The 111,564-nt window shown below is 44.1% G+C and overlaps 2 protein-coding genes across 3 annotated transcripts; both read right to left on the bottom strand.

Annotated features, from left to right (window-relative positions):
- Positions 1-12,939: 12,939 nt before the first annotated feature.
- LOC141147924 (serine protease 27-like) lies at positions 12,940-62,427 on the bottom strand. The gene is made up of 6 exons (XM_073635082.1): positions 62,238-62,427; positions 40,345-40,374; positions 37,039-37,201; positions 24,684-24,955; positions 16,257-16,426; positions 12,940-13,365 (listed from the first exon to the last, which is right to left on the bottom strand). Exons 1-6 carry the CDS (start codon positions 62,425-62,427, stop codon positions 12,940-12,942), a joined length of 1,251 nt encoding a protein of 416 aa, XP_073491183.1.
- A 776-nt stretch (positions 62,428-63,203) lies between these two features.
- On the bottom strand, positions 63,204-107,219 carry LOC141148244 (very long chain fatty acid elongase 4-like). 2 transcript variants are annotated; one of them, XM_073635503.1, is made up of 8 exons: positions 106,907-107,214; positions 103,284-103,349; positions 101,722-101,909; positions 101,192-101,272; positions 100,726-100,782; positions 72,916-73,030; positions 71,033-71,160; positions 63,204-64,031 (listed from the first exon to the last, which is right to left on the bottom strand). In XM_073635503.1, the coding sequence occupies exons 2-8, from the start codon at positions 103,339-103,341 to the stop codon at positions 63,858-63,860; spliced, it is 801 nt and encodes a 266-aa protein (XP_073491604.1). In that variant the 5' UTR covers positions 103,342-103,349; positions 106,907-107,214; the 3' UTR covers positions 63,204-63,857. The 2 variants fall into 2 exon arrangements, with proteins under 2 accessions (XP_073491604.1, XP_073491603.1); XM_073635502.1 differs by having other exon boundaries at positions 63,207-64,031; positions 107,116-107,219.
- Positions 107,220-111,564: the final 4,345 nt, after the last annotated feature.

The raw sequence follows: 111,564 nt of genomic DNA, 5'->3' as shown, positions 1-111,564 counted from the left end.
CCGTCCCCAAACTGTTCCCATGTCTTGGTATGCTGACGCCTTAAGAGTTCCCTTCACTGGAACTAAGGGGCCAAACCCAAAACCTGAAAAACAACCCCCCACACCATAATACCCCCCTCCACCAAATGATTTGGAGAGGTGTACAAAGCAAGGTCCGTAAAGACATGGATGAGCAAGTTTGGGGTGGAAAAACTTGACTGGCCTGCACAGAGTCCTGACCACAACCTGATAGGTCACTTTTTTCGATTAATCAGAGTGGAGACCAAGAGCCAGGCCTTCATGTCCAACATCAGTGCCTGAGCTTACAAATGTACTTCTGGAAGAATAGTCAAACATTCCCATAGACACACTCCTAAACATTGTGGACGGCCTTCCCAGAAGAGTTGAAGCTGTTATAGCTGCAAAGGGTGGGCCAACGCAATATTGAACCCTACGGAATAAGACTGGGATACCATTAAAGTTCATGTGCGTGTAAAGGCAGGTGTCCCAATACTTTTGGTAATATGGGGTGTATATATTTATTTATTGTATGTCTTAGAATATTGAAGCTGGGAAAATGTATAGTTATATTTAATATATTTGATGTGTAATGGATGTGTATAGACAGGGCCTACACTATTGTTCGGCATGGTTTAATTTCTGTTATTGTGGGGTTAACTGTGGACAGTAGTGAGGACAGTGGTGTAGACAATCACATGTCTGGTCACTTTATGGAGGTATTGAGTGTGTTTTTCTACAGTGAATAATAATGAGGCATGAAGTGTAATATAACGGGATAGAGATCTAAGTGAAAGAGAGTAACATCAACACAAAGAAGGAAGAGCGGCCAGCTTGGGAAAGGGAGAAATGGTGTTCGGAAACAAACGATCCTGACAGAAGGGCGGATTGTTGCCCGTTGGTTCTGCCCTTTTTAGAGGTTGGGTCCTTACCTTTCTGCAAAATTGACCTTTCGGGGGATTGGGCCTGGACCACGACTATGGGAGGCCTAGCAAAATTACCAGTGGTTTCCCTCCATGTTTTCGGGCCGAGTCAAGTAAAGTGTAATGTGTATAAGAAATGGTGGAGGGTAATCGGTGTTCTACACTGTTCTCCTAGAAATCAATCCGTGGGAAGGCCGGGACCGGTGTCCCTGGCAGGTGTGGAGACATGTTCCTTCTAGGTAAGGTGGTCTGTCCAGTGGTCACAAGGGAGTGGTAACTCACACAACAACTAAGTAGATCCACAAAAGGAGGTTTTGTTGGACTTCCCTGGTACAAATGAGTCCACACATACATATTTAAAAATCGTTTGACAACTTTATTATAAACAAATATTAATTAGAATCATACCAGAGTATTACACTACTAAACTCACTACTAAATGCTGCTGTTACATGAAGCTCTTCTCTTGCTGACAAAAGCAAATGCTAGCTGTCATCCCAAGGCCTTATACTGTAATGTATATACAATATCTCACAAAAGTAAGTACACCCCTCACATTTTTGTAAATATTTTATTATATCTTTTCATGTGACAACACTGAAGAAATGACACTTTGCTACAATGTAAAGTAGTGAGTGTACAGCTTGTATAACAGTGTACATTTGCTGTCCCCTCAAAATAACTCAACACACAGCCATTAATGTCTAAACCGCTGGCAACAAAAGTCAGTACACCCCTAAGTGAAAATGTCCAAATTGGGCCTAATGAGCCATTTTCCCTCCCCGGTGTCATGTGACTCGTTAGTGTTTCACAGAACAGCTGTATTTATATTGAGATTACACACAGGTGGACTCTGTTTACTAATTGAGTGACTTCTGAAGGCAATTGGTTCCCCTAGATTTTAGTTAGGGGTATCGGAGTAAAGGGGGGCTGAATACAAATGTCCCCCACATTTTTCACATATTTATTTGTAACATTTATCATTTTCTTTCCACTTCACAATTATGAGCCACTTTGTGTTGGTCTATCACATGAAATCTCAATAAAATACATTTACATTTTTGGTTGTAACAGGCCAAAATGTGGAAAATTTCAAGGGGTGTGAATACTTTTTCAAGGCACTGTAAATGGGAAAGATAACAAAACCTCAATTTTTAGAACTTTTTAAGTCCCTACAGCACATTATGGTTACAAAGAACTCTTTTTAGTAAACCTTTAGAATAGAGCTGCACGATTCTGGATAAAATGAGAATCACAATTTTTTTGCTTAGAATAAAGATCACGATTCTCGGCGTAACATCATCTTTCACATTATACAAAAAATTGGGTTAACTTTACTGTTTAGTTTTTTTTTTTAATTAATTGAAGTGCATTCTTCCCCAAAAATTGTCAGTTCTCCCTTTCTCCTCTCTCGCACGGGATGAGAAAGGAGACAGCCAATCTGCTCCGTCGCCAACCCCCCCCCCCCCCTGTGTGTGCTCTGCAGGAAGTCAAGTGTGAAGCTAACAAGCTCACACTTCCCGCAGAACACATACAGGAGGGGGGGGGGGGAGGTTGGAGACGGAGCAGATCGGCTGTCTCCTTAGGCAGCATTGATGGGCACTGATGGGCGGCATTGATGGGCACTGATAGGCTGCACTGATGGGCACAGATAGGCAGCATTGATGGGCACTGATAGGCGGCATTGATGGGCACTGATAGACTGCACTGATGGGCACAGATAGGCAGCATTGATGGGCACAGATAGGCAGCATTGATGGGCACTGATAAGTGGCATTGATGGGCACTGAGAGGCAGCATTGATGGCCACTGATAGGCAGCATTGATGGCCACTGATAGGCTGCACTAATGGGCACAGATAGGCAGCATTGATGGGCATTGATAGGCGGCATTGATGGGCACTGATAGGCTGCACTGATGGGCACTAATAGGCTGCACTGATGGACACAGATAGGTGGCATTGATGGGCACTGATAGGCGGCATTGATGGGCACTGATAGGCAGCATTGATGGGCACTGATAGGCAGCATTGATGGGCACTGATAGGTGGCATTGATGGCCACTGAGAGGCAGCATTGATGGCCACTGATAGGCAGCATTGATGGGCACTGATAGGTGGCATTGATGGCCACTGAGAGGCAGCATTGATGGCCACTGATAGGCAGCATTGATGGCAACTGATAGGCTGCACTAATGGGCACAGATAGGCAGCATTGATGGGCATTGATAGGTGGCATTGATGGGCACTGAGAGGCAGCATTAATGGCCACTGATAGGCTGCCCTGATGGGCACAGATAGGCAGCATTGATGGGCACTGATAGGCGGAATTAATGGGCACTGATAGGCTGCACTGAAATGCAGGACTGATAGGCAGCATTGATAAGCACTGATAGGTGGCACTGATGGGCACTGATAGGTGGGATTGATAAACACTTATAGGCGGCATTGATGAGCACTGATAGGTGGTACTAATGGCCACAATTGATGGGCACTGATAGGCGGATGTAATGGACACTGATAGGCGGCACTGATTATCAGTGTAAACATTTTACTGACGTTCTTGCTGGCTAACGGCTCTCCTTTCCTCACACAGACACAGTGTGGGAGGAAAGGGCTGCTGATAACCAGCAAGTCTGTATACATGTGATCAGCTGATTTTTTTTTTTTGCAATTTATTAGGGGAATTGAATTTGGATAGGGTTGATGGTATTATGGGATGCCCACTTGATCAGAGCAGAACTCTTCAGGGACACAACTATATACAGCCTGTATATACACTTCTCCTTCTACCTCCAGCACAACCCTGCTTGTAGAACAATAACTTCCAGGATAATCTGGCATTGTATGGATGGTCTGATAATAGCACAATCAGTCCTGAAGCAAATGCCCTTTGCAGGCAGGGACCCTTTGGTAGTGTAGCAAAAAGAAGTCCCAGTGCCCAGCTGTCCTGCTCCTTGTGGCTATTGATCCCAGCACCGCCTCTTCAGGCACTGCCGGCCCGCCTATCTGCAGCTGCTCATTTCACTAGCCCTCCTGGCTAAGACTCCTCCCAGCCTGACTCTGCATCCTTCCCAGTCTGCTTGCACCCAGTCCTCTCAGGCATGGCTCTCAGTTCTCTGACTGTACACTCACCAGCCCTCCTGGCTGTCTTCCTCCCGGGAGATTTTCCCGGCAGTGTTCTCCTGCTGTCTTTCTACTGCTCCCATGCTTCCTAGTCAGGAGTCCTCTGTGTGTCATGAAGAGTCCCTTCCGCACCCGAGGCCTGAGCCGTGCACTGGGCGGCTGTTTGGTGTGCTACTATCAAACTGGCGTGGACATGTATGGCTGCCAATGGAACTGGTTCTCTTGTATTTATTGATGATGTGACTGCTGACAAAAAGCAGGAGGATGAATTATGAAGTGTTTCGGGCAATATTATCTGCTCATATTCAGCAAAATGCTTCAGAACTCATTGGACGGCGCTTCACAGTGCATATGGACAATGACCCGAAGCATACTGCGAAAGCAACCAAAGAGTTTAAGGGAAAGAAGTAGAATGTTATGCAATAGCCAAGTCAATCACCTGACCTGAATCCGATTGAGCATGAATTTCACTTGCTGAAGACAAAACTGAAGGGAAAATGCCCCAAGAACAAGCAGGAACTGAAGACAGTTGCAGTAGAGGCCTGACAGAGCATCACCAGGGATGAAACCCAATGTCTGGTGATGTCTATGAGTTCCAGACTTCAGGCTGTAATTGACTGCAAAGGATTTGCAACCAAGTATTAAAAAGTGAAAGTTTGATGGATGATTGTTAATCTGTCCCATTACTTTTGGTCCCTTAAAAAGTGGGAGGCACATATACAAACTGTTGTAATTCCTACACCGTTCACCTGATTTGGATGTAAATACCCTCAAATTAAAGCTGAAAGTCTGCAATTAAAGCACATCTTGTTTGTTTCATTTCAAATCCATTGTGGTGGTGTATAGAGCCATAAAGATTAGAATTGTGTCAATGTCCCAATATTTATGGACCTGACTGTAGATGCTGTAAAGTATTGCAAAGCCACACACATTAAAATAGGCCAAAAACGAGGTTTCAAAATACCTTATTTCGCTTTTTTAGTACATCGTCTCTCTTGGGTATCGGCCGCACCATTGTTACTCCTGTTTGCTGAATGGTTTGTGGACGTCTTTACCGCCCTTACTTTGTTTCCCTGTCCAAAACTCTCGCATGCGCATGTTGTCTTATACTGTCACAAGGTGGGAGAACCAGGAAGGAGAGAATCAGAGTACAGCATCGCGAGCCTTTTCTCTGTGCCGTTCTCAGTGGAAGATAATGACCCGGCATGCAGAGGAGACAGAAACGGCACATAGCGTGCCGTTAAACAATATACGGAATGCGCAAGCGCGGCTGACGTCACTCAACATTGCAGGACGATTTCTATGGCAACTGAATCAGTGAGTGAACGTTCACAGGCAGCAATCAGCTATCTGTACTATATAGATTACAAAGAGCTGAAGTTGTAGTGGAGGATTTACAACCACTTTAAAACCACTTGCCGACCGGCTCCTGTACATATATGTCGGCACTTTGAAGATGAATATCTCGGTAACGGCAGCAGCTGCTGCCAAAACCGAGGTATCCATCTTTTCAGTGAGCGGTTCTGTTAACGATAATGGTGGTTTCTGCGGCTGATTCGCCGCAAGATCACCGTTATCGGCGGTGGGAAAGGGGCCACCCCCCCTCCCGCCGCTCTCCTGCGCCCTCCGCCGCATTACGGAGCCATCGGCAGCGGCGGAGGCCATCTGGACCTCTCTGTGGCTGGGTATGGAGACGAGTGAGGGGAAGATGGCCCCCACCCGTCTCCATACCATAGCAGGGCAGAAGCGATGTCAAAACGTCACTTCCACCCATACGTCTTAAAGGCACATTTTTTTGTTGTCATTTTTTCAAATGACAATTTTTATTTTTTATTTTATTGCTTTTAAGTCCAAATAAGAGGACCTTTTGACCCCAGATTTCATATTTAAGAGGACCTGTCATGCTTTTTTCTATTACAAGGGATGTGTACATTCCTTGTAATAGGAATAAAAGTGACCCCAAAAAAAAAAAAAAAAAACAGTGTAAAAATAAATAAAATCAAGTAAAATAAATAAGAAAAAAAAATAAAAATTTTAAAGCGCCCCATCCCGATGAGCTCGCACGAAGAAGCGAAAGGCATACGTGAGTAGCAACCGCATAAGAAAACAGTGGTCAAACCACACATGTGAGGTATTGCCATGATCGGTAGAGCGAGAGAAATAATTCTAGCCCTAGACTTCATCTGTAACTCAAAACATGCAACCTGTACAATTTTTTAAACGTCGCCTATGGAGATTTTTAAGGGTAGAAGTTTAACGCCATTCCACGAGCGGGCGCAATTTTGAAGCGTGACATGTTGAGTATCAATTTACTCAGCATAACATTATCTTTCACAATATAAAAAAAAAAAAATGGGCTAACTTTACTGTTGTCTTATTTTTTAATTCAAAAAAGTGATTTTTTTTCCAAAAAAAAAGTACGCTTGTAAGACAGCTTAGCAAATACGGCGTGACAAAAAGTTTTGCAATGGCCGCCATTTTATTCTCTAGAAAAATGTGTGAAAATACTGCGCCAACTAAATGTGAAAAGCATCCAACATAACAAATAGACCAAATGTAGAATAAAATAAAAATGAAAAATGTGGCACTAAAACGTGATGTCCGTTATTGGGCAAACCTACCAGAATAAAAATCTGGAGGTCTACTGCACAATAAAGATTTAGTGAAAAAACACTCAAGAGGATGAGTGTAAAGAATTGTGAGTATAAAAAATATACCTAAGTATATATGGGTACCCCAGTTGAAGTCCATGCGGACGAAACGTGTCGGGTTCGATATGCTTGCTGAGCCACTATTTACTTAAGCGCTTTTTTACTCTGTGAGTCTGTACCTGGTTCCTGTTTATTTGGGAATCAGAGAATTTTATTAGAATTTTATTAAAATCTTCTTTCTGCGGATTCACACCAAGTGGAGGCATTTTTTCCCTTTTTCCTTTTGAGAGATATACCCCTTATGCGAGGACCGGCGACCGGGGTTCACAAATCATCACAGCTGTATAACCATGGATGTCCCAAGTCTGTGAACTTCTGATTTGGAGGGTTGGTGAGTAATTACCACAAACATCCATCGATTCCGGATACAGCCCTTTCCATACATAAATTAGATACCCTTGTTCCGTGTTACCTCAAGGTCCATCTCAGCCTCGGTATATTGATGAGATCCTTCCCACATGCATACTGAAGGCATTGAAGTTTATTTTCATATCAGCATTTGATATACGCCCATAAGAACATTTTGGACACTTTAAATTCCATCTATATGTGCTGAACTGATTACATTCATTTTTGTAGTCTGAGATAGCATCCACTTTAGTTACACTATTTTAGTTATTGTCCTACATGAATGCATATTTTATGAGGGCATTATTTTTGTTGATTTTATATATTTTCTTTATGGGTGGGGCATACCACGTTATATTACTTTTCAATTGATTTTTTCATTTATTCTGTCATCCTAATTGATATATCAGTGAAATACACCTAGTCACTTGTCCATTCACAAATATGGTTTTATGTCTAATATAGGCTGACACCTTGCAAATGTACACATATATACTTATACATAGTAAAAAAGCACTTAAGTAAATAGTGGCTCAGCAAGCATATCGAATCCGACGCGTTTCGTCCGCATGGGCTTCAACTGGGGTACCCATATATACTTAGGTATATTTTTTATACTCACAATTCTTTACACTCATCCTCTTGAGTGTTTTTTTGCTAAGTCTTTATTGTGCAGTAGACCTCCAGATTTTTATTCTGGTAGGTTTGCCCATTAACGGACATCACGTTTTAGCGCCACATTTTTCAATTTTATTTTATTCTCTAGGATGTTAGAAAAAAAATGTATAATGTTTGGGGGTTCTAAGTAATTTTCTAGCAGAAAAACTTGTTTTTAACACCGAGTTTGAAAAAGAGGCTCGGTCTTTAAGTGGTTAAATCTTTAGCAATTTACTCTGACTGTGTGATATAGATAATAGAAGATGTCTGTCAAAAAGTAAATTGTGTAAAAATCCTCAAATAAAGGCTGACATTCTCACCTCATATTATCTTTGAGCTGTTACTCGCCGTGAAGCTGAACAGATGGAAACCGCTTGATAAAATTTCTGGAATGGTCAGTAGACAGTTTTCTCATCCCCATAGATCTGCTCTAATTAGACACAAATGTTGATGATTTTGTTCAACAAGATTCAAAGAAGAAAAACGAACTTTACTGGATATTATCAGCCACATCTCACCAGCCTCACCAACAGATTTAAGCTACCCAAAATGGGAGATTGGCCTTTATGCCCATGTCAAAGGGGTCCTAGAATTGTTCTAGGGTTGTGAGTCTCCTTGAAAGTGATGGCAGATCTTTGAGTGTTAATGGCCTCTTTTCATCTCTGACATCTTCTTTTATTAATGATTTGTCAACCCCAATGACCAGTCCTTACATGTGCTTAAAGCGGAGTTCCACACAAAAATGGAACTTCCGCTTTTCGGAACCCTCCCCCCCTCCGGTGTCATATTTGGCACCTTTCAGGGAGGAGGGGGATGCAGATACCTGTCCAAGACAGGTATTTGAACCCACTTCCGGCATAGACTCCCATGGGGGTCTATGCCTCTTCCCGTCCCGACCGCGCTGTCTGCTGGGAACACACAGCTCCCAGGAGAGAGCGGGGACCACTAGGGACGTGCAGCGCGACTCGCGCATGCGCAGTAGGGAACCGGGAAGTGAAGCTGCAACGCTTCACTTCCTGATTCCCTCACCTAAGATGGCGGCGGCAGCTGCCGAGAACCGAGTGGGTTCTCGGCGTCCCCTGCCGACATCGCTGGACCCTGGGACAGGTAAGTGGCCATGTATTAAAAGTCAGCAGCTGCAGTATTTGTAGCTGCTGGCTTTTAATATTTTTTTTTTTGGCGGTGTGGGTGAACCCCCGCTTTAACCGCTTCCATAGGTACAGTGCCTTGCAAAAGTATTCACCCCCTGGCATTTTTTTGTGTTTTGTTGCCTCACAATCTGGAATTAACATGAATTGTTTGAGGATTTGCATCATTTAATTTACAGAACATGCCCACAACTTTGAAGATTTTTTTTTTGTTGTGAAGCAAACAACAAATAGGACAAAATAACAGAAAAAGTCAATGTGCATAACTATTCACCCCCTTAAAGTCAATACTTTGTAGAGCCGCCTTTTGCGGCTATCACAGATCCAAGTCCTTTTAGATAAGTCTCTATGAGATTGCCACATCTTACCACTGGGATTTTTGCCCATTCCTCTTTTGCAAAACTGCTCCAGCTCCTTCAAGTTGGATGGTTTGCGCTTGTGAACAATCTTTAAGTCTGACCACAGATTTCTATTGGATTGAGGTCTGGGCTTTGACTAGGCCATTCCAACACATTTTCATGTTTCCCCTTAAACCACTCAAGTGTTGCTTTAGCAGTGTGTTTGGGGTCATTGTCCTGCTGGAAGGTGAACCTCCGTCCTAGCCTCAAATCACACACAGAGCGGTACAGGTTTTGCTCAAGAATATCCCTGTATTTAGCACCATCCATCTTTCCCTCAACTCTGACCAGTTTCCCAGTCCCGACTGCTGAAAAACATCCCCACAGCATGATGTTGCCACCACCATGTTTCACAGTGGGGATGGTGTTCTTTGGGTGATGTGATGTGTTGGGTTTGCGCTAGACATAGAATTTTCTTTGATGGCCAAAAAGTTCAATTTTAGTCTCATCAGACCAAAGCACCTTCCTCCATACATTTTGGGAATCTCCATCATGCCTTTTTTGCAAACTCAAAACGTACCATTTTGATTCTTTGCTGAAAGCAATGGCTTTCTTCTGGCCACTCTGCCATTAAGCCCAACTCTATGGAGCGTACGGCTTATTGTGGTCCTATGTACAGATACTCCAGTCTCTGCTGTGGAACTCTGCAGCTCCTCCAGGGTTACCTTAGGTCTCTGTGCTGCCTCTCTGATTAATGCCCTCCTTGCCCGGTCCGTGAGTTTTGGTGTGCGGCCGTCTCTTGGCAGGTTTGCTGTTGTGCCATGTTCTTTCCATTTGGTTATGATAGATTTGATGGTGCTCCTAGGAATCATCAAAGATTTGGATATTTTTTTTATAACCTAACCCTGACTTGTACTTCTCAACAACATTGTCCCTTACTTGTTTGGAGAGTTCCTTGGTCTTCATGGCAGTGTTTGGTTGGTGGTGCCTCTTGCTTAGGTGTTGCAGCCTCTGGGGTCTTTCAAAAAGGTGTGTCTATGTAATGACAGATCATGTGACACTTAGATTGCACACAGGTGGACATCATTTCACTAATTATGTGACTTCTGAAGGTAATTGGTTGCACCGGAGCTTTTTATGGGCTTCAAAACAAAGGAGGTAAATACATACGCACATGCCAATTATCAGTTTTTTATTTCTGAAAAATAGTTTTATGTATATATTTTTCTAATTTTACTTCACCAACTTAGACTATTGTGTTCTGATCCATCACATATAAATACATTGAACTAAAGGCTTTAACGTAACAAAATAGGTAAAAAGCCAAGGGGGTGTGAATACGTTTGCAAGGCACTGTAATGGCCTCTTTTCGCCTCTGACATCTTCTTTTATTAATTATTTGTCAACCCAATGACTAGTCCTACACATGTAGCAATTATGTATTGTGTATATGTATATTTTTGTATTTCAATTAAAGTTTATATTTTTTTATATCCCCTTGGTTTGCTGTGCCTTCAAAGTCTGACCTGGGGTTTCCTTTTGAGAAACTCCCCTTTTTTTCTTTTGTAATTGCTATATGACCTACGGATGGGACAACTAGAGTGTCCTTTTTTCCTTACAGTCCTTACATGTGCTTAACCACTTCCATAGGTATACACAAAAGTGAAGGAACTGTCAAAGTTCAATGGAAGTTCCCCCATGGAGAACATTCGGAAGTCTTCCTGTTTAGAAAGAAAGAAACATAGATAACGTTGTTTATATAGCCCCAGTTTCTTGGGAATAGTAGTCATTGGTTATGGGTTGAATTGGGTAAGAGAACAGGAATGAAGAATGGAGGATATAAAGGAGAGAAGTAGAGAGTTGAGAGGGGAAAAAAAAAGTAGAGGAGGGGAAGAAAGAAGGGAAGAGACAAGAGAGAAAAGGGGAAGAAGGCAACAGGAAGGAGTCAGAGAAGGAGGAATAAAGCAAGAGGGGAAAAAAGAAAAGGAAACACAAGGGAAGAAGGGCGGGAGGGGGAGGGGTTAGAGGAGGAGAGTAGGGAAGACGAGAGAGTAGAAGTGAACTGTGTCGAGAGAGGGGAGGAGGAAAGAGCAAAGAAGTGAGAGGAGAAGAAGAGAGAAAAAGGGAGGATAGAATGGAACTTAGACCAAATATCCCTCAACCCATCTGGAATGTAACAGAGGGGAGAGAGAGAAGGAAGGAAGGGGAGGGGAAGAGAGAAGGGAAAGACAGGAGAGAAGAAGAAACAAAGCAAAGGGGAGAGGGCAGAGAAAGATAAAAGCAAGAGGATAAGAAGGGAGAGAGAAGGAAGTATGAGAAAAGAAAACGTTTTGTTTTACCCCTTGAGGTATGGTTCGATGTTTGGGGGTTTCTATGAGGTTGTTCTTGTTTAATGTGTGTAATTGATTATATAAAAGTCTAAAATAAAGATTATATTAAAAAAAAAGAGGAAAGAAGAGAGGAGGAAAGAAGGTAAGTTAAAGGAGGAGAGAGGATAGACAATAGGAGGAAGCAGGAGAGAAGTGAAGGTAGGAGAAGAGGAAGGAAGATAGGAGAAGTGAAAAGAGGAGAGAAGGCGAGAGAGAAAAGACCAGAGAGGAGATGAAAATTCAGAGAGAAGAGAGAGAAGTGGAGAAAGAGAAGAGAGAAGGAAAGAGAGAGGGGAAGGGGCGTGAGGGGAAAGAGAGGAGAAGACAGGGGGGAGAGAGAGAAGATGGGAGAGAAGACAGAAGAAAGAGGAGAGGAAGATGGAGGAAAGATATGAGGGAATAAGAGAGTAGACTGGAGAGAGTACAAGGGACAGAAGAGAAAAGTCGTGTGGGGAAGACGATTGGGGAAGGAGTGTGTCAGGAGAGGAAAGAGGAGACAGAAGAGAGCAGAATAGAGAGAATATGAGAGAGAAAGTTGAAAAGAAAGAAGGAGAGAAATGAGGGGTGGAAAAGAGAGAGGAGATGGGTGAGAGAAGAGGGGAGGGAAAATATAGGAGGGGAGAAGAGAAAGGAAGAGAGGAGTGAGTGTGTAATAGAACAATCATCCAAAAACAGCTTTAGAGAGGATGGGGTAGCACCATGAGTCAACCGGGGCTCTGTTTCTTTTTACAATGCTCGTATGCCCTGTACACACAGTCAGACATTGATCGGACATTCCGACAACAAAATCCATGGATGTTGGCTCAAACTTGTCTTGCATACACACGGTCACACAAAGTTATCGGAAAATCCGATCATTCTGAACGCGGTGACGTAAAACACGTACGTCGGGACTATAAACGGGGCAGTAGCCAATAGCTTTCATCTCTTAATTTATTCTGAGCATGCGTGGCACTTTGTGCGTCGGATTTGTGTACACACGATCGGAATTTCCGACAACGGATTTTGTTGTCGAAAAATTTTATAGCCTACTCTCAAACTTTGTGTGTCGGAAATTCCGATGGAAAATGTGTGATGGAGCCCACACACGGTCGGAATTTCCGACAACAAGGTCCTCTCACACATTTTCCATTGGAAAATCCGACCGTGTGTACGGGGCATAAGTCTAACACAATCCCCTTTCAGGCACACCAGGCCATGAAATGCCTTTATAAACATGTATGTACCCAAATTGAAGTTTATTGCACTCTGCCTGTTTAACTTCCAAAGCCCGTGGTTTGGAGTTCAGAAGAGCTAATTAGCGACGACAGATACAGCTGGTCCTTTAATTAAAAGCACAAACATATAACGTGCAGAAAAGAACTGTTGCCCATGTAATCAGGAAGACTTGTGGGACAGGTGTAGCTTGGCTATTTTCTATATAGTCTGTGTTGTCTATTTTGGTGACTGTGTTGGCTGTGGTGGCTTCATTGGCTTTGGTAACTGTGTTGGCTGTGGTGACTGTGATTGTGGTGGTTTTGGTAAGGTTCACCCCGTTTGTCCAGGAAGCTGTGGTGGAATTGGCGAAGGTGACAAACACCATGTTCTCCTGAGTCTCTGGAGCATTCAGCTTAATCCAATCCTCATAGGATGTCAGCCGGGTGTATACCCCAGGACGGTTTGGCTTTCCACAACCATCGCCCCAACTCACCAGCCCGGCCAAGAACCATTGTCCACCCTGGGAGCAGACCAGAGGTCCCCCAGAGTCTCCCTGGAAAAAGGAAAAAAAAAACAATAGGTTGGTCAAGTTTCTAGACAGGGGCAGATTTGGGTTGACTATATTTGTTAAAATAAATAATCCTCAAAATGTTTTAAAGTGTATGTCAATGCAAAACAAAAATTAAAACATATTCACTTCTTCTCCGAAATACATAGATGTTTCCCCTTGTTTCTCTCTATAACATGATATCCCAAGCAGTGTTGTCAGCCCTGTGCAGTTCTCTTCTGCCGAACTGGAGACCTCCTGAAAACAACTAGATCTCCCATAAAAGCAGCACATAGTACACACATAAACACTTGTTAGGCACACATTTAACCCCTTGATCACCCTAGATGTTATACCTTTCCTGCCCAGTGTCATTAGTACAGTGACAGTGTATTTTTTTTTAGCACCGATCACTATATTAGTGTCACTGGTGATGTCTGTTAATGAGTCCCCCCCCCCGTGTCAGTTTGCAGTATCGCAGTTCTAAGTCGCTGATCACCACCATTACTAATATAAAAAAAAATACAGTATATATACCATAGTTTGTAAATACTATAACTTCCACACAAACCAATCAATATTCACTTATTGGGATTTTTTTTTTACCAAAGATATGTAGCAAAATATATTTTGGCCAACATTTATAAAGAGATTTGATTATTTTTTTATTGTTTATATTGGATGTGTTTTAGGCTCGATTCACATCTATGCATGTTGCTTTTGAGCGTTTCTGGAGTTTTTTTTGTAATGCTTGCCACGTTTTTGAGCAGCATTTTTACAGCGTTTTTGCGGCGTTTTGTGGTTTGTTTTTTTTTACAGTTTTTTTTAGACTGTATACAGTCTAAAAAAAAACAGAAAAAAAAAAAAGCCAAAAACGCATCAAAAACGCTGCAAAAACGCTGCACTTGCGTTTTTGATGCTGGTCCATTGAATTCTATTACATGCAAAACGCTGCATTTTGCATGAAAAAAAGTCCCCGACCCTTTCCAAAAACGCAGAGGTACAAAAAGGCATTGATGTGAACATGTTCCATAGGGACCCATGTTAAAAAAATTCCCATGCATTTCTGCAAAATGCAAAATGCATCAAAAAACGCGCTAGTGTGAATGGAGCCTAATAGCAGAAAGTAAAAAATATCGTTTTTTTTTTCAAAATTGTCGGTCTTTTTTTCATTCATATAATAAAAAAATAAAGAGACGCAGAGGTAATCGAATACCACCAAAAAAAGCTCCTATTTGTGTGAAAAAAAATTATATCAATTTTATTTGGGTACAACGTCGCACGATCTCGCAATTTTCAGTTAAAGTAGAGCAGTGCCACATAGCAAAAAATGGCCTGGTCATGAAGGGGGGGGGGGGGTAAAACCTTCCAGAGCTGAAGTGGTTAATGTAAGCCTGTCATGACTAACCTCCTTCTGCTAGCTGCCTGGCTGTACATGATTTCAGTACTTCTAGGTCAATGCCCTGCAACAAGCATGTCAATGAGCAGTCAAATCCCCGTGTCTCTGTCAGTGACCGGTAGGGATGAGCTCAAGGTTTGGTCTGAATAGAAGAAGAACTTTGGCGTTCTTTCAAACCCCAGACTTGCTGCTCATTCAGAGGTAGCTGAATGTCACATATAGTAGCTGTATTTCTATTGCCGCTAAGGAAGCCGCAGGTGCATCCATAGCAACCAGTGTTGTCACCCTGCCCTATTCATTTGCTGGCTGGGCAGTGCTGGAACAAGGTCATCCAGTGCCCAGGGCAAAGATGCCAAACTGCCCAGCCTTCTAACAGAATGAAGGTTCTCTCAACCCTACAGTAAACCATTGTGCCCAGGGCAGCCGCCCTTCCCGCCCACCCCTTGTCCCGGCCCTGTGGCTGGGAATCCTTGACAAGGGGCAAATAATATAGCCACATGGCCATATCTGGGTAACAACATTGACCAAATATAGTTGTAGCCAATAGTTGTAGTTGTAGCCAAAACAGAGCTCAGACTTGGGGTGGGGGGTGGGGGGTGGGGGGGTTTAGCAGCACAAAAAGCCAATTTCATGTGCTAACAAGAAGCATGCTGATAGGACGAGAGAGAAGAGTGAAAGAGAGATGAGCTGATCAATGTGCTGCTTCTCTTTTCATTGGCTGGGGGTGGGTCCAGGGGAGCAGGAGCTACACGCTTGTCCAAATGATTTGGTGGAGGGGGGATTATGGTGTCGGGTTGTTTTTCAGGGGTTGGGTTTGGCCCCTTATTTCCAGTGAAGGGAACTCTTAAGGCGTCAGCATACCAAGACATTTTGGACAATTTCATGCTCCCAACTTTGTGGGAACAGTTTGGGGACGGCCCCTTCCTGTTCCAACATGACTGCCCACCAGTGCACAAAGCAAGGTCCATAAAGACATGGATGAGCGAGTTTTGGGTGGAAGAACTTGACAGTCCTGACCTCAACTCGATAGAACACCTTTGGGGTGAATAAGAGTGGAGACTGCGAGCCAAGCCTTCTCGTCCAACATCAGTGCCTGACCTCACAAATGTGCTTCTGGAAGAATGGTAAAACATTCCCATAGACACACTCCTAAATCTTGTGGATGGCCTTCTCAGAAGAGTTGAAGCTGTTATAGCTGCAAAGGGTGGGCCAACCCAATATTGAACCCTACGGACTAAGAGTGGGATGCCATTAAAGTTCATGTGCGTGTAAAGGCAGGTGTCCCAATACTTTTGACAATATAGTGTATGTGCAGTGATCTCTGCCACCCATGGGTGGTAAGAGGTTGAGTTTACACCAGTTGTATTTTCCAATACATAAAATTAATAATACAAGAGAGCATTAAATACAAAGCTGAATACATGTAGGGTGACTCTTGCCACCCCCATAATTTAGCTCTGTACAATATCTCACAATACTATTTCACTCTGTGACTTACCTGACAGGAGTCCGTCCCACCGGCTTTATACCCGGCACAGATCATATCACTCAGGATTATGGGAACAGAACTGCTCACATCGGAATTGATATGGTAGAGCGAGTCGCAGGTCTGTGTGTCCATCAGCGGGATCTGGGCTTCCTGTAGAGTCTGGGGCCTCGGGAGACTCTCTGTAAATAAATATCAGTTCAAATGATCTGTCCAGCCAACTGAACCATTTATTAATACAATCGCCATTTATACATTCTGAGACCAGCTAGGACTGTTTTTTTTTTTTTTGTTTTGTGCCGCTGTAATAGAAGGAGTGGCTGGAAGGGAGGGTTAACTGGAAAGGTAGGTTACACAAAGAGTGACTGGACATGGGTCAAACACCCCCCTGTTCTGATCGCAGCAGAACTCCCAAAAAGAGGGAAAGTTCTAACCCGAACGGTGGACCCTATCGAAGTCTATGGGAGCCAAGCAGGAAAAATCAAAAGTGCCCATTTTGAAGGCTTATATGCAAGTAATTGGCCATAAAAGGGGTATGGGGGGTCTGGGTACTGCCCTTGGGGCGGGGGATATGCATAAATGCAAACATTTTTAAAAAAAATTATTGTTTTTTTCAGGAGCAGTGATTTAATGACGCTAAAAGTGCAACAATAAAAATGTAATATTCCTTTAAATATAGTGCCTGGGGGGTCCCCTTAGTCTGCCTGTAAAGTGGCGCATCTGTAGCATGCATATAACCTGCTGCAGCAAAAATTAAATTTCTAAAGAAAAAAAAAAAAATAGCCGGCACCCGGCTATTGAAAAAATAAAGAAAAAAATTGAGTGGGGTCCCCCCCCCAGTCAATACCAGGCCCTTTGGGTCTGGTATAGATTTGGAGGGGAACCCTACACCAAAATTCGAAGAAAAAAAAAAACTAGGGTCCCCCCAAAATCCATACCAGACCCTTACCCGAGTATACAGTCAAAAACTTCTCCTGTTTTTATTACTTTTTGTACACTTTTTTGGTGAATGTCTAGGGGTACTCTGTACCCCATACTCATTCACATGGGGCAGGGCAAGATCAGTTTCCAATAAGCCCCCCACCCGCAGACCCCCACAACCACCGGCCAGGGCTGTGGGGATGAGGCCCTTATCCCCATCAAGATGGGGACAAGGTGCTTTTGGGTGTGGGGGGCAGAACAGCCGTGCCCCAAAGCACCCACCCCCCCACCCATGTTGAGGGCATATGGCCTGGTATGGTTCAGATGGGGGGCAGGGGGGGGCACTTGCTCGTCCCCCCCTTTCCTGACCTGCCAGGCTGCTTGCCCAGGTAAGGGTTTGGTATGGATTTTTTTTTATTGTTCAGCTGTCAGCAGGGAAACCCATTGACGGTTGATGACTCATCGGTTGTTAAGGACACCGCTGCAGGCTTCCTGGCCCCGCTCCTTAACAACCAGCTTACACTGTGCCCTGATTGGGCAAAGCTTTGCCCAATCAGGGCACAGAATGCACTGTGCAGCGCTCAGTGCATTGCAGCGTGTTTGTCTGGGTAAAAAACACCCTGCAAATTCGGGTGTTCGGCGAACGGCTGAATAGGCAAATGTTCAGCGGGAACTCAGGAACTCATGCTCGGGCTGAACCGCTCACCCAAAGAGACTGAGCACGAATTGCGATTATAACGAATGACCCGAAAAACGAAAAAAAAAAACTAATGGAACTAAAACTAACAAATTTTTCGGCAGTGCAGTCTATATTTAGGTACCTTAACCCATTCCATAGGTGGGTCTTTAAACTGAGTGAGTGGGATGGACTTCTAAATCACGTGACCGATGTGATTGGCTGTCAAAGTGGTCACACGAACAGGGGCCCATCCCACCAGCTCCTACTCATGACTAGAGGCTGAGATCTGTCTATAACAACTCATTCCCTTTGCTGGGATCGCACAGTGAGTATGCTCCAAGCACAGAAACTCCAAACAAAAGATAGAAATATAAAAAAAACAACAAAACAAAAAAAACAAAAAACTGTATATATAATGCAGAGTTCAGGGGTGTGCTACATATAGAGTGCAGAGTTCAGGGGTGTGCTACACATAGAATGCAGAATTCAGGGGTGTGCTGCATATAGAGTGCAGAGTTCAGGGGTGCGCTGCATATAGAGTGCCAAGTTCAGAGGTGCGCTGCATATAGAGTGCAGAGTTCAGGGGTGTGGTACATATAGAGTGCCGAGTTCAGGGGTGCGCTGCATATAGAGTGCAGAGTTCAGGGGTGTGGTACATATAGAGTTCAGGGGTGTGGTACATATAGAGTGCAGAGTTCAGGGGTTTGGTACATATAGAATGCAGAGTTCAGGGGTGCACTGCATATAGAGTACAGAGTTCAGGGGTGTGGTACATATAGAGTGCAGAGTTCAGGGGTGTGGTACATATAGAGTGCAGAGTTCAGGGGTGTGGTACATATAGAGTGCAGAGTTAAGGGGTGTGGTACATATAGAGTACAGAGTTCAGGGGTGTGGTACATATAGAGTGCAGAGTTCAGGGGTGTGGTACATATAGAGTGCAGAGTTAAGGGGTGTGGTACATATAGAGTGCAGAGTTTAAGAGTGTGCTACATATAGAGTACTGAGTTCAGGGGTGCACTACACATAGAGTGCCAAGTTCAGGGGTGCGCTGCATATAGAGTGCCATTTTCAGGTGTGTGCTACAATAGAGTGCCGAGTTCAGGGGTGCGCTACACATAGAGTGCCAAGTTAAGGGGTGCGTTACACATAGAGTGCTGAGTTCACGGGTGTGCTGCATATAGAGGGCCGAGTTCAGGGGTGCGCTACAATAGAGTGCCGAGTTCAGGGGTGCGCTACACATAGAGTGCCAAGTTAAGGGGTGCGTTACACATAGAGTGCTGAGTTCACGGGTGTGCTGCATATAGAGGGCCGAGTTCAGGGGTGCGCTACAATAGAGTGCCGAGTTCAGGGCTGCGTTACACATAGAGTGCTGAGTTCATGGGTGCGCTGCATATAGAGTGCTGAGTTCAGGAGTGCGCTGCATATAGAGTGCCGAGTTCAGGGGTGCGTTACACATAGAGTGCCAAGTTCAGGGATGCGCTGCATATAGAGTGCCGAGTTCAGGGGTGCGCTGCATATAGAGTGCCGAGTTCAGGGGTGCGCTACAATAGAGTGCTGAGTTCAGGGGTGCGCTACACATAGTTACATAGTAGGTGAGGTTGAAAAAAGACACAAGTCCATCAAGTCCAACCTATGTGTGTGATTATGTGTCAGTATTACATTACATATCCCTGTATATTGCGGTCATTCAGGTGATTATCTAATAGTTTCTTGAAGCTATCAATGCTCCCCGCTGAGACCACCGCCTGTGGAAGGGAATTCCACATCCTTGCCGCTCTTACAGTAAAGAACCCTCTACGTAGTTTAAGGTTAAACCTCTTTTCTTCTAATTGTAATGAGTGGCCACGAGTCTTATTAAACTCTCTTCTGCGAAAAAGTTTTATCCCTATTGTGGGGTCACCAGTACAGTATTTGTAAATTGAAATCATATCCCCTCTCAAGCGTCTCTTCTCCAGAGAGAATAAGTTCAGTGCTCGCAACCTTTCCTCATAACTAAGATCCTCCAGACCCTTTATTAGCTTTGTTGCCCTTCTTTGTACTCGCTCCATTTCCAGTACGTCCCTCCTGAGGACTGGTGCCCAGAACTGGACAGCATACTCCAGGTGCGGGCGGACCAGAGTCTTGTAGAGCGGGAGAATTATCGTTTTATCTCTGCAGTTGATCCCCCTTTTAATGCATGCCAATATTCTGTTTGCTTTATTAGCAGCAGCTTGGCATTGCATGCCGTTGCTGAGCCTATCATCCACTAGGACCCCCAAGTCCTTTTCCATCCTAGATTCCCCCAGAGGTTCTCCCCCCAGTGTATAGATTGCATTCATATTTTTGGCACCCAAATGCATTATTTTCCATTTTTCTACATTGAACCTCATTTGCCATGTAGTCGCCCACCCCATTAATTTGTTCAGGTCTTTTTGCAAGATTTCCACATCCTGCGGAGAAGTTATTGCCCTGCTTAGCTTAGTATCGTCTGCAAATACAGAGATGGAACTGTTTATCCCATCCTCCAGGTCATTTATGAACAAATTAAATAGGATTGGTCCCAGCACAGAACCCTGGGGAACCCCACTACCCACCCCTGACCATTCTGAGTACTCCCCATTTATCACCACCCTCTGAACACGCCCTTGTAGCCAGTTTTCAATCCATGTACTCACCCTATGGTCCATGCCAACAGACCTTATTTTGTACAGTAAACGTTTATGGGGAACTGTGTCAAATGCTTTTGCAAAATCCAGATACACCACGTCTACGGGCCTTCCTTTATCTAGATGGCAACTCACCTCCTCATAGAAGGTTAATAGATTGGTTTGGCAAGAACGATTCTTCATGAATCCATGCTGATTACTGCTAATGATATCATTCTTATTACTAAAATCTTGTATATAGTCCCTTATCATCCCCTCCAAGAGTTTACATACTATTGATGTTAGGCTAACTGGTCTGTAATTCCCAGGGATGTTTTTTGGGCCCTTTTTAAATATTGGTGCTACATTGGCTTTTCTCCAATCAGCTGGTACCATTCCAGTCAATAGACTGTCTGTAAAAATTAGGAACAACGGTCTGGCAATCACCTGACTGAGTTCCCTAAGTACCCTCGGATGCAAGCCATCTGGTCCCGGTGATTTATTAATGTTAAGTTTCTCAAGTCTAATTTTAATTCCGTCCTCTGTTAACCATGTAGGTGCTTCCTGTGTTGTGTCATGAGGATAAACACTGCAGTTTTGGTTACTGAAGCCCCCCGATTCACTCGTGAAGACTGAGGAGAAGAATAAATTCAATACCTCTGCCATCTCCCCATCCTTTGTAACCAGATGTCCTTCCTCATTCTTTATGGGGCCAATATGGTCTGTCCTCCCTTTTTTACTGTTTACATACTTAAAGAATTTCTTGGGATTTTTTTTGCTCTCCTCCGCTATGTGTCTTTCATGTTCCATCTTAGCCATCCTAATTGCACCCTTACATTTCTTATTGCATTCTTTATAAATTCTGAATGCTGTGGATGATCCCTCAACCTTGTATTTTTTGAAGGCCTTCTCCTTTGCTTTTATATGCATTTTTACATTGGAGTTAAGCCATCCAGGATGTTTGTTCGCTCTTTTAAATTTATTACCCAATGGGATACATTGGCTAATGCCCTTATTTAATATGCTCTTAAAGCAAACCCATCTCTCCTCTGTATTCTTTGTTCCTAATATTTTGTCCCAATTTATGCCTTTTAGCAAGGTTTGTAGTTTAGGGAAGTTGGCTCTTTTGAAATTCAGTGTCTTTGTGTTCCCTTCATGTCTCCTATTTGTGTGATTTATACTGAAACTAATTGACCTGTGATCGCTGTTACCTAAATTGCCCCGTATTTCCACATCTGTTATCAGGTCTGTATTGTTGGTAATCAGTAGATCTAGTAATGTTTTATTTCTAGTTGGTGCGTCTACCATCTGACCCATAAAATTGTCCTGCAAGACATTAAGGAACTGGCGAGCCTTAAATGAATGCGCGGTTCCCTCCGCCCAGTCTATGTCTGGATAATTAAAATCCCCCATTATGATAACACTTCCCATCCTTGCTGCTAATCCAATTTGTGATAGGAGATCCGTCTCCACTTCCTCCCTCAGGTTAGGGGGCCTATAGCATACTCCCAGTATTATTTTCCCCTTAGCTTCATCCCTTTGGAGCTCTACCCATAAAGATTCCACCTCCTCCCTAGCCCCCTCAGTGATGTCATCTCTCACATTCACTTGTACATTATTCTTGATATATAGGCATACCCCTCCCCCTTTTTTACCCTCTCTATCCTTGCGGTATAGGGTATACCCTTGAATGTTTGCCAGCCAATCATGAGAGCTGTTGAACCAGGTCTCTGAAATTCCCACAAAATCCAAATCCTCCTCGTACAACAGTATCTCTAGTTCACCCATCTTGTCCGCCAGGCTCCTGGCATTGGTGAACATGCCACATAGTTTAGACCGGTCGCATATTGTCCTCGTATTGGGTGTTTCAAGATTGCAACTTGGACTTGCTACTATACTCACCTTGTGTTTTTGTGCTTTGGTTAACCTACCACTAATGCCCCCAATACTACCCTCTGGAATATCTTCCGCGCTGGCTATCACTGTCTCTGGACCCTCCCCCCCATCGCCTAGTTTAAAAACCCCTCTAACTTTTTGGCCATCTTCATTCCCAGCAGATCTGCACCCTCCTCATTTAGGTGCAGTCCGTCCCTTCTATAGTACCGGTTACCGACTGAGAAGTCGGCCCAGTCCTCCAGGAACCCAAACCCCTCCTTACTACACCAGCTCTTCAGCCACTTGTTTACTTCCCTAATCTCCCTCTGCCTCTCTGGTGTGGCTCGATGTACCGGTAGTATTCCTGAGAACACTACCTTGGAGGTCCTTTTCCTCAATTTAGCTCCTAAGTCCCTAAAATCGTTCTTTAGGACACTCCATCTGCCTCTGACTTTGTCATTGGTGCCAACGTGCACCATGACAGCCGGGTCTTCCCCAGCCCCTCCCAGTAATCTGTCCACAAGATCCGTGATGTGCCGAACCCAAGCGCCCGGTAGACAACATACTGTTCGGCGCTTCAGGTCTTGGTTACAGATTGCCCTCTCTGTCCTTCTAAGAATTGAGTCCCCTACCACCAGAATCTGTCTTTCCTTTCCCTTTGCTGCCCCCCCACTCTCACTGGAGGAGTTCTTCCCCCGGCAGCTAGGAGAGTCCCTCATCTCCAGCAGTGCTGGTCCCTGACTGGTTACACCAATGTCACTCAATGGAGTGTACTTATTGGGATGCTCCAGTCCTGGATCGGCCTCCCTGGCACTTCCCCCTCTACCCCTCCTGACTGTCACCCATCTACTCTTTGCTAGTGCCTGCACCTCTTTGTCTCCACCCGCCTCTGTGCTGGCCCCTGCCGGCACCTGCCGTGTACGTTCCTGGCTCACCTTTAGTATGGAGGGACTTCTCAGTGCTGACAGTTGCTTCCCCAGATTCAGAACCTGGGCTTCCAGGGAAACAATGTGCTTACATTTTACACAGCAGTATTCGCCCTCGATCGGATGATCAAGGAACACATAGAGTACCAAGTTCAGGGGTGCGTTACACATAGAGTGCTGAGTTCATGGGTGCGCTGCATATAGAGGGCCGAGTTCAGGGGTGCGCTACAATAGAGTGCCGAGTTCAGGGGTGCGCTACAATAGAGTGCCGAGTTCAGGGGTGCGCTACACATAGAGTGTCAAGTTCAGGGGTGCGTTACACATAGAGTGCTGAGTTCAGGAGTGCGCTGCATATAGAGTGCCGAGTTCAGGGGTGCGCTACACACAGAGTGCAAAGATCAGGAGTGCGCTACACACAGAGTGCAGAGATCAGGAGTGCGCTACACACAGAGTGCAGAGATCAGGAGTGCGCTACACACAGAGTGCAGAGATCAGGAGTGCGCTACACACAGAGTGCAGAGATCAGGAGTGCGCTACACATAGAATGCAGAGATCAGGAGTGCGCTACACACAGAGTGCAGAGATCAGAAGTGCGCTACACACAGAGTGCAGAGATCAGGAGTGCGCTACACACAGAGTGCAGAGATCAGGAGTGCGCTACACACAGAGTTCAGAGATCAGGAGTGCGCTACACATAGAGTGCAGAGATCAGGAGTGCGCTACACACAGAGTGCAGAGATCAGGAGTGCGCTACACACAGAGTGCAGAGATCAGGAGTGCGCTACACACAGAGTGCAGAGTTCAGGGGTGCGCTACATATAGAGTGCAAAGATCAGGAGTCCGCTACATATAGAGTGCAGAGATCAGGGGTGCGCTACACATAGAGTGCAGAGATCAGGAGTGCGCTACACACAGAGTGCAGAGATCAGGAGTGCGCTACACATAGAGTGCAGAGTACAGCTTTCTTCCACAACTGCTCACCTCTGCATCCCCCATCCACATCTGACTTTCACCCCTCTTCAGCTCTGACCTCTGCATGCAAACTTCCCTCCTTCTTAAAAGCTCCACCATCGTCCATATGTCTTATTTTTGTTGCTGTATTAATCTGAAGCACCCAGCCGGCTTTAGTACCCCCCTGTAGGTGGCACCTCCTCCCTCGCTTGGAGTTCATCTAGTGGGGGTGTCAGCATCCACAAAGGAACCCGTGCACTTGCGTCTCCCTTGATCCCATCCTGCACTCTGCAGATCTGTTGGAGACAAGCTATCACAGTGGTCAACACAGAAGCCGGACTTCTGTGTTTACAAGTGATAGTGGTGAGCAAGATGCAGGAGGCCAGAGGTAGCGGAACTGAGTTCCACCAAGTTCCAGCTGAAAAAAAATCCCTGTATGTAACAACGAAAATTTAGAACCTACCTCCAGATCTGATGTTGCCCCAGCCAGTGACCCAGCAGTTCAGGCCCATCGGGAAGTCCACATCGGCAGTTGGAAGACACACTGGTAGGATGAACGCGGTATAGTTGACCGGAGTCTCCAGCTCTATGAGGCTGATGTCCCCCAACGAGCCCACATTTGTATAATTGGGATTTTTTACAATGGTTTTGACCCTAACAGAAATCTCATGTGAATTTGGATTGGAAAGTTGATAGGAGCCCAGGTGGACGGTGAGTGTGGAGGTCGTCACAGTACTGTAATGATAAAAAAACAACAAAAATAAAAAGGAAAAACAATGTAATCAACATTTATAGTAGTATAAGTACTCCAAGCATGAAAGACATAAAATACACTATATTTCCAAAAGTATTGGGACGCCTGCCTTTACACGCACATGAACTTGAATGGCATCCCAGTCTTAAGGCCCGTACACACCATACGAAAATTGAAATTAAAATTTCGTTCGACGAACGACCTGACGATTTTCAGATCATTAGTATGGTGCTTTCGACATCTGAAGCTGGATGTGCAGACTATACAATTTTTGCTGTACGTAAACTCAACATCCGATTTCCGTTTAATTAGTACGGTTTTCCTGCGAATCGTAAGAGCAAGTCTACGCATGCCCATAAATAAAAGAATACATACAAAACTATTCAACGCATGACGTCACTTCTGATGTTTTATTCTGTCGTACGAGATTTTTCGTATTGGTGAGTAAGCTTTTCACTTTCAACATGAGACTAGCATGCCACAAATAAACGGATGAACTGTGGTCCACAAATCTGATCGTGTGTACGAGGTATTAGTCCGTAGGGTTCAATATTGAGGGACGCCTGCCTTTACACACACATGAACTTTAATGACATCCCAGTCTTAGTCTGTAGGGTTCAATATTGAGTTGGCTCCGCCCTTTGCAGCTATAACAGCTTCAACTCTTCTGGGAAGACCATCCACAAGGTTTAGGAGTGTGTCTATGGGAATGTTTGACCATTCTTCCAGAAGCGCATTTGTGAGGTCAGGCACTGATGTTGGACGAGAAGGTCTGGCTTGCAGTCTCCGCTCTAATTCATCCCAAAGGTGTTCTATCGAGTTAAGGTCAGGACTCTGTGCAGGCCAGTCAAGTTCCTCCACCCCAAACTCGCTCATCCATGTCTTTATGGACCTCGCTTTGTGCACTGGTGCAAAACATTTGATGGAGGGGGGATTATGGTGTGGGGTTTGTCTTTCAGGGGTTGGGCTTGGCCCCTTAGTTCCAGTGAAGGGAACTCTTAAGGCGTCAGCATACCAAGACATTTAGGACAATTTCATGCTCCCAACTCTGTGGGAACAGTTTTGGGATGGCCCCTTCCTGTTCCAACATGACTGCCCACCAGTGCACAAAGCAAGATCCATAAAGACATGGATGTGCGAGTTTGGGGTGGAGGAACTTGACTGGCCTGCACAGAGTCCTGAACTCAACCCCATAGAACCCATTTGGAATGAAATAGAGTGGAGACTGCGAGCCAGGCCTGACCTCAACCTCGCCCTGACCTCACAAATGCACTTCTGGAAGAATGGTCAAACATTCCCATAGACACCCTCCTAAACCTTGTGGACGGCCTTCCCATAAGAGATGAAGCTTTTATAGCTGCAAAGGGTGGGCCAACTCAATATTGAACCCTACGGACTTAAGCCTCGTACACTCGATCGGATTGTTGGCAGGGAATTGTGTGATGACAGACTGTTGGTCTAAAATCCGACCGTTAGTACGCTCCTTTTGACAATTGCTGTCCAACTTTCCGCCAACAAATGTTGGATGGCAGGCTAGTAAATTTTCGTCAGGCAACGGTCTGTGGTCAGATTTTCCTATCGTGTGTACACAAGTCCGTCACACAAAAGTCGAAAGTACAAACACGCATTGCTCGGAATCGACGCTCATAAAACACTCCATTAGCAGAAGGTGCCCAAAGGGTGGAGCCCAAGAGCTGAAAATGTAGTACGTCACTACGTTCGTGTTTGTTGGCCGACAATTGTGGACCGTTTGTATGCAAGACAAGATCCCGGCACACGCCCTTCGGACAAAAGTCTGACGCTTTGTTGGCCAACAATCTGATCGTGTGTACGAGGCTTAAGACTGGGATTTCCATTACATTTCGTGTGTGTGTAAAGGCAGGTGTCCCAATACTTTTGGTATTATAGTGTGCATATATATCTATATATATATATATATATATATATATATATATATATCTATATCTATCTATCGATAGATAGATAGATAGATAGATAGATAAATAGATATATTAGGGATGAGTCGAACACCCCCCCCCGGTTCGGTTCGCACCAGAACCTGCGAACGGACCGAAAGTTCGCACGAACGTTAGAACCCCATTGACGTCTATGGGACTCGAACGTTAGAAATCAAAAGTGCTCATTTTAAAGGCTAATTTGCATGGTATTGTCCTAAAAAGGGTTTGGGGACCCGGGTCCTACCCCAGGGGACATGTATCAATGCAAAAAAAACTTTTAAAAACGGCCGTTTTTTCGGGAGCAGTGATTTTAATGATGCTTAAAGTAAAAAAAAAAAAAGATAAATATTCCTTTAAATATCGTACCTGGGGGGTGTCTATAGTATGCCTGTAAAGTGACGCGTGTTTCCCATGTTTAGAACAGTCCCTGCACCAAATGTCATTTTTAAAGGAAAAAATCTCATTTAAAACTGCTTGCGGGTTTAATGTCATGTCGGGTCCTGGCAATATGGATGAAAATCAGTGAGACAAACGGCATGGGTACCCCCCAGTCCATTACCAGGCCCTTTGGGTCTTGTATGGATTTTAAGGGGAACCCCGCACCCAAATTAAAATAAGGAAAGGTGTGGGGCCACCAGGCCCTATATACTCTGAACAGCAGTATACAGGCGGTGCAAACAAGACAGGGACTGTAGGTTTGTTGTTAAGTAGAATCTGTTTGTAATTTTGAACGGGTACATTTTTAACGTGTTTAGCTCCAGCCAAAAAATCTTTTTTAAGCTTTTTGGAAAACATAGGGAAGGGTTATCACCCCTGTGACATTTACATAGTTACATAGTAGGTGAGGTTGAAAAAAGACACAAGTCCATCAAGTCCAACCTATGTGTGTGATTATGTGTCAGTATTACATTACATATCCCTGTATGTTGCGGTCATTCAGGTGATTATCTAATAGTTTCTTGAAGCTATCAATGCTCCCCGCTGAGACCACCGCCTGTGGAAGGGAATTCCACATCCTTGCCGCTCTTACATTAAAGAACCCTCTACGTAGTTTAAGGTTAAACCTCTTTTCTTCTAATTGTAATGAGTGGCCACGAGTCTTATTAAACTCTCTTCTGCGAAAAAGTTTTATCCCTATTGTGGGGTCACCAGTACGGTATTTGTAAATTGAAATCATATCCCCTCTCAAACGTCTCTTCTCCAGAGAGAATAAGTTCAGTGCTCGCAACCTTTCCTCATAGCTAAGATCCTCCAGACCCTTTATTAGCTTTGTTGCCCTTCCATTTCCAGTACATCCCTCCTGAGGACTGGTGCCCAGAACTGGACAGCATACTCCAGGTGCGGCCGGACCAGAGTCTTGTAGAGCGGGAGAATTATCGTTTTATCTCTGGAGTTGATCCCCTTTTAATGCATTCCAATATTCTGTTTGCTTTATTAGCAGCAGCTTGGCATTGCATGCCATTGCTGAACCTATCATCTACTAGGACCCCCAGGTCCTTTTCCATCCTAGATTCCCCCAGAGGTTCTCCCCCCAGTGTATAGATTGCATTCATATTTTTGCCACCCAAATGCATTATTTTACATTTTTCTACATTGAACCTCATTTGCCATGTAGTCGCCCACCCCATTAATTTGTTCAGGTCTTTTTGCAAGATTTCCACATCCTGCGGAGAAGTTATTGCCCTGCTTAGCTTAGTATCGTCTGCAAATACAGAGATGGAACTGTTTATCCCATCCTCCAGATCGTTTATAAACAAATTAAATAGGATTGATCCCAGCACAGAACCCTGGGGAACCCCACTACCCACCCCGACCATTCCGAGTACTCCCCATTTATCACCACCCTCTGAACACGCCCTTGTAGCCAGTTTTCAATCCATGTACTCACCCTATGGTCCATGCCAACGGACCTTATTTTGTACAGTAAACGTTTATGGGGAACTGTGTCAAATGCTTTTGCAAAATCCAGATACACCACGTCTATGGGCCTTCCTTTATCTAGATGGCAACTCACCTCCTCATAGAAGGTTAGTAGATTGGCTTGGCAAGAACGATTATTCATGAATCCATGCTGATTACTGCTAATGATATCGTTCTTATTACTAAAATCTTGTATATAGTCCCTTATCATCCCCTCCAAGAGTTTACATACTATTGATGTTAGGCTAACTGGTCTGTAATTCCCAGGGATGTATTTTGGGCCCTTTTTAAATATCGGTGCTACATTGGCTTTTCTCCAATCAGCTGGTACCATTCCAGTCAATAGACTGTCTGTAAAAATTAGGAACAACGGTCTGGCAATCACCTGACTGAGTTCCCCAAGTACCCTCGGATGCAAGCCATCTGGTCCCGGTGACTTATTAATGTTAAGTTTTTCAAGTCTAATTTTAATTCCGTCCTCTGTTAACCATGTAGGTGCTTCCTGTGTTGTGTCATGAGGATAAACACTGCAGTTTTGGTTACTGAAGCCCCCCGATTCACTCGTGAATACTGAGGAGAAGAATAAATTCAATACCTTTGCCATCTCCCCATCCTTTGTAACCAGATGTCCTTCCTCATTCTTTATGGGGCCAATATGGTCTGTCCTCCCTTTTTTACTGTTTATATACTTAAAGAATTTCTTGGGATTTTTTTGGCTCTCCTCCGCTATGTGTCTTTCTATTTGTTTTGCTGTCTTTCCTCCTCTTTAGAAGATTTCACCTCACTTTTTGTCCCAATAACAAATGTTTTTTGAGAATTTGGGGTTTTTTGTGGAACAAGGATTGGAAAGCATCAGTGGAAAGGAGAAATGTTTTTCCCATAATAACTCTTACAGGAGAGAATTTCCCTTCCTAGGGGTAGATTTCATCTCACTTCCTGTTGTCTCCTTCCATTTGCAAGTAGGAGTCGTTTGTAAGTTAGATGTTTGAAAGTAGGGGCCTGCCCTATATACTCAGCAGAAATTTGGGCCTTAGGTGTTGTTGTGGCCACAACAACGTACTGTAAGCCCTCACAGGGCCCTGCTGTGAAATATTAGATCAAGAATTGTAAATACATGCCCCTGTGGAACAGGGGCAGAAAAACTGGGCCTTTGGTGGTGGTGGTGGTGCTGGTGCCACAACACTGTAAGTCCTCACTCGCTCTTGGTGGGTGCAGAAATGGGCCCTGCTGTGAAATATTAGATCAAGAATTGTAATTACATGCCCCTGTTGAACAGGGGCAGAAAAATTGGGCCTTTGGTGGTGGTGGTGGTGGTGGTGCCACAACACTGCAACCCCTCACAGACACTCTAGTTGGAATGCAGGAACGAGCCCTGCAGCAAAGTATTGCATCAAAAATTGTAATTACACGCCCCTGTTAAACAGGGGCAGAAAAATTGGGCCTTAGGCACTGGTGCTGGTGCCACAACACTGCAACCCCTCACAGACACTCTAGTTGGGCCTTAGGCACTGGTGGTGGCTCCCAGAACCAAAAATTTTCTTACAAGCTATCAGCGTGATGATTGAGGAGGAAGAGGATAATTACTCAGGGATAGTCACTCAGCATCAGCATAGGCAGTCTTTGAAGGGATCTGAGATTTTAAAAAAAATTATTCGGTTACATCAGCATCAGGTGCTTGGTAGCTGGTGGTGATCCAAGACTGATTCATTTTTATGAAGGTCAGTCGATCGACCGAGTCGGTGGACAGACGCACCCTGTGATCGGTTACCACGCCTCCAGCAGCACTTAATGTGCGTTCCGAAAGAACGCTGGATGCAGGACAGGCCAGTAGCTCAATTGCATACTGTGCAAGCTCTGGCCAGTGATCCATCCTCAAGACCCAGTAACTCAGAGGATTTTCGGTGGGAAAGGTGTCCAAGTCTGATCTTGCCCCTAGGTATTCCTGCACCATGTAAAACAGACGCTGGCGATGGTTGCTGGAACCGATCATACCTTGGGGCTGCGGACCAAAAAATTGTCTGAACGCATCGGTCAGACGGCCACCTTCTCCACCGCTCCTTCCTTGACTGACCGAAGCCTCAGCAACACGTTGTCCAGAAACAGGAGTTTGTAACCTCCCAGTCTCTGGGAACGCGTTGCACAGACCTTTTTGCAAGGCCTCCCGAAGATGTTTCATCCTCTGCTCCCTCTGCGATGGCAAGATAAGGTCCGCAACCTTACCCTTGTAACGTGGATCAAGGAGGGTTGCCAGCCAGTATTGGTCCTTCTCCTTGATACCACGAATACGAGAATCCTTACGCAGGCTTTGCAGGATCAGGGAGGCCATGCAGCGTAGGTTTGCTGAGGCATTCGGTCCGGAGTCCTCTGGGTCACTAAGGACGACATGGTCCGCAGCCACCTCCTCCCAGCCACGTACAAGTCCATGTGTTTCTTGGGACTGATCCCTTAAAGACAGCTGCTGATGCTGAGTGCCAGGCTCCACCTCCATACTGACACAATCTTCCTCCTCCTCCTCCTCCTCTTCCTGTGTGATCGGCGGGCACGCAGGAACACTGTCTGGATAAAGGGGGCCTTGAGAGCTAAGGAAGTCCTCCTCTTCCTGCCTCTGTTCTGCCTCAAGTGCCCTGTCCATTATTCCACGCAGCGTGTGCTCCAACAGGTGGACAAGGGGGACAGTGTCACTGATGCATGCACTGTCACTGCTCACCATCCTCGTGGCCTCCTCAAATGGTGACAGGACAGTGCATGCATCCCTGATCATGGCCCACTGGCGTGGGGAAAAAAAACCAAGCTCCCCTGACACTGTCCTGGTGCCATAGTCGCACAGGTACTCATTGATGGCCCTCTGCTGTGTGTGCAGCCGCTGCAGCATGGCCAACGTTGAGTTCCACCTGGTGGGCATGTCACAGATTAGGCGGTTCTTGGGCAGGTTAAACTCCTTTTGGAGGTCCGTCAGCCGAGCACTGGCATTATATGACCGGCGGAAATGCACACAGACTTTCCTGGCCTGCCTCAGGACATCCTGTAAGCCCGGGTACCTGCCCAAGAACCGCTGCACCACCAAGTTAAGGACCTGAGCCAAACAGGGCACATGGGTCATTTGTCCCTGTCGGAGGGCAGAGAGGAGGTTGGTGCCATTGTCGTAAACCACCATTCCTGCCTTAAGTTGGCGTGGCGTCAACCACCTCTGAACCTGCCCCTGCAGAGCTGACAGAACCTCTGCCCCAGTGTGGCTCCTGTCCCCCAAGCACACCAGCTCAAGCACCGCATGGCATCTTTTGGCCTGCGTACTTGAGTAGCCCCTTGAACGGCTACGGAGCACCGCTGGTTCCGAGGACAAAGCACAGGAAGAGGCCATGGAGGAAGAAGAAGAGGAGGGGTGGAGGAGAGAGGTGTGTCACAATCATTAGCATTTTGGAGGCGTGGTGGCGGAACAACCTCCAACACTACTGCACCTTGTCCTGCATCCTTCCCAGCTGCCAGCAGAGTCACCCAATGCGCCGTGAAACTTAGGTAACGTCCCTGTCCATACCTGCTGGACCATGAGTCAGTGGTAATATGCACCTTACCTCTGACCGCCCTGTCCAGCGAGGCATGGACATTGCCTTCCACATGCCGGTAGAGAGCCGGAATCACCTTCCGTGAGAAAAAGTGGCGTTTGGGTACCTGCCACTGAGGAACCGCACATTCCACAAACTCACGGAAGGGGGCAGAGTCTACCAACTGAAAAGGCAGCAGTTGAAGTACTAGCAATTTTGCCAAGCTAGCATTCAACCGCTGTGCATGTGGATGGCTGGGAGCAAACTTCTTTTGGCGGTGCAGCAGCTGGGGCAGGGAAATTTGCCTGGTACAATCTGACGTCGGTGTACCAAAAGCAGATTGCCCACAAGTACTTGGCTGTGACACACCTAATTCTACACCTTCATTCCTCTCAGTGCAGGTCTCAGAGAGGACTGAAGGTATAGTGGGGTTGGATATCTCAGCTGATGAGGAGCAAGGAGAGGTCCTCTTTGTTCTTTGGTGTGGGTCTTTTAGATACGCTTGCCAACAAACTGCATGGCAGGTCAACATATGTCTGGTCAAGCAAGTGTTACCCAAGCGGGAGATGTTTTGGCCATGCGAGATACGCTTGAGACATATGTTGCAAATAGCAGTGGTGCGATCTGATGCACTCGTCTCAAAAAAGGCCCACACCAAAGAACTTTTTGAATAACGCGCAGAGACTGCAGCGCCCTGCACATGTGGAGCTTTGGGGTGTGATGCAGTCAATGTGCTGCCCTTAGGCTGGCCCCTGGCCATCCTGCCTCATTGGTGATGTGCCGCCTCCTCCTCCTCCTCTTCCTCTCTCCTATCAGGGCCCAACGTTGAGTCAGTGACTTCATCATCCCCTCCCTCCTCATCACTGGAGCAAACCTGGCAGTATGCTGCAGCAGGGAGAGCATGACTGCCAGATTGATGTCCTTCTTGGGCACCCCCTCTGTCCGTGCTCATGTTACTGCCTTCATCGAGCTCAGTATCATCATCAGAGCCTTCCAAACGCTGGGCATCCTCCTGGAGCATGTACCCAACACTGTGGTCAAACAGTTCGAGGGACTTCTCAGGAGGACATGGTGGGGCTAGGGAAGGAGTCACTGATGACATTGAGCCGAGGGAAGAGGCCGCTGCTTTGCCAGACAAAGTACCCTGGGCATGGGTGAGAGAGGATGAGGAGGATGAGGACGGCTTGGTCATCCACTCGACCAAGTCTTCCGCATGTTGCGGCTCAACACGGCCAGCTGCTGAAAAAAAGGCCAAGCGTGTCCCACGGCCACGTGCTGATGAGGATGCACCGTCTCCATGACCAGCACTAGACACAGAGCCTGCTTGCCCTCTCTTATTGGCTTGTGACTGTCTGCCTCTCCTTCTTGGCCTTCCAGACATACTAATGGCCTGTAGCTGCACTAAGCTGGGATATTATATATATATATATATATATATATATATATATATATATATATATATATATATGTACTGATACTGCAGCTAGCAAAATCAACTGCTTGCCTGTAGTATGAGAACACCACCAACCTTCTACAGGTAGCTTTAGCTGAACACTGTGCAGAGCTCGCAAAAAACTAACTTGTAGGTTTAGCTGAACACTGTGAGGTGGACGCACCACACTAACTTGTAGTTTTAGCTGAACACTGTGAGCAGGACGCACTGCACTAACTTGTAGCTTTAGATTAACACTGTGCAGAGGTCTCACTACACCAACTTGTAGGTTTAGCTGAACACTGTGAGCAGGACGCACAGCACTAACTTGTAGTTTTAGCTGAACACTGAGCAGGACGCACTGCACTAACTTGTAGCTTTAGATGAACACTGTGCAGACTTCTCACTACACCAACTTGTAGGTTTAGCTGAACACTGTGAGCAGGACGCACAGCACTAACTTGTAGTTTTAGCTGAACACTGTGAGCAGGACGCACAGCACTAACTTGTAGTTTTAGCTGAACACTGTGAGCAGGACGCACTGCACTAACTTGTAACTTTAGATGAACACTGTGCAGAGGTCTCACTACACCAACTTGTAGGTTTAGCTGAACACTGTGAGCAGGACGCACAGCACTAACTTGTAGTTTTAGCTGAACACTGTGAGCAGGACGCACTGCACTAACTTGTAGCTTGAGATGAACACTGTGCAGAGGTCTCACTACACCAACTTGTAGGTTTAGCTGAACACTGTGAGCAAGACGCACAGCACTAACTTGTAATTTTAGCTGAACACTGTGAGCAGGACGCACAGCACTAACTTGTAGTTTTAGCTGAACACTGTGAGCAGGACGCACCCCACTAACTGTAAATAGTCTAGTTGCCTGACTGTGGTACTAATAGGATCAAAAGAACACCAGTAATTTTATTCAGGTAGCTGTAAATACTGTAACAAGACAAGCCTGCCTGTCAGTAAGAAGATAACAGGAACGGATCTAGCTGAACACTGTGAGCAGGACGCACTGCACTAACTTGTAGGTTTAGCTGAACACTGTGAGCAGGACGCACCCCACTAACTTGTAGGTTTAGCTGAACACTGTGAGCAGGACGCACTGCACTAACTGTAAATAGTCTAGCTGCCTGACTGTGGTACTAATGGGATCAAAAGAACACCAGTAATTTTCTTCAGGTAGCTGTATATACTGTAACAAGACAAGCCTGCCTGTCAGTAGGAAGATAACAGGAACGTATCTAGCTGAACACTGTGAGCAGGACGCACTACACTAACTGTAAATAGTCTAGCTGCCTGACTGTGGTACTAATAGGATCAAAAGAACACCAGTAATTTTCTTCAGGTAGCTGTAAATACTGTAACAAGACAAGCCTGCCTGTCAGTAGGAAGATAACAAGAACGGATCTAGCTAAACTGAATACAGTGTATATATATATATATATGCAACACCTGGGATGCATATATATACACAATACACTGTAAGTGCAGCTAACTGACGGACTGTTCTGCCTAATCTATCTAACTCAAATCAAATGTCACTGTCTGTCTCTCTCTCCCTCTCAATGAACGCCGGAACACACACTACACAGGGCCGCCGTGTAGGCGGCCTTATATAGTGTGGGGCGTGTACTAAATCCCCTGAGCCATAATTGGCCAAAGCCTCCTTGGCTTTGGCCAATTACGGCTCTCTGTTCAGGCGGCGCTGTGATTGGCCAAGCATGCGGGTCATAGTGCATGCTTGACCAATCATCAGCCAGCAATGCACTGTGATGCCGCAGTGAATTATGGGCCGTGACGCGCCACACGAATTTGGCGCGAACGGCCCATATCGTTCGCAATTCGGTGAACGGGCGAACAGCTGATGTTCGAGTCGAACATGGGTTCGACTCGAACACGAAGCTTATCCCTAATATATATATATATAGATATAAACACTGTGTTACAAATGATCTAAATATAGACTAAATTGTCACACTAGACAGCGCTTGTGTTGAGCAGTTATCAGCTAAAACATGCGGCCAACAACACATGCAAAGGGAAAATTTTGCAAAAGAAAGTCCCTTAGGAGAAAGTCCCTTGTAAAGGGTAGTGATGTAAAGTTCAGGGTGTAGTTCAAAAATATATTCATGGATTTTGTTTGAGACAGCTGCTCTTTTTTCTTGGTCTCCTCTCTGCATAACTGCAAAGTGGATTCTAATCATTTTTATGTATCTATGAATGTTTAGGAATATTTACATAGCTGCAAAGCAATGTTTTTTCATATATATGCACTTTTGAATGTCTATTAGTATCGGTTTACATCTATCTGTGTTTGGGATCAGCATAGTGACCTGGCACTGAGTGGTGTTTCTGCAGGCCTGGTGAAACATCTGTATTTTTGATTTTTATATATATATAGATACCATAGTTTGTAGACTCTATAACTTTCACACGGACTGAATAATATACACTGATGTTGGGTTATTTTTTTACCAAAGAAGTGTATCAGAATACATTTTGGTCTAAATTTATGAAGACAGATTATTTGTTTGCAAAATGTTATAACAGAAACTAAGGAAAACTTTTTTTTTTTTCAAAATCTTGGTATTAATTAGTTTATATAGCAAAAAATGAATAACCCAGTGGTGATCAAATAAAAAGAAAGCTCTATTTGTGTGAAAAAAATGACATATATGTAATTTGCGTACAGCGTTGAATGACTACGCAATTGTCAATTAAAGTAGCGCAGGGCTGAATAGCAAAACATGGCCTGATCATTAAGGGGGGGTAAAACCTTCTGGAGGTCAAGCGGTTAATTATCTACACACTGGAAGTCATTATTTTTGAATTTGATGCAGTAATAGCACCACTTTGAAAAATGGAGAACTACCGGAATCGGTCAATCTGCTGCCTACGTTGGTAAAGCTTCTGAAAATGGACGGCTGGATTTTTTTTTTTAACCCTGTGCAGGCCATTTTAAAAGGCCATAACACCAGAAATCGTATTTAATTTTCCAGTGTGTTTTGAGAATACTCATCTTTTTATTTGTGAATATTAAGAAAAAATCTCAAATCTAATTTTCGGGGCCCCTTGCACTGTGACTTTATTTTGCGGGGCACGTTGTTAGACAACCGCCCTCAGCAAAATGTCACTTGCACTTGTGGCCATATGCAGCAGCACAACTTTACAGTTTTCACCCGCCAATACATTTCCCATCACCAACCTCTTAATACAGTGGGCAGCGGAGACCACCCAGGATTCACTGATAAGGGATCCACCACAGAAGTGTTGTCCGTTGAGGCGTAGACTCACTTGCCATGGCCACTGACCATCCTGGGTATTCTGCCCGCCCATAATCCGACTCTCCACCAGGGGATTGCCACATTCTACAAGGGGGGAGAAATCACAGTTATAGGACAACTAGATAATACAGTGTAACCCATAAAAGGAGCAGGATGGAAGCTAAACTTCAGGCCAAAAGGAGATAGATACATAGATACATAGATGATATACAGAATCCCACAAAAGGGAGTACACCCCTCACAGTTTTGTAAATATTTTATTTTAACTTTTCATGTGACTCCAGTGGTAACCTGTGAAGCTCTGGTGAACTCCATGCCCAAGAGGGTTAAGGTAGTGCTGGAAAATAATGGTGGCCACACAAAATATTGACACTTTGGGCCCAATTTGGACATTTTCACTTAGGGGTGTACTCACTTTTGTTGCCAGCGGTTTAGAGATTAATGGCTGTGTGTTGAATTATTTTGAGGGGACAGCAAATTTACACTGTTATACAAGCTGTACACTCGCTACTTTACATTGTAGCAAAGTGTCATTTCTTCAGTGTTGTCACATGAAAAGAATAAAATATTTACAGAAATGTGAGGGGTGTACTTACTTTTGCCACGTGATCAGCTGTGTCCAATCACAGCTGATCATGGTGTAAATAGGAAGAGCTGGTGATCGGCTTCTCCTCACTCGTGTCTGTCAGACGCCCTCCTAAGGATGCCCACACTGGACCACCAGGGACGCCACTAGGACCATCAGGGGTGTCACCAGGGGGGGGTGTCAATGTAAAGTTATTTTATTTTTTTTTTTTTTAAAGTTAATGACACCCCCAAATCGGTTCACAGATTCTGCCTCTCTCAGGATTGACCGCGGGGTGCCGGCGAACATCGGGTCCGCCGGACCCGCTGATTGGCTCTAGCTGTGTCCAAACACAGCGGGAGCAGGTTGCCATCCGCGCGCATGCGCGGCCCAGACCCAGAACCAGAAATTATGTACAGGTACGTGATTTCGCCCAGGGGGAGCCGCCCTGCTGTAGTATATATGCGTGGGTCGGTCCAGAAGAGGTTAACCGACATTATACTGCGGTAGGTCGGCACGATCCCGTGAACCATCGTAGCTGTACATTGGTCCCCTTAAGCGGGACAGCGCCCACTGCATTGTGGGGGTGGCAATGCGGCGTGGCCGGAGGTCACGATGATCTACGGCCACTCGTGATCGCGGGCACGAGAGGCAGAATAGGGACGTGCGTGTGTAAACACACACATCCCTGTTCTGTGAGGGGAGGAGAGATTGTGAGTTCCTATTAGCTAGGAACCACGATCTGTCATCTCCTATAGTCAGTCCCCTCCCCCTACAGTTAAAAACACACACAGGGAACAAATTTAACCCCTTGATCGCCCCCTAGTGTTCACCCCTTCCATGCCAGTGACATTTACACAGTAATCAATGCATTTTTATAGCACTGATCGCTGTATAAATGTCACTGGTCCCAAAAATGTGTCAAAAGTGTCCGATGTGTCCGCCATAATGTCGCAGCCCCGATAAAAATCGCAGATCGCCGCTATTACTAGTAAAAAAAAAAAAATAATAATAAAAATGCCATAAATCTATCCCCTATTTTGTAGACGCTATAACTTTTGCCCAAACCAATCAATATACGCTTATTGTGATTTTTTTTTAACCAAAAATATGTAGAAAAATACGTATCGGTCTAAACTGAGGAAAAAAATTGCTTTTTAAAAAAAAAAAATTGGGATATTTATTATAGCAAAAAAGTGCAAAATATTGTGTTTTTTCTTTTCAAAATTGTCTCTTTTTTTGTTTATAGCGCAAAAAATAAAAACTGCAGAGATGATCAAATACTGCCAAAAGAAAGCTCTATTTGTGGGGAAAAAAAAAAAGGACAATTAATTTTGTTTGGGTACAGCGTCGCATGAACGCGCAATTGTCAGTTAAATTGACGCAGTGCCGAATTGCAAAAAATGCTCTGGTCATGAAGGTGGGGGGGGGGGGGGTGAATCTTCTGGTGCTGAAGTGGTTAGGATAGCAAATAACAAAAACACTGGCTTTCTTCTTCTATGATCCATATTTATATACTATACAGTATATCGTTGCATATTTACAGAATTATCTGTGAGTTCACTTCGGGCTTCAATGCTACAAAATACTGACCTCTTCTGGTCACTAGTGGGAACAAATCAAATTGGAGAGTTGACAAAAAACAAAAGTTGTCCAAACTGTAGTTGGAATGGGGTATGGCACTGATCAGTGATTTCTTTCGCTGTGTTGAGTGAACACAATTGTATGGTAATACGGTAAAGAATGCTGATGTGACAGTTCAGCGTTATTTCTGTCCATCCCCTCAGGGCTACAGGCACCTCATTCCAACACTAAATAAAATTGACGTCAAGCAGGCCTGTAATTATCATGTAGGATGGGTGGGAGAAAAAAAAAAAAAGTTAAAGACCAACTCCGATCCTTTTATTTATTTTTTTTATTTTTTTATTTTTTTATTTTTTTACCATGTATTATGCCATGGGACTTTATTGGTGAGAAAAAAACTTGAAAAATAACAATTTTCTACATTAAAATCATAGTATTTTATATTCCAACTCTTTGTAAAAACATGAGAAAATTCTTGTAGCCCATATTAAAAACTGTTGTTTTTGTTTTACTTTTTTGAAATGTTAATATCTACGTTTTGTGAAATGAAAAAATAAATAAATGATATTTAATAACCCTGCTTTTGCAATAGTAAAAAAATATTTTTTTGTTACAGCAAATATAAAATAAATTTCCTAACGCCAGCATGGCAGCATAAATGTGATATAGCTCCGCCCCATATATTCCACCCACAGGACCTGTTTAAATATATATACAGAAATACATTTTAATACTCTTTTTTTTGTGACATAGAAATACAATAAATTTTAATAGCTCTTTTTGGTGATATAAATTATATATGTATATATATATATATATATATATATATATATATATATATAGATCGATCGATAGATCGATAGATAGATATAGATAGATATATCTATATAGATATAGATCTATCTATACATATATATTTTTTTCACAAGAAAAATTAATTACATTTTAAAAATTCCAATTTGTGACAACAAAAAATAAAATTGTAATACCCAACTTTTATTACACCAATAACAACATACATACACCCTTTTTTTTTGGTTTATCCTCTAACAAAAAAGCATCGGTATATCACACCTACCTGCAGCAACCTCGACCTTGTCAAATGTTCCTGAGAGGAAAAAAGACAAACAAAGATTTGTGACTTGTAAATGATCCGATAATTCTGTCTTGTTTCTGCGACTTGCCTTAATGCATGTTAAATTGCGCAGGCCAAAAAAGGGGCAGCTGCTCAGGGCCCAGTCATTGTTGTTGGGCCCGAGGCAGCTGCCCCCTTGAGCCCGCACTGCCCGCAAATAGTTGATAAGTGGATTTGAGAGGGCCCAAGAAAAAATTTTTCCCCAGGGTCCAATCAGGGCCGTCTTTAAGGCAGGGCAAAAGGGGCAGCTACTCTGGGCCCTGTCATTGTTGTGGGGCCCACAGCAGCTGCCTCCTACTTGCCAACTTTCCCAGTTTAAATTCCCTCATCCCTTGAGGTTTTAGTCCCGTGCTGTGTCCTGATATCTCCTGATATCTCAGTGTGAAGTTCTGTTATTAATGCTGCCCAGCTCTGCCTTGTTGTTGTGTACAGATGACTCACCTGCAGACCCTGTGTTTACATGTAAATATCAGCATTGATATGTAAATAGCAGCGGCGTTCATATGTAAATAGTAGCAGGCCGGCAGCATTCTATGTAAACAGAGGTGGCATTCATATGTATACCACCATCACCTATACTGAATTCTGCCCACTGGGGAGGTAAAGGGGTATGCTTGAAAGTCCTGCCTTCAACTGTGGTCATTAAGCCTACCATCAGCCTGTTCTGCAAAGGTAAGCAAATTAGTTGGGGGGGGAGGGTAGTGTGTGGTGTGCAGAGGTAGGCAGAGGAGGAATTACAGTTTGGGGTACACAGGTGAGCAAGGTCCAGTCCATGGTGTGCAGCCAGTGAGGAGATGATGTGCTGCAACCTCTAGCAACCAATCAGTAAGCAGTAATGATGTGCAGTAACCAATCAGTGAGCAGTATTGATGTACATTCATCTCTAGCAACCAATCAACAAGCAGAGATCATGTGCTGTAACCTCTAGCAACTAATCAGTGAGCCGAAATGTTTGCTGTAACCCTCTAGCAACCAGTCAGTAAGCGGTAATGATATACTGTAACCTCTGGCAACCAATCGCAATAGCTGCCTGATCTGATTCACTAAACTGATTTTGAGTCTAGCTGCTATTTATTGTATGTCTCAGAGCAGGTGGAGAGCAAAACTGCATGGGGGGGCCCCAAGAAAATTTTTGCCCAGGGCTCAATCAGTATTAAAGACGGCCCTGGGTCCAATCAATATTAAAGACGGTCCTGATTGCGTTAAGGCAGCTCAAACAAATAAGTGGGCTACTAATGCACCAAAAGGTAGAAAAAAGGAAAAATTAATATGCCCAAATGGCGCACCACATCTCATGGTTACAAATCAGAATTGCAGTGTCTTAATGTGTTGGCATGACATTAAAAATAAAAATGTGTTGGCATGACATTAAAAATAATAGGCACTACAATGTGCCAATGCATGTATTGAGTGTTACCATGCACATTATGCCAATACACTGCAACCAAGGCGGGGTTCACACTATTGCAAATTGGATGTGGGTTTCCCCCGCATCCAATTCGCATGACAGGAGAATGTGATCGGCTCTCAATGGAGCCGCTTCACATATCTCTGGGGTGGAGCGCACAGCAGAAGAGTCCTGTGCGTCTTTGGCTCCATTTCAGGTCCGAATTCAGCAAAAAAAAAAAAAATTCTGACCTAATTCGGACCTGAAACGGGGAACAGGGACACACCGGACCCCCTGCTGTGCCCTGCGGCCGCACATAGTGTGAACCCAGCCTGAGGAATATAAATGGCCCTGAATCTGGACTACACTGTTGTATTGGGTGTGAACTGTGTGCATGAAAGAGAGGGGGGGGCAAAAAATTGGGACTTTAGATGGGACGTGAGGGAAGGTTCGCGCCCCCATCCATATCAGTATGCATAGAAGGGGGGAAGGTTGGTGGAGGGATATTCAAAATCGGTCCTCCGCACTGCAACATAAAGAGGCACTGGGATATAGAGGGGACTGCACTATAAAGGGGCACTGTAATGATTACAGTGCCCCTTTACAATGCAGTCCCCATTATATCACAGTGCCTCTTTACATTACAGTACCCCTAGCAATCACATCCCCTTGCAGTCATGCTCCCCTTTTCTCTCTACCCCTGTTCTGTCTGAATAGGCGACCCATCAGACTTTGTAACGGAAGTGACGTTCCATCACGGCCATCTTGGTACACCCCGCACTCTCCCACAGTAAGCCTACAGTCAGAAGGCGGCAAGCGGACATCTTTTTACACCCACCCAAGTCTTGCATTTCACACTTATTTTTACCAGTAAACTCAGCTTATATAGTGTATTTTGAAATCTGTCAGACTGTTTTGATGCTGAATTTTAAAAGCAGCGGTGTTCTGTCAGATTAGCAAACCTGTGAGATCAGCAGGCTTGCCTATGCTTTTAAAATTCAACATTAAAAGAGTCAGACGGATTTCAAAATACTGTATTTCACTATATAAGCTCAGTTTACTGGTAAAAATAAGTGTATAAGACTGCGGTGGGTGTAAAAAGATGTCTGCTTGACGCCTTCTGACTGTAGGCTTAGTGTGGACGAGTGCGGGGTGTACCAAGATGGCCGTGATGGAACGTCACTTCCGTTACAAAATCTGACTGGTCGCCTAATCTGACGGAACACCCCCTTTAACTCTCTACCTCCCCTGCACAGTCCTAACTTCGGCAGGGCAGAGACAGGATTCAGCCTGTGTGTCCTCTCCAGGGTCTCTCATCCCCCTGATGATGTCCTCCTATCATCAGGGCTGAGGGGTGGGAGAAGCTGCAGTTCCGGTTGTTACTATGAAAAGATTCCCGCTCTCTGTGCAGATCTCCAGCTCCTCCGGCCCCCTGCTTCCCTAATACAGTGCCTCGAAAAAGTATTCATACCCCTTGAAATTTTCCACATATTGTCATGTTACAACCAAAAACATAAATGTATTTTATTGGGATTTTATGTGATAGAACAACACAAAGTGGCACATAATTGTGACGTGGAAGGAAAATGATAAATGGTTTTCAACATTTGTTACAGATCTCATGCATCCTATACATGAAGGTATAAAACCTTCTCTGTGCAGCAGCCCCCTCAGCCCCCCCCCCCCTAATACCTACCTGATCCTCCTCTCGATCCAGCAGTGTGAACAAGAGCAGCAGCTCTCTGGGGACTCTCCCTCCTCATGGGCTGAGACAGCAGCGGGAGCCAATGAAAAGAGAGAAGGGGTGGGGCCAAGCCATGGCTCCATGTCAGAATGGACACACAGAGGCATAGTCATTTGCTTCAAAGCACCCACCCCCCCATGTTGAGGGCATGAGGCCTGGTATGGTTCGGGGGGGGGCACTTTCCTGACCTGCCGGTCTGCTTCCTCAGATAAGGGTCTGGCATGGATTTTGGTGGGGACCCCACGCAATTGTTTTGTTCAATTTTGCCATGGGGTTCACCTCCAAAAGCTCCAAAAGGCCTTGTATGGACTGGGGGGGGGACCCCATGCAGTTTTTTCTTTATTTTTTAACCGGCACTTTCTTCTTTCCATTGTTCAGCTGTTAGGAAACCTGATGACCCATCGGTTGTTAAGGAAGCCTTGAAGGGGTTGTATACCTTTGTGTTTTTCCTATGATTGTCCTATGCATTAAGGTGAAAAAACACCTGGCAGTGACCGGTCCCCCAGCCCCCCCCCCTCCCGTTTTACTTACCTGAGCCCTGGAACTTTGCCCTGGCAGGACGCGCTGTCTTTCTGCAGGGGCTTCTCGTCTCTTGATTGGATAAATTGATAGCAGCGCAGCCATTGGCTCCCACTGCTGTCAATCAAATCCAATGACACGGGCGCCGGGGGGTGGGGCCGAGTCATACATTCGGCGGCTATGGACGCCCAATGCTGGACTCGGGAGCGCGCCCGTAAGGTAACACCCTCGGGAGAGCACTTCTCCTAGGGGGGTTATCTGATGTGGGGAGGAGCCGTGAGAGCCGCCGGGGGGACCCCAGAAGAGGATGTTCGGGGCCACTCTGTGCAAAATGAGCTGCACAGTGGAGGTAAGTATGATATGTTTGTTATTAAAAAAAATAACCCTTACAATCATTTTTAGGACACTTCTCTATCTCCTGGCTGAACAATGTTTATAAACAATGTTACATTATATCTGGATAGCCCCTGTCTGATCAATGTTTATGTGGTGCTGCAGTCAGAGACAGACAAGAAGCTGAATGAGAAACCTCCGGAGAGATCGGATCCGATTCCAGCAGTTTGAACAGATTCTCAGTCTCCATCCTGAACACACGGCCACCATAGGGATAGCATGGGATCTCTTCCATGTCAGATCACACAGCTTGAGCACTGATGACCAACTTTGGACCATTTTCCCCTTTGGAACGGTTTGGCGGCCGATAGCTTTGGAACTTTTGTTTGGAACCACCTCCCTACCTCGTGTGAATTGGAGTCTGCGGCCTGCAGGACACCGTCCAGTCTTGGCATCACCTCACCACTGGAGATCTAGTATCCCAAAGCCTTTTAGACGCACTGCTGTACGGTATGTGCGTCCAACTGATCCGGTAAGAGTACCCATCCTTCTAACTGAATGTCTTCTCCTGTCTTTTGGTGTATTTTCTACTTCGGTTGAAGATTGCATAGAAAGTTTCCTTACCATTGGACACTTTTCATGTGGACTTTTGGTCTATTTTATTGCTATTACTCCACAGCACTTTGGGGTCTACTTTGTTGTTATATATTAATTTTTCACTTTTTTTTGTATCCATTTCGCCCTTGTGCTTGAGGTGTTTTGGATGCATATACATATATATATATATATATATATTTTCATTTATTCACTTTGACATTATTATTTAGCGCTACACTTATTTTTTGGTAAGTCTCCTAATAAAACTCTAAATAGCTACAAAGTGGCCACATCTTTCCCCACTTGATCCACTCCAATGAGTTTCTGTCCTGGAGGCACAACAGAAAGTGAGATTAATCTTCAATGGGGAAATTCCCAGTTAGATAAAAGCATCTGACCAACACCCTAATGCCCCGTACACACGATCAGATTTTCAGACAACAAATGTTCGATGGGAGCTTGTTGTCGGAAATTCCGACCGTGTGTAGGCTCCATCGGATATTTTCCATCGGAATTTCCGACACACAAAATTTGAGATCTGTATCTCAAATTTTCCAACAACAAAATCCGTTGTCGGAAATTCCGATCATGTGTACACAATTCCGACACACAAAGTTCCATGCATGCTGGGAATCAAGCAGAAGAGCCGCACTTGCTATTGAACTTCATTTTTCTCGGCTCGTCGTACGTGTTATACGTCACCGCGTTTTTGACGTTCGGAATTTCCGACAAGATTTGTGTGACTGTGTGTATGCAAGACAAGTTTGAGCCAACATCCGTATGAAAAAAAGAAACCATGGATTTTTGTTGGAAAATTGTCGGAAAAGCCTATCGTGTGTACGGGGCATTAGGCTGGATTCACACCTATGGCATTTTTAGTTTAGTTTTTGCATTTTGCAGATTTGCCCTACAGAACGTGTTCCATAGGAAACCATGTTAAATGGACTGTAGTGCAAATCTACAAAATGCAAAAAGCACTAAAAACGCATAGGTGTGAATCCAGCCTCAATGAGCCTTCCTACACGTCATTAGGAATTTCAACCATTTCATCCTGTTCCAATGTGCTAACAAGTCTTTTATTCTGTAAGTACAAACCCTGATAATTAGCACTGAAGAGCCTTCAAAATGCAATAGCTAATGATAATCTTTTTGGCAAATTTGATATAGCTATCATTGGAAAAATTGAAACTGCAGAGGTAAAAAAGGTTTTTGTTTTTTCGAGGTTTTTTTTTGCAAATGAGCACACAATCTGGCCTGACAGTGAGGAGGTGATTATAATTTTGGGGTACTTCACTTGAGAGATCCCAAACAGAAAGAAGGAGGTCCTAAGTCATCTATATAGATCTTTAGTTATCACTAGATGGATCACCAGTAGGAGGAAGGAGGTCCTGATTCCTCTATATGAAGGTTTAGTTATCACTAGAGGGATCACCAGCAGGAGAAAAGAGGTCCTGTAGACTCTATATAGATCTTTAGTTATCACTAGAGGGGTCACCATCAGGAGGAAGGAGGTCCTGATTCCTCTATATAGATATCTACATCACTAGAGGGGTCACCATCAGGAGGAAGGAGGTCCTGATTCCTCTATATAGATATCTACATCACTAGAGGGGTCACCAGCAGGAGGAAGGAGGTCCTGATTCCTCCATGTAGACCTTTATATGACTAGTGGGATCACCAGCAGGGGGAAGGAGGTCCTGATTCCCCTATATAGATCTTTAGTTATCACTAGAGGGATCACCAGCAGGAGGAAAGAGATCCTGTAGACTCTGTATAGATCTTTGTATCACTAGAGTGGTCACCACCAGGAGGTAGGAGATCCTGATTCTTCTATATATAGATCTTTATATCACTAGAGGGATCACCAGTTAGAGTAAGGAGGTTCTGATTTCTCTATATAGATATCTACATCACTAGAGGGGTCACCAGCAGGATCAAGGAGGTCCTGATTCCTCCATATAGACCTTTATATGACTAGTGGGATCACCAGCAGGGGGAAGGAGGTCCTGATTCCCCTATATAGATCTTTAGTTATCACTAGAGGGATCACCAGCAGGAGGAAAGAGATCCTGTAGACTCTGTATAGATCTTTGTATCACTAGAGTGGTCACTACCAAGAGGTAGGAGATCCTGATTCCTCTATATATAGATCTTTATATCACTAGAGGGATCACCAGTTAGAGTAAGGAGGTTCTGATTTCTCTATATAGATATCTACATCACTAGAGGGGTCACCAGCAGGATCAAGGAGGTCCTGATTCCTCCATATAGACCTTTATATGACTAGTGGGATCACCAGCAGGGGGAAGGAGGTCCTGATTCCCCTATATAGATCTTTAGTTATCACTAGAGGGATCACCAGCAGGAGGAAAGAGATCCTGTAGACTCTGTATAGATCTTTGTATCACTAGAGTGGTCACCACCAGGAGGTAGGAGATCCTGATTCCTCTATATAGATCTTTATATCACTGGAGGGCAGGGATGGACTGGCCATCGGGACTACCCGGAGATTCCCGTTGGGCCGATGGCTCAGTCTGGGCCAGTTTCACTTTCAGCCGCATCTGCGGTGCGCGGCGATCTACCCGTCAACCGCCAATAGCTGGCGCCTGACGGGTAGATCGAGATTAGCCAGCATGCAGAGTAGCGCAGGGAGCCTCTGTAGTAATAAGTTCTCTCTCTCGTGTCATCACGCTGTTCCCCGGCGGCCCCTCCTCTCTTCTCGTCTATACCAATTGGCTTGTAAGATCATCTGGTATAGACGAGAAGAGAGGAGGGGCCGCCGGGGAACAGCGTGATGACATGAGAGAGAACTTATTACTACAGAAGCTCCCTGCGCTACTCTGCATGCTGGCTAGTAAGACCCCACAATGTGCCCTGATGATGTGCCCTGATGTGCTATGTGCCCCATCATGTGCCCCAATGTGCTATGTGCCCCATCATGTTTCCCCCCGATGTGCTATGTGCCCCATCATGTTTCCCCCCGATGTGCTATGTGCCCCATCATGTGCCCTGATGTGCTATGTGCCCCATCATGTGCCCTGAGCCCTGAGCCCTGATGTGCCCCGTGCCCTGATGTGCCATGTAGCCTGATGTGCCCTAATGTGCTATGTGCCCTGATGTGCCCCGATGTGCCACGTGCCCTAATGTGCAATGTAGCCTGATGTGCCCTAATGTGCTTTGTGCCCTGATGTGCCCCGTGCCCTGATGTGCCATGTGCCACGTGCCCCATAATGTGCCCTGATGTGCCCCATCATGTGCCCTGATGTGTCATAATGTGCCCTGATGTGCCATGTGCCCCGTGCCCTAATGTGCCATGTGGCCTGATGTGCCCCGTGCCCTGATGTGCTATGTGCCCCATAATGTGCCCCATCATGTGCCCTGATGTGCCATGTGCCCCGAGCCCTGATGTGCCATGTGCCCCGTGCCCTGATGTGCTATGTGCCCTGTGCCCTGATGTACCATGTGGCCTGATGTGCCCCATGCCCTGATGTGCCCCATGCCCTGATGTGCACCATAATGTGCCATGTGCCCCATCATGTGCCCTGATGTGCCATAATGTGCCCTGATGTGCCATAATGTGCCCTGATGTGCCCCGTGCCCTGATGTGCAATGTAGCCTGATGTGCCCTAATGTGCTTTGTGCCCTGATGTGCCCCGTGCCCTGATGTGCCATGTGCCACGTGCCCCATAATGTGCCCTGATGTGCCCCATCATGTGCCCTGATGTGTCATAATGTGCCCTGATGTGCCATGTGCCCCGTGCCCTAATGTGCCATGTGGCCTGATGTGCCCCGTGCCCTGATGTGCTATGTGCCCCATAATGTGCCCCATCATGTGCCCTGATGTGCCATGTGCCCCGAGCCCTGATGTGCCATGTGCCCCGTGCCCTGATGTGCTATGTGCCCTGTGCCCTGATGTACCATGTGGCCTGATGTGCCCCATGCCCTGATGTGCCCCATGCCCTGATGTGCACCATAATGTGCCATGTGCCCCATCATGTGCCCTGATGTGCCATAATGTGCCCTGATGTGCCATAATGTGCCCTGATGTGCCCCGTGCCCTGATGTGCCATGTGCCCTGATGTGCCCCGTACCCTGATGTGCCATGTGGCCTGATGTGCCATAATGTGCCCTGATGTGCCCTGTGCCCTGACGTGCCCCGTGCCCTGATGTGCCCCATGCCCTGATGTGCTATGTGACCCGATGTGCCCCGTGCCCTCATGTGCTATGTGCCCTGATGCGCCCTGATGTGCTATGTGCCCTGATGTCCTATGCCCTGATGTGCCTTGTGCCCCGATGTGCTTTGCCCCGATGTCCTGTGCCCTGATGTGCTCTGATGTCCTGTGCCCCGGTGTGCTGTGCCTCAATGTCATGTGCTCTGATGTTCTGTGCCCTGATGTGCTGTGTCCTGATGTGCTATACCCTGATGTAATGTGGCCTGATGTGTTGTGCCCTATTAGCTGATGTGCTGGGCTCTGTACCCTGATGTGCTGTGCACTGTACCCTGATATGTTGTGCCCTGTACGCTGATGTGCTGGGCACTGTACCCTGATATGTTGTGCCCTGTACGCTGATGTGCTGGGCACTGTACCCTGATATGATGTGCCCTGTACGCTGATGTACTGGGCACTGTACCCTGATATGTTGTGCCCTGTACGCTGATGTGCTGGGCACTGTACCCTGATGTGTTGTGCCCTGTACGCTGATGTGCTGGGCACTGTACCCTGATGTGTTGTGCCCTGTACGCTGATGTGCTGGGCACTGTACCCTGATGTGTTGTGCCCTGTACGCTGATGTGCTGGGCACTGTACCCTGATGTGTTGTGCCCTGTACGCTGATGTGCTGGGAACTGTACCCTGATATGTTGTGCCCTGTACGCTGATGTCCTGGGCACTGTACCCTGATATGTTGTGCCCTGTACGCTGATGTGCTGGGCACTGTACCCTGATATGTTGTGCCCTGTACGCTGATGTGCTGGGCACTGTACCCTGATATGTTGTGCCCTGTACGCTGATGTGCTGGGCACTGTACCCTGATGTGTTGTGCCCTGTACGCTGATGTGCTGGGCACTGTACCCTGATATGTTGTGCCCTGTACGCTGATGTCCTGGGCACTGTACCCTGATATGTTGTGCCCTGTACGCTGATGTACTGGGCACTGTACCCTGATATGTTGTGCCCTGTACGCTGATGTACTAGGCACTGTACCCTGATATGTTGTGCCCTGTACGCTGATGTACTGGGCTCTGTACCCTGATGTGCTGTGCCCTGTACCCTGATGTCCTGTACCCTGATGTGCTGTACCCTGATGTGCTGTGCCCTGATGTGCCTTGTGCCCTGATGTGCTGGGCTCTGTACCCTGATGTGGCCTGATGTGCTGTGCCCTGATGTGCCTTGTGCCCTGATGTGCTGTGCCCTGATGTGCTGTGCCCTGATGTGTTGTGCCCTGATGTGCCTTGTGCCCTGATGTGCTGGGCTCTGTACCCTGATGTGGCCTGATGTACCGTGCCCTGAGCCGGTCTGGATGAAGTCCAGGGCCACATTTTTGTCCCAGTCCAGCCCTGTCTGGAGGGTTTACCACCAGGAGGTAGGAGATCCTGATTCCTCTATATATAGATCTTTATGTCACTAGAGGGATCACCAGCTGGAGAAAGGAGGTTCCGATTCCTCTATATAGATCTTTACATCACTAGAGGGGTCACCAGCTTGGGAAAGAAGGTTCTGATTCCTCTATATAGACCTTTATATGACTAGTGGGGTCACCAGTAGGGGGAAGGAGATCCTTATTCCTCTATATAGATCTTCATTGAGAATATTTATGTAGGCCTAACTTACATAAAGAGGAAAATATTTATTTTTAGAGGTTGTATGGACTTTAATGGTACTTATATGGAAATCGACACAAGATAGTCTAAAAAAGTTTCTTTTATTACGATGAACTGATAGACTGAACTAACTTACATAAAGATATTGAAAAGATAGAACGAGTCCAGAGACAGGCAACAAAAATCATGAAAGGTCTGATGGATAAAACAAATCAGGAGAAACCTTTAAATACATGAAGGGTGTGAACAACGTTTAGAAGGACAGTATTTTCAATATGAAGTTAAAATCAAGAACTCTGCATTATTACCCCAAACTAGCAGGAGAAAAGTTTAAAACTAACCTTAGAAATCATTTTTTTAATATTTTTTTGAAAGAGCAGTTGATGCTTGGAATTGACTTCCAGCAGAAGTAGTTAATCAGTCAACAGTAAGTGGATTTAAACATGCCTAGGACAAATACAGATATATACTCAGACATACAATTTTATTTATTTTTTTGCCATCTGTGTCCCATTGGGGACATTTCTCTTCAATTCCTGTCCCATAGCCTAAACAGGAAGTGGAAGAAAATCCCTCCAAAGTGAGGGAATCCCTGGGAAGATATCCCCTCTCTTCCTGTTCTGGTGGCAACCCCGAGTTTTGGATTTTTTTTTCACTTTCACCCTTGATGATATTAAAAACAGGACAAATAGAGAGGGTTAATTTCCCTAATGAGGTCACAGACAGCAGTGAAAACCTGAGAGGGGTTCTAATCCCTCTCCACTCTATTTAAACCTAAAAAAAGTCTTTAGTTATGCTTTGAGAGTGTTCGTTACATTGTCAGACGCAGAACACAACTGTCCATCTAGCACAGCCCTCCTCTAAGTCTCCTGAAGTCCTCATGCTCCAAGTGACCATCTCTGGCTGTGAGGTGTGAGGAACAAAGACCAGGAGTCACTCACCTACGAGGAAGAAGGTCCAGAAAACTCTCGGCAGGTACATGGGTGGCTCTCGCTCGCTGTGACTAATAATCTCTGGCTGTGAATTGCATTTATTACTTGTGAGCCAGGGGAATGCAGGTCAACCAGTTGAGTTCTGTATGATAAATATGAACCAAAATAATTGCCCCGAGGTCTATAAAGACATAGTCACTCCTCTGCCCTAGGTGGCATCTAGGGTGCTGTGCCACCATCTTATACGTCCTACATGGGGGGGCACACTGGCTCCTCTAGTTCCTTGACAGTTGTCCTATCTTGTACCGGAAGCGGTGGCAGCACGTGTTTTCCACACCTTCAGGTGAAAGCACAGCTCTACTGCCTTCCAGCCTACTTGGGATAGACTGGCAATATTTGTTACTTTATTTGTTGATAAAAATCTTGCGTCCTCAGTCCTGACCCGTTTGTGGTATTCGTTTTCATTAGAAAAGATACAGAAGAGATTACCGGATACAAAACTGAGAAACTTTTCTGATGCTCAGTGCCGAAATTAAGTTGCACAGCATTCAATCCTTTCATGATCAGAAGACACTGAATACAAGAGGTCCAGAACTAATTAAGCAGTGTCTGTATATGTCGGTTAACAGTGACAGCTGCAGCCTTCCAATACAGTGACAGCTGCAGCCTTATAGCACATTGACAGCTGTAGCCTTCTAATACAGTGACAGTTGCAGCCTTCTAATACAGTGACAGCTGCAGCCTTCCAATACAGTGACAGCTGCAGCCTTCTAATACAGTGACTGCTGCAGCCTTCTAATACAGTGACTGCTGCAGCCTTCCAATACAGTGACAGCTGCAGCCTTATAGCACATTGACAGCTGCAGCCTTCTAATACAGTGACAGCTGCAGCCTTCTAATACAGTGACAGCTGCAGCCTTCTAATACAGTGACAGCTGCAGTCTTCTAATACCGTGACAGCTGCAGCCTTCCAACTCAGTGACAACTGCAGCCTTATAGCACATTGACAGCTGCAGCCTTCTAATACAGTGGCAACTGCAGCCTTCTAATACAGTGGCAACTGCAGCCTTCTAATACAGTGATAGCTGCAGCCTTCTAATACAGTGACAGCTGCAGCCTTCTAGCACAGTGACAGCTGCAGCCTTCCAACTCAGTGACAACTGCAGCCTTATAGCACAGTGACAGCTGCAGCCTTATAGCACATTGACAGCTGCAGCCTTCTAGCACATTGACAGCTGCAGCCATCTAATACAGTGACAGCTGCAGCCTTCTAATACAGTGGCAGCTGCAGCCTTTAAATACAGTGATAGCTGCAGCCTTCTAATACAGTGACAGCTGCAGCCTTCCAACTCAGTGACAACTGCAGCCTTATAGCACAGTGACAGCTGCAGCCTTATAGCACATTGACAGCTGCAGCCTTCTAGCACAGTGACAGCTGCAGCCTTATAGCACATTGACAGCTGCAGCCTTCTAGCACAGTGACAGCTGCAGCCTTATAGCACATTGACAGCTGCAGCCATCTAATACAGTGACAGCTGCAGCCTTCTAATACAGTGGCAGCTGCAGCCTTTAAATACAGTGATAGCTGCAGCCTTCTAATACAGTGACAGCTGAGCCTTCCAACTCAGCGACAGCTGCAGCCTTACAGCACAGTGGCAGCTGCAGTCTTCAAATACAGTGACAGCTGCAGCCTTAAAGCACATCGATAGCTGCATCCTTCTAATACAGTGGCAGCTGCAGCCTTCAAATACAATGACAGCTGCAGCCTTCTAATACAGTGACAGCTGCAGCCTTCTAATACATTGACAGCTGAGCCTTCCAACTCAGCGACAGCTGCAGCCTTACAGCACAGTGGCAGCTGCAGTCTTCAAATACAGTGACAGCTGCAGCCTTAAAGCACATCGATAGCTGCATCCTTCTAATACAGTGGCAGCTGCAGCCTTCAAATACAATGACAGCTGCAGCCTTCAAATACAATGACAGCTGCAGCCTTCTAATACAGTGACAGCTGAGCCTTCCAACTCAGCGACAGCTGCAGCCTTACAGCACAGTGGCAGCTGCAGTCTTCAAATACAGTGACAGCTGCAGCCTTAAAGCACATCGATAGCTGCATCCTTCTAATACAGTGGCAGCTGCAGCCTTCAAATACAATGACAGCTGCAGCCTTCAAATACAATGACAGCTGCAGCCTTCTAATACAGTGACAGCTGAGCCTTCCAACTCAGCGACAGCTGCAGCCTTACAGCACAGTGGCAGCTGCAGTCTTCAAATACAGTGACAGCTGCAGCCTTAAAGCACATCGATAGCTGCATCCTTCTAATACAGTGGCAGCTGCAGCCTTCAAATACAATGACAGCTGCAGCCTTCTAATACAGTGACAGCTGCAGCCTTCTAATACATTGACAGCTGAGCCTTCCAACTCAGCGACAGCTGCAGCCTTACAGCACAGTGGCAGCTGCAGTCTTCAAATACAGTGACAGCTGCAGCCTTAAAGCACATCGATAGCTGCATCCTTCTAATACAGTGACAGCTGCAGCCTTCAAATACAATGACAGCTGCAGCCTTCAAATACAATGACAGCTGCAGCCTTCTAATACAGTGACAGCCAGGGACTGACTGACAACTCATGCGGCCCTTAGGCAATCAGAGATTATGGGGCCACACAGTATACATACACACAGTATACAATCACACAGTATACACATACATGTACACACAGTATACACAGACATGTTTCTGAATAGGTACTGGAGAGGTGGGGCAGCTATAATCTTGGGATTCTTAGACCAAAAGGATGTCGGTAAGGGACATTTCAGAGACAGATGTAAAAAAAACACAGATTTATACATACTGTCCCTGGTTTTACTGAGGCTGGCAACCCTGATGGGGCCCCCTAGTGGCCCAGGGCCCTCGGGCAGTGCCCGAGTGGCTCAATGGTCAGTACGCCCCTGGTGACAGCTGCAGCCTTCTAATACAGTGACAACTGCAGCCTTCCAGCACAGTGACAGCTACAGCCTTCCAGCTCTATGATGGCTGCAGCCTTCCAGTACAGTGACAGCTGCAGTCTGTAGCTTTGTTTTTAAACAAACTGGTGTGATCACGATGATTGCCTTTCACGATGAGGGAAATAAATGGGCAAAAGTGGCGAGGAGCAATTGTAAAAATATATATAGTATATAACAATGCAAATAACAGTGACAGAAGTGGGAAGAAGGATAATATACCCCGGCCCTGAATCCTCCTTTCCTTTGCAGCGCAACCAGCTCCAGTAAATGCCGGTATTGGGGTAAAAGTATTGGGACGCCTGCCTTTACACGCTCATGAACTTTAATGGCATCCCAGTCTAAGACCGCCATACACACTATTAGATTTTCTGCAGATTTTTGTTTTCAGATTTACCAAAACCATATAATATGAGGTCAAACCTTAAGAGTTTCAATTTGTATGCAATCAGGTCGGCCCTCGCACTACATGGTTTTGGTAAATCTGAAGACAGAAAATCTACAGTAAAAGTGTGTATGGGGTCTTAGTCCAAATCATTTGGTGGAGGGGGGATTATGGTGTGGGGTTTTGTTTCAGGGGTTGGACTTGGCCCCTTCCTTCCAGTGAAGGGAACTCTTAAGGTGTCAGCATACCAAGACATTTTGGACAATTTTATGCTGCCAACTTTGTGGGAACAGTTTGGGGACGGCCCCTTCCTATTCCAACATGACTGAGCACCAGTGCACAAAGCAAGGTCCATAAAGACATGGATGAGCGAGTTTGGGGTGGAGGAAATTGACTGGCCTGCACAGAGTCCTGACCTAAACCCGATAGAACACCTTTGGGATGAATTAGAGAGGAGACTGCGAGCCAGGCCTTCTCATCCAACATCAGTACCTGACCTCACAAATGCACTTGGAAGAATGGTCAAACCTTCCCATAGACACCCTCCTAAACCTTGTGGACGGCCTTCCCAGAAGAGTTGGAGCTGTTATAGCAGCAAAGGTTGGCCAACTCAATATTCAACCCTACAGACTAAGACTGGGATGCCATTAAAGTCCATGTGCGTGTAAAGGCAGGTGTCCCAATACTTTTGCCAATGAAGTGTATGTAGGGCTGCATTAAATATCCAAGGAAGATTGTATAGGAACATGTAGGGCCAGCATTGTATTAAAAATAATAAATTCTACTTGTTATGTTTCATTTACGGATCTGTAGACATTAGGAGGTGCACTCTTGCCAAAGATAATCTGATTTATTATAGGTATGTATATAGCCCTGAGAGTTCACATACTGCACATTCAGATCACTCCCTGGCCTTAAGGAGCTTACAGTCTATCTCCTTTGTCACATGCATACCAACATACCCACACATACAGTATGTCACAAAAGTAAGTACACCCCTCACATTTTTGTAAATCTTTTCTTCTCTCTTTTCATGTGACAACACTGAAGAAATGACACTTTGCTACAATGTAAAGTAGTGAGTGTACAGCTTGTATAACAGTGTAAATTTGCTGTCCCCTCAAAATAACTCAACACACAGCCATTAATGTCTAAACCACTGGCAACAAAAGTCAGTACACCCCTAAGTGAAAATCTCCAAATTTGGCCCAAAGTGTCAATGTTTTGTGTGTCCACCATTATTTTCCAGCACTGCCTTAACCCTCTTGGGCATGGAGATCACCAGAGCTTTACAAGTTGCCACTGGAGTCCTCTTCCACTCCTCCATGAGGACATCACAGAGCTGGTGGATGTTAGAGACCTTGCGCTCCTCCACCTTCCATTTGAGGATGCCCCACAGATGATCAATAGGGTTTAGGTCTGGAGACATGCTTGGCCAGTCTATCACCTTTACCCTCAGCTTCTTTAGGAAGGCAGTGGTCATCTTGGAGGTGTGTTTGGGGTGGTTATCATGTTGGAATACTACCCTGCGGCCCAGTCTCTGAAGGGAGGGGATCATGCTCTGCTTCAGTATGTCACAGTACATGTTGGCATTCATGGTTCCCTCAATGATCTGTAGCTCCTCAGTGCGGGCAGCACTCATGCAGCCCCAGACCATGACATCCCACCACCATGCTTGTCTGTAGACAAGACACCCTTCCCTTTGTACTCCTCACCTGGTTGCCCCCACACACGCCTGACACCATCTGAACCAAATAAGTTTATCTTGGTCTTATCAGACCACAGGACATGGTTCCAGTAATCCATGTCCTTAGTCTGCTTGTCTTCAGCAAACTGTTTGCAGGCTTTCTTGTGCATCATCTTTAGAAGAGGCTTCCTTCTGGGACGACAGTCATGTAGACCAATTTGATGCAGTGTGCGGCGTATGGTCTAAGCCTAACAGGCTGACCCCCCACCCCTATAATCTCTGCAGCAATGCTGGCAGCACTCATACGTCTATTTCCCAAAGACAACCTCTGGATATGACGCTGAGCATGTGCACTCAACTTCATTGGTCGACCATGGAGAGGCCTGTTCTGAGTGGAACCTGTCCTGTTAAACTGCTGACCACCGTTCTACAGCTCAGTTTCAGGGTCTTGGCAATCTTCTTATAGCCTAGGCCATCTTTATATACACCTGAGACCTTGTAACACTAACGAGTCACATGACACCAGGAAGGGAAAATGGCTAATTGGGCCAATTTGGACATTTTTACTTAGGGGTGTACTCACTTTTGTTGCCAGCGGTTTAGACATTAATGGCTGTGTGTTGAGTTATTTTGAGGGGACAGCAAATTTACACTGTTATACAAGCTGTACACTCACTACTTTACACTGTAGACAAGTGTCATTTCTTCAGTGTTGTCACATGAAAAGATAGAAGAAAATATTTACAAAAATGTGAGGGGTGCACTGACTTTTGTGAGATACTGTAGCTGGTCTTTCCTAGGGCACGAAATAGTCTAGCAGCGGCCCGGCCTACGAATGGTAACTCATGGCGGTGCAGCCCAACTTGTATTAACGTTCTGGAAAAAGAGTAGACCAGAACAAGTTTAGCTCCTTGGTCATACTGTAGACCCTTTATATCTATACATCAGGAAAAAAGGAGAAAAGTACAATGTTAAAATACAATGCAGCATGCCAACCAACATCAACACACACATTGTAGCATTTCCCTTTCTGCGGCATTTTTTTTTCTTTATTTAGATGTCTAAGCCAACAAAAATGAAATGGGAACAGCCCAGGACTACACTAAACCTAACACTAATATTAAGGCTATTTCCTGATTTCATAATCTTCTCAACAATAAAAATACGTTTGTTAAATCCCCCCCATAAGAGTACGGGAACAGGGCTTTGGGGTCTCTTATACCCCAGTGCAATGGCAAAAAGCACTTAGTATCACATATGCGGCAACGAAGAGTGTGGACCTGTGAGAACTAACCCAAGAGATTTTGCTACGATGGGATTTCACACCTTTCAGTACCAGTGGTGGTGTATCCATAAGGGGTGCACGGGTGCCACCCCCTCTCTCCTGCCACCCCTCTGTCACCATAGATTCATGCATTGCATGAATCTATCTATGGTCGCCGCTGCCACCCCCTATTCAGGCACCTGGCTCCTTTTCGGGTGCTGGGAGCCTGAATTACAGCGGTGGGGTATTTTTTTTAAGCACCTGATTAGAGCCTTAGGCTCTAATAGGCGTCAAAAAAGGTGAACAGCGAGCGCCATGCTGGGCGCTCGCAGTTCACTCAGCTGTCCCACCGAGACACCGTAAGTGGCGGGCTGGGATGCACATTGGCATCATTTGATGGGCACAGTAGCGGCAATTGATGGGCACAGTGGCTGCGTTTGATGGGCACAGTGCAGCAATTGATGGGCACAGTGGCTGCGTTTGATGGGCACAGTGGCTGAAATTGATAGCACAGTGGCTACGTTTGATGGGCACAGTGCGGCAATTGATGGGTACAGTGGCAGTGTTTGATGGGCACAGTGGCTGCGTCTGATGGGCACAGTGGCTGCGTCTGATGGGCACAGTGGCTGCAATTGATGGCACAGTGGCTGCGTTTGATGGCACAGTGGCTGCGTTTGATGGGCACAGTGGCGGCAATTGATGGGCACAGTGGCTGCATTTGATGGGCACAGTGGGCTGCAATTGATGGCACAGTGGCTGTGTTTGATGGGTACAGTGGCTGCATTTGATGGCATAGTGGCTGTGTTTGATGGGTACAGTGGCTGCATTTGATGGCATAGTGGCTGTGTTTGATGGGCACAATGGCTGCGTTTGATGGGCACAGTGGCTGCATTTGATGGCACAGTGGCTGTGTTTGATGGGTACAGTGGCTGCATTTGATGGCATAGTGGCTGTGTGTGATGGGCATAGTGGCAGAGTTTGATGGGCACAGTGGCTGCGTTTGATGGGCACAGTGGCGGCAATTGATGGGCACAGTGGCTGCATTTGATGGGCACAGTGGGCTGCAATTGATGGCACAGTGGCTGCATTTGATGGGCACAGTGGCTGCGTTTGATGGGCACAGTGCGGCAATTGATGGGCACAGTGGCTGCGTTTGATGGGCACAGTGGCTGCGTTTGATAGGCACAGTGCGGCAATTGATGGGCACAGTGGCTGCGTTTGATGGGCAGAGTGGCTGTGGTTGATGGGCACATTGTCAGTGTTTGATGGGTACAGTGGCGGCAATTGATGGGCACAGTGGTTGCATTTTATGGGTACAGTGGCAGTGTTTGATGTCATAGTGGCGGCAATTGATGGCGAAGTGGCTGTGTTTGATGGGCACAATGGCTGCGTTTGATGGGCACAGTGGCTGCATTTGATGGCACAGTGGCTGTGTTTGATGGGTACAGTGGCTGCATTTGATGGCATAGTGGCTGTGTGTGATGGGCATAGTGGCAGAGTTTGATGGGCACAGTGGCTGCATTTTATGGGTACAGTGGCTGCATTTGATGGCACAGTGGCTGTGTGTGATGGGCACAGTGGTTGCGTTTGATGACACAGTGGTGGCAATTGATGGGCACAGTGGCTGCAATTTATTTATTTTTTTTCAGTTTGTTTGCGCCCCCCCAAAAAAAATTTTGAGCACCAGCCGCCACTGTTCAGAACTTTCAAATGTATTCCTCAAGCTTCTCCTCTATGCTGGAGGAATTGTGGAGCCACAGGCACGTTGTTCCACATACTCTGGACATGTCCAGCTATTTCCACCTTCTGGACGGCAACCTTTCAATTATTCTCACAAATTTCAGGGATAGATATCCCTCTATCTCCAGGTATGGCTATCTTATCCTTGGATATGGAATCCGTGCTGGTAGCACTGAGACATACACTATATTACCAAAAGTATTGGGAAGCCTGCCTTTACACGCACATGAACTTTAATAGTCTTAGTCCGTAGGGTTCAATATTGAGTTGGCCCACCCTTTGCAGCTATAACAGCTTCAACTGGGCTGCCGTTAAAGTTCATGTCTTACCTTCTAATGTTCTGTCCTTAAAGTGTTACTAAACCATAACAGTAAAATCAGTCTGTATATGCAGTAAAGCATGCTTGTTATACTTGCCATGGGACCTAAGGGGTTAATCCTCTGCATTGTGTATAAAGACTGTTTGATCCTGTCTTCTCTGATCCTCCCCTTCTTGCATTGTCTCCAAACATGTCCTGATAAGACAGAGTCTATGGAGTCAGGCTGCACATGCTCAGTGTGGTGTGTATTGCTAGAGAAGGTATTTATTTATTTTTTTTCTTGGGAGGGTGCATGTGATCAGCACAGGGCCAATCAGCACTGTCCAAACAGAGGGGTCCTGCATCCTGATAGGGCAAACGGTGCGGTATGAAAACTCCTCCTACAAGCTTTAACCAGACACTGATAGAAGTCACAAGACTGCTATATACTCCTGATGGTATTTAGCAGTTTATATTTAATAAAATAATAGAATTTCCATGTTCTGTGTACTGTGGGAGATCAGATATAGTGAATACAGAGTCCAGGGTTTAGTAACATTTTGAAATACGTGAATCCATATTTACCTACAGACGTGTCCTGTGAACCCAAGCCTGGTTCTACCAATTATACGGTTACAGCATACTGAATGTATGTATATGTTCTAATATATACTTTCTATACAAGATAACTGGTACTTCATTAATATCCTGTTTTGATCCATGTACCTCTGTATTCCATAATAAAGAGATATTCAAATTAAAAATAAAATGGGAACATTAATAGATATAATTTAGGCTCATCTTGAATGCAAGCAAAAAATACTTAAAAACGATTTAGCTTTCAACACCCATGTACACCGACCCGTCATTCCGGGATACTGAAATAGGTGTTGATGCGCCCTCTTGTGGCTTCATCATGTCATTGCAGGATACTAAAATAGGTGTTGGTGCGCCCTCTTCTGGCTGCATCCCAACATTACGGGATTCTGAAATAGGTGTTGGTGCGCCCTCTTGTGGCTGCATCCCGTCATACTGAAATAGGTGTTGGTGCGCCCTCTTGTGGCTGCATCCCGTCATACTGAAATAGGTGTTCGTGCGCCCTCTTGTGGCTGCATCCCATCATACTGAAATAGGGGTTGGTGTGCCCTCTTGTGGCTGCATCCCGTAATTCCGGGATACTGAAATAGGTGTTGGTGCGCCCTCTTGTGGCTGCATCCCGTAATTCCGGGATACTGAAATAGGGGTTGGTGCGCCCTCTTGTGGCTGCATCCCGTAATTCCGGGATACTGAAATAGGTGTTGGTGCGCCCTCTTCTGGCTGCATCCCGTCATTCCGGGATACTGAAATAGGTGTTGGTGCGCCCTCTTGTGGCTGCATCCCGTAATTCCGGGATACTGAAATAGGTGTTGGTGCGCCCTCTTCTGGCTGCATCCTGTCATTCTGGGATACCGAAATAGGGGTTGGTGCGCCCTCTTGTGGCTGCATCCCGTCATGCTGAAATAGGTGTTGGTGCACCCTCTTGTGGCTGCATCCCATCATTCCGGGATACTGAAATAGGGGTTGGTGCGCCCTCTTGTGGCTGCATCCCGTCATTCCGGGATACTGAAATAGGGGTTGGTGCGCCCTCTTGTGGCTGCATCCCGTCATTCCGGGATACTGAAATAGGTGTTGGTGCGCCCTCTTGTGGCTGCATCCCGTCATTCCGGGATACTGAAATAGGTGTTGGTGCGCCCTCTTGTGGCTGCATCCTGTCATTCTGGGATACTGAAATAGGTGTTGGTGCGCCCTCTTGTGGCTGCATTCCGTCATACTAAAATAGGGGTTGGTGCGCCCTCTTGTGGCTGCATCCCGTCATGCTGAAATAGGTGTTGGTGCGCCCTCTTGTGGCTGCATCCCGTCATTCCGGGATACTGAAATAGGGGTTGGTGCGCCCTCTTGTGGCTGCATCCCGTCATTCCGGGATACTGAAATAGGGGTTGGTGCGCCCTCTTGTGGCTGCATCCCGTCATTCCGGGATACTGAAATAGGTGTTGGTGCGCCCTCTTGTGGCTGCATCCCGTCATTCCGGGATACTGAAATAGGTGTTGGTGCGCCCTCGTGTGGCTGCATTCCGTCATTCCAGGATACTGAAATAGGGGTTGGTGCACTCTCTTGTGGCTTCATCCTGCCATTCCGGGATACTGAAATAGGTGTTGATGCGCCCTCTCTTGGCTGCATTCCGTGATACTGAAATAGGTGTTGGTGCACTCTCGTGTGGCTGCATTCCGTCATACTGAAATAGGGGTTGCTGCGCCCTCTTCTGGCTGCATCCCGTCATTCCGGGATACTGAAATAGGTGTTGGTGCACTCTCCTGTGGCTGCATCCCGCCATTCCGGGATACTGAAATAGGTGTTGATGTGCCCTCTTGTGGCTTCATCATGTCATTGCAGGATACTGAAATAGGTGTTGGTACGCCCTCTTGTGGCTGCATCCTGTCATTCCGGGATACTGAAATAGGTGTTGATGCGCCCTCTCTTGGCTGCATTTCAAAAGAAAAATATGACAACAAAAGAGTGTCAGATATGAAAATTTGTCCGCAAATTATTTTTAGAAACACTGTTAAAGTATCTATGGTATTAAATTAATTTGTGTTCCCTTATAGGTGTTGGTGCGCCCTCTTGTGGCTGCATCCCGTCATTCCGGGATACTGAAATAGGGATTTGGTGCGCCCTCTTGTGGCTGCATCCCGTCAGACTGAAATAGGTGTTAATGCGCCCTCCTGTGGCTGCATTCCGTCATTCTGTGATACTGAAATAGGTGTTGATGTGCCCTCTTGTGGCTTGATCGTGTCATTGCAGGATACTGAAATGGGAGTTGGTGCGCCCTCTTCCGGCTTCATCCCAACATTATGGGATTCTGAAATAGGTGTTGGTGTACCCTCTTGTGGCTGCATCCCGTCATCCCGGGATAGGAAATTGGTTGCAAACAATTTGGTTGCAATTTATTTTTAAATTGAAAGCATCTATGGTATTAATTTATTCCCTTCAGTCTTAAAAAGAAAAAAAAATTCTGCAAGCAAAAGCGAGGGTAAAATTCATATATTATCCAACTTTTTAACTGTTTTTTTTTTTAATTGTAATGCAACATTTTGGCACGGGGGGGGGGGGGGGGGTGTTGTAAATAAGTGAACCCTTAGCATTTTTAGAGGTAGGTGAACAGGTCTCGGTTATCTTCTGATACTGTTATGTACACTCAGAACCTGGGAGACAAGTGCCGTGGGGTCAGACAATCAACAGAACATCAACCGTCAGTCTTCAATGAATAAAAAGTGTTCTTAATAAATAAAATGTATAAAATGTTGATGAAAAGTTGTAAATCTTCTGGATTCATCTCTCCGAGGAACAAGCAGCAAATAACAGTTGAAGGGGCAATAACTGTACAGAACTTGCCGCTGACCATATGAGTGCCTTTAAAACTACAACGCCCCCCTTGTTCTCAGGGCTCTACATGATCGTAGTACCCAGGCTCTGTGTGCCCCCCCACCCAAACCGTGCTTTACTATTCCTCCTGTAGTTTAGTGGTCCCTAGGGGCTGTATGTGACCCTCGGGTAGGTCCTGAGCAGTGTCCTGGCTGTCTATGGTTACTTTGTCTGCATTTCTTCTCCTATCACCCTCTGCTTTTGTCACACTCGCTCGCTCTCAGGTTGGTACTGCTGTTCTGTGCTCTGCGTGGGAGGAGCATCCTCTTCTTGGGAGGCGGAGCATCCTCACAACTTCTTCTTGTGGGAGGATCGGCGGATGTAGGTCTGGTAGTAGAAGTTGAGGAAAAGGATGAAGAGGGAAATGATATAACCAAAGACGGCTCCGTTGAACCCGTCGGGAAACGGGCAGTCTGTGAAGAGGTTGTAGCCGGAATGGAAAGCAATGGCCACAAACTGGGTCTGCAGAGATAAAAAACAAACAAAAAAAACAAACATAAAATAACACATAAAATAACAACATAACATACTAAGAGCTACTGTTTCATTGGTGCAGGTCTGTGATCATTCTTCATACGAGAGTCCCACCTATGAAGAACCATCACAAACCTGCACCAAACAAACTCAGAAGTGCTGTTTGTGAAGTATAATACATTTTTAGTTTATCTTCAATTTTAGATTTATTATATATCATTTAAAGTGTCACTAAGCCCACATCAGAAAAAAAAAACGAATCGATAAAATGTTGTATTCCATGCTGTTCAGTCACTAGGAGATTCCTTTTCTGTATTCTGCAAAAAACCTGGTTGATCCTGCTGCTCTCTATCTCCCCCTCCTGTCCATGTCCCCAGTGCAGCTAGGGATTTTTCAGCTGTGGTGGCAGCTCTGCACATGCTCAGTTTTCAGTGAGCTTCTATGCTGAGCATTTCCTCCCTATCACATCTGAGCAGCCCATGTGACTATAAAGTCACACATGTGGGCGTGTACACAGTGATAAATGACAGCCCACTCCCCTCCTCCTCCATGCACACTAACCAGCTGAACTCAATGGGGGAGGTGGGGTATTACATGTAGATTAATGGAGGCTTTGCCTCCCTCTTATTTTTAAGACACGGGCTGGGAGGGGCGAGACACAGCCTGTGACTGGCAGAAATCCGCCCCACACTGTCTTATTGCCAAAAAAAATAAAAATTTATTTCAAATATATACAGTATTTAATTAATAATTTGAAACAGTTTGAAATTCATTTATTTTTACTCTTTTTATGTTGAACATGTGACCAGCAGCTCCTCCTGCTTATGTTTCCCTGCAGACAGGCTGGGAGAGAGCCGGGTCATGTGACAGCTGGATATCTATTGAAAAAAAAAAAAGGTACTTCCTTTTTTTTAATGAAATAATTACAGTGCTGTCATTGATATACAGAAATAGAAGGGACAATGTAAATTAAACAGTGTGTGTTTTGTATTACTCCCGCCGATATACGTCGGCAGAAGGGCACGTACAGGCAGATTAACGTACCTGTGCGTTGCCCTTCAAGAAGCGGTTTGCGCGCGCGTGCCCACCGTGACCTCCGTGAGTGTGACTCGATGTCTGCGGGGATACCCGCGATCGTCTCACGGAGAGGAAGAACGGGGAAATGCTGATGTAAACAAGCATCTCCCTGTTCTGCTTAATGACAAGACACTGATCACGGCTCCCTGTAATCGGGAGCGGCGATCAGTGTCGTGTCACACACAGCCCCTCCCCCCACAGTTAGAATTACTCCCTAGGACACACTTAACCCCTAGAGTGCCACTTAGTGGTTAACCCCTTCCCTGCCAGTCACATTTACACAGTAATCAGTGCATTTTAAATCGCATTAATTGCTGTATAAATGTGAATGGTCCCAAAATAGCGCCAAAAGTGTCCGATCTGTCCGCCATAATGTCGCAGTCACGATAAAAAAAAAAAAATTAAAAAAAATCGCTGATCGCCGCCATTACTAGTAAAAAAAAGTTAATAGTAAAAATGCCATAAATCTATACCCTATTTTGTAAACACATAACTTTTGCGCAAACCGATCAATATACGCTTATTGCGATTTTTTTTTAACCAAAAATATGTAGAAGAATACGTATCGGCCTAAACTGAGGAAAAATGTTTTTTTAATATATTTTTGGGGGATATTTATTATAGCAAAAAATAATGCGTTTTTTTCAAAATTGTCGCTATTTTTTCGTTTGTAGCGCAAAACACAAAAACCGCAGAGGTGATCAAATACCACCAAAAGAAAGCTCTATTTGTGGGGAAAAAAAGGACGTCGAATTTGTTTGGGAGCCACGTCGCACGACCGCGCAATTGTCAGTTAAAGCGACGCAGTTCCGAATCGCGAAAAGTGCTCTGGTCTTTGGCCAGCCAGATGGTCCGGCGCTGAAGTGGTTAATATCACTTTTGCCTGAACACGTTCTTGCTACTCCCCATTTTCTTACAATTATTTCATGAATTCAATATTCAATTGTCTCCCTCTAGTGGCAGTTTGCAGCTAGCGCAGCTGGCAGGCTTGCAGTTATAGAGGAAGCATTTGGGGCTCGTTTGCCTTGTTGCCTCTCTGAAAAGTGATCCATGGCGAATCGCTTTTCTGAGAGTTGACAGGTGACCAGAAGGTGATATATAGACATGTGCCAATTTTTTTTTTTGTTTTGTTTAGATTCGTTAATCTAGTTGCCAGTAAATACGGTATTTAGTTTTGTTTCATTAACCACTTACGGACCGCCCGTTTGAAGTGGAATATCATTGTTATGGCAGCAGCTAGCTACCATAACACTGGTATCCTCTTCTTCAGCAGACGGTCCGCTTTCAGATAAAAGTGGTCTCTGCGGCGGATTCGCCGCAATATCACTTTTAATCGGTGGCGACGCTCTGGTGCCCTCCACCTCTTACCGGAGCCGCCGGCAGTGGCGATCGGGTCCTGTCCCCCACTAAAGGGGGATGATGGCCCCCCACCTGTCTCCATAGCATTGCAGGGCGGAAGCGACATCAAAACGCCACTTCCGCCCATAGCTCTTAAAAGGGATATTTTTATTTTTTTATTATTTCAAACAACATTTATTTTTTTATTGCATTTTAGTGTAAATATGAGATTTGAGGTCTTTTTGACCCCAGATCTCATATTTAAGAGGACCTGTCATGCTTTTTTTTCTGTTAGGCATATTTACATTCATTGTAATAGAAATAAAAGTGACCCAATTTTTTTTTTTTTTTTTTAAAGAACAGTGTAAAAATAAAAAAAATATAAAGTACATTTTTTTAAACGCGCCCCATCCCGCTGAACTTGCGCGCAGAAGCGAACGCATACGTGAGCAGCACCCGCATATGAAAACGGTGGTCAAACCACACATGTGAGGTGTCGCCGCGACCGTTAGAGGGAGAGCAATAATTCTAGCCCTAGACCTCCTCTATAGCGCAAAACATGCAACCTGTAGAATTTTTTTAAATGTCGCCTATGGACATTTTTTAAGGGTAAAAGTTTGTCGGCATTCCACGAGCGGGCGTAATTTTGAAGCGTGACATGTTGGGTATCAATTTACTCGGCGTAACATCATCTTTCACAACATTAAAATAAAAAATTGGGCTAACTTTACTGTTGTCTTATTTTTTTAATTCAAAAAAGTGAATTTTTTCCAAAGAAAGTGCGCACGCAAGACCACTGCGCAAATACGGTGTGACAGAAAGTTTTGCAATGACCGCCATTTTATTCTCTAGGGTGTTAGAAAAAAAATATATATTGTTTGGTTAAGTAGTTTTCTAGCAATAAAAAAAAAATGGATTTTAACTTAAACAAGTTTGAAAAATAGGCCTGATCCTTAATTGGTTAAATTCGTCCGATTCGTTCAATTCGTATTTCGGGATTCAAAATTAGTAATTTTTCAAATTTTACAGATTTTTTTCGATTTGAAACGTTCAAAAATCGATACTTTTTGAATCGGCCAAAACAAAAATGTTCTATTTTTTTTTCGATTCGCAAAGTGAACAAACAAAAAGAAAAAATCTTCATCAAATGATTACAATGACTCTTTACATCACCTTTGCCTTAACTAAGAGAGCATGGCCTTGGATTACGAGCATAATTTGTTCCAGGAGGATGTTTGTAATCCAAAGCACTTGTATATCAAAGCGAGTTTCCCCATAGGAATCAATGGAAACGCAGATAATGCATTCCAGTGCCACTGCTGATGTATGCAGTACTGCATGTGGCCAGAGGTGCAGGGGGCAATGGAGACACTCGGAAACACTCGGAGAAACTCGGAGACACTCGGGAACTCGCAAATCGAGTCAGCATTAAAAAAAAAAAAATTTTAAAAAATAGCTTGTATTTGCGAAAGCTCCTAAACCGCGTTACTCGCAATCCGAGGTATTACTGTATTTCGAATTGTTTTCTAATAACACACCCAGTCTTTGATTTCGGAAAAATATTTACAGTTCAAATTCAAAATTGAATTCGATGTAAAATTTGATTCGAATTTCAATTAAAATTTTGGAAATTCGTACAAATTTTGTTTCGTTATTAGGAGCATTCGGTAAACTTTGTTTATACCGTAATTCGGGCATTCAGATATATCCGAATAACAAAAAAAAGTGTCCGGATATGAATTCAGAATGGAAGGAACCGCACATGTCCAGTGATAGGACGCCTCCCCACCACTTTTTTTTGTTTAATCTGTAAAGCCTGCACCACAAGCACATTACACGCAGTGGCATGGAGGTTGCAGCGTGGTCCCATTCACTTAAATGGGTTTTCATTTGGCGAAGGTACTGCCCGCTGAACGTGACATGGGGTATCAATTTTACCATTGCCACAAAGTATTATGGATTGTATACCCTTTGTTATCATGTGAATGAGGCCTAACACAGACACTGAGTAACACTACAGCAGAGCCCGTATATCTAAGGTACGGATATAGTTGCCTTCAACATACATATGTATCAACTACACTAAATTACCAGAAGTATTGGGACGCCTGCCATTACACACACATGAACTTTAATGGCCTCCCAGTCTTAGTCCGTAGGGTTCAATATTGAGTTGGCCCACCCTTTGCAGCTATAACAGCTTCAACTCTTCTGGGAAGGCCGTCCACAAGGTTTAGGAGTGTGTCTATGGGAATGTTTGACCATTCTTCTGGAAGAGCAGTAGAAGGCCTGGCTCGCAGTCTCCCCTCTAATTCATCCCAAAGGTGTTCTATCGGGTTGAGGTCAGGACTTTGTGTTGAGGCTTGCCTCGGCCATTGAGCCCGCGCCATCCCCGTATCACTGTCCACCCAGACTTCACTTGCTGAAGAGATGGGACACATTTACACTAAATTACCAAAAGTATTGGGACGCCTGCCTTTACACACACATAACCTGTAATGGCATCCCAGTCTTATGCTGGCCATACACTATACGAAAAATCGGCCGAAAAATTGTTCGTATAGACACTTCGTTCGTTTTTCAGCAAGTTAATGGGCACAAATCGATAATCGTTTGTGACGTTTTTGTGGGAAAAAAACGAACGGGAAGTTTGGAAAATTTTTGCCGAACATACGATAAATTGCAAGGTTAATGTGTTTCCCGTCCGAACTGTCTGCACTAGGTATATGTAAAAAAACGAACACAAAATTATTTATTCATGTCCACTGAACAGATTATCGGTCATTATATGATGGCACGATCGTTTGCGGTCACGGTCGAACGTTCGTTTTTCGAAAAGGGGTTCGGCCGATTTTCTGTATAGTGTATGGCCAGCATTAGTCTGTAGGGTTCAATATTGAGTTGGCTCCGCCCTTTGCAGCTATAACAGCTTCAACTCTTCTGGGAAGGCCGTCCACAAGGTTTAGGAGTGTGTCTATGGGAATGTTTGATCATTCTTCCAGAAGTGCTTTTGTGAGGTCAGGCACTGATGTTGGATGAGAAGGCCTGGCTTGCAGTCTCCACTCTAATTTATCCCAAAGGTGTTCTATCAGGTTGAGGTCAGGACTGTGTGGAGGCCAGTCAAGTTCCTCCACCCCAAACTCGCTCATCCATGTCTTTATGGACCTTGCTTTGTGCACTAATCTAAATCATTTGGTGGAGGGGGGATTATGGTGTGGGGTTGTTTTTCAGGGGATGGGTTTGGCCCCTTAGTTTCAGTGAAGGGAACTCTTAAGGCATCAGCATACCAAGACACTTTGGACAATTTGGTGCTCCCAACTTTGTGAGAACAGTTTGGGGATGGCCTCTTCCTGTTCCAACATGACTGCACACCAGTGCACAAAGCAAGGTCCATACAGACATGGATGAGCGAGTTTGGGGTGGAGAGACTTGACTGGCCTGCACAGAGTCCTGACCTATTGGATTGAGGTCAGGACTCTGTGCAGGCCAGTCAAGTTTCTTTACTCCAAACTGTTCCCACAAAGTTGGGAGCACAAAATTGTCCAAAATGTCTTGGTATGCTGACGCCTTAAGAGTTCCCTTCACTGGAACTAAGAGGCCAAGCCCAACCCCTGAAAAACAACCCCACACCATAATCCCCCCTCCACCTAATGATTTGGACCACTGCACAAAGCAAGGTCCATAAAGACATGGATGAGTGAGTTTGGGTTGAATGAACCTGACTGGCCTGCACAGAGTCCTGACCTCAACCCCATAGAACACCTTTGGGATGAATTAGAGTGGAGACTGCGAGCCAAGCTTTCCTATCCAACATCAGTGCCTGACCTCACAAATGCGCTTCTGGAAGAATGTTCAAACATTCCCTCCACCATATGGTTTGGTCCAGTGCACAAAGCAAGGTCCATAAAGACATGGCTGGTGGGACGGTCAGGTACACGACTTCCTGAAAACATCTCAGTACCCGTCCTCAGTATTCCTCTCAGTCCCGATGCAAGCGGTGGGTGGGCTCTTGGGAGGAGTTATTCAAATACCAAACTACCTCAATGGGTGGATGTCAGCCTGGAGGAGTGGGCATTCCTAGGCAGACTTCATTTGCATACAGACAATCCCGGATAACAAGCACATATAATTCTGAGCCTCAGGGACCTTCAGAGATTCCGGGCGGGGAGGAAAGTCCTAGATGGTGCTGGCTGTCCTCCAACCATGATTATGAAATGGGCTCAATTTGAATGGCTGCAGCTTGTAATGCACGTTATGAGAAGCTCACAGTGTGCAGTGAAATCAGAGGAAGCCATTTCAGTAGAAGAGAGGAGCCGGTACAACTGAGCAAGACTGAAGGGAAGACATGGAGGTCAGTTGAAGGCCAAGTGATGGGACTTGGAAGCTTCTCAACCTAATCTCAAATGCAATCTGAATAGCACCTTCCATTTCCCCACACAAGCCCTTAGGAAAATCCTGCATAGATTGTGACTGTAGCACGGCTGCAGTATTTGCTGGTTGACAATGTGAGCATGCTGAATATACTTTCACTTGTCCTCTGGAATTGCTCTTCTAGAAATCTCCTGGACACTCACCAGCTGCAGTATGGTCAAGTATTTCTTCCACCACAAGTACTTCTGCACAGAGGGCCCCAGGACCGCCAGAGCGTAGTACAGGTACATGAACATGTGGACAAAGGAGTTCAGCATCCCAATAAAAAATGCTGTAAAAAAAAAAACATAAGTAAGTGGGAAAATTTAATTTTTAATATAGTAAACCAAGAGGTGATGCCAAAACAAAGATGGCTCTGTCCTTCTGGAGAGAAAAAACAGATGGAGGCATTGCCAGCAGAGTCCTGTGATCTCTGAAGAGACAATACATGTCTGTAAGAGTTACATCAACTCAAAACACTTCACCAAAATATACAGGAGGGGGGTAATACTCCTCGACCTTTTGCCCCCCCTGGCTCCCCCTTGTCAGTTATTTTCAAGCTTTTAACATGACAGCTGGGAGTTGTGTAAATACAAGAGATGTAATAGATGCTGCTGTCAAAAAACTAATTGACACAGTGTTTATAAACATTGTTCAGAGAGGAGATAGAGAGATACAAAGTAACATTGTTTATAAACATTGTTCAGACATGAGATAGCGAGATGCAAAGTACCATTGTTTATAAACATTTATCAGACAGGAGATTGATAAATGTTTATAAACAATGGTACTTTGCATCAATCTCCTATCTGATCAATGTTTATAAATAATTTACTTTGTATATCTGTCTGAACAATGTTTATAAACAAAGTAAATTATTTATAAACATTGATCAGACAGGAGATAGAGAGATGCAAAGTAACATTGTTTATAAAGATTGTTCAGACAGGAGATAGAGAGATGCAAAGTAACATTGTTTATAAAGATTGATCAGACAGGAGATAGAGAGGTGCAAAGTAACATTGTTTATAAACATTGTTCAGACAGGAGATAGAGAGATGCAAAGTAACATTGTTTATAAAGATTGTTCAGACAGGAGATAGAGAGATGCAAAGTAACATTGTTTATAAAGATTGATCAGACAGGAGATAGAGAGATGATACAAAGTAAAATTGTTTAAAAACATTGATCAGATAGGAGATAAATGTTTATAAACAATGGTACTTTGCATCTATCTCCTATCTGATCAATGTTTATCAACAATGTTACTTTGTATCTCTTGTCTGATAAATGTTTATAAACAATGGTACTTTGCATCTGACGAGAGATACAAAGTAACATTGTATCTCTGAACAATTTTTATAAACAATGGTACTTTGCATCTCTCTATCTCCTGTCTGATCAATGTTTATAAATAATTTACTTTGTATCTCTGTCTGAACAATGTTTATAAACAAAGTAAATTATTTATAAACATTGATCAGACAGGAGATAGAGAGATGCAAGGTAACACTGTTTATAAACATTGTTCAGACAGGAGATAGAGATACAAAGTAATATTTTTTTCTTTTGCATCTACTCCGTTTCATTCATCTGCTGATCAAAAGAATCAGAAATTAATATATTTTTTCAATGCTGACCACAGCAAAAATTAAAAATTCATCTCTTTATTTTTTGTTTTTATGGGATTGCATTAAAAAATTAAACACATTTTGCAAGACTACATCACAGAAAGAAAGTCTTGTTTGTCCTAAAAAAATAACTTGATAGGTCCATATCAGAAATGTAAACGTTGTTCTGGTCCATAAGCAGTGTACAGGAATGGGAGCTGAAGTGATTAAAACAACAAAGAATAAAAAGATATATCCCTCACTTCTAGAACTTGTACAGAGTGCTGACAAAGCCGAGCACATGTCCGGCGCTGGTTTTTTCTCATTGGATAGAACAAACACCCCCACAGCTGACTCTCACAACCACGTCCTTGTTCCCTCACTGAGCTGGAAGAGTGAAGAGCCCAGCATGGAGGTGTTGACCAGACAATACTCACCCTGTCCTCCGGCCACGTATTTGACCCCGGCCCACCAGTTGAAGATCATGGTGGCGTGGTGATAGACGTGGAGGAAGGAGATCTGATTGAACTTCTTCCTCATGATGAAAAAGATCTGCAGAGAGAAGAAGAAGATACAAAATGTATCAAACATCTCCATCATATTAAAATGTAACAAAACCATTTCAGATTTAAGGAGTGAGAAGAGACAGAAGAACCTCATTCATGGCCAAGACAGAGGGCTCATTCACAAAGCTCAGGCAGCAGCCATTGTTCTTACACTCCCAGCATGCTTCAGGAGCTTCAAATTAGGCACAATGTGTCTTAAAGACTCTTGTACTTTTGGACTCTTTGTATAACGCTTATATAACTGGTCAGCTGTTTTCAGTCTTATGTAAGCCAGGCATCGAAATATAAGATAAAACATACACTGTAGACCTCAGGCCTCATGCTGGCTACAGATAAACAGCCGATTATCAGCAAGGATGAGCTAAGGTCGATCCAAACACTTTTTTATGACAGTAGGCTGCTGCCTCAGTTTTCTGCAGCCATTGAATTCCCTTCCCCACAGGCATGTAGCCACACATAAAAGAGGTGGTAGACTGGTGACATCATTGACCTATTATGGTCATATTTGGATGATGTCATTGACCAAATATTTTGGATGAGAAGAAAAGAGTGCCCAGTGTGTAGGCAGGCGCAGTCTACTTTCTCTACTGTAGGTGGCGCTCTTCTGCAGTGGAGTTCCTCCATTTGTTTCCTGGGCCACTGGGGAAGCACCCTAATGTCACTCTGGCAACCATCTTGGGTCAGGCAACACCTATTTAATGGCCCTGGCTCCCAGGTTTGGCACACATTTGGTGGAGTAGAGACAGGTACCCCACCTGGTAGGAACAGAACTAGTGCCAGGGAAAGGTTCCTGATGAGGAGGGAAAGCTTGGGCCAACAGGAACCTATTCATGTTATGAATAAGCACCTGTTGGACTGAAATGTAGCCACACATAAAGGAGATGGTAGACTGGTGACATCATTGACCTAATATGGTCATATATGGATGATGTCATTGACCAAATGTTTTGAATGAGAAGAAAGGAGTGCCGGTGTGTAGGCAGTCTCAGTCTACTTTTTCTAGTGTAGGTGGAGCTTTTCTACAGTGGCACTGCAGTCAGAGAGGAAGTCAAGGGGAACATCATTCCTCCATGGTTTCATGGGCCACTGGGGAACCCTAATGTCACTCTGGCAACCATCTTGGGTCAGGCAGTGCCTATTTAATGGTCCTGGCTCCCAGGTTTGGCACACATTTGCGAGTTGGTGAAGTAGAGACAGGTACCCAGCCTGGTAGGAACAGAACTAGTGACAGGGAAAGGTTCCTGATGGGGGAGGGAAGGCTTTGGGCCAACAGACACCTATTCATGTTATGAATAAGCACCTGTTGGGCTGAAATGTAGCCACACATAAAGGAGATGGTAGACTGGTGACATCATTGACCTAATATGGTCATATATGGATGATGTCATTGACCAAATATTTTGGATGAGAAGAAAGGAGTGCCGCTGTGTAGGCAGGCTCAGTATACTTTCTTTACTGTAGGTGGCGCTCTTCTGCAGCGGCACTGCAGTCAGAGGAAGTCGAGAGGAACATAGTTGGGTCAGGCAGAGCCTATTTAATGGCCCTGGCTCCCAGGTTTGGCAAACATTTGCGAGTTGGTGAAGTAGTGACAGGTATCCCTTCTGGTAGGAACAGAACTAGTGGCAGAGAAAGGTTCCTGATGAGGAGGGAAAGCTTGGGCCAACGGGCGCTTATTCATGTTATGAATAAGCGCCTGATGAAGTGAAACGCGTCAGTTCTTGCTCTTTACCATGAATTTTTTTTGTGTGGACTTTTTGGATTTGGGAAACTTTATGGATCTCATCGCTGTGTGTGTGGTCATCCAATGTCCATGACTGATGACCAACCTAGAGCGGTGTATAGCCTTTGGACTGTTGTATAAAGGCTCCATATCTTAGTGAAAAGCCCAGACTTCATGTACACACTTAAGCTGGCCAGAGATGGGTAGAAAATCATTCAAAAAATGTTTGCATTTGATCGCCATCATTAAAATAAAATCCCCCCCCCCACACACACACACACACACACACACACACACACACACACTTGTCAACATATTATTATTAGTTTACAACATAAATGGTCCATTTTTTGTCGATGGATTTCATGTTTAGCGGAAATCATTTAAAGAATTTTTGACTTTTGTGATTTATTTTGCCCGCTAAGAGCACGCGAGATTACACATCGTTGAAACGCACAGCACATTTGTCGTTCGAAGCTGCCGTTTCGTTGCCACGTTAGTTTGAGGTTTTCCGCTATGGAAAAAAAGAAGAAAAAGAAAGAAGAAAAAGAAAAAAGAAAGAAGAAAACGAAAGAAGAAGAAGAAAGAAGAAAAAAGAAGAAAGAAGAAGAAAGAAGAACAAGAAGAAGAAGAAGAAGAAGAAGGAAGAAAGAAGAAGAAGGAAGAAAGAAGAAGAAGACAGAAGAAAGAAGAAAGAAGAAAGAAGAAAGAAGAAGAAGAAGAAGAAGAAGAAGAAGAAGAAGAAGAAGAAGAAGAAGAAGAAGAAAAAAATATGGCAATGGACAAGAAGGAAAAAAGGAAGAAAAGGCAAAGGTTTGGAGCAAGGACTGGCTTCTGATAGTAGAGGTGCTTCTCACATGCCCTTGCTAAACTACTTAACCACTTGAGCTCTGGATAGTTTTACCCGCCTTCATGACCAGAGCATTTTTTGCCATTCAGTCCTGCGCTACTTTAACTAGCAATTGCGTGGTCATTCAACACTGTACACAAATGAAGTGGTTGTAAACCCTTATGCCGCGTACACACGATGGGAAATTCGGCCAGCAAAAGGACCAATGAGAGCTTTTGGTCGGAAAATGCAACCATGTGTACTCCCTATCGGACTTTTGCTGGCCGAATTCCAGCCAGCAAAAGATTGAGAGCAACTTCTCAATTTTTCGGGTCGGAAAAAGTTCTGTATGCAATTCGGACACGCAAAAAATCACGCATGCTCAGAAACAATTCGACGCATGCTCGGAAGCATTGAACCTCCTTTTCTTGGCTCCTCGTAGTGTTGTACGTCACCGCGTTCTTGACGGTTGAAAGTTCAGGGAACTTTTGTGTGACCGTGTGTATGCAAGGCAAGCTTGAGCGGAATTCCGTCGGAAAAGCTGTCATATTTTTTCGACCAAAATCTCAATCGTGTGTATTACCTGTAGGTATTGGAAATATCTCCTAAACTTGCACGGTTCAGGAGATATTTACCATATTACACTAGGGCCGACGTTAGCTGACATTTTAGGGCCTCAAGAAATGAGATAGGCCGTCAGTACTTTAGGATTGATACATTTTCAGATATTTTTACACCCTAGTTTGTAGACACTATAAATTTCACACAAACCAATAAATATACACTTATTGGGATTTTTTTTTTTTTTTTGTGAAGTCATGTAGCAGAATAAATTTTTTCCTAATTTTTTTTGAATAAATTTTACTTTATTGGATATATTTTATAACAGAAAATCTTTTTTTTTCCCCAAATTTTTGGTCTTTTCTTATTTATATAGTAAAAAAAAAAAAAAAAAAAACCCAGTGGTGATTAAGTACCACCAAAAAAAAAGCTCTATTTGTGTGAAAAAAAAATGACACCATAGGGAACAGTGTGAGTACCGAGGCCGGCCTGTGCAGGGGGGGGGGGGGGGGGGGCTTTATGTGCAAGGGAGGGGGGAAGGTTTGTTTTCTACCCCCCCCCCCCAAAAAAAGTATTGAGCACCAGCCACCACTGATTAGGAGTCTTGTGCCCCAGGGGGTCAGAGTAAGGTCCTACTCCTTCAGGGGGAGGACAAAAAGGCACACTATTAAGTGCACTCTTTTGTGCCTTTCATGTGAACTCTTTTGTTCACTTCCAGGTTTTTGTTTTTGAGCACCACCTAAAATTAAAAAAAATAAATAAAAAAGGAAGAAGAAGAAGAAGAAGAAAAACCAGTAGCTTGTCTCTCATCCCAAGTGACAGCTTGTATAGAGTGTCAGAGGCCCCAGTGTGTACTCCCAAAATATACAATACAGTTTTAAGAAAAAAAAAAAATGTCTTTCAATGTGGAAGGTGACTTTTCTGGTCTAGGCTTTTTATTATTTTTAAACAGATTTGCAATTCTTTCACAATTCGTTAAAGTGGTAGTAAACCCTGTTACACCACTTATACCCCACAGGTAAGTGTATAATAAGGCTTACCTATAGGTACTGTGAATATCTCCTAAACTTGCAGCATTTAGGAGATATTCATAGTGCATGCAGCCGATGACGTCACCGGCGCACGCGCTCTGAAGGTCCGGCCTACAGTGCAATCCACTCACCCCCACTCTGGGGTCACGGATGGCACTCAACCACCCCCCCCCCCAGTCGGTCAGTCAGTCGGGGCCTGCACTTACCCCCATCTCACGGGCAGCTGCTTTCTCGGTTCTCCCGTGTCTCCTTCCTCCTCCTCCTCCTGGCGGCCAATCCGATCTCCTTTTGGCCAATCGGGTGATGCACCAATGCAGGTGTGTTTTTGATGCGTTTCTTATGCTTTTTTTTTGTTTGTTTTTTGGGTGGCTTTGAAAACTGTACCAAAAATGCAGAATGCGGGGCTTTTCAAAAACGCACTGAGCCCGCAGCTCCCATAGGGTTTGAAGGGGTGGTTGTGGTTTTGTTATACAGAAATGTTTTCTATTGTAGATTTTTTTATTTTTTCATTAAAAGAAAAGGAGATGGATTTAGGCTGCTTTCATACTGAATGCTTTTTTGCTGTGTTTTTAGCATGGTAAAAAAAAAAAAACTAAAACAATCTACAATAGAAAGCATTTATATGTGGACAATTATTTATATACACACACACACACACACACACATATATACACATATATTACATACATACATACACATAAAAACTATTACCGGTATATATAAAAACACACATACATGTTCCCCCTTTCCCCATCAGTATAATAGTTTTAGTCACTAATATTGCGCTCTGCTTTCTTTCACACAGCAATGGACACAAGTCAGCTAATATATAAAAGTATATCAGCGCACGTATGTCACAAAATAAAAATGTAAATAAAAAATGAAGCAGCTGAACACCAGGGTAAACGATCAAATCCCTCTAGACAAATAATAATAAAAGGTGCAGCGCTAACTCAATGGGTGACCATACAGAGAAATAATATATAATAAACCGGAAGCAAAAAGAAATGTCCAACAGTAAATGTCCCAAAAAGACTGACATAAATCCACCAGAGGTGTGATGATAACAGCAGACAATGATGTGTGATACTGGAACCCTTCACCATAGATCGAATGGCCTCTCACCTGGTCCTAAAGATAATCAGGCAATGATACAAGATCGGCAGACAAGGAGATCTACATGACAAGGGACTCCTCCGGATGATCAGATGGCAGGTGGGTATCATAAGCATGTAATCACAAAAGGGACAGACATAGTGCTCTCCGTATTCAAATGTTTATTGTAAAACGAATAAAATCAAACTTACATATCAGGCACTTCACAAGTGCCAGGAAACGAACATGGACACACAGTGTGTGAGCGGTGGAGCATGCGCAGTAGCAGCGGATGACGTCACGGCGTCACGTTCTAGACGCGTTGCGTCCCAGTGGGCGGGGACTTCCTCAGCAGATGTCGTGACTACGTGGGCACCCGCGCTATAAGGAGGTAAGTTGTCATGGCAACACCAAAGACAACTAAGATGACGTGTACCGGAAATGGGCAGACTCCGGAAGTGTCTCCACATACATCATTCCGAGCCTATGTAGCCCAATTAAGTATAGAGAAGGCTCAAAAATACATATAAAATAGTAAAAGTATATAAAACAATCTGGTGTCAGCACAAGACATACCCGAAAGTGAAGTCTTGAAAGAGCAGTATCAGAGCACCATAATGTCTAAAATAAAAATGCAAAAAAATGCATGATAACTGTCATCCGCGGCCACCGACTGCTCCCCATCATAATATAATAAAAACATTATTACCATCATGGTACTAATTGTTACATGATATGGTAAAATAAGGACATTATTACCGTCACAATACTTTCTCATTACACAGACAATAATAAAAGGGAAAAAAGAAAAACTAAAAAACTAAAAAACTTTATCGATCAGATAAAAAACAGTTGGTATCGAATTCTACATTTAACCCATCGGGGTGCATGACCCCTGTCTCATAGATCCAGTGGGATTCTCTTTTACTAAGCTGCCGGATGAAGTTACCCCCTCTCCAGTGCTTAGTAACCCTTTCAATGCCCCAAAATTTTAAATACTTAGGGTTTTGTTGGTGGGAGATCTTGAAATGTCTAGACACGCTATGGGTCTTGAGACCTTTCTTGATGTTATTAACGTGTTCAGCCAGCCTGACATGTAAGGGTCTTGACGTTCTTCCAACATACTGTAGACCACAGCTACACTCCAGCATGTAGACCACCCCAATAGTGTCACATGTAATGAGCTGTTTAATCTCATACTCTCTGTTAGTAACCGAGGCCAAGAATTTTTTCCTCTTTTTGATATTACCCTTAGAATGTTTACAAGGGACACATCTACCACAGGCATAAAAGCCTCCCAAAAAGGAAAAAAGCTTATCTGAGGTAGGTACTGGGGGGTCAAGAACACTGGGTGCCAAGCGATCCCTAAGCGTAGGGGCTTTTTTGTATATAAACTGAGGTCTATCAGGTAGTATGGGGCCTAAGACTCTGTCTTGTTTCAAAATAGCCCAATTTTTTTGAATAATTTTCTCAAATTTCCGGTGTTGAATATTGTAATCCAACACCATTTTGAAATTGTGGCTATCATTAGCAAGGGGCTTAGAGGAATTGGCAATCAGTTCATTCCTCTCTAATAACATGATTTTAGATACCTCTTCATCTAATAAGGCCCTATTGTACCCCTTCTGTTCGAATCTCGAGGTGAGGACCTCAGACTGGCTGACAAAATCCTCCACAGTAGTACAATTCCGACGCAATCTTATATATTGCCCCCTGGGGATGTTACACAGCCAAGAACTGTGATGGCAACTCCCCAGGGGAATATAAGAATTACGGTCGGTGGGCTTAAAATAGTTAGTAAGAGAGAATTTATTTTGCAAGATACTAATAGATAAATCCAAAAACACCACTTTTTCAGAGCTGATGGTCCATGTGAGAGAAATATTTCTGGAGTTGTTATTTAATGATTGAATGAACTCATCCAACCTGGATCTCTCGCCATTCCAGATCAAGATGAGATCATCAATAAATCTCCTGTAGCACAACAGCTCGGGGGGGCGATGGAGAAAGACAGCTTCATCCTCCCAGTGGGCCATAAAGATATTAGCCACACTGGGAGCAAAGCGGGCCCCCATGGCAACACCCCTGGTCTGCAGATAATATTCTCTGTTATACCAGAAATAGTTCCTCTTGAGGCAGAAATCCAAGCAACTCAAGAGGAACTCCTGGTGACCACCAGAAAGGGAAGACGAAGCTAATGCCCATTCAACTGAAGTCATTGCATCCTCATGGCCAATGATAGTATACAGTGAACTTACGTCCGCTGTTACCAAGAATGTGGAAGGCGAGCAGTTTAAAGTATCAAGAATTTGAATAATATGTTTTGTGTCCTTCAAAAATGCTGGAGTTTGCATGACCAAGGGCTGCAAAAAAAAGTCGATATATTGTCCTAATCTTGCGGATACAGAATCGATCCCATTAACAATGGGTCGTCCCGGGGGGTTAACCGTGTCCTTATGGATTTTAGGTAAGAAATATATAATGGGTGTTCGACAAAATAAAGGATCCAAGTATAAAGCCTCTTTTTTATTCAGGATTTTACGGTCTTTACCGTCCTCAACAATGCTATGTAGCTCGTCCTTAAAAGATAACATGGGATCTTTATTAAGAACATGGTAAGTGTCACGGTCTGATAAAAGGCGGGACATTTCATTTTGGTAATATTCTTTACTAAGGATAACCAGCCCACCTCCCTTATCCGCCGGACGGATCACAATGTCCTTTCGTTCAGTTAAGGATTTAATTCCCCGTTTGATGAACAAAGGGTCAGAAACTTTTTTAATATGTAATTTCTCCAAATCTTTGGAGACCATATTTTTAAAAACATCTAAATGTTTATTGTCTGAGATCTGAGGGTTAAATGTAGATCTGTTACGTAAAGTGGAGTAATTTTGTCCAGAGGGCCTGGGCCCTTGAGAGGGATGGGACAAAAAATATTTTTTCATATTCAATGTTCTAATGTATTTTTGAATACTCACATACGCACTAAATTTGTTGAGATTTTTTATGGGTGCGAATTTTAAGCCACGATCAAGGACCTTAACTTCATCGTCACTAAGGACAGCATGACTAAGATTGTAAATCCCTAAACCTGATGTGGCCTGGATTTTTTGTATTCGCTTCCCCCCTCTGCTTCCTCTCTTTGTTTTCGCTTTAGGGGGGGATTGGGATTCGATGGTGTGTGTGGTGCCCGGTGTCGCCAAGGTTCCTCTTGGGCAACCGGATACTGAGATGGGGGGTATCTCGGTGCCCCCCGTTGTCCTAAAAAATCATCATTATTGTAACGGTAATTATATTCTGTGAGTGGTGCATACCTATTCTGTGTAGTGATAGATTTTTCATACACAGGATAAGGACTATCTCTAAAATGACCCTCTCTTCTATCATTTGGATAGCTGTTCCTATAAGGAGGGGGGTTAGGGGGGGGTGGATCTCTCAGATTCTGTGATTGTTGAGTGTATGGCCTGGAGCTTCCTCCTCTCCCTCTCCCTCTTCCCTTTGTGTTTTTCCCTCTTTTGTTATTAACTTTCCTGAAGACATTTTGATTATGGTAAGGTTGGGGTTCAATAGGGTAGGGGAGGTCATATTCATAAACCGGATTCACTCTAGAAGTACTGGAAGGAGCAGTTTCAGCACTCGATTGAGAGGTTTGAGAATTAGGGGCAGTTTCCTCTACTATGGGAGTGTTTTGCCATTTAAAAATTACCCCTCCATTGAAATCATCAAAGTCCCTGATGAATTTTTTCTTTTTCTTATTCTGCGTCTCTAGATCCCATTTTGCAAGTTTATTTTTGAGTTCACCTGATAATCTCAAAAACTCTTCGCTATCCTTAGATGCTTCAATAATTTGAGTAATCTCCCCAATTTGGGAATCTAGAGCCAGCATTCTTTTCCTTTTACGTATCAGGAGAAATTCCAATAATTCAAAGCCTCTTTTGATAAAAAAATCGCTCCATTCTGACATGGACTGTACGTCCGTGAGACCATCGTTAGGGGGTAAATCCCACCTTAACCGTCTCGGAATCAGTCTGGCGGTCAAATATTGCTCAAAAGAGGTGATGTCCCACCATGTTTTAATTTTTTTCTCATAAATATAACCCAATTTCCTAAATGATTGGGGGAGATCATTGCGGGACTCAAATGTTGGATTCCTAGAAAATACTTCATTAATCTTGATATCTCTTTGATCAAAATACCTAAAAACATCCATACTGCAGCTAGATATGTGAACGTTGTAAATTAGCAAAAATATAAAAGTATATCAGCGCACGTATGTCACAAAATAAAAATGTAAATAAAAAATGAAGCAGCTGAACACCAGGGTAAACGATCAAATCCCTCTAGACAAATAATAATAAAAGGTGCAGCGCTAACTCAATGGGTGACCATACAGAGAAATAATATATAATAAACCGGAAGCAAAAAGAAATGTCCAACAGTAAATGTCCCAAAAAGACTGACATAAATCCACCAGAGGTGTGATGATAACAGCAGACAATGATGTGTGATACTGGAACCCTTCACCATAGATCGAATGGCCTCTCACCTGGTCCTAAAGATAATCAGGCAATGATACAAGATCGGCAGACAAGGAGATCTACATGACAAGGGACTCCTCCGGATGATCAGATGGCAGGTGGGTATCATAAGCATGTAATCACAAAAGGGACAGACATAGTGCTCTCCGTATTCAAATGTTTATTGTAAAACGAATAAAATCAAACTTACATATCAGGCACTTCACAAGTGCCAGGAAACGAACATGGACACACAGTGTGTGAGCGGTGGAGCATGCGCAGTAGCAGCGGATGACGTCACGGCGTCACGTTCTAGACGCGTTGCGTCCCAGTGGGCGGGGACTTCCTCAGCAGATGTCGTGACTACGTGGGCACCCGCGCTATAAGGAGGTAAGTTGTCATGGCAACACCAAAGACAACTAAGATGACGTGTACCGGAAATGGGCAGACTCCGGAAGTGTCTCCACATACATCATTCCGAGCCTATGTAGCCCAATTAAGTATAGAGAAGGCTCAAAAATACATATAAAATAGTAAAAGTATATAAAACAATCTGGTGTCAGCACAAGACATACCCGAAAGTGAAGTCTTGAAAGAGCAGTATCAGAGCACCATAATGTCTAAAATAAAAATGCAAAAAAATGCATGATAACTGTCATCCGCGGCCACCGACTGCTCCCCATCATAATATAATAAAAACATTATTACCATCATGGTACTAATTGTTACATGATATGGTAAAATAAGGACATTATTACCGTCACAATACTTTCTCATTACACAGACAATAATAAAAGGGAAAAAAGAAAAACTAAAAAACTAAAAAACTTTATCGATCAGATAAAAAACAGTTGGTATCGAATTCTACATTTAACCCATCGGGGTGCATGACCCCTGTCTCATAGATCCAGTGGGATTCTCTTTTACTAAGCTGCCGGATGAAGTTACCCCCTCTCCAGTGCTTAGTAACCCTTTCAATGCCCCAAAATTTTAAATACTTAGGGTTTTGTTGGTGGGAGATCTTGAAATGTCTAGACACGCTATGGGTCTTGAGACCTTTCTTGATGTTATTAACGTGTTCAGCCAGCCTGACATGTAAGGGTCTTGACGTTCTTCCAACATACTGTAGACCACAGCTACACTCCAGCATGTAGACCACCCCAATAGTGTCACATGTAATGAGCTGTTTAATCTCATACTCTCTGTTAGTAACCGAGGCCAAGAATTTTTTCCTCTTTTTGATATTACCCTTAGAATGTTTACAAGGGACACATCTACCACAGGCATAAAAGCCTCCCAAAAAGGAAAAAAGCTTATCTGAGGTAGGTACTGGGGGGTCAAGAACACTGGGTGCCAAGCGATCCCTAAGCGTAGGGGCTTTTTTGTATATAAACTGAGGTCTATCAGGTAGTATGGGGCCTAAGACTCTGTCTTGTTTCAAAATAGCCCAATTTTTTTGAATAATTTTCTCAAATTTCCGGTGTTGAATATTGTAATCCAACACCATTTTGAAATTGTGGCTATCATTAGCAAGGGGCTTAGAGGAATTGGCAATCAGTTCATTCCTCTCTAATAACATGATTTTAGATACCTCTTCATCTAATAAGGCCCTATTGTACCCCTTCTGTTCGAATCTCGAGGTGAGGACCTCAGACTGGCTGACAAAATCCTCCACAGTAGTACAATTCCGACGCAATCTTATATATTGCCCCCTGGGGATGTTACACAGCCAAGAACTGTGATGGCAACTCCCCAGGGGAATATAAGAATTACGGTCGGTGGGCTTAAAATAGTTAGTAAGAGAGAATTTATTTTGCAAGATACTAATAGATAAATCCAAAAACACCACTTTTTCAGAGCTGATGGTCCATGTGAGAGAAATATTTCTGGAGTTGTTATTTAATGATTGAATGAACTCATCCAACCTGGATCTCTCGCCATTCCAGATCAAGATGAGATCATCAATAAATCTCCTGTAGCACAACAGCTCGGGGGGGCGATGGAGAAAGACAGCTTCATCCTCCCAGTGGGCCATAAAGATATTAGCCACACTGGGAGCAAAGCGGGCCCCCATGGCAACACCCCTGGTCTGCAGATAATATTCTCTGTTATACCAGAAATAGTTCCTCTTGAGGCAGAAATCCAAGCAACTCAAGAGGAACTCCTGGTGACCACCAGAAAGGGAAGACGAAGCTAATGCCCATTCAACTGAAGTCATTGCATCCTCATGGCCAATGATAGTATACAGTGAACTTACGTCCGCTGTTACCAAGAATGTGGAAGGCGAGCAGTTTAAAGTATCAAGAATTTGAATAATATGTTTTGTGTCCTTCAAAAATGCTGGAGTTTGCATGACCAAGGGCTGCAAAAAAAAGTCGATATATTGTCCTAATCTTGCGGATACAGAATCGATCCCATTAACAATGGGTCGTCCCGGGGGGTTAACCGTGTCCTTATGGATTTTAGGTAAGAAATATATAATGGGTGTTCGACAAAATAAAGGGTCATTTTAGAGATAGTCCTTATCCTGTGTATGAAAAATCTATCACTACACAGAATAGGTATGCACCACTCACAGAATATAATTACCGTTACAATAATGATGATTTTTTAGGACAACGGGGGGCACCGAGATACCCCCCATCTCAGTATCCGGTTGCCCAAGAGGAACCTTGGCGACACCGGGCACCACACACACCATCGAATCCCAATCCCCCCCTAAAGCGAAAACAAAGAGAGGAAGCAGAGGGGGGAAGCGAATACAAAAAATCCAGGCCACATCAGGTTTAGGGATTTACAATCTTAGTCATGCTGTCCTTAGTGACGATGAAGTTAAGGTCCTTGATCGTGGCTTAAAATTCGCACCCATAAAAAATCTCAACAAATTTAGTGCGTATGTGAGTATTCAAAAATACATTAGAACATTGAATATGAAAAAATATTTTTTGTCCCATCCCTCTCAAGGGCCCAGGCCCTCTGGACAAAATTACTCCACTTTACGTAACAGATCTACATTTAACCCTCAGATCTCAGACAATAAACATTTAGATGTTTTTAAAAATATGGTCTCCAAAGATTTGGAGAAATTACATATTAAAAAAGTTTCTGACCCTTTGTTCATCAAACGGGGAATTAAATCCTTAACTGAACGAAAGGACATTGTGATCCGTCCGGCGGATAAGGGAGGTGGGCTGGTTATCCTTAGTAAAGAATATTACCAAAATGAAATTTCCCGCCTTTTATCAGACCGTGACACTTACCATGTTCTTAATAAAGATCCCATGTTATCTTTTAAGGACGAGCTACATAGCATTGTTGAGGACGGTAAAGACCGTAAAATCCTGAATAAAAAAGAGGCTTTATACTTGGATCCTTTATTTTGTCGAACACCCATTATATATTTCTTACCTAAAATCCATAAGGACACGGTTAACCCCCCGGGACGACCCATTGTTAATGGGATCGATTCTGTATCCGCAAGATTAGGACAATATATCGACTTTTTTTTGCAGCCCTTGGTCATGCAAACTCCAGCATTTTTGAAGGACACAAAACATATTATTCAAATTCATGATACTTTAAACTGCTCGCCTTCCACATTCTTGGTAACAGCGGACGTAAGTTCACTGTATACTATCATTGGCCATGAGGATGCAATGACTTCAGTTGAATGGGCATTAGCTTCGTCTTCCCTTTCTGGTGGTCACCAGGAGTTCCTCTTGAGTTGCTTGGATTTCTGCCTCAAGAGGAACTATTTCTGGTATAACAGAGAATATTATCTGCAGACCAGGGGTGTTGCCATGGGGGCCCGCTTTGCTCCCAGTGTGGCTAATATCTTTATGGCCCACTGGGAGGATGAAGCTGTCTTTCTCCATCGCCCCCCCGAGCTGTTGTGCTACAGGAGATTTATTGATGATCTCATCTTGATCTGGAATGGCGAGAGATCCAGGTTGGATGAGTTCATTCAATCATTAAATAACAACTCCAGAAATATTTCTCTCACATGGACCATCAGCTCTGAAAAAGTGGTGTTTTTGGATTTATCTATTAGTATCTTGCAAAATAAATTCTCTCTTACTAACTATTTTAAGCCCACCGACCGTAATTCTTATATTCCCCTGGGGAGTTGCCATCACAGTTCTTGGCTGTGTAACATCCCCAGGGGGCAATATATAAGATTGCGTCGGAATTGTACTACTGTGGAGGATTTTGTCAGCCAGTCTGAGGTCCTCACCTCGAGATTCGAACAGAAGGGGTACAATAGGGCCTTATTAGATGAAGAGGTATCTAAAATCATGTTATTAGAGAGGAATGAACTGATTGCCAATTCCTCTAAGCCCCTTGCTAATGATAGCCACAATTTCAAAATGGTGTTGGATTACAATATTCAACACCGGAAATTTGAGAAAATTATTCAAAAAAATTGGGCTATTTTGAAACAAGACAGAGTCTTAGGCCCCATACTACCTGATAGACCTCAGTTTATATACAAAAAAGCCCCTACGCTTAGGGATCGCTTGGCACCCAGTGTTCTTGACCCCCCAGTACCTACCTCAGATAAGCTTTTTTCCTTTTTGGGAGGCTTTTATGCCTGTGGTAGATGTGTCCCTTGTAAACATTCTAAGGGTAATATCAAAAAGAGGAAAAAATTCTTGGCCTCGGTTACTAACAGAGAGTATGAGATTAAACAGCTCATTGCATGTCACACTATTGGGGTGGTCTACATGCTGGAGTGTAGCTGTGGTCTACAGTATGTTGGAAGAACGTCAAGACCCTTACATGTCAGGCTGGCTGAACACGTTAATAACATCAAGAAAGGTCTCAAGACCCATAGCGTGTCTAGACATTTCAAGATCTCCCACCAACAAAACCCTAAGTATTTAAAATTTTGGGGCATTGAAAGGGTTACTAAGCACTGGAGAGGGGGTAACTTCATCCGGCAGCTTAGTAAAAGAGAATCCCACTGGATCTATGAGACAGGGGTCATGCACCCCGATGGGTTAAATGTAGAATTCGATACCAACTGTTTTTTATCTGATCGATAAAGTTTTTTAGTTTTTTAGTTTTTCTTTTTTCCCTTTTATTATTGTCTGTGTAATGAGAAAGTATTGTGACGGTAATAATGTCCTTATTTTACCATATCATGTAACAATTAGTACCATGATGGTAATAATGTTTTTATTATATTATGATGGGGAGCAGTCGGTGGCCGCGGATGACAGTTATCATGCATTTTTTTGCATTTTTATTTTAGACATTATGGTGCTCTGATACTGCTCTTTCAAGACTTCACTTTCGGGTATGTCTTGTGCTGACACCAGATTGTTTTATATACTTTTACTATTTTATATGTATTTTTGAGCCTTCTCTATACTTAATTGGGCTACATAGGCTCGGAATGATGTATGTGGAGACACTTCCGGAGTCTGCCCATTTCCGGTACACGTCATCTTAGTTGTCTTTGGTGTTGCCATGACAACTTACCTCCTTATAGCGCGGGTGCCCACGTAGTCACGACATCTGCTGAGGAAGTCCCCGCCCACTGGGACGCAACGCGTCTAGAACGTGACGCCGTGACGTCATCCGCTGCTACTGCGCATGCTCCACCGCTCACACACTGTGTGTCCATGTTCGTTTCCTGGCACTTGTGAAGTGCCTGATATGTAAGTTTGATTTTATTCGTTTTACAATAAACATTTGAATACGGAGAGCACTATGTCTGTCCCTTTTGTGATTACATGCTTATGATACCCACCTGCCATCTGATCATCCGGAGGAGTCCCTTGTCATGTAGATCTCCTTGTCTGCCGATCTTGTATCATTGCCTGATTATCTTTAGGACCAGGTGAGAGGCCATTCGATCTATGGTGAAGGGTTCCAGTATCACACATCATTGTCTGCTGTTATCATCACACCTCTGGTGGATTTATGTCAGTCTTTTTGGGACATTTACTGTTGGACATTTCTTTTTGCTTCCGGTTTATTATATATTATTTCTCTGTATGGTCACCCATTGAGTTAGCGCTGCACCTTTTATTATTATTTGTCTAGAGGGATTTGATCGTTTACCCTGGTGTTCAGCTGCTTCATTTTTTATTTACATTTTTATTTTGTGACATACGTGCGCTGATATACTTTTATATTTTTGCTAATTTACAACGTTCACATATCTAGCTGCAGTATGGATGTTTTTAGGTATTTTGATCAAAGAGATATCAAGATTAATGAAGTATTTTCTAGGAATCCAACATTTGAGTCCCGCAATGATCTCCCCCAATCATTTAGGAAATTGGGTTATATTTATGAGAAAAAAATTAAAACATGGTGGGACATCACCTCTTTTGAGCAATATTTGACCGCCAGACTGATTCCGAGACGGTTAAGGTGGGATTTACCCCCTAACGATGGTCTCACGGACGTACAGTCCATGTCAGAATGGAGCGATTTTTTTATCAAAAGAGGCTTTGAATTATTGGAATTTCTCCTGATACGTAAAAGGAAAAGAATGCTGGCTCTAGATTCCCAAATTGGGGAGATTACTCAAATTATTGAAGCATCTAAGGATAGCGAAGAGTTTTTGAGATTATCAGGTGAACTCAAAAATAAACTTGCAAAATGGGATCTAGAGACGCAGAATAAGAAAAAGAAAAAATTCATCAGGGACTTTGATGATTTCAATGGAGGGGTAATTTTTAAATGGCAAAACACTCCCATAGTAGAGGAAACTGCCCCTAATTCTCAAACCTCTCAATCGAGTGCTGAAACTGCTCCTTCCAGTACTTCTAGAGTGAATCCGGTTTATGAATATGACCTCCCCTACCCTATTGAACCCCAACCTTACCATAATCAAAATGTCTTCAGGAAAGTTAATAACAAAAGAGGGAAAAACACAAAGGGAAGAGGGAGAGGGAGAGGAGGAAGCTCCAGGCCATACACTCAACAATCACAGAATCTGAGAGATCCACCCCCCCCTAACCCCCCTCCTTATAGGAACAGCTATCCAAATGATAGAAGAGAGGGTCATTTTAGAGATAGTCCTTATCCTGTGTATGAAAAATCTATCACTACACAGAATAGGTATGCACCACTCACAGAATATAATTACCGTTACAATAATGATGATTTTTTAGGACAACGGGGGGCACCGAGATACCCCCCATCTCAGTATCCGGTTGCCCAAGAGGAACCTTGGCGACACCGGGCACCACACACACCATCGAATCCCAATCCCCCCCTAAAGCGAAAACAAAGAGAGGAAGCAGAGGGGGGAAGCGAATACAAAAAATCCAGGCCACATCAGGTTTAGGGATTTACAATCTTAGTCATGCTGTCCTTAGTGACGATGAAGTTAAGGTCCTTGATCGTGGCTTAAAATTCGCACCCATAAAAAATCTCAACAAATTTAGTGCGTATGTGAGTATTCAAAAATACATTAGAACATTGAATATGAAAAAATATTTTTTGTCCCATCCCTCTCAAGGGCCCAGGCCCTCTGGACAAAATTACTCCACTTTACGTAACAGATCTACATTTAACCCTCAGATCTCAGACAATAAACATTTAGATGTTTTTAAAAATATGGTCTCCAAAGATTTGGAGAAATTACATATTAAAAAAGTTTCTGACCCTTTGTTCATCAAACGGGGAATTAAATCCTTAACTGAACGAAAGGACATTGTGATCCGTCCGGCGGATAAGGGAGGTGGGCTGGTTATCCTTAGTAAAGAATATTACCAAAATGAAATGTCCCGCCTTTTATCAGACCGTGACACTTACCATGTTCTTAATAAAGATCCCATGTTATCTTTTAAGGACGAGCTACATAGCATTGTTGAGGACGGTAAAGACCGTAAAATCCTGAATAAAAAAGAGGCTTTATACTTGGATCCTTTATTTTGTCGAACACCCATTATATATTTCTTACCTAAAATCCATAAGGACACGGTTAACCCCCCGGGACGACCCATTGTTAATGGGATCGATTCTGTATCCGCAAGATTAGGACAATATATCGACTTTTTTTTGCAGCCCTTGGTCATGCAAACTCCAGCATTTTTGAAGGACACAAAACATATTATTCAAATTCTTGATACTTTAAACTGCTCGCCTTCCACATTCTTGGTAACAGCGGACGTAAGTTCACTGTATACTATCATTGGCCATGAGGATGCAATGACTTCAGTTGAATGGGCATTAGCTTCGTCTTCCCTTTCTGGTGGTCACCAGGAGTTCCTCTTGAGTTGCTTGGATTTCTGCCTCAAGAGGAACTATTTCTGGTATAACAGAGAATATTATCTGCAGACCAGGGGTGTTGCCATGGGGGCCCGCTTTGCTCCCAGTGTGGCTAATATCTTTATGGCCCACTGGGAGGATGAAGCTGTCTTTCTCCATCGCCCCCCCGAGCTGTTGTGCTACAGGAGATTTATTGATGATCTCATCTTGATCTGGAATGGCGAGAGATCCAGGTTGGATGAGTTCATTCAATCATTAAATAACAACTCCAGAAATATTTCTCTCACATGGACCATCAGCTCTGAAAAAGTGGTGTTTTTGGATTTATCTATTAGTATCTTGCAAAATAAATTCTCTCTTACTAACTATTTTAAGCCCACCGACCGTAATTCTTATATTCCCCTGGGGAGTTGCCATCACAGTTCTTGGCTGTGTAACATCCCCAGGGGGCAATATATAAGATTGCGTCGGAATTGTACTACTGTGGAGGATTTTGTCAGCCAGTCTGAGGTCCTCACCTCGAGATTCGAACAGAAGGGGTACAATAGGGCCTTATTAGATGAAGAGGTATCTAAAATCATGTTATTAGAGAGGAATGAACTGATTGCCAATTCCTCTAAGCCCCTTGCTAATGATAGCCACAATTTCAAAATGGTGTTGGATTACAATATTCAACACCGGAAATTTGAGAAAATTATTCAAAAAAATTGGGCTATTTTGAAACAAGACAGAGTCTTAGGCCCCATACTACCTGATAGACCTCAGTTTATATACAAAAAAGCCCCTACGCTTAGGGATCGCTTGGCACCCAGTGTTCTTGACCCCCCAGTACCTACCTCAGATAAGCTTTTTTCCTTTTTGGGAGGCTTTTATGCCTGTGGTAGATGTGTCCCTTGTAAACATTCTAAGGGTAATATCAAAAAGAGGAAAAAATTCTTGGCCTCGGTTACTAACAGAGAGTATGAGATTAAACAGCTCATTACATGTGACACTATTGGGGTGGTCTACATGCTGGAGTGTAGCTGTGGTCTACAGTATGTTGGAAGAACGTCAAGACCCTTACATGTCAGGCTGGCTGAACACGTTAATAACATCAAGAAAGGTCTCAAGACCCATAGCGTGTCTAGACATTTCAAGATCTCCCACCAACAAAACCCTAAGTATTTAAAATTTTGGGGCATTGAAAGGGTTACTAAGCACTGGAGAGGGGGTAACTTCATCCGGCAGCTTAGTAAAAGAGAATCCCACTGGATCTATGAGACAGGGGTCATGCACCCCGATGGGTTAAATGTAGAATTCGATACCAACTGTTTTTTATCTGATCGATAAAGTTTTTTAGTTTTTTAGTTTTTCTTTTTTCCCTTTTATTATTGTCTGTGTAATGAGAAAGTATTGTGACGGTAATAATGTCCTTATTTTACCATATCATGTAACAATTAGTACCATGATGGTAATAATGTTTTTATTATATTATGATGGGGAGCAGTCGGTGGCCGCGGATGACAGTTATCATGCATTTTTTTGCATTTTTATTTTAGACATTATGGTGCTCTGATACTGCTCTTTCAAGACTTCACTTTCGGGTATGTCTTGTGCTGACACCAGATTGTTTTATATACTTTTACTATTTTATATGTATTTTTGAGCCTTCTCTATACTTAATTGGGCTACATAGGCTCGGAATGATGTATGTGGAGACACTTCCGGAGTCTGCCCATTTCCGGTACACGTCATCTTAGTTGTCTTTGGTGTTGCCATGACAACTTACCTCCTTATAGCGCGGGTGCCCACGTAGTCACGACATCTGCTGAGGAAGTCCCCGCCCACTGGGACGCAACGCGTCTAGAACGTGACGCCGTGACGTCATCCGCTGCTACTGCGCATGCTCCACCGCTCACACACTGTGTGTCCATGTTCGTTTCCTGGCACTTGTGAAGTGCCTGATATGTAAGTTTGATTTTATTCGTTTTACAATAAACATTTGAATACGGAGAGCACTATGTCTGTCCCTTTTGTGATTACATGCTTATGATACCCACCTGCCATCTGATCATCCGGAGGAGTCCCTTGTCATGTAGATCTCCTTGTCTGCCGATCTTGTATCATTGCCTGATTATCTTTAGGACCAGGTGAGAGGCCATTCGATCTATGGTGAAGGGTTCCAGTATCACACATCATTGTCTGCTGTTATCATCACACCTCTGGTGGATTTATGTCAGTCTTTTTGGGACATTTACTGTTGGACATTTCTTTTTGCTTCCGGTTTATTATATATTATTTCTCTGTATGGTCACCCATTGAGTTAGCGCTGCACCTTTTATTATTACAAGTCAGCTAATGTCACAGAGTTTAAAGTGGAGTTCCACCCACTTTTACAACTCTTCAGCATCCCTCACTAAACTGTGCACTGTAAACAAATTGGATATATATATTTTTTTTCTCAGCACTTACTGTATATCTGCTGTATTCATTTCTCACTTCCTCCTCCCTGGCCTCGGCCCATCGCATCATTTCCTGTTTGCAATGCCTTCTGGGAAGGGGCGGCAACTTCCTCTGAAACTGCCGTTGCTATGGAAACCTGACCTGAAACCTATTACACTGCTTGTGCTGCACTGAGCATGTGCGAGATCTGCAAGGATGAGATCCAGGAAGAAATACAGTCTGGCTTCAGATGCCCACACTTAAGATGGCCACGGCCTGCTGTAAGTTTATAAAATAACAAACTACTGCTATAAACTAACAAAACAGACCTTAGTTTACAGACTAACTTTACTAGAATACATTAAGCTTGTGTATTGTAGGGGTATTTTTATTTAAAAAGTATAATTTCGGCCGGAACACCACTTTAATGTCAACAGTTGGGTGTTAACAGATACATTGTCTTTGATAAAAGAAGCCAATGTCAGCATGGAACCCCCAGAGCAGACCACCAAACCATACCAAACCCTCTCTGCCAGATGTCCGCTATATATACTCCAGCTACACAGTACACACCTCCCAAATTTTTGATATGGGAATAAGGGACACCTATCAGCAAAAGTATGCAGGCATAGGACACACCCCTTGCCACGCCCCCTTAACCGCTTGCCAACCGGCTCACGCTGATATACGTTGGCAGAAGGACCACGTACAGGCAGATTAACGTACCTGTACGTTGCCCTTTAAGAAGCGGTTTGCGGGCGCCCGCCGCGACCTCCGCGAGTGTGATCGCGGGTCCCAAGCACTCAATGTCTGTGGGGATACCCGCGATCGTCTTATGAAGAGGAAGAACGGGGAAATGCTGATGTAAACAAGCATTTCCCCGTTTTGCCTAGTGACAGGGAGCGGTGATCAGTGTCGTGTCACACATAGCCCCTCCCCCCCCACAGTTAAAATCACTCCCTAGGACACACTTAATCCCTTCACTGCCCCCTAGTGTTAACCCATTCACTGCCAGTCACATTTACATAGTAATCAATGCATTTTTAATAGCGCTGATTGCTGTATAATTGTGATTGGTTCCCAAAATCGCTCCAAAAGTGTCCGATCTGTCCGCCATAATGTTGCAGTCACGATAAAAAAAAAAAAAAAAAAAAAAAAAAAAAATCGCTGATCGCTGCCATTACTAGTAAAAAATAAAATAATAAAAATGCCAACCCTCCCTATTTTGTAGACGCTTTAACTTTTGCGCAAACCAATCAATGTAGAAGAAGAATACATATCGGCCTAAACTGAGGAAAAAAATGTTTTTTTATATAATTTTTTGGGGATATTCATTATAGCAAAAAGTAAAAAATAATGCATTTCTTTTCAAAATTGTTGCTATTATTTTGTTTATAGCGCAAAAAATAAAAACCGCAGAGGTGATCAAATATCAGCAAAAGAAAGCTCTATTTGTGAGGAAAACAGGACGCAAGTTTTGTTTGGGTGCAACGTCGCACGACCGCGCAATTGTCAGTTAAAGCGACACAGTGCCGAATCGCAAAAAGTGCTCTGGTCTTTGGGCAGTCAATTGGTCCGGGGCTGAAGTGGTTAAAGGAGAACTGTACAAAAAAAAAACAAGATTGGTTAAACCCACAAGTGCTTTTTTTTACCACTACTATTCCTTTATATTGGCTTTTGGAATTTACAAATGCAGCAATTTAGGAATCAGATGAAAGGTTTAGCACTGGGAAACAGTTTTTGATAGATAAAAAGTGCATTTTATATACAACTATACAGATCAGACCAAAATGAGGGACGAATGAGGGACAGAGGGACATTGCTCCAATTCAGGGACAGTCCCTCGAAATCAGGGACAGTCCCTCGAAATCAGGGACAGTCCCTCGAAATCAGGGACAGTCCCTCGAAATCAGGGACAGTCCTTCGAAATCAGGGACAGTCCCTCAAAATCAGGCACAGTCCCTCGAAATCAGGGACAGTCCCTCGAAATCAGGGACAGTTGGGAGCCATGCACAGTATATGGCAATGAGGAATCCTGTGCTCTTGCACTGCCATAACTACCTTCTTCATACACAGACATGATGAGAGAAGACAATGGAGAGAACAGGGAGGGATCTCATGTAGGAGAAGATGTCTAGGATGATCAGGAGATGATAGATCTGCCTGTCAGTGTCCTGATCCAGCACAGATCAGTGTGCAGTGAATCTTGTCTTTACCTCCTGCTGTCATCCCAGCACAATGTTACCATATACCATCCAGTATGATCAGATCCCCCCCATCCATCCATCCATCCATCCATCCATCCATCTATTCTCCCTGCAAGTAGGGTTACCACCTTTTCTTCAAGCAAAACCCGAACACTTTAGTGGTCTGGGACATCTTTGGGTTCCCCCAAGGAGAGTAGTAATGCGGTGTTCATATCGTGCCGCAACAAACATTGGGTGTGGCCAAATTGCTCTTGCTGACATCATCGCCCTGCCCCCCCCCCCCCCCCCCCCCAGTGATTTTGAACCTGCCCCCAGACAGCCACTCGCGGCTCCCGGACGGCAACAGATTTCTGTGTGACTATCTTGGTTACTTGGGGAGCCACAGCCCTGTCTGAATAATGTGTCCGGGTTTCAGTCCGCCTGAAAGCCGAACACATAATTTAAAACCTGGACTGTCCGGGTGAATCCCGGACAGGTGGCAACCCTACCTGCAAGGGACAGATCAGATGTCATCAGGCCCATCTTACATGCTCTGGCTCTTCATGGGCAGAGGAGAAGCTCTGATCTCTGCTCTCTCCCTCCATGCTATCTTCGTTCTGGACTGGAGCAGACAGAGACTAAATGCAGCCTAGGAGAGGAGAGGAGGATAGCCTGCACAACTAGCATAGCGTTACCCACTGCCTGGCTGCCTCTCCCCCTACCTTCCAGACATTTAACACTAGCAGCCCCATCCAGATGTACTGTCCTGGAAACGCACTAAGCTTATTAACCCTTCACTGCCTGGTGGGGACTCTGCACTCCCCCCTCCTCCTCCCCAGATCCAGTACTCACTTTAGTGATGATGGAGGTCCAGCCGCATGATCAGCCATTCCCTGGGCCCAGTCTGCACTGCCACTGACTCAGGTAGTGGACTGCAGTGGAGAGAGAAGCGGGGAAGTGTGCGCCAAAAATCAGAGAGGCGCCGCTCAGGCTTTGCTCTGCTTCCATTCCATCCACACAGCGAATGGTGGGAAACCGGAAGTGATGTCCATGTCCTTCGGCGGTGCCAATAGAAACCCGACAACAAGGAGAGTGACCAATAAGGGAGTGTTGCGGTGCATTGGTTTGCGCCACAAGCACTCACAAAAGCAGCCAAATGTGGCGTCTCACCTGCAGTCATGTGATTGCATAGACGTCACTCTGCCCATAGTGCACTGTAAGAACCTTTTTTTTTTTAATCACTTACGGACCGCCCGCCGTCATTATACGTTGTTACTTTGAAGAGGAATAGCGTTGTTATGGTAGCAGCTAGCTGCCATAACCCCGGTTTCCTCTTCTTCAGCGGGCGGTCCGCTTCAAGATAAAAGTGGTCTCTGCAGTGGATTTGCCGCAAGATCACTTTTGTCGGTGGCGGGAGAGGCTCCCCCTCCCGCCGCGCTCCGGTGCCCTCCGCCACTTACCGGAGCCGTCGGTAGCGGTGGAGGCGATCGGATCCTCTCCCTAGCCTGACATGGAGATGAGTGAGGGAGAAGATGGCCCCCACCCATCTCCGTATCATTGCAGGGCGGAAGCGACGTCAAAACGTCACTTCCGCCCATAGCTCTTAAAAGGGCCATTTTTTTTTTTTACATTTTTTCAAATGACAATTTTTTTATTTTTAAAAATTTTTTTTTCTTTTAATTGCATTTTAGTGTAAATATGAGATCTGATGTCTTTTTGACCCCAGATCTCATATTTAAGAGGACCTGTCATGCTTTTTTTCTATTACAAGGGATGTTTACATTCCTTGTAATAGGAATAAAAGTGACCCATTTTTTTTTTTAAAAGAAAGTGTAAAAATAAAAAAAGGTAAAATAAATAAGAGAAATATATATTTTTTAAATGCGCCCCGTCCCGCCGAGCTTGCGTGCAGAAGCGGACGCATACGTGAGTAGCGCCCGCATATGAAAACGGTGTTCAAACCACACATGTGAGGTATCGCCGCGATCGGTAGAGTGAGAGCAATAATTTTAGCCCTAGACACCCTCTGTAACTTAAAACATACAACCTGTAGAATTTTTTAAACGTCGCCTATGGAGAGTTTTAGTTTTTAGGTTTGTGGCCATTCCATGAGCGGGCGCAAACTTTTAAGTGTGACATGTTGGATATCAATTTACTCGGCATAACATTATCTTTCACAAAATAAAAAAATTGGGCTAACATTACTGTTGTCTTATTTTTTAATTCAAAAAATTGTATTTTTTCCAAAAAAAGTGCGCTTGTAAGACCACTGCGCAAATACGGTGTAACAGAAAGTATTGCAACGACTGCCATTTTATTCTCTAGGGTGTTAGAAAAAAAATATATAATGTTTGGGGGTTCTAAGTCATTTTCTAGCAAAAAAAAAACCTGTTTTTAACTTGTAAACAACAAATATCAGAAAGAGGCCCGGTCCTTAAGTGGTTAAAGGAACTTTTTTTTTTTTTTGGTGACTAGCTTTGGAGGGGCGTGCGCACTTAAGGGACGGGCCACCACTGTCCAGGGCTTACTATAGGTGATGCATGACCGAGGTAGTCAGTCTTGGAAGTTAAGCCATTGACCACTTGTGACGGGAGGGCCCGTGGAACTCAGAATCCCTTGGAAAGTAGGGGATGCCCTTGTTTCAGCTCCCCATACACCTCTTATGTCTAAGTCACCCTGTGCTATCCTGGCACAGGGTGAGTGAGAAAAAATATCTTGGACTACTTAAAATGGGACAGTAATATTTGTCCACAATATCTCCCAGGATGTATGTAGAGACTATTATTGCTTTGTTTGATTCTGAACTCAACCTGTTAATTCAGTGAGCTGATCACATTAGCCTCCAGGACTGGCTAGGAGACGAACAGTCTAGTCTGGCTTACCACAGGTTCTAAGGGTATTCCACACATTGTTGTTTGTTCTAATTAACCCTGTGTTGATGTTTATGGTAAAGTGTATTGAATAGTCACCTAGTCTGGGTAAATGATTTAGTAAACTAGCTCATGTTAGTTAGGTTACAGTTGTATTGTTAGAGGAGGTTCCAATGGCATATAAAGTCTTGTAATTTTGATTCTAAATAAAATAGTCCATGTTAGCATCTAAGCAAGTCTCGCCTTGTTTTGTGCTTACGAGCAGTTGGAATATCTGATATCTGAGTCCAGACTGGGAGGAAGTGGTATACTGAGGGAAGCACTCAAGTGGAGTGTGGGACGTTCCGTGACACCACTGAACTAGATGCTGTGTTTATAGTTTGTGGGCCTGTGGTGTCAGGGGACAGAAGAGAGAGGTCTGACATAAGAGAGGGTCATTCCTCTCCTGCCTGGACTCATAGAGCCAAATCCAAGTAGAGTGGTGAGTAATCTGTTATAGAGTTTGCTATCTTCTGAACTGTTATTATTAAAGTGTTTGCCTCTGCTCTTATTCGCTGTTGAGGAACCCCCTGAAAGCTGCCTGAAAATACCATTGAGTTAGATTGCTCTGATCTTTAGTCATTATTCTACAGTTAGTTTACTCGTACTAGACATGTACGGAGCTGAAAAGAAATGTAAGCGCAGGGCATACATGACGGGGTGGAAGGAACTATCAGACGGCAATGGGTTAAAGAGGGGTTGGGACAGTGCAGAGAAAATAAACTGGCCCTTACCTGATTGGAGGAGTTTAGTGCAGGATAGGGAGGAGCTGGATAAGTAAAGGGAGGAAGTAGGAGGCATCAGATGCAGGTGGAAAGTCGGTGGTGGAACGTCCCGCCCTAGTGGAGAAGTTTGGAGGTACTTCATGCAAAAGGTGTGGCGATTGGGGTCCTTGACGAGGGTTACAAATATGAGGTATTTGATAAAACGGTGGGACCCGTCTCAGGTATGGAGTCCTCCTGGTTTGTCTAGTTCAGTCTAGACTATCGGGTAGTAAGGTGGTAGGGTTGTGTGCTCGTTTAGTAAGTCCCCAAGGCGGTGTTGCAGCTGGGGACAGAATCTAACTTAGGAGGTACCACAGATTTCAAAAGTTTGGAAGATGGTGTTATCAAGGATCTGCAATCATTTATTCATATTAGAGCTGGAGCCATTAATAGTTTTATGTTTAAATATGTTTTGAGTTAATAAAAGGCCAAGCGGCCATTTAAATCCAACACAGTGTCAATGTCATTACTGGGGGAGAAAAAGGGGGTGTTGGCAGGTACATAATTGAGTTTGGGCAGTAAGTTATCTGAACTACCCTAGTCATGTTTGTTACCATTAGTAGGTCACAGCCTTAGACAGTTGATAATGATATACTTTCCTAGAGGAATCCTCCTGTAAAGATCCTTACCAGATTCTATTAGACAACCCATCCCTTCCATAAACTCCAGGAGAGGCAAGTTATTAAATAAACTTTCATAAGTGGATGCCATCTGTTCTTCCAAGGAAAAAAACTCAACAGCTTTTGACACCCTCTTGTAGAGAACCCACAACCTCTCATAATAAGAGACATGTCGTCATGTGATGGTTGTGGAAATTTTCTTGAGACCTAAAAGTGATTATAAACCCTTACATACAGTATAAACCAGTGAAGTGACTGGACTCAGGCGATACATAGAGATGAAACAAATCCTCCTACATAAGTTGCACCTGTTCATCTGCAGTCCCTTCTCCTCTACATCCATTCAAAGTGCAGAATTTATAAAGCTTGTCTGAGAGTTCAGAAAAAAAAAAGGGGACGGAGAGCTGAAGTTACACTTGGCAGAGCTCAGTGAGGAGAGCTCTGAGAGCTGATTGGAGGGAAGGGACACCCCCCCCCTTTCTCACAGAACACAGGAACAGAGCTGCGGCTGTCAATCACAGGCAGTGTACTGGAGTTCTCTCCCCATCACCATTTTTCTCATGGTGTCAGGAAAACTTGTCAGAAGTGACTCATATTGATAGCAGAGGAACAAAGCAGCAGACAGAAATTACACTTAGTGCTCTTAATTGAGACACGTACCCACTACAGAGGGATATGCTTTGTTTAAATTTAATGTCTGAGGTTTACAACCGCTTTAATATTAATCTACAGTAATATTTCATTCACAGCTGGATGTAAAACATTAAATAGTATACAGTCCTCTTGTTATACTCACTGTGTCTAAAAGCTCTATGACCTTAGAGAAGAAGAACCACCAGCATACTCTGGCCATCTATAGATGAAAGAAGGAGAAGACGTCAGAAGGGATAGGAGGAGGTCATCCTAGCCTTTTTATAGGCGATCCCTTGGTCATCGTCAGTAATACCATCACTATTTTTTGTGTATATAGTGCCTAAATGTGAAAAATGTTATGGAGGAACCAGTCAACTGGATTTCACCTCTCATCCTCCTTTACCTCAATCGATACTGGGATGAAAGTATCTGATCGGTTGATATGAGCAGTTCCAAGAGTTATGTTTTTTACTTCCTCTCATAACACATTTCTGAATAGAGATAAATCAGACATATTTGGGGGGGGGGGGGATCTCTTTGGTTTGGGATGCATCTACTCTTGGTTTATGTAAGTATGCTAGCCATCATCTCACCATATGCACACCATGGCCAGTATACCCAGAACTCACCCGCAGGCCCAGCTCACTGTTACTGTAGTCCACCGGTTGACAGAAGTAGCTGTACCCGGCCAACACCGAAGTCACCAGAAACTGAGGACAAGACGAAGAAAACACATCACTAAAGATATGCAAGATGTACATACTCAGGGGAAGATATTTTCGCAAACACACAGTTGACTTCAATTCGGTAACCCTACCAATAAATACCAATGCCAACCTACTTTTAAAGGCAAACTCGTTACATAGTCAGAGTTATTTAGGCAAAAAACAAGGTGCAAAGTGCCCGATGAACCAACCAGAATGTATCTTTCACTATACAGACTTCTGTAAACTGGTATCTGAATGGCTGATATGATGTTCTGCACTGTGAACCTTGTGCTTCCTAATTAAATTAGATAAATAGTCACTTGTATAAAAGGAGCCAACCAAAAATACCAAGCAATACAGGACACCAAATTAACTTTGTCCATCACAATTATCTGCCTGCATACTGATGAGGTTTAGAAAAACAGATGTCTGGTATGTATGGGTGACCTTACCTCATAGAACATATAGACAGACAGGCCCACTAGGCAAAGGTTATAGACTAGCAGAACCAAGCGCAGGGTGAAGGGATCACGCCCTTCCATCAGTCGGGGTCCCAGGGCCACAAGCAGGAGGTAGACGGCAAATATGAGGATGACGGGGACAGGTGAGTAAACCAGGAGCCAGGGGTCCGTCCGACTGTCTGAAAAATGCAAAGAGAGGGTTGCATCACTCAACTGGAGGAGGAGTCTATGTGCCATCACCACCAACAAGCAATCAGCGGCAGAGTTTAAGGTATCTTAGTGTTTTCTCCTTCTATTGGTTGAACTGGATAGACTTGTGTCTTTTTTCAACCAAACTAACTATGTTAGTTGTAACTCTCAAGTACAGAATACCGCTCACAGGTTTTATGTGCTGTTCACCCCAACCTTCATGATGTGTAACCTCCTCACTTCCATAAACCTGAAAATACATAAAAACTAGAGGCTTAACATGAACCTTCAGGGCCCTGGTGCAAGAAACCATGAAGGGCCCCCCCGGCCCAGGGGCCCTTCCCACTGATTCAGATGCCCTTTACTCTAGGCCCAGGACCACTTATTATGGTCCCGCAGGAGGACCCTCACATGTTCTGTACCGCTCCCCCTTCCTGCCATCTTGGGTCCCCCCACTATGGTGGAATGCCAGGGCCCGGTTACAAGTGTGACCTCTGCGACCCTGGTAGTCCCGAAACTGCATGAAACAGCACACTGCAAATCCATTCAGTTCAAAACAACTTTATTCGTCCAGCAGCAACCGAGTACTGTACACTCCACCATGACCTACTTCGGTGAGGTTCACCCCCGGCTGGTGCTTAAACGTAGAGCCACGATATTCTATGATTAAAACCACTCAGACATATCAGAGGGGAAGTCATGGGGGGTAGTGTGCTCAGTTACTGCTGGATAGATAAATGTGTTTCGGACTGAATTTGCTGCCTGCGGGTTCACTTTTTTTTTGAAGGTATCCCAGTTATTGCTACAAGTTTGTAGAGTGGGAGAGGCCATGGTCCCCATTGTCACCCACAGTAAAAGGGGGTATCTGTCCCTAGTGTCACCCCATGGGGGGGCAGGTATAGCTGTACCCGGTGTTGCCCCGGAGTGGGAGTGGAGCAGCATCTTCAGTGTCACCCTGCCTCAGAGAAAGACAACTGTCCCTGGTGTAATCTCCGGGGGGGGGGGGGGGGGGGGTTCCTGGTATCATCTTTGATTTTCCTTATCATGGCCACAGATCATAATTCCTGACTGGCTATATTCACCCCCTCTTACAGCTTATAGAAAAATAATGTTTCTCTATCAGTCAGTAGGGTCTATGGCCCTGATATCATCCTGCAGTGGGGGGGGGGGGGGGCAGCTGTTCCCAATGTCACCCCACAGTTGGGGGGTGGGGTGGCATTTGTCTCTAGTGTCACTCCAAAGCAAGAGGGTCTTCTGCCCCCAGTGTCACCCAACAGTAGGAGAGGCAGCTGGCCTCGATGTCACCCTACAGTGGAAGAGGCACTTTTCCTTTGTGTCAACTCAAAGGGGAATATGTATCTTACCTCCATTCTCCAGAGCCCACACATAGAAGTCCTTCACGGCCTCCCAGGTAGATGCCATACCGAGACCTGCAAATGGCAAAAAATACAAGACTGAGTCTTCATGGTGAACCGGAGCACAATGTATGGATGGACTAAGAGGTTTTATTGACTCCTTCAGAATGTTATTGTCATTTTTGCCTCACTCATTTCCTCTACTGCTGACCAAGTGACAGAAAGTAAGGAGAAATCTCTTCAAAAGAACCATGAAGAGCAGAAAAAGCCAGAAGACCTGACCCTTCTGCACACCATCCAAATCTAAAATAAAAGCTTTGGCTGGAGCCAGCAATTTTCTTCACTTTCCTTTGGTTCATTCTGCAAGGCCTGTACCTTTTATTGTTTTTTACTAATTAGTTATTATATCTGTTACAATTTCTGCAGAAAAAAAAAAGCAAAAGAACTTGTCCAGCCGGCAGAAATCTACCAGAAACAGTGTAACCAATTGGCAAAGACTGATTTATCACTACCCGGGTCAGTGCACAAAATCCTGATACACTAGTGGACTACTGATCCCATGTATGTTATATAACTTATAGTATATATACATAATCTCAAAGTCAATTTACAAAGATTATCAGATGAGACTTTGCTCTTAAAAATATCTCCAGCTTCAAGCGGGTGAGAACAGCGAGTGCCTATGATAGGGGTCAATGGAGGAGAGCGAGAAAAGGAGCCATACGAGTCTGATATAAAAACAACTTATAAAAGTACATCTAAAGACACAATTGCTAATATATTTTGGATGACATGGTGAGGGGTTAGAATGCTGGTGAGCTCTTTTTTGTTCTTGGCGTCCCAACTAGGGAAATTTTCCCTTCACTTCCCAAAAGCACAACAGTAAGTGAGACAATGAGGGAGATCTAGACCCCTTTCACACTGGCAGTGCCTGGCCGTTAGTGCTAAAGTGACGCTTGTTTTTGCGGCACTCTAGCACTGTTTTAGCGGTGCTTTTCGGCCGCTAGCAGGGCGCTTTTTACAAAAAAAATGGTAAAAAGTCCCATTTTGCTGCGTTTTTAAAGCCCTTTTCAGGCGATTTGGAAGCGCTGCCCATTCATTGGAATGGGCAGGGAATTTTGGGAGCACTATTTACAGCGCTCCCAAACCACCCCAAAGATGCTGCTTGCAGGACTTTTCATAATGTGGCGGTTTTTAGAGGCCATTTCTAGTGCTAAAGCACCTGAAAACCTCCTCAGCCTTACTAAAAGAATCTGGTGTAGTTGTGCATAGTAACCAAACAACGTCCAACTTCAGCTTGTTTAGTTAACCTTTGGCAATAAAACCTGGACCATGATTGGTAGCTATTAGACCCCTTTCACACCATTAACGCTAAAGCGCTGCTTGTTTTTGCAGCGCTTTTGCGCAGTTTTGACGTAACATCCACCAGCTCCGTGATGTCGTCATGGAGGAGGGGAAGAGGACTCCAGCAACAACCTGTGAATCTCTGGTGAACTCCATGCCCAAGAAGGTTAAGGCAGTGCTGGAAAATAATAGTGGCCTCACAAAATATTGACACTTTGGGCCCAATTTGGACATTTTCACTTAGGGGTGTACTCACTTTTGTTGCCAGCGGTGTAGACATTAATGGCTGTGTGTTGAGTTATTTTGAGGGGACAGCAAATTTACACTGTTATACAAGCTGTACACTCACTACTTTACATTGTAGCAAAGTGTCATTTCTTCAGTGTTGTCACATGAAAAGAGAGAATAAAATATTTACAAAAATGTGAGGGGTGCACTCACTTTTCTGAGATACTGTATATATATATATATATATATATATATATATATATATATATACACACACACACACACACACATATACATACACACACACATACACACACAATAATAGATTATATATACATAGACTTTAATTTACAGTATCTCGCTTATTGCGACTTTTTGTTTACCAAAAATATGTAGAAGAATACGTATCGGCCTAAACTGAGGAAAAAAAAAAAATTTTTATACATTTTTGGGGAAATTTATTATAGCAAAAGTAAAAAAATAATGCGTTTTTTTCAAAATTGTCGCTCTTTTTTTGTTTATAGCGCAAAAAATAAAAAGCGCAGGGGTGATCAAATACCACCAAAAGAAAGGTCTATTTGTGGGAAAAAAGTACGTCAATTTTGTTTGGGAGCCACGTCGCACGACCGCGCAATTGTCAGTTAAAAGCGACGCAGTGCCGAATCGCAAAAAGTGCTCTGGTCAGGAAGGGGGTAAATTCTTCCGGGGCTGAAGTGGTTAAAGGCAAAAATATTCCAGTACATGCTATAAGAATCAAAGTGAAACCCTTTCTCTTGTTTTGTTCAAAGTTGGGAGGTAAGGTTAGGGAGCCTTTCCGAATTGTAAATCTGTCCATGTCCCCAAAAGGAAGTTTTCCCTTCACTTCCTGCCCCGGTGACACAACAGAACCTAAAAGGTTATCGCTACAATGTGAGGAGAAATGCCCTATTAGACAGTTGTCACCAGATCCAATTCCCCTTCTATTCTTTTTTTGGTGACACCTGTAGCATCTTGACAGAGGTTCTAGTGCTTCCCAATTCTAAAAAGTTGTTGTTCGATACATTGTAAATGTTTATTTCCTGCACAAAAAAAAGAAAAAAAAAAAAAAAAAAAAAGGAATTACATTTGTCCCCAATGTGATAGTAAAAACTTTGTGAACTGAATATTCTGAGGTAGGACGAAATCCATTTGCCAGTTCTGTGATTTAATACGTTCTGAATTAGTATTCAAGCCAGACATACACAAGTAGATTTCCGAACGTTTGCATGAACATTGGTACAAAAATTCTCATCAGTGCACTTGATGATATGATGAATTTATTTTGATTTTAGAGTGAATGGACTTTCCTGATTGTTGTGCCAAACATTGTATTATTATCATCATCAATGTGTTAAGAATACATCGGGGTGGAAAGAATATTTTTCTGCAGGATATTAATATTTACAATGTAGCTAATATTTTGTATAATGACGCAAATATTTACAATGTATCTAATATTTTATATAATGATGCAAATATTTACAATGTATCTAATATTGTGTATACTGACGCAAATATTTTATATAATGACGCAAATATTTACAATGTATCTAATATTGTGTATACTGACGCAAATATTTTATATAATGACGCAAATATTTACAATGTATCTAATATTGTGTATACTGACGCAAATATTTTATATAATGACGCAAATATTTACAATGTATCTAATATTGTGTATACTGACGCAAATATTTCATATAATGACGCAAATATTTACAATGTATCTAATATTGTGTATACTGACGCAAATATTTTATATAATGACGCAAATATTTACAATGTATCTAATATTGTGTATACCGACGCAAATATTTTATATAGTGACGCAAATATTTACAATGTATCTAATATTGTGTATAATGACGCAAATATTTTATATAATGACGCAAATATTTACAATATACCTAATGACAAAACTTTCTTAGATTGGATACTGTAACGAAAGGTTAGAAATTCATTTGTTTAAGAAAAATTTTCAAATCAAAACTAATTTAATAAAAATGTAACATTTCTAGCAAATTTCTACTAACGTATACCCAGCGTTGAAGTCTGCGAATTTCAAACTTCTCCGGACGATCTGTAGGACAATCAGTTGGGATGTTCTGGTTCCATATCACATTCAGAGTACACGGTGACCGGTCAGTGACCGGCGAGGGACTCAGCCGTTGTCACCTGGTAACTAATTCCTTCAGGTCACCAACTGTCACTGTTACATCATTAAAGGTGACATCTCCTCACCCCTCACCTGTACAGGAGGTGACCCCAGATCTCCGGCGCTGTCCTGGGGTGTCACTCTGTCCCTCTGTGACACGATGTGTTCTATAATGGAGGGATCATTACACAACAGAGGAGGGTGGAGGCTGCCAGACTCTCATCCTCGCCCCTCCCCTCCCCTATTAACCCTTCAGCAGCACTGAGCCTCACCGTCCCTGATCTTCAGGATAGCATAGCAGGATAGAGACCTAAAACATACTAAAAACAAAATATGTATAAAAAAGATTGCTGCACAAATATTACTTTGCAGACTTTTACTTTAAAGACTGCATTATAATAATTTGTGATGTGAAAGAATGTTTTATCACTTTAAAAATTAGAGTGCGAGCTCCTCTGGTACAGAGACTGATGTGACTGGCTCAGTGTCCTCTGTACAACACTGCGGTATATGTCAGAGCTATATAAATGTATAATAATAATAATAAGTTAAAAAGTTACTGTGGGGTAGACATTAGAGTGTAAATTTTGTTTATTAAAAAAAAAATCATACAAACATACAGTTCATAAAAAAACATAAACATAAAAAAAAATAACTAAACAATAATATAATAATAATAATAATTAGAATAATAACTAAACAAAAACAAGCGTGCTTACATCAGCAGGCAAAGAAACCTTATTTCTGCCAAAATAACATAGAAAGAAACATATTTTAATGACAACAAAAAAAGACTGCAAACCCCAAACCTCATCTTAAACACAATCCAGGCTAAGAAACATTTTGAGATTTAACTGCTAGCCACCCGCCGGCCGTCATATGACAGCCAGGCGGCGCGGCTTTCGTTGTGGGAAGGCGTCACATGACGTCTCTCCATTTCAACAGGGAATGCGCGCGATCATGTGCGCGCATCTCTGTTCCTTCGGTGGCAGCGTATCATGGAAAAACACCACTCGCCACCGACGGGGGTAAACAGCAGTTGGGTATGGCTGTTTACCACGTGACTGGCTGCGATGAAGTCACAGGCGATCAGAGGTGGTACCGCCCCACTTTGCACGGCACATGCGCGCGATCTTGAGCGCGATGCGCGTGCACGTCGATGGCGGCGTGTTCTTGCTCGTCACCGACACTGGTAAACAGCCATTGGCTGGCAGTTGTTTACCACATTGATAGGATCACAGCCGATCACTAAATGTCAACAAACCGTGGAAAAGAGATGTGTGTGAGGAGGAGATTGCAGTAACATTACCGCTTACAGTGTACACCAATCACACTGATTGCCCCCCCAATAAAGAGTACCTGTCAGTCCATATCAATACCTATCAGTCCATATGAGTACCTGTCACAGTGTACCAGAGTACCCGAGTACCTGTCACAGTTCATCAGAGTACCCGAGTACCTGTCACTATCCATCAGAGTACCCGAGTACCTGTCACAGTTCATCAGAGTACCCGAGTACCTGTCACTATCCATCAGAGTACCCGAGTACCTGTCACAGTTCATCTGAGTACCCGAGTACCTGTCACTATCCATCAGAGTACCCGAGTACCTGTCACAGTTCATCTGAGTACCTGAGTATCTGTCACAGTTCATCTGGGTACCCGTGTATCTGTCACAGTTCATCTGGGTACCCGAGTACCTGAGTACCTATCACAGTCCATACGAGTACCTGAGTACCTGTCACAGTCCATATGAATACCTGAGTACCTGTCATAATCCATATGAGTACCCGAGTACCTGTCACAGTCTATATGAGAACCGAGTACCTGTGTACCTGTCACTGCCCTTCAGAGTACCCGAATACCAGTCACCAGCCCATCAGAGTAACCGAGTACCTATCTGTAGCCCATCAGAGTACCCGAGTACCTGTCACCAGGCCATCAGAGTACCCGAGTACCTGCCACCAGGCCATCAGAGTACCCGAGTACCTGCCACCAGGCCATCAGAGTAACCGAGTACCTGTCACCAGCCCATCAAAGTACCCGAGTAGCTATCTGCAGCTCATCAAGTTACCCGAGTACCTGTCTCCAGCCCATCAGAGTACCCAAGTACCTATCTGTAGCCCATCAGATACTTGAGTACCTATTTGCACCCCATGCCTCATAGAATAATCGTTGGGGTGTTTGCTTTCCAAAGTGGGATCATTATGTGGGTAATTCCTCTGGGCTGGTGTTCAAGGACCTTTAAAAGTGTGATTGGTAGGAATGAAATGAGATGTGTAATTTATGCTCCTAAAAGGCCTGAAGTTACTACTTCAGTGTTGGACCTCTGTATGTGGTCAGGCTATGTAAAAGTCTCACACATGTGGTATCTCCAGACTCATGAAGAGTAGCAGAATGTATTTTGGGGTGTAATTTTTGCTATATACATGCTATGTGTTAGAAATATCTTATAAATTGACAACTTTGTGTAAAAAAAAAATGCGTTTTCATTTTTTTTCCACATCTTCCAAAAACTTCTGGAAAAAAAATGAACTGCTCAAAAGACTCATTATACCTCATAGATTATACGTTGGGGTGTTTGCTTTCCAAAATTGGGTCATTTTGTGGGCAATTCCATTGTCCTGGTGCTCCAGGGCCTTCAAAAGTGTAATAGGTGGTTGAGAAATGAGATGTGTCATTTATGCTCGTAAAACGCCTGAAGATGCTACTTCAATATTGGTCCTTTGTATGTGGCCAGGCTGTGTAAAAGTCCCACACATGTGCTATCCCCATACTCAGGAAGAGTAGCAGAATGTATTTTGGGGTGTAATTTGTTGTATGCATATGCTGTGTGTGAGAAATAACCTGATAATATGACAATTTTGTAAAAAAAAAAAAAAAAAAAAACTTCATTTTGCAAAGAATTGTGGGAAAAAAATTACAACTTAAAAAACTCACCATGCTACTTACTTAATACCTTGAAAGGTCTACTTTCTAAAAAGGGGTCATTTGGGGGGTATTTGTACTTTCCTGACTTGTTAGTGTCTCAAGAAATGAGATTCACGGGGGGCATGGTCTGCCAGCGCTGGAGATGGCCACTTAGACTCAGAGCTCATCAGCCAAGGGAGAACACCAGAGCAACACAGACCCATATCAGCAGACAATCCATGGCCATCCTACCTCCTCACAGCCTGCACACCCCATCCAGACATGTCACAGAAGCGGATGACTGAGCATTATCCACAGAAACTGACGGCCTTCTTCAAACCTCCACATAAGGTCAGTCAGAGCCAAAATGGCGCCGGCATGACCATGACCGCGACTCCAGAGGCCTATATGGATCTCCCAGATGAGATCCCGGAAAATCCAGACCCCCAATGCCCACCCTCGTCTTCTACACACAGAGCAGGGGACAATCCTGTCACAGGCAGTCCGACGAAAGCCTGCATGCGGATGGAGCCGCCGCCACCTGCACAAATAGAGGCCCAGGCTTTCAGCCCCTTCCAGACGAACCAAGCCTTCAGGCACAATCATCCATGGGCTCTTTCCCCACCACAGTACACCACACTAAAGGACATGCTGCTGTCACTCCAGTCCTCATTGATGACAGACCTTTCATCCCTCTTCACTAAAATAAATACAGACATGCATGTCATACATGAAAGGGTGTCTCATTTTGAAAACAGTATGGAGGAATGCACCACAACTGTAAATGATTTAATTGACACCTACTGTATGCTGAAGTAAAGGAAGAGCAATCCTGGGTTAGGGCCAAGCTGGCCGACTTAGAAGACAGATCCAGGAGGAATAATGTAAAACTGAGAGGAGTTCCTGAGTCCATCTTGCCAACAGACCTCCCTAAATATGCCAAGGAACTTATGCATTTGATCCTCCCTGATGCATCACCCAGGGATTTGATAGTCCATCAAATCCATAGAATCACTAAACCCTCTCACCTCGCAGCCTCAGTCCCTAGAGATGTCTTAATGAGGGTACACTTTTTCCACATAAAAGAAAAGCTTCTCATGGCAGCCAGAAACAACCCTGTGCTCCATGGGTCATACGATGGAATACTACTATTCCCTGACCTTTACTAAATACACATTGCAGCTGAGAAGACAACTTAACCCGATCACTAAAGGCCTCCACAATCACAAGATTCAATTTAAATGGCGATATCCAGGAACACTGCATAAACGAGAAATGGGGCATCACACGTGATCCATACGCTCCACAAAGGTATGCAACTGCTTCACACTTGAGGAATCGTCCCTGATCCACTGCGTGAATCGAATCCACCGCTGGAACAAAGACAACTGCATCCATCTCGACGCACCCAAGGACACCGTAGTACCTGAGTAAAACTTCTACTCTGATTCCCATGGGGCCTATCTATCAACACAGTAAAACCTCTCCCTGGCTACCAGCCTTTCGAATTATTACTCCAGTTGAGTTTGACATTGTTACCACCCGAAGTGGTTTAGTTGAAAATCTATTTTCTCTACTCCACATACCGGTACAGCTTGTTACAGCTATTTACAAGTTCCAATTTTCTTTGTGA

The sequence above is a fragment of the Aquarana catesbeiana genome, linkage group LG06, assembly GCF_042186555.1.
Source record: "Aquarana catesbeiana isolate 2022-GZ linkage group LG06, ASM4218655v1, whole genome shotgun sequence".
NCBI classification, from domain to species: Eukaryota; Metazoa; Chordata; class Amphibia; order Anura; family Ranidae; genus Aquarana; species Aquarana catesbeiana.
Note: the sequence above shows the minus strand (reverse complement) of the source record. Positions and strands in the feature narration are given on the sequence as shown.

Bases quoted from the DNA above. Each gene is read 5' to 3' on its own strand.
- LOC141147924 (XM_073635082.1), bottom strand. From the start codon at position 62,427: ATGACGGGATGCAGCCAGAAGAGGGCGCAGCAACCCCTATTTCAGTAT. The intron at 24,956-37,038 runs GTTGGTGATGGG...TTATCATTACAG, and splicing joins GCTGCCCACTGTATTAAGAG to TACTGTGACGACCTCCACAC. The intron at 16,427-24,683 runs GTAGGTTCTAAA...ATTTATTTACAG, and splicing joins GGGCAACATCAGATCTGGAG to AGAGTCTCCCGAGGCCCCAG.
- LOC141148244 (XM_073635502.1), bottom strand. From the start codon at position 103,341: ATGGCATCTACCTGGGAGGCCGTGAAGGACTTCTATGTGTGGGCTCTG. The intron at 100,783-101,191 runs GTGAGTTCTGGG...TTTCATCTATAG, and splicing joins ACAGTGAGCTGGGCCTGCGG to ATGGCCAGAGTATGCTGGTG. The intron at 64,032-71,032 runs GTGAGTGTCCAG...TTATCTCTGCAG, and splicing joins ACTTGACCATACTGCAGCTG to ACCCAGTTTGTGGCCATTGC.